Source organism: Passer montanus, unplaced genomic scaffold (genome assembly GCF_014805655.1).
Source record: "Passer montanus isolate IOZ18808 unplaced genomic scaffold, ASM1480565v1 scaffold2, whole genome shotgun sequence".
Classification (NCBI taxonomy): Eukaryota; Metazoa; Chordata; class Aves; order Passeriformes; family Passeridae; genus Passer; species Passer montanus.
In genome coordinates this window covers 28,460,806-28,604,984 of record NW_024366591.1, presented here as the reverse complement: position 1 = coordinate 28,604,984, position 144,179 = coordinate 28,460,806, and the positions used below count along the sequence as shown (strand labels likewise).

At 41.2% G+C, this 144,179-nt stretch overlaps 1 protein-coding gene across 3 annotated transcripts; it reads right to left on the bottom strand.

The window, feature by feature from the left end:
• Positions 1 to 52,227: 52,227 nt before the first annotated feature.
• LOC120501440 (follicle-stimulating hormone receptor) lies at positions 52,228 to 133,545 on the bottom strand. 3 transcript variants are annotated; one of them, XM_039707703.1, is made up of 10 exons: positions 133,331 to 133,545; positions 104,103 to 104,174; positions 80,891 to 80,965; positions 80,426 to 80,500; positions 72,778 to 72,849; positions 70,336 to 70,413; positions 66,699 to 66,767; positions 66,516 to 66,590; positions 61,890 to 62,075; positions 52,228 to 56,050 (listed from the first exon to the last, which is right to left on the bottom strand). In XM_039707703.1, exons 1-10 carry the CDS (start codon positions 133,483 to 133,485, stop codon positions 54,823 to 54,825), a joined length of 2,085 nt encoding a protein of 694 aa, XP_039563637.1. In that variant the 5' UTR covers positions 133,486 to 133,545; the 3' UTR covers positions 52,228 to 54,822. The 3 variants fall into 3 exon arrangements, with proteins under 3 accessions (XP_039563637.1, XP_039563639.1, XP_039563638.1); XM_039707705.1 differs by lacking the exon at positions 133,331 to 133,545 and adding an exon at positions 110,847 to 110,975; XM_039707704.1 differs by lacking the exon at positions 70,336 to 70,413.
• Between the last annotated feature and the right edge of the window lie 10,634 nt (positions 133,546 to 144,179).

The window sequence follows — 144,179 nt, the reverse complement described above, 5'->3', positions numbered from 1 at the left end:
GGGGCACCGCGACAGACGAAAGAAACAATTATCTCACACTGCCAAAGTAATAGCTTGTGCTTATTCCTCAGCAAAAGCATAAGGGCCAAGTCCCCCAACCACAGAAGTCAAGGGAAAGATTCCTGTTGTTTCACACAGCTTTGGATCAAAGCCACTCTGCAAAGGCACAATTTTTCAGTAGGTTAAAAAGAAATCCATTTTTTATTTTTAAATCCAAAGAATGAGAGCATGGACATGCTATTTCTAACCCAGCTATGCTGAAATAATGAGAGTGGAGAAGTTTAGGGAAAATTCAGATGAAGACGTTTGGAAAAATAATTTACTCATCAAAATCCACAGTTTTAGAGTGACTGAAACTATGAGTGTATAATGAATTTGAGAACAGGGCTGGGCAAAGGAGCAGTGTGGTGGGCATTTATCTACAAAAATTTGTTAGAAAAAGACCATTTCATCTAGAAATCTTGCATGATACATTTTAAAAATAATAAAGCAACACTGGCTTTACCCAAACACACTGCAGTGAATTATTCCCTTCCCCCAAATGATCCTTTTGCCTCCTTCCCAGCTTAGCCATCAAGGGAAGGCAGGAGTCTGATTGCCCAGCTGTGATTGTAAGAAAACGACTCAAACGCCGCAGTCGCTGTCGCCTCGTCTGTGGCTGAGCCAGAGGAATGAGCCATGAGCACTCCCATTAACTGGCAGGCTAATCATTTTTTGCTGCTTGTTATGGAGAGAAACGCACACGGATGTTATGGAGAGAAACGCACTCCGTTTAATTGGATGAAATTCTGAAATTGCTTTTTGGTTCTCGTGGCTTTCATCTTTGGTGCCAGGGTTTTCAGCCCTCAGCGGGAAGAATTAAGGTGCTTCCTTTTCTGGCTCTCCCGAAAGGCAGATTGGTTATTACACCTGGATGCAAATTGAGCCGTCTGCCTTCGTTGAGACAAAGGAAATGAGGATGAGCTTCACTGTAGGAACAAAGGCTCCCTGAGGTCGGCAGGATGTATGTGGAGAGGGCTGGGGGTGTGAGTGTGTGAAAGCAGGCTGCCTTCTCATGGACTGAAGGGCTCTCACCCATCTCCAACCAAGCCACAGCTCAGCACTGCTCTGGAATGATCTTGGCATCGGTTGAGGAGTGCCACCTCCACCAACAGGACCCTTGCTGTGTTGGGTGCACCCTGTCTGCAGTGCCTGCTTTCACTCCACATCTGCCCTTTTGGACATGCTCTGACCAGTTCAGTCCAGTGCCCTTCCTCTGCCAGTGACTACAGCAGATACTTAAGAAAATATTTTGAGGAAAAATATATAAATCAATTACCTACCCAAATTTCAGCCTTCAGCAAGGCAGATGTATCCCTCTCAATCCTCCAGTTTAACACTCTCAGATAAACTTTCTACCATGGATATTTATACCTTCAGCTCCTTCAAAATCCTGTGGTGACGAGGTCTGTGCTTTAGTTCTATGCTATAGCGTGGAGTTATATTCTATAGTTATATATAGAATATAACTATATATAATATAGTTATATTCTATAGTGTGAAGACAATACTTCCTTCTCTGTGTTTTAAACCCTCTGCCTAATGATTTCAAAATCCTGTGGTGACGAGGTCAGTGCTTTAGTTCTATACTATGTGAAGACAATACTTCCTTCTCTGTGTTTTAAACCCTCTGCCTAATGATTGTATTAGGTGCTCTCTTGTTCCTGGGTTATGAGCAGTAGTTGTTAATATTTCCAGATTGACTTTACTGTGGTTGAACATGATTGCCAAGCTTAACCTGCCACACATGCCCTCTCTGCCATCCTTTGTCCAGAAGTGTGGCCTGTTTCACTTTGCTTTTTTGCAGGGGCCATTCCCTACTTGGGCACAGCCATGAGCTTTGATGTCCCCAGTGCTTCCTCTTTTGGGGAGAAAAAAAGGTAGCAGGGCTACATGATAGCCAAGATATGACCTGGGATGAAGGAATATGGTTTGGAAGAATGCTGGGATTTTAGTCCTCTCATTTCCTTTCCAAATGTCACTGCCTTTTTGATTCCTGATGGTAACCGAGTTAATATTTTTGGAGAACAATGCAGAACAGCCTTATGTAGAATTAGCCAATATCCCGTTTTTTTGCATTCATCCCTGGAGGTGTTTTCTCAATACCCATAGTTTCATACATCTTATGACAATATGATCAGCCTGGTACAGCACTGGACTCAGAAATGGCTGCTGAGGTTTTTGTGATCAGTTTTCTCTCAGTGGTTTTGTCAGGAAGTCCAAAGCACACAGACTGGACAGAGGAAGAAGTAAACATGCAAAGGTATCTGATACCATCACTCCAAGACCTGAGGGTGACAGGCACTGTCTGAAAGCTCACCACAGTCAGCAGCATAGTTCAGTATATTTTTATATGGATTTTTAAGATTTTTTTTTTGAGAAATAAGCTTACCTTTTGTTAATTTTTTAAACAGTGGAAGTGTATCCATTTTTCTACATAAAATAGCTATCCGTTCAGAAAAGAAAATCCTTTAATTTTGCGTTAAAGTGTTTATGCTAGCTTAAAATCACAATAAGAAGTTTCCTTTGGCTGATTATATGTTTCCTTCAAGAACAGACATTAAAATGAAAATCAGTTTGTATTCAGGCAGATGCTGTGAGAGCAGAATACTGCAGAAACCTTTTCTCCAGTGCTGTAGTCATCAGCTTCACTCCTGACCTCACAAAGTAGCTTGATCTGTGGGGCAGAACTAAGGAGGCCTTTAAACCAAAACTGTACAAAGTGTCAGATGAACGAAAGGCAAAGATCATGTTTTTACTTCTGTGCAAATCCACTGCCAGCAATGTCTGAAAGTCTGTCCTGGTGTGTTGTGTGTGGAACAGGCAGAGGGCATCCATGGTATATCACCTTTAAAAGTGTTTCCTTCTTTTCCTCTGGTAACTTGTGGGTAATTCCAGCTTGGACTGGTTTGAGCAACCTAAAATAACTAACCCAGGTTGAACTTAACAAGGCAACACATTGAGGAGCAAACAGACACCTGAATTTGATTGATACTTTGGATAATTTCATCTCTGTGACTCTCTGCTCATCTTTGCCAAGCGAAATAATGTTCTTTCACCCTATTCAATCCATGAGGAAATTCAGCTGGAGAGGTGTCAGATCTAGATCCAGGGAAGAGCTTGCAGGTTTCAGTGCCTGGCACTGCCACTCCTGTTGGGGATGTCACAGCAAGACAGGCTGAAACTTGGTGTTGCTTGTTTTCTGCCTTGATATGTGTTGGATTAGATTCCACTCCAGGGAAATTGCTTCAGTGAAATGAACCAGGCAAACACAGCAGCAGCAGGTTCCCTTTGTTATCTGCCTTGAGCATTGGTGTGAGGAGAGAGAGAAGGTCAAATGTTTTTGGGCAGAGAGAAGAGCTGCATGAGGATCTCGCGTACCTTGTGTGAGACCTCCGAGTCCTGAGCTCTTGTGGAAATGAGGAAACGTTCTTCTCTTCTGCTTCTCTTTTGTGAGGAGATTGACCCTGTAAATGTGCTTTAGCTATCTTCAGGGAAAGCAGGCAGGGGAATGATGAGTTTGCTCCCAGATCTCAGTGGGATTCTAGTGCGGTTTGGGAATGGAGGTGCAAAGATTCTCAAAGTTATCAGGACATACATCCCTCAGAGGATGCCTCGAGGCCTTAAGGATATTTACTGAAAGATGTAGACTAATTAAGTTCTGGGAACCTGGGACATCTCCCAGGCAAAGCGGAACCAGTGGGAGGAGTTTGAAGACATTGTGTTTTTGTGCTCTGTGAGCCTAAGTCCCCTTGCAGATCCTAAGGTCTAACATGCAAGCACGGATGGCCTGCAGAAGACCTCCAAGGAGTTTAAATCCACTAGAAAATACAATGTGTAACTGGGTGCTTAAAGACTATGTCACACAGAGCAAGGACTGGGATTACATGATAAATTTAAATTCAGGAGTGCCTATCTTTGAATAGAAACGTCATAAATTTTAGCTCAATTGAAAATACTTTGTGTGATTGATGCTGGTTTAGCGGCAGTAGATAAAGAAGTGTTGCTGGTTTTGAACATAAGCAATATTTATTGTAGTGGCTTTCTATGAGTCGAGTCTTTTCAGGATAGGATCTTCTGGTTAAACAGCAAGCATCATGTTCCCTCATGTTTTCATTAAATGTGAGAGCGCGATTGTATCAGTGAGAATAAGGATAACACTGTACGACTCGCCAAGTTAAGAGTCTTACAAAAGGCTTTAAAGATAGCAGCACACAGGGGGTGTGGGAACGTGAGCTTTCCTTTGCTTTGGACTTTCTTTGTTGGCTGTTTTCCAACACTTCCCAGTCCCCTGCTTGCCAGCAGGGACATTCCCAGGGCCACAACACATCTACTGCAAAAGGCTGTCTTGCTTCTGGAGGAGGGGACGTTACAAAGAGACAAAGGGAAAATATTCACCTCTTGCTGCTTGCAGAGAAAAGGCTCTTTCTGTTTTCAAATCTATTAGGCAAATAAGAAAAACTGCCAGAAAGATAATTTTCCTGAGAAACAGGGTGCTGGAGAAGGGATGCAACATTTTAAAGCACATCTACTACACCTGAGCAGAGTTATGTCACCTCTAAATGCCTTGGAGTAGCATCCTCTCTCCCACCTCATCATCTAATTATGAGTATTAATGGGACTTTCCAGAGTGCATCCATGGGAAAATGCACTGCATCTCTCTGTTTGTTTCCTTCACCATGACACTGCCTGGGCACACTGTAGGCTTTATTGGCAACAGCTTTTCTTCATTTGAGATGTGTGAAGCTATATTTACAGTACAACGGTTTTAATTACCAATACAGAAGTGATAAAAGGGAAGAAAAGAAAGGGATGATCCATAATTGCCTATTTTTGTCTCTGATCAGCAGGAATTCCATCAGTTTCCTCAGAATTGTTCCCCAAAGGAATTAAATGTATATAAATATGTAAGATGGGTTTTAATTACTGAAAATGCATCAAAAGCAGTGCATGTTTCCATGACTAAAATTTTTCCTGGAGTCATGATAAGCATCCTGCAGAAAAATGGGCCACTAATTAGCAAAGAAAATAAATTATAATCATGCGTGGTGATATCCACGCTAATGGAGTTGCAACATGCCTATGTTAATTTTGTAGGAAAGGGCATTTTAGGACTTGGGCTGCCACATGAACCTCAAATGAACAAGAATGTGCTCCAGGATGTGCTAAATCCTCTGTGCTGACCATTGCCCTCAGCACAACAAAGGTAAATCCAGCCCTGTTGCTGTAGTGGGAGATTTAGGACCAGGTTTTAAGGGATGTGATGCACTTGTACTTGCTTCACTCCTGGTGAAGCTGGCATCCAAATGTATCTGCTTTTCTGGTGGAAACTGGCAGTTCAATGAAACCAAATCCCTTCCATCTGGAGCAAATCAGATGTCTCCTGTAATTTTATACAGAAAGGGAAAAAAGCCCCCAGTAGTCCAATCTTCCCAAATCTTTGTAAAATTTGGAGGTATGTCTGCCCTAATTCAGAACAGGAGTGGTTTCTTTAAGAGCATAAAAACATCTTAAGGTTGGAGAAATTGTTTCCCACACAGCTCTACTTATGAATTTATTTCCGGATATAAGGCAATGTTGTGTCTCTGGGTATTCTGGGAATGTGAGCTCACTCTCAAACTGTTCCTTTTTTTAGCTTTGTTTGCATGAGTTTTCCTTGTATTTTGTAGTTGATTAGTTTAGATTGATGCAATTAGTGTAATTAAGTGTAATTATGAATTTTGGTGCAAATTCGTGTAATCATATATTTACAATGTGTAATTAGGTAATTACAATATGTAATTTGCAATATAAAATGTAATGTCATTACACAATGCTGATTAAATTTCGTATTAAAAAAAGATGTCCTGGCACATGGAATGGATGATCCCAAAAGTTCATTCTTTTGGAATATCTTTAGGAAGTCCTTTCCAAATTATCCAACCCCTTCTATTTCCCATATGGATCCAGAATCCTGTGAAAATCTGATTTTGTAAAGCAAACATATTTCCTCGTCTCACTGTAGCCAGCTGAAAAAAATGCCCTCACCCTCCACCTACATTTTCCGTCCTCCTTTCTATGTACAGACTTTAAAAGAAAAACAGACAAAAAGAGCTCCAGTAAAACATGCCAACAATTTGCAGCAGCAGCAAAAGAGCAGTAACAAAGAGATTTATGTTTTGGAATTGTAATGATTTGTGCTCCGTTTTATCGAATCCATTTTTCTATGTAATATTTAATCTCCAAACAGGGCATTTAAAATGCAGCAATTAAATGCCTTTATATGTTGATGCATCTCTGAGGACCAAAGATGAAGTAAATGGATTCTGCATGTGCATACTTTGAGGATGTCTTCTGGGAAATGAAATCTCCATTTCAGCATCAGCAGTAAATATTAACTGAACACCTTCATAGTCCTCTGTGATGTGTTCAGAGAAACTGTTCATCCCTGTGGACGAGGACTAAAGGAATTCCTGTTGTGTTTGACACACATCTTCTCAAGATATTGAGGTTATTGGTCAATGGATGTGATGGTAGAAGGGGAAGTCACTGTCATGCTAACCTAGCAAGCTATCTGCAGGTCTCAACCTCAGCATCCAAAAAATCCAGCTCCTGGGATTTGGCAATACCCCAGCAGGCATTGTCCTCCATCTGTCGGACCAAAAACCTCTTTAAAAACATCTCAATCACACATTAAGGTGTCTTTAAGCCATTTTACTCCAAAGTTGTAACAGAATTCACAATTATCTTAACAAATCATTATTGTTAGCACAGTGGCCATGAAACTACAAAGCTCAACATGCTGAAGCTGCTTGTTCTTTTGGGGAAAGTGTGACTTAATGTTTATTTTGGTCAAGTCACCCCCCCTATTCATGGTAAATAAATGAAAAGACAACAAGGTACAATAAAACTGAATTTTAAGTTTGATGCTGCTGGCTAGAACAGGCACAAGGGGAGGTGGTTTCATCCATGCGATGAAACATCTTCCCCAAAACTGCAGAGGTTCTGTAGCAAAGGAGCAAAGGGTTTCATGAGCCCAAAAGGGGCTATGAGGTTTTGTTCAGAGTCTTGAGAAACTTTGGATGCCAGCCAGCTCCTGGTGCCAAGCCCTCAGTGTAAGCTGGGGTATATCAGGGAAACTTCACTGCATCCTTGCTATGAAGGGATGTGATTCCAAGCAGGCATGAAGCCAGCAGCAGAGCCGGAAGAGGGGCCATGTCATTTGCTGCTCCATGTTGACAGATTTCCACTGCAATCAACACCTTGGCACGGCCAGCACTTTCCTGAGCTCCAGATGAGAGCATTACATCCAACCTGACTACAAATCCTGCTCGACTTGCCAAGCAAAATAGGTCTCAAGTTTTCAATAACTGCACTGTGAACCATTCTGAGGAAAAACCCTTCTGCAATGGTTTCCAAACAGTCTGGTCTTCTCTTGAAACAGAGGTTTGAGCAGATTATAGCCTTGACTTTTATTAGGGCTGGAAGTGAAGTATGAACAGGACCATAAACAGAGAATAAGAACTGCTGAAAAGAGATGGAAGCTCATCTGCTGGGACACTCTGCTTCTTGAAGCTCTTTGGAAAAACAAGATAATTCACAAAACTCTCACTGAAGCACAAGGAATTTGTGCCACTGGTTTCCATTAATGCCTGTGAAGATTACCCATGAAAATATCCACTGCACAGATGGGAGAGTAAATTGTGTAGCTCTGCTCTGAAATAAACATGGATGTCACCAAATAAAGGATAGGTATGAACATAGATCCTGTAAAAAGCATTCTGTGATGTCTGGCTGTGAAGCAAGTCAATGGGTTAGGTGACGAGAGGGTTTGGAATATGAATAAATACACGTAATTGTAATAAAGGGGAAAAGCTCATCTTTTGACAGCAGAAGTACATGGTAAGATACGAACTATCCAAATCAGGAATTGCTTTTTCAAGATACAATAGAGTCCTTCAAAATGTCTGTCAAGAAAATAAGATTATTGGGATAGCTTTATCATTAGAAGAAAAGTAATATTAAAAGACCTCAGTTAGGTCTGAATAAAAAAGATAAATTTAAAGTAAACTGGCATGGAGTTTATCCACGGTTGGGTTTGCAGTAATAAAGTCAGTGAGGGTATAAGCTGTGTGATTTACAGGCAGTAAGCTTCTGTAAAATTTACAAACTGCTGTTATAAAATGTCACCTTTTATGATGCATTCCTCTCAGCCTGCATATATAAAGGGCACTGCAATAGAAAGAGTAGCAGAGGCAAAGCAGTTTTCTCTCCTACCTAGCCAGCTACCTTTTTTTTGCTTTTACAGCAGCAGCAGAGATCTATCATCTGATGACCCTGCACTTGGTTTTTTCTCATTAGTTTTTCTGTTTGTGTAGATACATTGCTGGCCTTACCATTGTTAATAGAAAATTTAAGGTGGTTTAAATGAGTTTTTTATAATGCACTCATGGATGAATAGAGGAAGACTCCTCCCACACCCATCAGTGTTTATATAAAAGAAGGGCTTATGACAGAGTTGGGAAATTATCTGGTTTTTCTGCATTGATTTAATTGCTTGGTCTACAGCTCTGCAAAGCTTAGGTGTGATAGGTGAAAATTACCTTTTTCTTGATGCCCTAAGTTTCTCCAGAAGCTCACCTTGGGAACTCAGCATCCATTTCCAGCCTTGCTAGCTGAATCAAGAAAACCTCCAGGAGCGCCCCTCAAGGTGCCAAGTCTGTGATAGGGTGACCAGGCATTTTCCCTGCACCTTTTGGACAAGTTCAGGTGTCATGGATAGGGATAATTTTGGTTGGTGTTGTCAGGTTTCTGGTCAGCCTGGCCAGCAGGTGCCCTTGCTGAGCTCCTCAGCTGGTGATCTGTGGTGACTGAGCTCCTTTGGAGCCACAGCCCAGTCCCTGCTTCATGGCAGAAACACCCAACATATTCCTCTCATTTTCTGTGTTGACTGAGGAGGTAATTCCTGACCAGAATTTTACCTCTGGGTGAAAGCTCAGATATTATTTTGTTTTTTGTAGACAAAAAGTTTTTTTGCAGCCCAGTGTGAGTGACACAGTTACCTCTGACCTAAGGGGAAAGTCCTGATACTCTTCTCTCAGTGCCAGCAAAGAAGAAATACACTCTGAATTAAGATTTTAACAGGGCTGTATTCTGGAAGTTCAGGAAAATAAATCAATAATGGTGGTGATAAAACTGCAGTTTAATGGTGGCTGTTATAGTAAAACAATAGTCAGTGCACAGCCATTTTACCACCCTGTGGCAATGATTTCTATAGTTTACTCTGACAGATTTATGGTTACCTTCATTTAATAATTTACTTCTCTTTAGCACAACCACCACCATTATAAGTTTAAAATAAGCTCTTTTTAATTTTACTGCACAAAACCCAATAGGGTATATATCTACTGCTTTCCTAGGAAAATATTTGAATTTCAAACTGTTCATAAGCAGAAAAACAAATAAATACCATTTAGAAACCAGCTCTTTTGAAAGAAATTGGATGAGCCTCATCAAATTCAGCAGAGAAATGTGTCTGGGAGCATGCAGGATGGAGAGTCCTGTGTCTGTGAACCTGCCAGTAAACTCCAAGAGTGTGCTGTGCAATGAATAACAACCAGTGAACTGGTTTAAATTTCTCATAAAGTTGTATTGCAGCAATTCAGATCTGGGAGTTAGGAGACTACTGGCATATGGGAGAATCTGGAGTGTCCTGGAAGGAGCAGTTTCATGTTAAGTCTATAAAGAAAACACAGACCAAGGGTCATGCCAGGGAGGACTAAGAGTGGGATCATTTTTCAGCAGTGACTTTTGTGGAAATACTATGATTTGAAGTGGATTGAGTCATGTATGAGTTAGAGAGTTACATGATCAGGACCTTGTATGCAAGAGGGACATTGAATAAATGCATTAAAATTGAGTGTTATTAAAAAAAAGAGAAACATTAGAAAATCAAAATGGGTAGCTGCTGTGGCTTTGATTGAAGACTTTTGAGAAGCTTTTTTGAATGAGAATTTCAGCATTACGTGTTCTTCCTGTTGATATCAAAACTAACTTTCCAGGCAGTGAAGATGGTCTAAGGCTGGACCTTCCAGGTTCTCATCCACAAATTCTTCTCCTCAGATTTTGTTTCAGGAGCTGTGCTGGTGCCTTGCTCTGCAGAGATGCAGGGGAAGAGATCAGGCTTGGTAAGTGCTGTGCCTGACTGGGGACAACAAGAATTTAATGGGAAGGGATGTGTCCTGTGGGGAAGGTGACAAAGTTTGGAGGCTGAAAGGTCCCAAAGAAGGAAAATTGTGTGCATCTCTTGGCATTAGCAGTTGGTATTTCTTCCTGCAGTATCCATATTTCCTTGGATTTTGAGCTTTTTTGATATGCTTTGTTCCTGGCCTGTGGATTTGAATGTGATCACTGAAAGCCAGAAACATGTTAAGTCTTCTAAAAGGGTTTACAGTAATTTGTGGTGGAGCCAGGTGAGCTTATAAAGCACCAGATTAATATTGCTGCACCACAGATTAGGTGGCTTAAATCAGGATTGCAATGAGGCTCTGTGTCAGGACTAAAAATAGCAAATGGGCCTATGGGTCACTTTTGCATAAAGCCATCCTTCCTTTATGAACGTGCTGGCCTGGTCCTGTTGAAATAAATCCCAGCAATTCCACTGATTTTAATGACTCAGAACAGAACATGAGCACCTGCTCTTTCAGGTCTGTCTCCTACACTAATATCTAGTTTGGATTACCTTCTGCAGCATATGTTAAATGCTTGATGATAAAATATTTGAGCAAATCCAGCATTTTTTCAATGGAATAACATAAATTAATGATGCATAGATCAACAGAATTATATTATTTCATCAGCAAATAGAAAAAGTTGGCACTTCAAAGCACAAAATATTTAGTACAAATACATGTTGTAATCAGTTAGAAAAGCAAAGAAAAAATCTTGATGTATGTTGGAGCATTTCTTCTCTGTATAGAGTTGCTTTTCCAAAGTCCTTGAACACTGCCTAACCTCCTTCAGCAACAAAGGATGTAGCACAAGTCTTTTTAGAATCAAGTCTCTTTCTTGTTTCTTCTGCCTTGAGGACTAAATGATATTAATTTACACCAGAAAACTGAACTTGAAGCAGACTTATTTCTGTACTATTGGGGGCTGAAGTGCCACAATGCTATATCTGTGGGATGGATGGGCAAAACCAGTTTTAAGCGTGATGAAAACATGTGTCTGATGTAATTTCTTTCATTTCACCTGCCTACCCTACTATTTTAAGTCCCCTTCCTGTAAAAAGAGAAGGTAGACAATTGGACTGCCTGTCCAAATCCAAATATTGAGTTTCTGTGCAATATGCCTGCACATTATTTTTCCACAGGATCTCCATATCTTCAGTGCACAGAAGAGGGGTGCTCAAAGAATGAGTGGATGTTTGCTAGTTCTGTTTTTGTCATTGTTCCCTGAGCAGCCCCATGAATTACTTTCACACACCATTCAAACCTTACTCAGCAAACAATTGTTATTTTCCTCCTGGGCTCTCCTTTAATGTTCATTGCTACTGTACCTAAATGCTTCACAAATATTAAGGTACTAATTTTTATGCCATTCACCTGGACATGCAATAACTCCACTTTACTGATCATAAAATGCAATTCAGGGAAAGAGGTTAAAAATATCCCCATCTGCATACCCAGATGGAGGCATGGGAGTTTGGTTTTCAGCACATCCAGACTGTTGCTCTCAGCTGGAGCTGCACAAGCTCCATCCTTCTGTCAGCATGGCTCCTGTGCCTTTCTAGGCACCTGGTGAATCCCTCGTTGCCAGAGCCACTGGAAATCTGCTTGGCAAAGGTGGGGAGCTTTTCAAGGGGGCAGGGAGGCTGTAGACCTCTTTCTGGCTCTGAAAATTGGGTGTTGAGATGCCTTGAGCTGGTATCATCCAGCCATGATCCTCATCTTGTAGGTGGAGCTCATCTCACAGCTCCATGAGTGCCTGCTCCTTCTGCAGGAGAACGAGGAGCAAACAATCTGTGGGGACCCTCGTTGATTTTCTTTGGCACTGCAGTAGTATGTGGCTGCTCAGTTTCCATCTCAGTTTTGTGACCCTGCTCCAGATAAAACTAGGATCATGTAGGAATACTTGGGAGGAATTACAATTAATTTATGAAGCTAATGGAGTGCCTGAATTTGGCCTGGATCAAGGTGCCTACGTGTGACCTTGGAGATGGTGCAAATAGTTTCTATGGGCACATCTTGCAGATAGATCAGCTCTTGTCAAGCAGCATGCTGGAAGTTCAGAAATGCCTCTTGCTCTGTGTCTTCTTGTTATACAGTGTTCAGTGCTCAGTGAGGGTGTCCAGATGGCTGGCTCCCTCAAAACCACTGCAAAATCCTTTTCCAAATAAACAGCCCGGAGATGTTGCTGAAACCATAGAGAAATCTGCAGGCTGACATGGTGTTTACATGTCTGTGGGCTGCAGAAAAGCCAGAAACAGAACTATTCAGAGTTGATACTGCTCTGGAAGAAACCTCCCCATCAGAGCTGTGGGTTAAAACTCAGCAAATAAAATTTGTAATGCATAAGATCCATTCTGCTTACAGGAGTTTCTTCAACAGATGTTGTGCATCCACACTGACACATATTCCCAGCAGTTACCAACCCAATGTGGATTTTGGACTGCAAAATCAGGCAGAATCACAGCACCAGGTGGAATAGCCTCAGGCCAGTTTCTGCAGCCCAGTGAGCCTCACACAGGCTCTGAAGTAATTTCTGGGAGCCTTTGAATGACTTATACAGAGGATATATTAAATATGCCTTAGGGGAAGAAAGGCAAAAGACTGAATTATTCTAAGACCTGCAGAAGTAATATTCAAATGTCTAAGGAGTGCTCTGGTGTCCTGAATTGAACCGGAGGAGAGGATCAGTTTTATTATGGCTGATGGGTCTCAAGAGATCAGCTAAACTTTCCCTCTTGCTCCTACAGAGGAAAACCATTTTCTTGGCTTAGATGAGGGGGAACCTACCTGAATAGCAGCAATATTTGCACAGGGCAGCAAGAACACTTGCTAAATTCTGTGACCATCTTCCCCCCCAAGAAATAAGATAGAAGCAGGATTAAGGCACTTTAGGAAATTGACAGGTGGTTCTGAAGATATTATGAACACCACTGTCCCCTAAATCATCTATTCAAGAGGTAAGCACATTTTTCACCCCCAGAATGGGCTTTTGCTACTCTTTCATCCTGGCCAGTGAAAGGAATAGCTGTTTCTAATGGTCACAGAGGAATCAGTCAAATGGTTGGTTAGTTGCCTTCTGAAGAAGCCCCTGTAAATCATCAATGGTCACCCAAGAAACATTTAATTTTCATAGTTAGCAATGAGAATTTGGGCCAAACTTGTGAAAACATACAGCTTTAAAAACCCACGTAATTTTCTGATAAGTTAAAAGGATGGGGGAAATAACCACTGGGATGACAACCAACCAGGATTTCTGACAAAAGGCAGTTAGTGCTAAGACAGAAATAAAAACCATCAAAATTAAAGTTTAATATCCTGAGACTGTCAGCCTTTTTCCTGACTATAAAACCATTCTACATATAGTTCCTTGATTTCATTTTTCAGGATTAGATGTAGTTTTTACCACAAAGGTGGTTACTATCACAAAGACTGCTGTCACAGAGTTACACAGCAATGGTGTGTTTTCACTGTGGAGGATTTTCATCCGAAATAATTTATTTGGTGAGTTACAAGCCACAAAAATGGATCAGATTAGGGAATGTGGAAAGGTACTAATGCACATAACTCTGCCAGATCGTTCAGTCTGGGATGAATTCGAGGGTCATCATCAAGAAAAATTCCTTGAGTTTCAGCCTTGGGGCAGCAAGATCCATCTTCTGCAGGACGCGGAAAGCGGGTTCATCCTGCAGAACAGATGTTAGTACAGATGTAGTACAGGCTGACAAAATAAACCAACCCCCAGTGTGAGGAGCGCAGGCAGTGCCTGGATGTGAACCCATCTGGCAGCTCATGGAGATGGGGGCAGATATGTCGTGCCTCTTGTGCAGTTTCAGCCCACTTGTATGGTGAGTAGGGAAGTGGCTTCCCTCCAGCTGGGCTTGGCAAGTGGCTCCATGTACATTTCAAGTCACAGTCAGTGTCAAGGAATATGCATGTGGAAACACAGGACTTGGTACCTTTGCCAATGATAGGTGGAGAAATGTGTGGGTGACAATCCTGTTTTTTCATCAGCACTGCAGAAAAATGTGTTGTGCCATATTGCAGTAATGACTTACATGGCATCAGCATTCCTGGATTTTTGCAGCCATGGCATTGCTGAAATGAGAGAGTTTTTCTGTCAGTGTATTCTTAAATGTTTTTTTCCCAGTCTGAGCTAAGTGTCTAAAGACTTTATGTTGATTTCAGACAGTTCAGTCTCACTGTCTCCTGTTACCTTTGTGTAACAGAACAGCTACCTTAAACTGAGCAGTTTCTGGCTTCTGGCTGGGCAATTTAAAATTCTCAAATGGGAAGACTGGGAGATAGCATTTGCTAAATAATTAATCACATATGATCTTGTTTACAGGCAGATTTTTTTTCTTGTGAGGATAAACGTATGCTTGCATGAAGAACAATCCTTTTGCACTAATCTGTCCAGACAAAACTTTGTTGTAGCCAATATCAAACATCATGGGAAATCAACATGGCCGCAATGAATAGCTGTTAAGAATATAAATGAGGGTGCTTAAGTTTTTTTTTGTCTTATCTGAAATCCAAGCTGAATGCAGCAGCAGCCCTCAAAGAATGAGTTTTTAAATATATATAAATAATTCACTGTGTGCACAAAACCTGCATTTTATTTCTATTTAGCTTTGGATTGCTGAAGTTTATTTTTCTGGTATTTGGGAGGTGTGGAAGCATAATATTGGCCCTATCATTCCAAGCAGAGATGTAATTCTGGGAGTGGTGGGAGAGCTTGACTCCTGCTGTGATTTCTTCCAGAGAGCTTGAACCATGACAGCTTCTGGTCTCCTGTTCTCTCTGCTCACCCCTGAAAAAGGCAGGAAGCAGGAAGAGTATTTTATGGACAGGGAAGGGAGGCCAAGGACTTTTTTGTACCCTGTGATCCTGCTGAGGGGAGGCAGCCATGGCACAGAACAGCTCAAGAGCTCAGGTTACACTCCTCCTTTCCTCCAAAATGTGTGGCACACCTTGCAGTGCAGCAAACAGGCAAACCTCAAAAAGGGAATAACATGCTGCCCTTCCTCAAAGATCTTATCAGCTCATGCAAGGGAATTCAAACACCTTTGGGAGTTTTTACTGGTACTCCAGCTTGCTATTCTCTTCACATACTCCTTCAGTCCCCAAATAGCATCTTAGAGATCTAAAAATCAGAGCCCCTGGCCCTCCTGCTAGCATAATAAGATTTGTTTCCTGTTTATTGGAGTGTGTCTGTGCGTGTTTAGAGCACTGAGGCTGGGAGCAGGGGGTGAAGGGAGCTGATGTCAGGCTGAAGGACCTGTTTTCTTCCTAAACTGCTGGGAACACATAATTATAATCGGCACCTTAAAATTTCAAAGCATCTTTCAGAATTGCTTCCACTCCACAGCAATAATTATTGCTGTACAGTCATGAGGAAACATCACATTCCAGAATGCTTGGTGTAGTTCATTTGATGAGTACGTGTGTATTCAAAGGCTAAAAGAACAATAAATGGAGTTATTCCTCTGAAGGCATTGAAATTCATTTGAGCTGATGGCCTCAAATGTGTGTTTGTCAAATACAGGTAATGTTCAGTTACACTGAAAATCACAGACCACCAGAGCTGGTGCATACTGATGTTTCATGGAAAGGATGTGCTAATGCTGCTTCTGCTTGATTTTGTCAGCTCTATTTAGCCTTATATTGGCTGTCTATCTAATAGTAGGCTGAACCTGTACAGTTTAATGTGTTTTTCCTTATTAAATGTAGATTTGATTTGGCTTGTAGCAGAGGTGTGAGAACAGGTCAGGCAGGAATCTGTCTCAGACCTGAAGACTTAAGCTAATTTCACTTTTTCTTATCTTTTATAAAAAAATTAAGCAGTTTATCCTTTCTGTCTGTTCTTATAGTCCTGAAAAAGTGGTGAGCTAGGCTAACAGTACAAGTCAGAGTCTCAGCATCCCCTAAAATAATTGTGGTTTTGCTAACACATAAAGCATTTAATTAAAAGGTTGAAGGTTTATACAACCCTTCAGATTGGGAGACTGCTTTCAGTTTTTAATCACGTTTTTGAAGTAGAAATGGAAGAGTCTGTGGGAGTTTATTTTCACTGTAATAAATATTTCTCCTAGGGGGTTGTTCTAGGGGCTCAGAAATTGAGTGGGCTTCTCTAGGGTCTTGGCACAGAGTTTGTGTGATCTTATAAGATCAATGAGATTAATAACTGGGCTTGAGCTTTGTTCCCCACCAGTAACCTCCAGCACTGGCTGAAGCCTCCTGCAGCCTCCAAAGGGAGTGATGGCCTTGAAGAGACAGTGTTTGACTTGTTGAATCACTGGTGTAGCATTTGTTCCACTCCTTTTTGGCCTGTATTTAAATTCCATGTCCGCTGAAATGTCTTTTTGCAGTGTAAGCCAGTTGCTACTGGGTCTGGGACAAGCTGTCTCCTCCCAAATGAGCCCTGGGAGGTGTTTGGGTGAGCCCCAGCCAGAGCTGAAACACACAGAGGGGAGATCTGGTACGCAATGCAAGGTGCCCAAACAATTATCATTTTTCAGGACAAGCTGAATAAGTGTATTGTCCTGGCTTGTAAAATAAGCATGTATTCTATTTTGCCATCTGTTGGGGGTTAGGCAGTTTTTCTTATCTCTTTCAAGAACAATGACCAGGACAAGCTGAATAAGTGTATCCATCCTTTTAGAAACAGCCTGGGATGTGGTGAAAAGAACTGGTAGTGCTAGAAAAGAATTAAATAACCTAGAAGTGCAGCTTTGGCTACCAAGGGAAATATTCAATTTTGATTTTTGGAAAAAAAAAAATTGTTGCTCTGTATAATTTTGCCTGAAGTTTTCTCACATTGTTTCTGCTCTCGGAAGAGGGTATGTGGGAAAATTAGGTTCTGTCCAAGGATATGAGTTTGTCTGAAGGCCATTCATGAGAATGCATGTCACTAAGAAAGCATGGGTTCCCTCTTTAGGGCCTTCTGCCTTTGACTACCATGAAGGAAAAACATGAGATATGTTTAGCATTTGGGGTTTTCATATGTCAAAACTATGAAAAAAGAGGTGATGCAGAGAGGGACCAGACCACATTACCCTCTGCAAGTCCTGCAGAATTTTGCCTCCACAGACACTGCTCCTTAGCTCAGTTTCTTGGGTTCATCAGTGCAGCTGTGTGACAAAACTTTGCAGGAGGTGTCCCTAAAGGAATTTGGTTTTGACAGTAATCTGCAATAAGTTGAGGAATGTCAGTGAGATGGTCTCTGAACTGTCAGAGATAAACAATTAGGGATAAAAATATTGCTTTTATTTTTTTCTTTTTTCTTTTTTGATCTATAATTGGCTTCTAATTTCAACATTTTAAAGCATTTTAAACATCCCCACTAATGTTAATTGACTCACAGTTGGGTAGCATGATGAGCAGATGCCACTTACCTGTTCCTTGGCACCCTGAGCAGATTCCACCTGCCTTCTACAAGGCATCATAAACAGCTTCAACCTGTTCATTGGCAATGTGAGACAAAAACACCTTCTGTATTCCCTGGAAAAATGAGGAGTTGCCACTTGCCCTCTGCTTATTGTCTTGAACAAAGAGCTGGCACATACTTTCTGCCTTGTGTCAGCAGGAGAGATCAGAGATTGCCATTTAACTCAGATGCACTCTCACCTTTAGGTGCACGTGATGTCTCATTTTTCAAGAACAATTAGGTGTAGAATAAATCATCCCAGCAATAACAGTAGTGCTGTATTTGTGCCTGGAAGCCCAGTCTCAGATCTGTTCTTGAGGCTGCTGGATTTTCCCACAAGTGAAAGTTCAAGAAAGGAGCCAGCTGAGGTTAAGTAGTTTTTCATCATTTAACTTGTGAATTGAATTTATGGCAGTGTTGTACAAAGCTTGAAGGATCTCTGAGTGTTTTGGTCAGAAGTTCTTGATGGTTTTAAGATTTGCTTTCTCCCTCAACTAGCTGATCAAGTGGTGGCCAAAAAAGGAGTTCAGGTTGCAGTGAATACAAATGTTGGCTGGAATGAGCCACTGGCAGCTCCTTTGCAGCAAATGGAACCTGGAGAATTTGCTCATGCTGGAATTAAAAGCGTGAACAGATATAACCCAAAAAGCCTGGAGAGCAAACCAAAGTATCCTGGAGGTGTTCTAGCTGTTCTGTGAAATGATGTGAAAAGGACAGAATTCATCAGGGATTGTTCTGAGTGAAAGACCCTCAGTTTCATTCTTATCCATGTAAGGTATGCAAAATGGGAGAGCACTGCCTTTTATTTACATCTTGCAGGTATCAGTCCCTGGTGCTGTGGCAGAGAGAATTTTCTTAACCAATCCCTTAGGCTATGTATTTCATTTTGTCTTTCTCCACAGCTCTCCCTTTGCTGTCAAGCAGTAAATGCACTTGTTATGTGTCCTCACTCCAGCAAATGACAGATCTTACCCTTAAGTATTATCTCTCATTAAGATGTCACTCCTGCCTCTCCTGCCCACGGCAGCAGCCTCCAAAACCTTTGTCTTATTGGCACTGCAAATGCTTCCCGTCTTCTCCCATGCTGCTTTTCATTCTTGAATACACTTCCTGTAAAAATTCATAAACTCCCTCAGTATTTTCCTTTAAATCCCTTCTAAAAGCTCTCCTAGGCCATGTTACCCATGAAAAACTCCTTGATAACAGACCCCTGGGTGCAGAGACCACAGCTCCTTGCAAAGACCTTGGCGTTTTCTCCTGTAGGCAACACACTTTTCTACTGCCTTCCTTTCTTCTCCCTGTGAATAGTGGAGTTTTAATATGACCCAGGCTGGATAGAGCTCCTGTAGACTTGGAGCAGATGCTACAGAAGTATTTGCCTCCTGGTGAGGCCAGAAGAAGCCCTCCAGGGCAGCACCAGAGCCTAAACCCGAGTGGCAGCCCAGAGGGATGGCATGCATACGCCTTGTTTGAGCCAGGACAAAACCATCTCAATTTGTCTTTTCCTGTTGCCAAGTTAAAGCTCAGTTCCAGCTTTGCACTTCTACACAGCTGTTACAATTAGAAGCTGGGCCCTCTAAACTACTGATGAAGCTTTATTTTAAACATTCATGGTGCTGGGAGAGCAATGTTAAGCTGTGCAGCGAGTGTCCAGCAAGCCATGTGGGCAAAAAGATGCAGCTAATACAGAATTTCTGAGGATGCAGGCATCTATTTGAGCAAGCTCTTGGGCACATCAAACTGTCACATAAGATTTCCGTGACGAGTTGGCATGAAATTCAAATTATGGGCAACTCTTGCTTTCCAGTCTGCTGACAATTTATTGGGAATCGCTCTGAGTCTCTGCTGCAGGCCACTCCTTTAGCTTAACATGACCTGACAGACAGTACCCAGTGCTGTGCTTCATGACACAAAACATCACACAGTGCCTCTGAAGAGAGAAGGGGCGAGTCCTGGGGGTTGAAATGCTTTTAAAAGCCTTTATAGGGAAAGAAGAGTCTTTATTCACAAATGCTCAGGATGGAGGCACTTGGCTTTAATTCCCCTCTGTATCCTCAGGAAACTGGTGATGTGCTTCTAATGCAAAAATTACCACCAGTACCATCCTGCACCTTGGCTGATGCTTGGGACAGGGGGATATTCAGTGTCCAAATCAATTGCTTGCCTTGTGGCTGCACAGTGACACCCTCAGCCCGGGTGACAACTCCTGGGGCATTACACCGGGCATGCCCCAAGAGCAGCAATTCCCAACCCGGGCTCATATGGCTCTCAAATTGAAACATGCCTCCAGCCCCTTCTTCTGCAATACAAATGTAAATTGCATTTTAACTCTTCTTCCTAATTTAATTAGGAAATAATTTAAATCTCAACTTTCTCTCCAGGCCAGAGCTGCATGTGCTGCATCAGGAAAAGACCGTGCCCAGAAGGGTAGTTTGGCACAACCATCTCCTTTGTGTATGAAATATCTAACTGCATTTCAGACTTCATTATAATTTATCTTACTGTTCCCTTCTCTGCTTCTTTTCCCCCCCAACCCCATATATTACATCCTAAAAAGTCTGCAAACTCATACAGCTTATTATGTGATAAAACTTTTTGCTACAGTCTTTTACAAGCAAGTTTCAAATTAGCTCAAATGAGAAACTTAGCTGACTCTGCCCAATATCTCAGCTAGCTTGGGTCCTCCCAGAAAGTCTGTACCTATAAATACCACATTTCTGCAAGCTCAGTAGCAAAGCATAGACATGGAAATGTGAGCTGGCCTCCCTGAACCTGGCAGTGGCAAGCACACCAGCTGCAATTGCAGGCAGTTGCATTGCATAGCGAGTAGGCACTTTGGAGCAGCTCCACTTGAAATGATCTGGGAAAGCCACAGCCCTCTGCCTGACCACTGTGCCAGTAAAGATGTTGGTGGGTCGCTGGAAAGAATGAGTGTGCCTTTTCCAATTTCACCACAGATGTGGAAACAGAAAGGCATAGCATTTTTTTGGCCAAGGGAGTGCCAGCAGCTCAGTGAGGAGGGATCAGGGGCTGCTGGTGTGATCAGAGCAAGGAGAGTGCAGCATCAGTGGCCTTGCATGCAAAAAGATGTGGGGCTGTAGGAGGGACAGAGTGCTCTGCATTCAGCAGCTGTGCTGCTCTGTCTGTGCAGAAAGTGGGAGCCTGCAGGTCTGGGGATGTTGGCTCATGATCAGTTCAGTTCAAAAGCAGAGTCATGGTAAAGTGATAAGGGAGTCCTGAGGCATCATTCCAACTGAGTGGAATTAAGGTCTTATGTGGATTTACATTCATTTACCAATTTCTGACTTTCAAGATGTGTCTTTTCCTGAATTTAAAAGTTCCATCAACCAACCTCAGCTCTTCACTTTGCAAATCAATCCCTCCTTGTCTCTGGTGGGAATAAAATCGTTATTTGTAAGAGTTAGGATAATACAGGGAGCTGTAATTACCATTCATATTTTCAGTTCATGCTACAGCAGGGTGAAAAGTCCATGTAATTTTTGAGTGTTCTCCACTTTCTTCTGTTTATACTCTCCTGGTAGTGAAACACATGCCAAAATCCCCCACAGACCAGTTTCTCCATTTGAAACATCCTGTGTACTTTACTCTGTGGAGGTGGTGATAACTTTCTGAGTACTTGATGCAGGTCCCTCTCTGCCTCCTGCAGCCCCTTCCACCCTGACCCCAAGAGCTGATCCCTGGCTAGTGGAGCTCAGCTGTTGCTGAGAGCAGCTCTCATTTTTCTCTCCTGACAGAGATGTGCCAAAGCTAAGGTGAATGCTTGTGGATTAAGTCTCTGATTAGAGTTTCAGTGTGCAACTCAGTCTAGGGCATGTGGGAAAGGATTTTCCAGATCTAAGTCTGTGGAGCTGCAAGGATGGGGCTCAGGGGCTCAAGGGTGGGAACACAGCACATACAGCGTATACAGGACATGATTATAATGTCACATGGATGTGCTTTCCCAAGTGCAGCTCACAAGAAGGAACAGAAACCTTGTAGGATTCAAGGACACCTAGGTCCAAGATCTTACAAGAACTCCCCATCCTTTTGTTTCTCAGTTAGAGAAAAGTAAAGAACGAAGGTTGCTATCCTGTTATTCTTCCTATCTTGCTTGCCTCCCTACCCTCACATTGTTTTTAAGCTCTTCTTACCCTCATGTTTCCCTCTGCTCTTCATGTGAGTTCTCTGAGTTTTTCAACCTGTCTCACATCCCATTTTCTCCTCGTGCCCATCCCATATTTGCTTCCACTTCCCTAATCTCTCCCTGCAAGGATTTGTTTGTCACTTTCTCTTTGAAAGTGACTTCTAAGCATCTTCTGTATTCTCAGGTCACATCTCCCCCAGATAAAATTCTGTAATGAAACCCCTTTTGACAGAGTCGGGTGGTTGCAACATTCATTTTTCTTTCCCAGGCTATGAGCTGACGCTGACTGGGTGTAGGTCAGATTTGGTGGCTACTGCATGTGCCCCCAGGCTACCCAGTGGCTGTGAAATCTGGCAGCTAGACAGCCTTTCAGCTGTTTGGCCTACATTATGCAATTTGTTTGGTTTATGAGCACCAGCCTCCATCTCTCCACAGAATTTATCCCTTCACGGGGTGCTGTTGGAAATGGTGCTGTCATCAGGTGTGTTGTGGATGCCATTAACTGAAGTAATTGTTACTTGACCCCATTGTGTGGGAAGTGTGAGAGTTCAAGGAAGTCTCTGAGGATGGCTGGGCTGTCACAGTGACAGATGGAAAGGATGAGATCTGACTGCCTGATCCTGGTGGGTATTAGAAGGACAGTGTGGTGCTCTGTCAGCCTGTCAGTCCTTTCAGCTGTGCTCCAATGTCTCCAGGTGGAGCTCAAACCCTTTCTTGTGCAGGCCCCAGATAAAATAAATTAGCACCTGAGTACTTTAAATACCGACTTTTAAACAGAAGAGGTTGTTCCCCTTAACTTGGTTTGTGCATCTTTGCCTTTGCCTTATAACTGGTATCTTCCTGCAGTGGTACCAGTCAGGATTAGTTGGGAAGCTGTGTTAGGAATTGTGAACTTCTGGAGATCCTACAGTTCTGGCTGTGGCTCAAATAAAGATGCTGACTTTGGGATAGATTTACCATCCGCCATGGGAAGAGAGTATCTGATGATAAAGGTAAAATTGGTGGTGTGGAGGGAAATGAGCAGGTGCCAATCACCCATCAAAGGGTCTCTGGGGCAGTCTGTGATGGTGATAGAGCTCCTTCTTTAAGTGGAGTGTTTGGGCAGGCACATCTCGGGCCCAAGCAGAGCCTTGGGATAAACCACCAGCTTTACTGGTCTGGAAGTGATATTTGGAGCCTACATCCAGCCCTTTATCAACATGATAACTTAGTTCAAATTAAGTTACTTAACTCATGTGATAAAACCTGAGGTAGGTGCACTCAGGTATATTCCTGACTGTTCATGAAAATGGAATGAAATAAAATTCTTAATTATTCTAGCTCTTAGAAGTTAAATGAAATAAATCCTATTTTACAGGTTTTTCAAACTAGATGATAGCAGACAATAAGAATGATGGGACAGTAGACTGGATAATGAATGCCATCCTAAACACCCAAAACAGTAGGCCAAAATCTCCTTCTCTGCATTTCAAAAACATCGAGATTTTCCTCAAACCTATTAGTGTGCAAGGACTGTGCATAACTGAGGTGCAAGATAGTAGAGACAAAGAATCATATTCCTGAAATACTACTGATTCCTTAAAATGCTCTAAAATTAATTCCATATGTATATGTACCAGTTTATATCTTCAGTTTCATAGCCTTGAGCTGAGTAATTATCAGTAAAATAGTGTGTGATTGACTTACAGATCAAAATCTGTGAGTGAGTTATTGCTGCCAATGAGGTGACAATTCCTTCTACAGCTGGCTGGGGCATTTGGCTTTGGAGTAAATAATGGTGCCTTATTCTCAGGTTTTCTGCTTTCGGGATGACCCCAGAGTCCCTTTATCCCAGCCCAGTAGCTGAAGAAAGAGCTGGGATTCTTCAGCTCTGGTTCACAAGGTTGTTTATTATCTATTATCTAAAATATTTTCTCTCAGACCTGCAGAGGTCTGATCTGCAGGTCTGCCAAGGGCACACTGCCTGCTACTGGGCTGGTGTCTACATTTTATACTATGAGTTACGTATAATTTATTTATCATTATTTTCCAATACCTGTCGTCTACATTAGACTGTCTGCTTCTACTTTAGGCCAATCTAAATGTGCCACCATCACCAAGAAGATGGAGGCTAGGAAGAAGAAGGAAGAAGCATGGGACAATGCCCATGTCCCTCCATCTTGCCTCCTAGATCTCCCATTATAAAACCCTCAAAACTCCATTTTTCACCCGGTGATTAATTCATTATTACTCACTTAACCTTCTGTGACTTGTGATTCTTCATATAAGGTTGGTAATTTTCTCCATGGGTTAAGATCAAAATCCCAAGTGTCTTTGGCTTCCTGCCAGGACTCCCAAGCCCCCTGCCTGGGTCTCGAGCCATGCAGGGCACCCAGAGGGATGTCCTGGGTTCCAACACCTTATGCTCTTGTTCTTCACTATTTTCTTTCACTCTTCTTTTTTTCTTTTTTTTTTTTTTCCCCCAATTTCACAGTTCTCTGATTATCACACACACCATGTCACTGTGCTTTAGTTCTGGGTCACCTACTCCTTTCCCCTCTTGCACATCTGTTCCCTTGTGATTCTCTGCTTTCCCCTCCACAGAGCAGCAATGAACACAAGAAATCAGCTTCCTCTCTTTCTGCCCATGAAAGTCTCAAACAAACATCTTAGAAGAAAAAGGGGCAAACAAAAGAGTCTGGGATCCTCCTTTGCTTGGTGGTGAGTCCATGAAACACTCTGGTGGGAAGGGGATGGGCAGGCAGAGTGACCAGGAGGGAGGCAGGTCACTCAGACATCCCTCCTTGAGGCATCCCTGGGGACTGGGAAGCAGTTCTGTCTGCTCCTCTCTGTTAAATGGGCAGGCAGAGTGACTGGGAGCGAGACAGTTCAGAGATCTCTCCTTGAGGCATCCCTGGGGACTGGGAAGCAGTTCTGTCTGCTCCTCTCTGTTTCTGTGTTCTCCTGGAAGCCTTTGCTCTAGGTCACTGTCAGAGGCAATGAGCTGAAGAGCCCCTGGATGCCCAGCAAGGCCAGCCCCAGGGCTGCCTGCAGTGAGCAATGAAACTCTGCTGTCCAGATCCCTCAGGCACTGGAGGGGACCTAGACTCTTGGTGAACCACAATATTTCTTCCTCAGAGGCAGAAAGGGGCTCTCAAGTCAAGCTCTGACTTCCTGAGGGTTTGCACAAGCATTTTCAGCCACATCCAGGTGAAGTTTCACACGGATGGCTGAGTCTTGCAGCTCATTTCAGATTAGAGGGATGCTTCTGCCTGGCCACAAAGAGGTGATAGAACAGGGAGAGCACTGAGAAATACTTGGTATCTTTGTTCAAGTTGTCTTCTCCTGGCCCTGGGAATCAGAGATGTGCCACTGGATACAGTGCAGTGTGCAGAACTGTGTCTTGTTTTAGGAATAGCCCATGGAGAGTGAACCTGCAGGGCAGGAATGAAAACATGTGAGGTATCAGCTGGTGGACCAGAGCATGTAAAAAGAAAGCAGCACCAGAAAAATTAGGAAATAAAATATTCTGGGGTTTATTTTAAAAATAAGCCCATGGTTGATTAGAAGGAAAATATCAAATTAATCAAATTTGGGTTCTAACTTACTGAAGTCTGTCCTGTTTAAACGCTGCCCAAAGCAAATTTCAGTGAGTGCTTCCTGCAAAAGAAACAACCACACACTGATAGTTCAGAGCCATGGTCATCCTCACATGTTACCAACTTTTAATATGGTCTTAACAAATATATTACTGTGTTCTGTATAGATGCAGAAACTTCATTGCAAAGGGAATTTTTTTCTTTTCCCCCAGCCATTTGCTATAATCAGTAAATTTGGACCAAATATTTAGTCTACAGATTAAAACTGATTTTTCTTCCAGAAGTAAGTAAAAAACTGGGTACTGAAAAATAAGCTTATAGGCATGGCTGTGATAATCTGATTTTAGAGCTAGCACTCATCGTTTTCTTTACACTGAGAATGATAGACAGGTAAGAAAATATCTTGGCTGTAGCTCTCTATTCCAGCTGGCAGAAAGAATTCTCTTACCTTCCACCAGAATTTCCAATAAATCTATATTTAGTATCGTTCATAGTCTATCACTTGATGAAATTACATTCCTTCGTGAATGTGCAATAAAGTCTGACAGTGAAATATGTAAGAACATTAAATTCTCAATGGCCATGTTATGAGTAAAGGTGAGCCAACAAAAAATAATATACTTTAAGGAGCAGACAGCAGGGCCCTGTCCCTGATCTCATTGACAAGGCTTAGCAGTGCTAGACCTCTCTTTACATTAGTAAAATAATTCATTTATATGGATGTATGGGAGAGAAGTTCTTTTTTCCACAGATATATTTCTCCACTCCCACACAACATTGCAAATGTTTGATTTTACTGGTGTAGAGTGTATTATTTTTTGTTAGATCACCTATGTTTATGAGGTCTAATTTAGTTAAAGTCAGAGATAGAAATTCATGAAAGGAGAGAACCAATGAATTGAGTGATATAGGCTGAAAAAACTATTATCACCCCACCCAGAAAAAATATTCCCCTCAGGCAGACTATTATTTCCCCTGTGCCATTCCCTATTTATGTTTGGAAAGCTAAAATTCTACTGCTTCTTATAGAGAGGAGAATTTTACTGTTGGTAGTCAAGTTTCTCTGAGTCCCTGGTGGTTATTATCTACTCCTCTGACGTGGTTAAAGATCTGCTTCTATTTTAAGAAGTAAGAAAAAGACTAGAATTTACTTGAGGATTGAGGATTAGGGTTTAAAGTGATTGATGTGCTCACATGTCTTTTCTTATAACTGGGTATTTTACATATTCTGTTATTACCTCCACTCTCCCTAGGAAAACTCTCCTTGCACAGCCTTCTGCTTTTCTCTCTCTCTTTTAATTGTGTGTGTTTATTGGATTTCATTTCTGGAGGACCCCTTACAGAAAGATTTTTTCATATCCTAGTTAAAAGGTGCTACCCTTTTATCACCCAGCTAAGGCTGAAATCCAATTTGAGCCCTCCCATGTGGTGCTCTTTATTTATGGTATCATTACAGCTTGTTTCAGAAGAGCAAACCCTCTGCAAAACTTTCAGGATACTTATCTAGCAAGCACTGTCACTTAGCCGTGGCTGGGCTCCAATCTGATGCCTTAAATACTAGCCTCACATAAAGATAATGCTTTTAATCAGAAAAGGGAGACAAGTTGTAAGAGCTTGTTCACAATATCTGTCAGCAGGGAACTGCGGTGGAATCAGGACAAAATCAAAGCCTTTTTTTCCAGAGAGGTTCGGTCCTTGGGCTCTGAAGGCTTTTGAAACAGCAGGACCAGGTGACTGCAGGGAGAGGAAGGGCGAACCTGCACAGCCCAAGCTTCTCCTCAGTCCCTGCTCCCACCCTACAGAAAATGTCAGCTCTGGAGGGAAAAGAGACAAAAGCAGGGGCAAGGTGAGGGCTGCAGAAGTGCTGGTGTGGTACGGATCTGCTCTCCAGCACAGCCTGGGCTTTGGAAGTTTGCAGTGGCAGAGGTGGAAGCTGATGAGCCAGCCTAGCTCTACTGCAGTGTCTGAGGTTCATCAGCTGCTGTGGGAATTTATTTTTCCTCTTCTTGTAGGACAACACTGAGTTTCCAGAGGAAAGGTGTCAGTTGAGGGAATTTGGAAGTAGCTGAGTAACCTGGTTTGTTGATTGCCTTTCAATTGCAGCTGGCATTTTTAACGTGATATTGCGGGTTTAGCGTCAACATCTCCTCTTCTATGAGGGATCAGATAAGAACAGACAGAATTACTCATTGCATTAATGCAGGATTTTCATATATGACTATATATTCCTGACTCGTAAATATCAGCCACTTTTGCATTGTGATAGTTTCTACAAGCTTGGAGTGATATACTGCTGATGTATGAAAAAAAATCTTAAAAATGAACTATTAAAATAATAATATTAAAATAATATAATAATTTAAAAATAATATCCAATCCAAATTTCTGAAATAAACATAAAAGCACAGTAACTTTCCTAAGACTGATGAAATTGTGTTGGAGTTAAACATTTCCTCACCATCTCTATATTTTCCTATAAAGGAGTGTACAGGGAAGCACAACCTGTACAGTTTAAAAAAAGCAACTTTCTGTGACAAGATAAGGGTAATTTTGCAAGTTATAGTTTTAAATAGGAAGAATTCATTCATCTTAAAACCTAGCTTTAGTCTTCTATAAAACATAAATATTAATTGACTTTGAATAAAAGACAAATCATAAGATTTTATCCTTAAAATTCAGCTAGGTTTAGATATGGATTCAGCAACATGCATCTAAAATAACAATTCTTACATAAAATGCTCATAATGATTAAAATACAATTCCAAACCTTGCTGCCTTAGTCTTCATGGGAGTTTTTAGTGATATAGAAAAACAGGAGTGATAATGATCCACACCTTATTAAGGATACTCAATTTTTAAGAACATATGCATTCAAAATTTATAGTTTTATATCAACTGGAACTCTGCTGTATACCTACATCAAGTAAAAAAATCTCTGCAGAAGACAATGTCAAGTCCAAATGAGAAAGGTAAGCACTTCCCACCTAATCACAGAAACAGGGAGAAATGCACCTTTCACAGCAGGACTGGTAAAAGATGTAATCAGCTAAGCAGGGCAGAAGTCACATGTACAGCTTTTAAAAACCCCATCACTGGTCAAAGTGATGAGACATTGAGTGGCCAGACCTCTCCTTGGGAGTTTGCACGACTCTGAGCTGCAAAGCAGTTATATGGCTCCAGGTCCACGTCTGTGTGAGAGGCAGAAATTGAACTGGAGGTGTGAAGACATGGGAAAATTCATAGCATGCCTGGATGCTCTCACTCAGGAGTTTTAAGTGGCTGTAGATCTCTGTGCTTTATGCCTCGGAGAATTAAATTATAGTGAATTAAAGACTCTGCTGCACAAACTCCAGTGATTCATGTGGGGAAGATTTAACTGATTATCAGGCTGTTCCCTCCTCTGGCTGAAGACTTCTTCCAGCAGGGTCATAACTTGGCCTGCCTTCATCCTCTCTGCAGTGAGTGCTGCAGTTATCACTCTGTCTTATTAATTGCTTACACAATCAATTGCAGTTTGGATTAACTCTCGAGGCAATGAACTGTGGCACCAGGAATTAGAACTTCCCCATCACCTGCATTTCTGCTTCAGTGCTAGGGATAAACAGAGAGGACAGGCAGGTGGAAAAGGCAGTGTCCTCTGTCATGCCAGCTAAATCTTAGCAGAGCCAATGTGCTAGGACCCTGAAGCCACCTTAGCATTCCTGCAGGCTGAATGTGCTTTGAATTATGTGCATCGTCTCCTGCCTGCAGTAGGTTTGCTTTCACCTTCCTGACTGTGTGTGTAAACAGGACCCTAAAAAGGGGGGCTCTGCCCTACCCAGGCAAACAGGAGAGGGAGGACAGCTGAGTATCCCTGCCACCTGTGACCCCAGGAACAGTCATGTGGGAATGAACAGGCAGTTTTGCTATTTGCCTTTTTATGTTGTCTGGTTTTCTTACAGAAGCCGTAAGCCCGAGCCTGCTGCCATAGGCAGGGATGCAGAGTGACAAAAGATCTGTATTACCCACTTCAAGAAAAAATATGCTACTGTGTGGTAGGTGTAGAAGGAGCTGAGCCCCATGGGGTGTAATTTTGGCAGTAACAGAGCACTTTGTATTGAAGGAAGGGAAATAAAAGGGAGTGAGGGCATGAAAAGACTCATACCTAACCTGGAGAAGCTCCCCTGCAGTGGCAGGGGAAGGGGATGCTGTAGCTGTTCTCTCCTTCTGTGCCTGCTGAGGCTTCCCATGGAGGGATCTGCACTGGCTATGGCAGGAGGCAGGACAGCTCTCTGCTTCTTCTGCAGGTCAGGAACAAAAATTCCACACACTGGAAAGCCCAAAGCAACCATCAAGTCCACAAGGCTTGCCTGAGTTAATTCTTGAAATATAAGTGAATCCAAACCAACTCATCCCCCTTTAATACAACAATTTGCTGTGGTGAAGAATCAAATTTACCCTTGGGAAATTGATCTGGTGAGTAAATACAAATATTGTTTAAAATGGCACTGGATTCTTAGTACCATTTTTTCTAGCCTCAGGTCCTGGCCATTTGGTGTTTGATGCATTTGACTGCTAGATGCAAATTTTTAGAACCTACCCAAGTAACCCCTCTGGCCTGATGGAATAAATAGCTGGAGCTCCTGGAGTTGGTTCTTTGTAAGTATACTTTCAAATCACCCAATAATTGTCAGGAAATTTCTTGGAATCTTTTCCAACTTTTCAGAGTTTTTCTGAGTGGCAGATGCTGCGTTTTCATCACAGATGGGTAAGTCTCACATGCAGAGAAAAATCTAAGCTCACTGCTTCTATCAATACTCTTTAATTATGCACCTAATAAGTGCATTTGTCCAGGGCCACCATGTTGTACTAAGAATTCACAGTAAACTGATTATCTGCAAATCTGTCCTGCTGAAGATAATGTTTGCTTGCTGTAGAGAGCCAGGAGAATGTTCATCCCGCTGCTGCCTTAAAACACCAACACTTTTTGCAGGTGGCTTTGCTAAAACATGCAAGATGCCTCAGTCAGTGAGCCAGGCCATTTAGCCCAGCCAATATTCTGCACTGACTTGTCCATGTCTCACCATGTGAATTGGAGGAGGCCTTTGCAAGGGTGCTGTGTGCCACACTTGGTCTGTGGACACGGGAAAGAATTTAAATAGGTTCATAAGTCCTGAGGGAGCAGAGGGAGACACAACACAGCAACCAGCACCACTCTCGCTTGACTTCCCTTAATGGCTTTGTTATCAGGACTAGATGGACTTGTCAAATTTCCTCTCCCCTGCAGAAAAAGAGAGAGAAGAGCTGACAGCAGTACATCCCTGAGGGCTGCACACCCGGAGCTAATCTGTGCAGCTCATCCCAAGGCTGTGAAGAGCCGCCTGAGGAACACCAGTTTGTGAAGGCAGCATAGCCAGCATGCAGTTTATTTATAACAGCAGTGAGACCAGGAGGAACAGTGCTTGGGGGAGGGTAGAACTCTCCATGTGGGTTTCACATAATACAGAATGAATATTTAGTCCTTCAGGCCCCTCTTGGTGCTGTGAGTTTTCATCATTATAAGGTGGCTTGCCCATAACCTGCAGATATAAGAGGAGAAGCAGGTCGTATCCTGGTGGTCATAATGCCTAACATCCTAGGGAAATGGTGTGATTAATGGGGCTGTAGGCACTTCTTGTGTGCTTCAGGATTAAATTGCACAAATAGTCGTCAGCAAAACCAGCACTGTTAATAATTTCAGTGTAATAGGTCCATGCCACTATGCTATATGGGCATCCAGAAGATTTCTGCAGTGAATGCACTTGGGAGGAGGAAGGGACAGCTGGGCTTAAGCCTCATGAAATGTATATTAGAAACATGAAGATTCAGGAGGAAGTATCTTTAAGAAGGGGTTTGGGCATGATTTTCTACACCATTACTTTTAAGTGCCGACTAAGAGAGGCAGGGAGAGTTTCATCCCTGGGTGTGTTGGCACTGCAGAGCTGTGGGTGGCAGGGGAGTGGCTGGAGGATGTGTGCCCTGCTCTGAGACAGCTGTCCATCTTATGGGGAGCTGCCTGACCAAAGTGACCCCAAAGATTTTTCTCTCTCCCCAGATGAGAAAGAATTAAGGAACACTAGCACAGCACATTTGATCCAGTCGTGTTACTTAAGGTTACAGCAACGAAGAGAGCCAGAGCACTGAGGCATTTAAAGAAAAGTAGATCTGTAGCAGCCTTTCTACCAACACAAGAAGCTTGGGCAATAAATAAGAGGAATTACACATGAAAAGAAATTGGATGCCCTCAGGGGTACTGAGAGCTGGTTGGAAGCCCAAAATACTGGAGTGCCCAAATACTGGGCATAACCTCTGTGGAAACATTAAATTGTGTAGAGATGTGTGTGTTTTGGGTGCTTGTGATAGGCTGGGAGCAGCTCTCTCTATCAAAAAGGCCATTTGTACCCCAGAGTGACCTATTTCTGAAAGGCTAGGAGTTCTTACATGTAGGATAGATACAGAAGGGCTGGGAGGTCACCGAGAGGCCAATAACCTAATGGAGTTCAGCAGAGGGAATAAGCAAAGGAGGTAAAATTTTGAAGCACATGTACATTCTTCCATTCACACCAAAACCTTAGAGTTTCTAAATGTGACAGGTAGTTTTCTAAGCACAAAACCCCCAAATGTATTTTAAATATCATTAAGAAAACCCCAATTGCATTTGTTGATCTTGACTGGAAGGCAGACATATCGAGCGATTTCCTCTCTTGCTCCCTCTTTGCTTTAAAAAGAGATAATTCTCAAAAGACAAAATCATAATGAGAAAAATTGAAACACCAGAGTACACACAGTAATAGAAAACTCTTCAGGAAATGTTTATTAAATTTCAAGCCTCTGCAATTCAGCAGTGGGGGAAAAACAGGCCACAACCTCCTGCCGATGAGAAGGAAAGGCAGTGATTGTAAGTGAAACCAAATAGGTGTGTGCACATCCATACACATTCCCAATAGGAAATTGGAATGTGGAGCTCTTAAATTGAACATAAAATTCAGAATATTGCTGAAAGAGGCTAAAGAATGTGCTGAACAGCCTGAGGAACTGATGAAACCTTAGCATTTGTACATGGAGAGTCATAGAGAAGGACGATATAATTATCTTGATACTAAAAAACTGAAATATTTATCATGAGGGAGCTGTTGGAACCATGGTAGCTTAAAGATGGAGGGAAAGCAGATTTTTCAGGAAGTGAAAAAATCTTTTATTATACCTGCTATCAGCATGATCAAAACTATTTGATAATCCAGCAAAGATATTGCTTCTCCCCAAAAGCTTTGCCTCAGGACTGTTCAATAATTGTTTGTTCTTTGCCCAGAGAGAAAGGGAATGATGGTTTCACGTTAAGAACACGTGTGGTAACACTTTCTCTTCTGTTCTTAATTAGGGAGGATGTTAAACAGCAACTACTGAAGTTAAGCATTTTAAAATCTCAGGATTTACAGTGCTTGTATCCAGAAGCATTGAAAGTGTTGCCTGAGGAGATTTATGAACTGCTTGTACTGATTTCTGGCAAGTCTTGGAGCAAGAGGGCTGAGGGATGCCAGAGCTAATATTATGTCACAATTTAAAAGGGTAAATCGAATGACCCAGAAAATTACAGACTAATTAATCTAATCTCTGAAGGAGACATCATGTAAAAATAGAAGAGGATCCATAAGTAATGAAAGAAAAAGAATAGCTGGAGTATTGCTTTAAGTTTATGAAATATCAATTTACTCATCTTAATGATGTCAACACAGTACATTTTGATTTCTGGACAGCAATGGGAACTTGCTGTATTGATGGAAACAAAAGTCTGCAGATATTGTGGTGGGTCTTTTTGAAAAAAGAGAGATTAAAATTGTTTTTATTACTAGGCTGTGTCTCATTTATCCAAGGCAAAGAGGCAAGCTGTTCATTGTATAAATCCTACCCTAGCTAGAGGAGAAGCTGCTGGTAAAAGGCAGCCCTGTAATGCAGTAGAGAAAAAGAGTAAGGAGAGAGGTGAGAGAGATATTACTCAGGATGGACAGAAATATGTTAAAACGTGCTTTTCTTTCTTTTCTCACCCATCTTATGCTGGGGTCACTTGAGCTTCCACCCATGCTTGGTTACCTTCCCAGGGGACTCAGCCCAAGCTGTAAGTTTGCTGGGTGAGGTTGTCTGTGCCAAGCAGGTACCACTGTCAGTATTGCCTTCCTGGCCTTAACACTTTAGCAATGAGGAATGTCTCACTGGTTTAAATGAGCAGGGGCATCAGTCTGAAGAGGTGAGTAAGCTCAGCTGGCAAAAAACTGGGAATCTGCAGTCAGGCTTTGGTTTAAGGGCAGTTAAATGTTGTGAAGAGTTGGGTTTTTTGGGCAAAGCATCCATTGGTAGTGCTGTTTACACTGACAGAATCACACTATATTTTTTATCCTCCAGAATTTTAATGATTCTGTACAGATGTACCTTTGCCATTATGGGAAGCTGGTTCTTTGTTTTGAGCACAAGGGCTCAGCTCTGAGATCTCAAGCCACCTTTACAGTCTTCATCCCTGCAATAAAAGTCTCTGGATGGCAAAAACTCAGAATGCACATCTAACTTTTATGAAATCAAACTCTGAGGCAAAACTCATTAAAGCAAATAAACAAACAAAAAACCCCAACCCGACAAAGCAGTTGGAAAATAATTATTTTATTTTGAAGTACTTTGCATTTTGCTATGTATTAAAGTGTATTTTGCTCTAATCTATTCCTATATTTGTGAGCAGGATCTAAAAAGAGATAATCTCATACAAAGAACACAGTGGCCTGATACATTTACCATTACCATATACTTGTAGAAGCCAAGTGGAACAAGAGTGTTTTCAGTTCCATGTAAATAAATATGTATTTTAATAACAGCCAATGTTGGTTCATAAAGGAAAGAGCACTAGGAGAGTTCTTTAGGAGAAGATTATACCCTCGGTGCAAAATCCCTTCCTAGAAAGTGATTGAAAAGAAATATGAACTTACAAAATATCATCTCCAACACAGAGCAGTCTTGGCTCCATTTGTTTTCTGACTCCCTTGGGAAAGTGGAAAGGCATTATTAAGGCATATCAATCAATTGTGGTAGCACCTTTACTGCCTAATGTTATCATTGTGTACATACTTATAATTTCTCCACATACTGTTTACATAGCACTTTTTACCCATCCCTGCTTCCTCCTTGTAACAGCTACCACAAAAAAGTGCACAGTTTGAATAATGCATGTGCACCAAGTGCTTTGACATCATCCACCACTGTCAAAATCCAGGAGAAATGTAAAGAAGAGATGGTCCCTTTCTCTCTACTACCACAACCCTTTAACACCAGACACGGTCTGTACTCCTCACTGGGTTCTCCTTCAGATTGTACCTTTCAGGAGAAGTGTGTCACACAATGGCGCTCCCAGAATAAATTATAGGTGTAAATTGAAATTTAAAAACCTGCCCTGTGTCACAAACCTGCTGTCAGAGTCTGGGTTTGGCCAGAATTCAGTCCTATTTTAGATCTCCTCTCACGGCAGACACGGAGTCATGGTCAAAACTCTAAGTAGTTGTCCCAGCATCCCTTTGGCTCTTACATTTATTGCCTGCTTAGTCTGCTACAAAATAAACTGAAGAAATGTAGTGAAAGACCAAAACGTCCAAATGCAGTGTGTCACAGGGCACCCGAGGGCATTTCCAGAGTCCCAAGACTTCCAAAGGTGAAGTTTTAGCTGGAGAAAAATCCCAGACTTCCCTGAAAAGGGGCCCATACCAAGGAACAGAAAAAGATGGAAAGCAAAGAAACTAAAAGCAGCCAGCCAGGAAACAATGATTGTTGCAAAGTGATCTGTAGGAAAGCAAGTCTGATTCCAAACCAGGTGATGAGTTTAACCCTGAACTAATGGGGGAAGGGGTTAAATATCACTGAGCACACATTGCACTCTGTCCTGTGGACAAGCTCTTGTGTTTCAGAAGAAGGTGGAAAAAGACCAGCCCTTCAGAATCCACAGTGTGTGTGTTGTATAAAGAGGAAGAAAAAAGCAAAAGAAGCTTCCACACCCCTGTGCTCCTACTCGGAGAGATTTTCGGCACGTGTAAGTGCAGAATAAATAGGGTGTGAAAAAGCACTATTAACAAGTGAGATCTGATCCACTCCCTGCTCTGCACATACTGAGAATTTGGAAGTTTTAGGATTGATACAGCAATCTCATGTCTTAATCCCTTCTTGATACAATCCCATTAATATATCATACTCATTTTAAAACAGTGGGAAGTCCCAGTTCCCACTATATTCTATGTAAGCTATTTCAGTTTCTTTTTTTTTTTTTATTAATCAGAACCAGTTTTCTGATTTCCAGTCTGAACTTGTTCTTGATTCACTCATGGCTATTTGATTTTGTATCAGTACAATTTTTAAACTATTGTTATTTTATTGGTATGTGCTTTCAAACTAATTTAAAAATAATTATCATGGTGATGTCACCAAGAAAACTGTGTTTGAAGAACAGAACTGGGACAGGCTACCTCTTCTGGCAATGAGCAGTAACTGTTGACTGACTGAGACTGTGACTACTCCTGAAACTTACATTTTTTGGCTAGTACTATTGAAACACTCAAACCATTTCACAATAGACCTCTTGGAAGTTAGAAGTGAGAAAATTATATAAGTGAGTCCAGAATTAGCATTTCAGAGACCTGGGCTCTCTTAGGACACACAATGCAGTATCTGCATTAGCATCTTCAAGCAGAACTGAAGAGTGTTTTGAAATTAATTTCCTGTCCATTTCTCCTCATGCTGCTTTTGGTTCCTACTGGGGAGTAGTTTTGGACCATGTGGCCTTTTCAGAGCATGCACCTGATGCACTCTGCTTGTGTCCAGCTTTATGGGCCCAGACTAGAAATAAATGCACAGCTAGGATTATGCATGTGGGTGCTTTGAACCCTGCACAAATGTCGTGAACCTCTTCAGATTTTTCTCTCCACAGCTCCGCTCCTCCTGGGCTGTGCTCCTTGATCAATTTTAGATGTCCTGCATGACCACAGCAAGGTGATTTCAGGATCTGTGCTGCATGTTTTCCATCTGTAGGGCAGGACTAACTTGTGGGGTTTTTGAGACTATTACAGTTATTGGTGACTTGTGCTGAGTGCTTACAACAGTGATCACAGCAATTTTTATGACCTTTCCTCTTTGTGGTACCAGAAATTTCTCATTGCTGTTAATTAGCAACCAACTGAGCAAAGGGAAAAAAGAAAAAAATCACTGACAATTAATTTACTGAAAAAACCCCATGGTTTTTGAAGAACTGCTTTTAATTTATTGTTTATTTTTGAAACAAAAGAATATTTTCAATGCTTTACATTAGTTTTTAAAATTTCCACAAAACATGGTGTTTTCCATTTAAACTTAACACAAATTTTGCTTAAAACATAAGGCCGATTATATAGCAGAAAACTATAGCCAACAGAAAACTATATCCAAAGCATTTGAGTTTTAGGTCAAATATGAATTTTTACCTCTTCTAGAATGTATATGTTTCCTAGAGTTTTCCTGTGACATTTTCAGGTAAATGTGGATATTTTGACCTGACCTGAAGCAAATTTCTTATAAATTTTCAGATAAAACACAAAATTGAGGAAAAAAAACCCAAACAAACTCACGATTTCCTAAGTTATCAAACAAAACACTGAAACCAAGCAAAATAAACCGAGAACGAGATTACTTCTGAAAGAAAAATCCTTGTGTAACCTCAATACTCAGCACAAGCCTCCTGTGGTTAAACTACATCACTGGAGTGCAGCTTTGAATCCTAGAACAGTTTTTGGTGCACTAATACATCATTAATGTGTCTGCCTTTGCCTCTGAGCTGGCAGAGCATCTCTGCAGAACGTCTCTGCTGGAGACAAGGAGATGTGCTCCCTCTGGGAAGAAGGGTTTGCAGCTTCATGCAGCTCTGGCTGCAGGGAGTGTCTGTCCTCAGGGGGCAGCCACCATAAACAACTGGGGCTCATATGCAGATGTGCTGAATATATTCACACATTTATAGCATTCTCTTTACACCGAGTCAGCCTCTGCTAACAACAGTAACAAACCCTTTTAGCACAATTTGACAATTGGGATAATTTTCTTCCTTTTTTTCCCCTTTCTTTTTCTCTCTCTCCCTGTGTCATGAAGCAAAGACAAATATGTCTGAATTTCTTTCTTCTTATGGTTGCAGCTTGAAATATTTAAACTCAGTAACTCTCTTCGACCCAGCAGTGAGAAAGGTTTTCCATCATACCCAAAAGTCATGTGATACTCAGCTGGTTTCTGGTTCTAGCTCCAGCAGGGCTTTCTTTGAGATCTCTTAGAGACTGCAAATCTTAAGCAAAAATTGCAAGTGGAATAATTTAGCTGCCTCCAGAGCAGCACAAATTTCTTGTGCCAGAATCTCCATTGATTTGTTTCATGATCATTAATAAAATCCACATGGCAAGTGTTCTGGGCCTTCATCCTTCAGAGCTCACATGCAGGAGCTGATAGAATAGACTCCATGCCAGTCCCTGTTAGATATTTGTTATGTACCAGATTATTTCTTTCCTTGTGTTGTTCATACCCCCAATGAGCTGAATGTGGAAGTCTGCCCAGGTCTGTAAACCACAATTCTCCAACCTGCCTATAGGAATGGACACACTGATTAATTGCAGGGAGACAATTAATTAATACAAGATTTTGTTGCTGTAGAGCATCTGCTCCAATAAAGACAGGCCAGTCACTTCAGATTCTAGAAGAAAAACAATAATGTTATATGTAGCAATATTTCTAAAAAAAATCTATTTTTGCCTGTGACCCTCCAATCAAGCAGATAATAAAGAAGAAAGAGTTCTTTTCAAAATCAGTCTGGTTTGGTTTAGCCAGGGGGAACAGTGCTGTGTGGATCTGGAGGGCTCTTGCTGCGATTCTGCTTTGTGTCTGCATTTGTTATTTCTGTCCTCATCCTTGAGGCAGCAAAACAAAAGCTGAGGAGCCTTGAGCTAGCCCTAAGAAGAATATAGTCTTCCAGCTATCTGGAAAGCACTCTCTGCATACCTGATGAGAACTGGATGGCTCAGTCTGGGTTTACACCATGATTTAGGTAATGGGTGCTCAGTTTTGTCCCTTCCTGGGTTTAAGGTTAACCCTGCACTCTGATGGTGCTGTTAGGGTGGCACTCTGTATGTTCATAAGGTAAATCATATTTATGTGATGTCAGGTGGAATGTCCTTTGTCTTCAAGCCTTCAGTACTTTCACTAGATCTGTGACAGGGAGGAAATATTAAGGAGCCCCAGAATCATAGAATATGCTGAGTTGGAATGCACCCATCAGGATAATCCAGTCCAGCTCCTGGCCCTGCACAGGACACCCCCAGAGTCACTCCATGTGCCTGAGAGTATTTTCCAAACCCTTCTGGAACCCTGTCAGCCTTGGTGCTGTGACCACTGCCCTGGGGAGCCTGTTCCAGTGCCCAGCCACCCTCTGGGATATACAACCACATATGTTATGAGCATAAATGAGCATGAATAAAGCACACTTTTTGTTGTATATATTCCTTTACTAATTACTTTAATAATTACTAATTAATACAATTCAGGCAATCCCTTTGGAATGAGTCTCTAGTCTGCACGCAGTAGGAAAAGCAGCAAACTAGGAATTCTATTTCATGTTCTGATTTTCCTGTTACACAAACTCCCAGGTACTTTCCTCGGCAGACACAGATGCTCTCTAACACTGCTTCTAAGAAGAAATAAATATTTTCCAGGGCAAAGCCTCTGTCCATGGTCCTGAAGACCAGGTAGAGCTTCAATGGGAACAACCTTCCCACAGAGAACCCCTTGTTCCTCAGACAGCTAATTAATACAATTCAGGCAATCCCATTGGAATGAGTCTCTAGTCTGCATGGAGTAGGAAAGGCTGCAAACTAGGAATTCTATTTCGTGTTCTGATTTTCCTGTTACACAAACCCCCAGGTACTTTCCTCAGCAGACACGGATGCTCTCTTACACTGCTTCTGAGAAGAAATAAATATTTTCCAGGGCAGAGCCTCTGTCCATGGTCCTGGAGACCACAGGTACAGCTTCAATGGGAACAACCTTCCCACAGAGAACCCCTTGTTCCTCAGACATTGACTTCTCCCTGGTATTGCTGGCAACCTGGCATTACGTTTTTCTTGGAGCCTAGAGGTTGTGGGTTGTTGTGGGTCTGGTGTGTTGGGTGGAAAAACAACATTCCCTGGGCACCTTTCCCTTCTGGGTGTCAAAAAGCATTGAAGGGTTGTTCAGTTTGCTTGCAGTGTTTCTTCTTTCAGAACACATTATTACATTGAATCTAGCAATGTTGTGGGTGTTTGGGGTTCGTGATGAGCAGAATGCTTGCATACATTCCCTCCCCAGGATTTCACACAAACACGACAACCTTTCCAGGAATAGCTCCAGGAACACGGTGGTGTTTTAAGATTCATTTTGTGGGAGTTTTGCTGCTGCTGTTTTAATTTTCAGACTTTTCTCAAATTTTTCAAATAAATCATCTCTTGCATTGTTATAATTAATAAATAGTGTGAACATGTTAGGCCAATATAAGATACTTATATTCTTGGTATTTTATCAATAGATTATGGTAGTATAGGTAGCAATGAAGAAGAATCAAAATAAGTTTTCTTATTAAAAAAAGAAGTTTTTTTAAGTTTCTATGTGTAATCACCAAAGAGTATCTGATATCATTAAGCAAACTAAGGGAGAGCACCAGCACTGCAGCCTGTTTAACCTGCCTATACTCAAAATTTATAACCTGGGCATCAACTCTTGTCCAAGGACATATGGAAAATATTTATTTCCACAGTTTTCACAAGGAAACTCAGAGGTTCTTCCTCCTGAGCACGTGGAGTGTTTTGTAGGAGTTACTGGGACCTCAGAGAGCTGACCTCTATACAGGACTTGTAACCTCAGTATAGCAGAACTGACTCACAGAGCACATTGTCTTTTTATTGACACAATTAATCGTTTGTCCCATAAGTGAAAAAACCCAAAAATGCATTTTAAAAAGTCATTGAAAGCACAGTGTAAGTCTTTGCCAGTGCAGAGAGAGAAATCCTGAAGTGAATCTGCATCTCTTACAGGGCTGGAAATAATCTATTTCTCTGAATTTTCTTCTAGGTGCAATATTTATTTGAGACAGAGGAGAGACAGCACAAAATTACATATTTTCAGCAGTACATGACCAATGATGCATCAAGATGAAGTCTGCCTTTTTGCTGTGAGTGAATCTCCTCTGTCAGGCTCCTGTAAGGGTTCCTTCACGTGTGCAGCACTGTCTCCAGCTCCTCACCTGGTGTTAAATGCATTGTGTCAGCTTCAACAGTAGGGACAGTGGAATTAAAATTTGGGGATTTTCTGCACAGCACAGAAGAAACTACATCCAATGATCTGACTCAGCCCTGTTACAGATCTTTTTTTTCCCTGTGCACATTCCAGTTGACATGCAGAAGGCAGAAAAGTGCTGAGAACTTGCAGCATGGTTGCAGAGGGGCTGAATTCTCATCACCTGCCTGTGCTGAGGTCCCTCCAGGGATGGGTTAACAGGGTTGGCCATCCAACCATGTGATCATCCCCTGAAGTTTCACGCTCCCATGATGAAACTGAATGTGCATTTCAGGGACCCTCACGGTCCTTTGCTTTCCTCAGACCCCCAGGAGATGCTGGGTGCCTCACTGCTTTTCCATAGATGGGATCCCAAAAATTTCCTTGCACACCCCATCCTAACTCCAAACAGTTGTCTCCCACAGGTGGGGAGCAGAGGAATAATGAGGGCAAGGTCACAAACCAGGGTGGAAGAATCCAGCCTCTCCCTTCCCTACCTGTAGAATCTTTGCATTTTAATCACACATTTTAATAATGCATTTTGAGGTAAACTTTGTGCTGTTGTCCTTAAGGGAGGACTGTTTCTCAGTATAGGTATGATGTAATGCTCCTTTTTTCACTTCAGAAAGAAAACAGTCATTGCAGTCTGTGCCTCAATAATGTCTGTGCAGTTAAATAGCTCACTGTGCAGCTGTGTGTGGGAGCACACCACAGTGTCTGTCTCAGACAAACTCATTTTCCAGGCACAGCATTGCCGAGCAGGAACCTCCCTGGCACAGGGCTGACCTGGATGGGGGGAGCAGTAGGAGACAGTGGCATGCCAGAGGCTGCTCTGCCTGCTGTTTGCCATCTGGGAGTGATGGTGGGTCCAGGCAAATCCTGCCTGCAAGGCATTCTATGAATGAGGCAGAGTGAGCACTGTGGAATTGGCTTCCTGCAATGGACTTGTCCCACATGGCTCATTCTCCTCACCTCTGGCTCCACGGCTCTCTCCTGAGCCAGAAGCTGCAGCAGGAGGCAGCTGCTGTTCCCTCCAGTTTGTGCCCTCTGTGGGAGATTTCAAACACTTCCCAGGAATGAAAACCTGTCCTTTCCACCACCTTGCAAGCCTGAGGTCTATGAGGCATGGAATGAAGATGTCAGTGCCTCTGTGGGCAATGAGAATTATTTCTCTTGATGTTCAGCAGCTTGAAACACTCCCCGGAGACCAGGATAAGGGTGAGCTACCCAAGCACCCTGATGATTCCAAGCAGGGCAGACGTGCCCTTTAGAGTGCTGCTCACCCACCTCTTTGGGATTAAGTCCTGCTCTGTTTGTGCCTGGATTGCCCCAGGAGCCTGATGTTGCCACGGGCCATGCCCATCATTCGTATGCCAGCTTTCCTGGCTGCAAGCTCTTCTGTATTCCCATAGGCAAAACGTCTGATTTTTATGCTGTTCAAAAGTTTTCAGTTACTCAGAAACTTCTGTCAGCTCCTGCTGCTCAGCCTTGGTTTTCATGTCCTTCTCTGAGCCTGAGCCTTGGGCATAAAAGCCTATTGTATTGCCACAAAGCAAGCCCAGAATTTATTAGTATTTTTACAGTTCCACAAGCACAAAGTGACTGCTGTGAAAGTCCATCGTGATAAATTCCTCTGGGATGCGATGGCCTGAAACTGATCAAAGACATGCAGGAAGCAGAGCAGTGAGTGAGCATTTCCAGCTGCTGCACGTGTGCCAGGAATGCTGGAGTCCCTGAGGACTGAAACAGAGGGGAAAAAGAGGTGCCCAGCAGTGTCCTGATGGCAGCCAGCACATGGCATTACTATGAAAAAGGTGGTGGTTTGTTTTGTTAAATGCCTCACCCAAAAGCCTTGCAAGGTCAGAAGTTCTCTGGTATAATGAGCACATTTTCCTGGGGTGTGAAAGCATAGGATTTGCTAATCCACATTTTTTTTACTGATTGGACTGGTTAGTAAACAAAAACTCTCTCTGCAACTCTGCAGAACCTTACTTTCTAAGATGGAAAAATAAATCAGAGGTCAAAATCCGTCTTTGACCTGAGCAGCTGTACAAGTCACTACATTTTACTTTGCAACAATCTCAAATGTGTCAGGACCCTAAGTCTCTGCAGAAAAATTTATGCCATTTGTCCAAAATGGCTCAGAGGTCAATGGAAGCTTGACTGAATATAGAGTGTGCTGCTATGTGAAGACTGTTGGTCTCTAACATCAAAGCAAGAAGCCAGACCTGGTTTTTCTTTTAGTACCATGTGCACATTTTCATTAGGCTACACTAAAATGTCACATCCTTCTTCCAGATAAAACAGAAAAAGCTCTGGGAGGAATAATTTTGGTCTAAGAGAAGTTTGGAGGAAGAGGGCAGCAGCTGCTTCTCCCTCAGTCAAGGGAAGAGAGTTAAATGAGCTGTCCAGAAAAATTTGGTGAAGCTGAGGCATGAAAAAGGAGAAGGATATCCTCCCTGCTCCTGGAAAGCTTGAAGTCCATTCCTGGCAGATGCATAGGTGGAGTCTAGATGGACAAACAGCTACTGAGCAGCAGGGTAGATAATGACATCCCATTCATGTGCTAAACACTGGATACTGTAGAAATCCAGGGCAGCTGCTTTCTACTTTAAGAGGAAAAGGAAGCTTCTGAATTATGAATGTGGATAGTTGAGACTGGGTATTCTATGCAACTGTGAGTTAATCCCATTAAGGGAATGGATAAGAAACCATGAAAAAACTTTCCAGGCACAAAAATAGCAGGTGGTCACAAAGCCCCGGGGTGCTCTCAGAGAGCTGAGGTGCATTGCACAAACTTGTCCTGTCCTCTGTCCCCACCTCACCCAGCAGGTGGGGACAGCCCATTGCCAGGTCCTCATCTGTGGATGCTGTTCCTTTGCTCTCTGCCCACAGGGCTTAGCAGGCAGAAAGAAAATGAGCTAAGAGATAGGAATGTGAAGAGGGGAAAATTTCGTGTTCACAGCAATTTCCCAGCAACTGGCATTTCTGCTTTCTGGAGCAGCTTCTCAATCCTTGGAGCTTGGCTGGGCCACCTGTGGAGTGTGGGGTTTATCCATCCAGTCAGCCTGATTTTGTGGCTGGAGGCTGCTTAGCGGTGCTTTTTTTCTCTGGCAGTGCTTTTAAAGCACAGCAGCTTTCTTTACTATTCCTCTTATTAGCTGGAAAATGCCAGCCAATGTCCTGTAAATAATGTGACAGTGTTTTCATAACTGCTAGCATCTCTGCCTCTTCACCATAAAGTACATAAACCTAGTCCTTCTGAAGGGTTCAGTCCTTGGTTTCAAAAGTCTATCCCAAATCAGGACAGAACCTTTGGGCTAGGCCAAGTTTTATCCATCCTCTTATTCTTCTAAGTCCCTCAGAAAAAATTGTCCCACCCCTCAGTCTTTTGGTCATATAATGTACATAAACCTAGTCCTTCTGAACTAGGTTCAAAAGTCTGTCCCAAATCAGGACAGATCCTTTGGGCTAGGCCAAGTTTTATCCTTCCTCTTCTTCTTCTAAGTCCCTCAGAAAAAATTGTCCCACTCCTCAGTCTCTTGGTCAAGCTCAGGCTTTCTGCCTTGAGCCTCTCCAGTCTCCTGTCTCAGCTGCTTGTGTGCTTGAGGAGCACAGAATATTCCTGTCAAAAGTGAAACATCCAGGCTGGTTCAAAGAGGTGTAACAGAGAGGGAAAGGGCAGAAACAGAAAACACTTGAGCAAAAAAACCCTCAGTCTTTTGGTCAAGCTCAGGCTTTCTGCCTTGAGTCTCTCCAGTCTCCTGTCTCAGCTGCCTGTGTGCTTGAGGAGCACAGAATATTCCTGTCAAAAGTGAAACATCCAGGCTGGTTCAAAGAGATGTAACAAAGAGGGAAAGGGCAGAAACAAAGGGCTTTTCTTTGAGCAAAAAAAAGAGATAAAGAGGACATGTATGCCTTGAGGTGTAACAGAGAGGGAAAGGGCAGAAACAGAAAACACTTGAGCAAAAAAAGAGATAAAGAGGACATGTATGCCTTGAGAGGTGGTGGAGAAGAACAAAGAAGGGAATTACAGAAATGTGGTGCAACTTGGTGAACAGTGAAGGAGACAAGAAGAGCTGCAATGGTAGCAGAGCTACCAAGTGCCTCCTGCTCCTTGTAACCAGACTGATTGTGTGCTTTCTCCTGCTCTGCACAAGTGCATGCTTTAGCTTTTAATGTGCTGGGCACAAAGAATATGTAGGGGGAAAACTCCCCCCACCCAAAGCCAGGGCTCTTGAGTAGCTGTGGAGCTCAGCTTGCTCTCATGGACCTTGCACATTATGCCCTCGAGTAGTTAATGGTGTTCAAGCACCACCTTATTTTGGTGTTCTGGCTCTTACCAAGGAGCCAGGAGCAAGAAGAGCGCCCTAGCAAAGCACAACATGCTCATTTCCTCATTTTCCAAGCTCCAGTCTTGCTCTCTTGCCCATCATATGCACCTGTATAAAAAAAATCTCACTAGGACAAGGGACCTGTGTGAAACAGAGGGGAGGGCAGGGACTCTCCAGCCTGCTGCCTGCTCTCCTCCACGCAGCCCCCACTGTCTGTTTGACTTTAATGCCCACACAGCAGGCGGGACAATATGTGCTCACTTATTTCACATGCCTTTCTCTGCAAGTTGCTCTGATGCAGAGCGTGAACAAAAGCAATTCTGCAAAAGCACCGAGGTCTTGCTCTCATTTTGCAGTACCTACCACTCTGTCTGGGGAGAGCATGCCTTGCATATACATTTTTGGGTTTGCCAGGCTGCACAGCTCTGGTGACCTCTGAGGGGTGAAGTAGAGGCTTGAGTCAGTGTGCAGTCCCTGCTGTCATTGCTGATATTTGATATCATTGCCCAGGATGCAGAGAGGGATGGGGTCCTGGACTGCCTGTCCTGTACAGGAACGAGGCAGGAAGAGTTTACTCTGCCACCAGTGGAGATATCAGTACCCTGAGCAGGCATGGAGGACTGCAGGAGTGGTTTATTGCAGACAGGCTTTCTGGCACTAGGAAGGGCTTGATTAGGAAAAGATTTTTTTCCAAGAGAACTGTAAGGAAATATAGAGATAAAACCTAGAGCGATGCGGCAGTGAGAGAATTGCATGTAGTAATGGTGAGAGTGGTGCTTGGTGATGAAACATGAAGGTATTTTTTATGTATGCGTGTCAGTTTGGCTGTAATTCAACAGAGGAGTTAATTTGGTTTGTTTCTAGGTAATAGCAGATACAAATCCATGTCAGAAGCAATGACAAGACCACAAGATAGATTTGCTGGGGATTTCATGGTCTTCCAGCCCTTTAACCACCCTCTTGAAGAGGGAAGGATGTTGGCTTGAAGAGGCTGAGAGCTGAGACACTCAAATCAAACATTCCTTCTCTTTGCTTTCTTTCCTCTGCTTGAGTTTGATTTTTTTTTTTAATGCAGCTTGAACAGAAAGGAGCTCAGGTGTTCCTGTAGCCTGTCTGCCACCTTTCTGTGATTTCCAGCTCAAAGAAGACTGCCCTGATCCCAGGCAATAGGCAGGAGTCACCTGTCTTTTGGGGGAGGATTTTACCAGGCATTTTACTTTAAAACAGCGTGCTTTAAACAGCTCTGGTGCTATTCTGTGATGCAGAGCCCTGGAGCCCGAGGTGCACATAAACAAATGTGTGTTAGGAGGGGCTGGGGGTGACGGGGCAGCCAAGGGACATTTGTCATAGGCGAAAGACAAGCCTTCCCTCCTCAACATGCAATTTGCTGCAGTGCAGAGGGCCAGCACAAAACTTACACATCATGTCAGTCCCACTTTAAAAGGTCATTTTTTGTGGAAATAGTCCTTGTGCTGGTTCTCTGAATAGGGATGGATATTGGTCTCTGTGCAGAGGCATTGCTCGCTCTAGGAGGCCCACCTTAAAAAATTAAACATTGCTTTTGGTTTTTTTTTGTGATTTTTTTTATGAGCCACCTCAGTGCAAATCTCTTCACTCCCCTTGTAAGAATTATTTTTATAGTTTTATTTTAAGTAGGAGAAATTTCATTCTCGTTGTCATCCTCTTCCCTCCTTCTCCAACACTTTTCCCTCAGAGTTTGCCAACATTAAAAAGAAGTATAAAACCTTTGAAAGCCTCACTAAGACTCTCTCCTTAGACAGCCATGTTCTCTTTGCTCACTGAAGAGCACAGGACATGGGAGATTTTGCTTCAATACTACCTGGTTTCTGGTTACAGCCTCAAGAAAATCATTCTACTTCTGAAATATGGCAAAAGCTCCTGTTAAGTGCACCTTGATTTCCTGGATTCCATCCATCCATCCATCCATCCATTTATTTCCCTCCTTCCCTCTCTCCCTCTTTGCCTCCCTCCCTTATTTGCAATGCTTCTCACTCTAGTAGCAGTGAGTGCTTCTCCAGGCTTCCCTTTCAAAAGCCTTTTTATTCTTTTGGTCTTTTGGGAGGGGAAGAAAACCATGAGGGTAAGAAGGGCACTGCTGGAGACCTGACTTTGTGTCAGCAAGTATTAATTAAAATAGGGCAGATCATCATGTCTCATGCAAAACCCTTCCCTCAAACAGTTTCCTGAGACTAAAGGGATGCTAAAACCCCCAGTCTTCAAAGTTCAATGTCCATGAATCCTGGACAACTGAGGTCCCTCTGGAGCTCTCTGCCTACCTTGTTCAGCGTTGTCTACATGCAAGTGTTAAGTGGAGCTTTGCAGACCGGGGGGAAGTGTGGAGATTGCATTATGCAAACAGCCTCAGCTCCTGCTCGCCGCCTCAGGCGCTGCCATCTGTGCCTGGTTGGCAAGGGGAAGCCAGACACAGCACTGGTGGTGTTTCTCACCTTTTGAAAAAAGTGACAAAGGGTCTTTAATTATGAAAGAAGGAACCAGAAGCCACTTGGGCTGCAACTCACAGGGGGACTCTTCACAGAAAGGAAATGTATTTGCTGATGAATTATTCTGTGAGAGGAAGCAAACCAAAGGATTCCTGGATGGTTATTTTCCAGAAATTAGGTCAAACCTAATTAGTTGCATAATTAATTATCTGATTGCCTAACTAGTTAACTCTTAGAGACCTTTATTGACTCGTGGTGACAAACGCAGACATGCATGTTTTACAGGAGAGGTCCCACTGTGCTTTACAAACTGCAGCTCCAGCCCTGTGAGTTCTGGGACACAGCGCTGGTGTGATACACAGAGGTTTATCTACAGCAACAAGGAGAGAGACAAAATTGTAATTACATATGTTTACATGTGAGATTTGGCTGCCCTTCAAGTGTCCTTTGAGGTGTTTGAGCCAGGGTGAGGCTGTTCTGAACACAGGTCACTTATTTCCTCCTCAGTTTCTCATGACTTCACAGATCCTCAGGGACGAAGGCAGGTCTTTTCTGGTGAACATCAAAACAGGACTAGCACCTACAGTTTGGACAGTAAAACTGGGAGGTTTCTTGTGAGGCTCTGAAAATAGTGACACTTGTCTGGTTTACACAAATGCAGAAAGGGCAGTGAAACCGAGACCAAAAGCACCACCGAGCTGGTGTCTGCATAATGGTGTGCTGTAGGACACTGAAGCTGCGTGTTAGTTATTATGGTATTAAGTGTGTGGAAAAAAATATTCTGAGTGTTCCCATGAAGAACTTTTCTCCCTTGCTGGGAGAAAATAGAGTACTGACACCTTGAAGGCTTTTTCAGGGACTAATGAGTGTTTTGGTTGACTCCAGTGTAATCACATGAAAAAATGCCACCATCCACAGAAGGAAGGAAAACTGGTACTAAAAGTGGTGGTTGTGGGCAGCAATGGTTGAGAAGGACGGACAAGCATTCTGAAAGAAAGGTAATTTTGTGTAGCAGGAGAAGTTGCTGGGAAGAAACGCCCCAAAACTTGTTTAAATTGATGTGGTTGAAAACAGTACCATGGATATGGATATACCACCTCTAAAAAAAATCCTAGTTCAACAAAATTGTTGCCCAGTCCAGGCTCTTAACTCTGCAGAGAAACAGTCTTTCAGGACAGGTACAGCACTGAGAAAAATCACTGTTTGTGGTGCCATTGTAAACCTGGTATTTGGCACAGCCTCCTGACAGACAGACCCCATGGTTATACCCAGAGACACCATGGATCAGAGAGAATCCTCTCTGACTGCAGGCCTTGGTGGCAGGAATGAAAAAATAGAATGGCTTTGGGCTTTTCTTTGATGCAGGCTTTGGTAGTTCTTGGAGCATTTGGGAGTCATTTAAAAACTGCTCTAATTTGGGTGTGCTTTTCTAACTTTTGATGTCCCTGCTTTATCCAGACTATGTTTCCTCCCTCCTCCTTCTGCAGCCTCCCCAGGGCTCTTAGGGTTGCCTCATGCCACCATGACATCTGTGAGACAAGACAAAAATGCAGCTGCTAATGTGGGAGAGGAAAATTGTGAATCACCTAGGGGTTCCCCCCGCCCCCGCCCCCTGAAATAAGTCAGGGAATATTTAGAGTCAGAGAGATGGATCTATATTGCCTAGATTTTTGGCAATTCTCTGGCTCAAACAATGACTATTTCAAAGCAGAATGTCTCAAGCTTGTCAAAGGGCCAGTTATGCTCATAACAGTCACTCAAATAACCAAAAAAGACAGACAGAGAAGCTGGAAGGCAGCACAAGAAGACTTGTGCACCCCAGAACAGGGAGCTACGAGCCGTGCTCTGCTCTTCCAGCTGCTGATTTCTGAAGAAGTGTTTCTAAGGAATGTGGATTCTTTTCCTTACATGACTGCAAATAAAAGCAGAGCACTTCCAGGCACAGACAGCACAAACCATCACTGTGGAAAGGGACAAGATGGGGTAAAGCAGAGGCAATGAAGAGGCAAGGGTATAGATGTCCAAGGGGTACGTGCCTGTCCACACAGCATAGCCAAGGAAAGAACAAAATGTGAGCATTTAAAGCTAATCAGGCATTTGTAGCTCACAATGAATGCACAGAATTGCAGTGCAAAGGTGACTGGTGCAGTGTGGTGCCTGGATGGCCCCCAAAGGAGCTGCTATCTCTTTTTCCAGAGACAGCACATAGTCTTTCATATCAATATTTTGCTTTTAAACCCCACTGACTTTAACTTTACCTTTAAATTTTATCTCTCCATAGGATTTTTCCATGCAAATTTGTATTACTTTCTTCCTGGGAGCTATACTTCAGCTAAACTGCCCCTTTAATGCAGAATTTTAGCACTGGATATTCAAATGACTCAACAGAAATGTCCATATTGCTGAATTCTGCCCTGCAATCTCCCACCCCCTCACAAATACAGCACGCTCCCATCTGTGCACTGCTCTCATTGGGAACTTGTTGATTTTTCCTGTTCTTTTTTGGTGGAGGTATGACTTGGTGCAGGTGCTCAGGCTGGGGTAACAAAGACCCAGGGAACACATAGCATGAGACAAAAAACAGAAAATACAATATTTTAGTTACAACAAGGCTAAACAAAGCATATATCTGATGAGTTGGGCCTGAAAACATATCTTTGTCTCACCCAGAATAATTTCTTTTGGAAAACCAATGCTTTACAAAAGATTTTCAATGGACTTGGAGAAGTGGAGGGAAAAGGGCTCCTCTGCATTTTCTTAATGTTTGAAATCCATTCCTGAGTACTTTTATCCCTAATTAAAGGTCACCTACTAGTTTGTGAACAACTGTTAATGAAGAGTTTAATTATCCAGATGACAGCTATAAAATCCTACTCCTGTGCTTGAATATTTTAAAGCAACAACGCCCAGATTTTCAAATATGTGCTTGTAGCCAAGTACTTAGACAAAAGCTCTCAGGGAAGAAGAGTGTGTATGTGCAATTCCCATTTGCATACACAATGGGAGATTGCATATGCCCATATTAAAGATGCAAATGTGTGAGGAGGTTTGTATGTGCTGGCTGACCATTTGAACCAGACCTACCTTTCTTTTCTGTTCTTTCATTCAGGAAGGGGAGGGATGGTTAAATTATTCCTTGAGGATAAATCATTTTGCATTATTAACTCTTCTTAACAACAAAGCTGCATAAATTAAATGTAAGATTATCTGCTGTGTCCTCAGTGGAATGATTAGGAGGGAATCTACAGGAAAGAAATGTGGTCAAATGATTTGAAGACTTGCTAAATGGGATGCAAATCTCATCTTGAATTCTTAACAAGCTCAAACACAGACCTGCCTTCTAATGAGCAAACTCTGCTTGGCATATCTCTGTAACCCCCAGAGCAAAGCTGTAAAGAAAATGGATCATGGTTCATTTTCTCTGCGAGTCAGGATTTTGTTTTTATTGGCACTTTTGACCAGGTGCTCCTGGTGCTCCTATTACCTGTACCCATGGTGGCAATTTTTGTGATGCTGCTTTTAGTCTGCCAAGCTGAAGTGGCCCCATTTCTCATTTCCCATCACAACACCTGATGAATGTTTCTTGGGGAGGTCAGGTTTGGGTTCTCCACAAGGTGTGTGCCTGAAGGGATGATGTTTCTGTCAAAAAGATCAAGAAGTTGCCTTTTTCTCCTCTCTGCCAGCACAGACTCTTTGTGCCACTCTGGTGATGGCACCATAAAGGCAAACAGAATCATAACTCTTTAACTCAGCATTTTTGGGGGCTTGATGAAGACTAAAATTCAATTAATGGTCACAATGAATGGCAATTCTACCCATAATAGACAAATTCCCAGGTTTTTCCTGTGAATCAGAGCTAGGTTTTGATTCAGTTTCCTCGTTACCTTTGTCCTGTCTCTCCTACTCACATGAGCATATGTGCACACACAGACACACACTTATTTGTTTGAGCAAAATACTGAACAAAAGAGAATTACAAACCCTGCCTCTAAAAATGAGGGGTAAAAATTTAGAAGAGCTGTTAATATGAATTAAAGAGGAAAAATATGCCTGTCTGAGCTCTGTCAATGGTTAATATCTTATTTCCTAAGAAATATGGGTTAAGACAAGAGATTTGTTAAAACAAAGACAGGTCAGTCCTCCTGTGTTATTTGCTGAAGAAGTTTCAAGCACACCTTACTGTGCTTTGTTAACTCTCCAGGAGGTTACAGGAGGATTTTCTCTGCAGAGTCTCTCATCTGTAGGTCACAGTGACCTGACTGTGGGGGCTGCACTGCATAAATGGAACTCTCCAGATAAGCAGCAACATTTATTGCATACTTTGTCAACATATCTCTGGCCGCACACTTGTTCTCAAGGCACTCTGTTTTGATATTGGTTTTATTAAAATAGATTTCAGAAAGGGAAATGTAAAATAGTTTAGAGATTGCAACATAAACATGTTGTTCAAGAGCTGAGGAAACCCACACCAAACTCCAGCAGGCTTTTTTGTACATTACAAGCATGGACAAAATGTATCCTGAGTCTTTTTTTTTTTAATACTGCTTTCTTCAAATAAAAAAAAAAAAAAAGTATCCTGAGTCTTTTTTTTTTATACTGCTTTCTTCAAATAAAAAAATGATACCAAAAGACCAATATCTCAAACAGGGAAAGACACAGGTCCCACAATATCCCTTAGATACCAAAAGACCAATATCTCACACAGGGAAAGACACAGGTCCCACAATATCCCTTACAATCTGGAAGATTATTGAAATTAAAATCAAAAGAATAGCTAAAGCCAAGAAGATCTAAGGAGTAGAAGAGGAAGAATTTTGTCTTGGTAACTACACAGTCAGTCTCTCACCTTTGGATCTGCTTCCAGAGCTCCTGAGCAGCACGTGTGGGCAGGATGACATGTCCTCCATGAGGCAAGGTGGCCAATTTTGCAGGCTTTACCTGCTCCTCATGTATCAGCTCATGTCTCCTCTGGAGGAAAACCCATGGGCTAGGCGGCTCAATCCCAGGCTCTGGTCTGACTCTGGGTACAAGACACAGCCCTGCAAGGTCTCTGTTCAGGGATGCAAATTATAAAAACATGTTTAACTGTGTTCTGATTCTGCAAATGTCCAGGCAATGGGTTTGCATGAAGTAAATGTTCTGGATCAAGCTCATGTGCCTGATGTATCTGTGAGAGGATTTACTAGACTGGCTTCTAGACCACTATGTTTTTGTTTTCCTGAGCTGCCAGGTCTCATTCCTGGTAAATGGACAGAGCTCAGCCAAAAAATGTGACATGACACACTGAAAGAATTTTCCCTATTTATCATCAAAAGTGGGGTAGCATTTGCCAAAGAACATCCCTCATTTTTAGGCAAATAATAGATTCAGGACCCTTTAAAAAATATAACTAGATTATTTGTCATTTTGGAACATCATCATTCAGTCACTTCCATCGGGATGGGTTTTAATGGCTGCACACCAGCACACAGTATATGACATAAAGCATTTGTGAAAAAAAATGATTCCTCTGAGTAGTCAGATGATCTTCCCAGAGATGAAGTGTCTCTCCCACTTTTCTCTTTCATTCTTCCTTTTCCTGGATCTTGGAGGGAGTGTTACTTGTGTTGAGTAATGAAATTTCCCCCGCCAAAACACACTGTCTTTGATCTCCCCTGTTTTATGCACTAGGGAGCTGATAGTTCCTTCCCTGGCTGGGACTGAATGAATAATCACCTCCTGTTGTTATTCACATAAGATTCAGATGCTGAAATGTGAAACTGATGACAAGAGAAATTATGGATAGAAGCATCAAGATTTGCTACTGAAATTTTATGAGCTGTAGGTAGGAAACATTTAAAGCACATCACATTTAACCATGGAGACTCCAAGCTTTTATAATTTCATGGGGCAGAACTGTGAGCTGTTTGTGAGATGGGAATGAAGCCCAGACTGCTCTCCTGGTGTTTTCTTTATGCCACATATCCACACACAGACATATAATCAGCATGAGAAAACCTTACCCATACATGAATTTTGTTGCAATTTGGAATGATGAACCATGGAAAAATTAAATATTCAAATAATGTAAAAAGTCTGTAAATTCATTGAGATGTTAGTAAAAACCCCTGTAAAATCAGAAAATCTTGATTAAAATTTTTTATCTTTCTTCTTTTTAACTTTTTTTTTTGCATTGTTATTTCAACATATTGCAGTTTATGATTTATTTCAGGTCTTCCTATCTGGACCAGAACGTAATAATGTGTGCACAAAGGATTTTTTTTTTAGAAGGGAAGGAGAAATCCTAAAAGGAGTATACAAAAAATTAGGATTTCACATGAACTTTTGTGCAGGGATTTAAAAGCCACATCTAGAGCCATTGTTCTTTGTGCAGCCCAGGCAGTATAGTACACAAACGCTGTTGTATGGCAAGCCTGCCTCACATGTCTTGGTGGATGGAGCAGCCCATTGGCCCATGCTGGTGTATCCAAGGCACCCAGACACACAAGTGAACTCAACTTTGTGAAAACAGCTTTAAAGAACACCCTTTTTATTATGAGGGGTTTCTCTTGCCCTCATTCTTACTCTTTCTTGCCTTGAAAACAAACCCTAAACCAAATCAACTCTTTAATACAAACTCAGAGGAAACGGGTTTCTCTGAGCCTGCCAATCAAAACCAACACAAATACCACACAAAGGGACACTTCTGTGCAGGGTAAGGCAGGTCTACACAGTGTGGAACTGCAAAGATCCAGCATAGCTGGAGATGCCTCCTGCCTCCCTGCTGTGCTCAACAGAAATGGAAACATCATGAGATATTCTCATTCCTAGCAAGCCTGTGCTGGAGGAGGGCTTAAATTGGCCTTCTGTCTCCTGTAACCCCAGGAGATGTGATTAATGAAAAAAGCTAATTATCTGTATTGCTATAACACAATTCACAGGAAAAGAAATTAATTCTACGTATTTTTTAAAACTGTATATAACCACTACTTAATTCTCAAAAAGCAACTAACATCTCCCTAGAATGAAGGGAATATCTGCTTTCATGGTGGGAGATACCAGTTTATGATCTCATTTATTTCTTGAGACAGTTCTACATGAACACTTTGGCACTTTGTTCTTCAAGAACTGATAAAGATGATATGTCATCTCTGATGGTTGTTCATTGAACAAAAATAGGGAATTGGAAAGAGTTTTCATAAAAAATAAGTTTGCATGTTATGCTGAAGTCATTATTCAAATTCACATGCTTGCAAGTGATTAGCACACTGCCTCAGACAGAAATTTATGCAAACATTTCAGTTCAAGTGATTCAGGGGAACCAAAGAATAAATATTGCCATCACCGTTTTTTGATGCAGGAGGGCAATGGCCATTTCTTGTGTGGAAAGTATGAGCAGACGAGGAGATCTCTGTTCTGTAAATCTGAGCTTGCATTTCACAGCAACCAAACTTGCTCAAGAGAATGAAGAAATCCCTGCGGAAAGTCTTGGTGAAAATGGCGTAGAGGAAAGGGTTAGCACAGGAGTTGATGGGGTAAAACAAAACCAGGAGGATCTTGGAGTTGGACACCGTGATGAGAGGAACCTTGAGCGAGGCCGATATGGCAAAGAAAGAGATTGGTGCCATGCAGAGGAAGTCGGTGAAGATCAGTATGGCCATGCGCTTGGCAATCTTGGTGTCGCTGTTGGAGGAGACCACGTTGGGGTTGCGCACGGTGAAGTAGATGCAGGTGTAGCAGACGCAAATAACAACAAACGCCAGCACATTCAGCACTAAGAGAAACATAACGTAAGCTTGGGCAAATGGTGTTTCTATATCCATGGGCAGACAGATGCTGACCTTCATGTAGCTGCTGACCCCAAATATGGGAAGGAGCGCTACTGTGAAGGCAAACACCCAGCCAAAAACCATGACGATCACGGCGTGCCGCAGCCGCACCTTGCGGTGCAGCTGCATGGCGTAGGTGATGGTGTGCCAGCGCTCCAGGGTGATCACCGTCAGCGTGTAGACTGAGAGCTCACTTGCAAACACTGTGAAAAATCCTGCAGCGTTGCATCCTGCCCCAGTTTGCCAGTCTATGGCATAGTTGTAGTACTGGCTTTTGGTCTGGATGTCTACAGAGGCAATAAATAGCAGGTAGATCCCTATGCAGAGGTCTGCAAAGGCAAGATTGCACATTAGAAAGCGAGGAACAGTGAGTTTGTATTGACTGCTTATTAAAATAATGAGGACAACAGTGTTCCCAGTAATAGCTAAAATGTTGATGAACCATATCAGGACTCTCAGAATGTTGTATCCCATGATATCTTCACAGGGGTTGAAAGCATCAGGTTTAGGAGAGCAGGCTACATTAACTACTTCATTGCATAAACCATAGTCAAATTCATTCTCTGCTGGGTCAAATCCTATGCCATAGTTGGAAATATAATCTTCCACTGCAGACCTTCTCTGTAGTTTTTTGCCAGGCTTCTCCTCAAAGTCTTGCTTCACCTGAGATATGCTACATATCGGATGTAATTCAGTCCTGAAATTGTAAAAAGAGTAGAGTTAGAAGCTAAGAAACACAGTATGAGGCAAAAAACAAACACAAAATCCTCCAGTTTCCATTAACAGCACAGTTTTTCTGGTTAGGTGATTATACAGATTACCCTGGAGCCTGAAATTAATAGTGCGGTTGGTCCCTATTTATAAAATACTACAAGAACATGTAAATGACTTGGAAACATCATAAACTGCGCAGGAAAGGAAAACCTAATGTTTGCCTAATGCTCAGGATGCAGTTATCCACCTGGATAACACACTCTGTAAGAAGCTTCCCTCATTTAAAATTAATTTCTCACCTAAGCTGTCTGTGACAAGCGTGGGGGAAATGCATGACAATGAACACCAATGTAAGACTGAGCTTTGAGGAATGAGTCAAATCAGCTGCAAATTCTCAAATTCCTTTTTTTTCCTAAAGGTTTTGACCACCACCATCTTGTAACTCTGCCAGGGCACATAACTCCATTTTGTGATGTTCATTTTTAGTACCTCATATTGTATTAGTGATTAGCCAGTAGCACAAGTAAATTGCACAAATAAATTCATGCAGAATTCCAGATAGTTTCTAGACGACAGATGCCAACAGAAACACAAGGCATAGGAGGCCATTTTGCTCAAAAACTGTCTTTTTGAAATAAGTGGATTAGAAATCAAGTGAAGTGAAACAAAATCAAACCAAACCAAACCAGACCAGACCAAACCAAACCAGACCAGATGAAACCAAACCAAACTAAACCAAACCAAACCAAACCAAACCAAACCAAACCAAACCAAACCAAACCAAATTAAACTGAACATTTTAATGGAAACAGTAGTTGCTTTTGTTTTTGTCAGAAAGCATTTTTTAAACATTTTAATTTTTTTTTTTAGTAGCACAAGTAAACACTAACATTTTTGATAGTTTTGTGTTGGACTTTATTTTGTAGAGTATTAGCCTTGTGTCCTTCTCCATGCATAGACCCACAGAAGAAACAAATATTTTGGCTGATGATAGCAAGATGATCAGCTCCAACAAGATTGTAAATATCAAGAACTATCAAGTATAAATGTGAAATGAATGGTGAGTTTTTGCTCTTTGGCTGCCTTAGAATTTGGCTGTCCCATGAACTTGCATCCACAGTTTTGGATGCAGACCTAATCTGAGTTATGGAATAAAACACTTGACAATTTGTTGTAAAACAAACCCAGTTCATCTCTGCCTAAATTCAGCTACAACCCAGACTGAAGTCTAGGTGTGTAATTTCTAGGACAGGACCCCAGCTTATCTTCCACCCTGACTCTGAGTACAGTTGAGAGAAGAACTCTCTTGGCAAGTAAAGTTAAAATTTTTAACAACTGGTAGCAGCCTAAAAGGGAGAATTCTTCTTTGTAACCTAATTTTACCTTTTGACTTTCTGCACTCACTACATCTTCTGAAAATTGAGTTTAAAGGGTCTGCAAGAAAGGAAAACTTTTAGCATCAGAAGGTGAGGGACATTTCCTATGAGATTCTGAACATCCTCTACTATTATCAATATTTTTTATCTTGCCTGTCAACTGAGTCAGAAAACTGATTTTCTGTGAGGTCAAATATTCACTATGAAGGTCACAGTAGCAATAACAAGGCATTACATTTTGCTCTCCTGTGTTCTACTCGCATAAGGATGAGTGAAGGGTCCAGAGTATTGATCAATATATCAACAGTTCTCTGGCTGAAAGGGAATATAGGCTTCCAAGGAGCAATAACAGGAGAAAAAGTCTCTCATTTTTTAGTGCAACAGGCACTTGGGGGCACTGAAAGCTACAACAATTGGTGGTTCTTTGAAAGTGAACTGAGGGGAAATGTTTGTAGCCAATCATTTCTCAGCATGAGAGAAAAATAAACTTTTTCTAAAATTTTGGATGCACTGCCTGGACCTAAATATATACCCAGGCAAGAGTGATTCATAAGGACAATTAAATATTTCTGATTATTGCAATTCATTAATTCTTGTCTTATTTTTACAGCCAGTGTCCCAAATAAAAGCAGGGTCCCAAGGAATAAGGTGTTTGCTCCAGGGAAAGGTAATGGGGACTGTCCTGCTGGTTCCCTGTATTGGGAGCAGGTAAGATGAAACTCCCAAGGGAAGGAAGAGCCATCCTCTGATACTGACTCTTTGTCATCTCTTTGCCCTCTGTTTCTCACCTTTTGGGCTGTGCAGTGCACTCAGAGCAACAAGTTAAAACATTATTTCCCAAGGGATGTGTGGGTCCTTGCTTCCTGTTGTGACTGGGTGTCATAATACAGTTAATTCATTCCCTCTCTGTGTAAACTTTCCTTACTGTTTAACATTCTTCTGTTCAAGTAAACTAGAAAAATAAACTGAAGAAAGGGCAACTTAGAGAACAAAATTGAAATTGGCAGAGTGCTCTGACAAAAATAAACAAAAATTACTACCTTTGTTCAAGTTGTTATTTAAGTTGTTATTTTATATGCCTTGTCTGGATCTGCTGGCAGCAGGATCTTGTGTGCTGAGAAACATGCTCAGCAGAATAAACAGTCTTGACCTGTGCTCTGTAATAAGTCCTATCTCAAGCCAATCATCCTCACCAAAAAGTGCCATTAAGTGAGTTGTGAGCAACTGATAGTATGTTCTTGTGAGATGAGGCACAAACACCACATTCCTGATGCTGCCACATTTTTTGAAAAAAATAGGATTTCAAGTGACAGCTCCTCCAAAGAATAATGATCAAGTGTAAGGACAGAGTCATATCAATGCCATTCTTTTAGGCAGAAGGTGATGTTTATGCCAAAGAAAGCCAAAATCTTGCTGAAGTTTGTAATGGCCTGTGTCAACTTGAGGGTTTTAACATCCGGCCTCTGCCCTATGCATACTACAAGGATATTATTTTCCAGTCACAGAAAAACGTGAGGGGAGTTCAACATACTGTACTAGACTTGTTTTAAGAATGCAGCTTACCTTTTCTTAGGCCAGCACCACATTATTTGAACTACAGATCAATATTTAGCATGTAATCCTTATTGGAATGAGAAAAAAAAAATCAAAACTGTCTTATGTTTTAATTGTGTTTCTTAGACTGGCAGAACAGTGCTTGATGTGGCATCCTCCAAAACTTAGAAAGCACTGTTGCTGTAACAGTTTTAAGCTTTCCATTATCACAACAGCACCTGTTAGCTGCTGCAGAGAGTTTTTGGAGAGGTGATTGAGCATGATCCACTACAGTAACTTATTTTATCTAGGGATTTGAGTGCTGTAAAAGTCTCAAAAAGGGGAAATCAAACATGAAAGGGGCCACACATCCCTATCTTAATTCCTTCCCAGAGTTCTCATGTGAACGCCAGCTGCTGCTGTGATCCTTAGAAATGCACTTCTGGGGGAAAAGGGGCATCCTTTTTATACTCCCTGGATTACCTGGAAGTATTTTGCGAGCCCAATGGCCACAAGGAATGGCCATCTCCTGTGAAGGTGCACAACAAGCCAGGTCACACCAGGGTTCTCACTACCACAAGCAATGCCTGCTGCTCTGAGCCAAGCACTCACCAAAGGAATATTACACATTGTGTGATCAAGCACTATGCAAACTATTAATAACTTCTAAACAGCCTGAGCAGCCTTCAGTGCACACAGAGCTTGTGCCAGCTGTCACGAAAAGTGCTTTGAAATGAAGGAGGGTGTAGCTACTGTATGTGTGACTGATCTCTGCTGAAGTGTATGGTAATACTTTCAGTCTTCAAACCAAACACATGCATCCACTTTCTCTCTTTAATCTGGAGAGAGGAGCTCAGTTTCACACCAATTTCACTACAAGAGACATGACTGTATGAAAGAAATGACAATTTTTAATTATGTTACAAAGAAGCTGACAGGAGGGGTTCATCTAAGTAATAGGTTCTCATAATTTTGCATTAATGTTTGGTAGAAAATACATATGGTAACTCTTAAAGGCATGGATAAATATGTTCAATTTTGTTCTGTTGACCGGGGAGGTAGAGTTGTGACCAGACTTGCTCCAGAAGCAGTCCCACCATGGCATGGTGTTCCAGCCCAGCCTCAAACATCCGCACTGGGGCTATGTGAGCTCTTCACAGGTTTCTTGGCATTTCTTTGCAAAATTACACTTACCCAGGCTGTGTAAAGGGCTGTGTTATGTCCTCCTTGCCTTCTTGCTATGTTCTCTTTGCCTTCTTGCTAGCCAGGGAAAGGCTTCCAAAAGTGGGGCTGTACTAAGGGGGAAGTGAGTGCTGTGGACTTCAATTTTGTGTAGTGAATGTGTGGCATGGAAGTTTTTCAAAGCCCAAGTGAGGGCCCTAGATACTGAGAGCTTCCACAGGGTTAGGACTATTTCCTCCTGTAGCTTCCCTTCAATAGCAACTCTTACTTTGTTTTTGAAAAGTCCAGTTGCCTAATTTAAGGGGTGGATTCTGGGATTTGGGTCCTGATAAGGCCCAAGTGGCCCAGAAAACAAATACCTTTGAAAATATGAATCAGAGTGATATCAGTGTTCCTTTGCAGGTCCAGAGCTAAACGTGCTTTCACTGGTCCCATTGGAAAACAACACTTTGCCACCAGTTCTGGACCCATTTCTGCTTAGAAGCCACCAGGAACTGTGTCTGCATGAGATTGCACAAGCATGTGAAAATCTTGCCTGCTGATCAACTGTTCTAGTGAAAACTTAGCAATTTGGATCAAAAAATGGGTGATGGAGAATGGATTCTGTCAGATACCTCTGTCATCACTATAGTCTCCACCATCACACTTGCATTCTTTACGCAGTTTTGTAGACACATGTAGATGATATTTATTAGCTATCAGCAAACTCAGTTATCTTCCCTTGTCTGGAGACAATACAATGCTAAAAGTAAAATAAAGGGCTATTAAAGGGTGTTAAAATAGAAGCTACAAGGAGTTTATTCTTTCTCTGCATGGTTTTACTATTCAAAGTTTTGTGCCACTTCTGAAGATGATGTCTTGAATTGTAACAATGATTCATAATTTTTTTCTCTTATGGCAAAGTCTAAGCCTTTCAGTACATTAGTAAAGGAAAAATTTCAAACAATACCAAGGGTTTTTGTAGGTACCAGTTCCTCATGTTTTCCAGCGACGCAGATTCAGGAGGTTCATTAACTACTCCATGTGAACATTTCAAGACTGTATGACTGAGGTGAAAATACCCAATGAGAATCACTGATACCTAAAGTCTCACTGTAACTTGGTAATGGAAAATTAAAACCAGCATGGAAAATTGCCTTTGGAGTCTAAAAAGGCACCTTAGCCTCCCACCCTGCTCTGTTGATTTGTGTGAAATGGATCTGCTCAGAAAAAATGTCCCAAATTGTTGTGAATTTGAACTCAACAGATAATGTATCTGTGATGCTTGGCTGGGCAGGGCTCCAACACCAATGAGGCTTTCTGAAAGGAGAGTTTGGGATCACTCAGTGGTCCTGCTGCCCTCCTGGACTGATGAACAAGTGTTGACCAGCTTCTCTGCAAGCACAGTCTTCCCTCCAGTTACCTTCTGAAAGAGTTATCAAATGTTTCCTGGTTAATGTCTTCAGTGTGGCTCCAGGCTGGTCCCAGTGGAAGATGGGTTCATGAGAAGTGAGGGCAGAGCTGTGTCTGGGGGAAGTGCTGATGCTATCAAAATTTAATAATTCCCTGCAATGGAGAGGCAGTGCACTGTGTAGCATGCATAAATCTGTACGTATTGTGTATTCATGTCTTTCCATCCATTTACTTACCTGCACTGAAGAGACCTTTTCTATCCACATTTTGAGGAATTTTATTTAATTCACTATCAACTGCTGAAAAGCACCAGAAAGAAAAACAAATTGAATCACTTACTTTTGTCTTTTCCAGTTTGTAAATGCACAGCAATGGCTAGGATAGGTGAAGTTTGCCTCAATCAAAGATCTAAATTTGCTTAAGTCAGGAAGCTTTTTTAAATTGTATGTAGATCTTGCTCTTAGCTTCTTAATGAACTCTAATCCATGACTTGGCAGGAAACTGATTTTTGTGCTGGAAATATCCCTTTAAGAAAACATATGAAAATCTTGGTAAAAAGCAAATTTACTGCTCAACAATGGATATGTGTTTTAGACTGTCCTACTCATTCTCAGAGTAGTGAATGGAAACAGATCAGCTGGAAATCTACACTGAAAAGATGATCCAGTGCTAAACTGAGTGTTCCTCCAGCAAACTGAGCTAATATCTATTGCAAACAACAATCAAGTGATGTTAGTCTGTGAGAACAGAAGAAAAAAATCCCATAATGTTTTGGATAAAAATTAGAAGACATATTAGCTATTATTGCAATATGATGCTGGGTTTAGTAAATATCCAGAAACTGCAGAAATCATCCCATAATACTGTTAAAGGAAAAAAAAAAAGGCTGATGAAATCACAACAGAATTTTGCTATATGAACACCACATCATGGGAAGGCTGCTGTGGAAAAGGCAATAAACACAAAGAGAGAAGCTCACATGTGGGTACAGGTTGGGGATATCAGATTTTGTACTCATTAGGAAGAAAAACATTAAAGAGAAGTAGGGGTGGCATTGTTCAGGCTGTTAGGAACACAAAAATCCCAACAAAACCTTCTTGGAGGTTTAGAAAAAAAATATAGCAGAGACTGAAGCGAAGAAAGGAGCACGACTGCAGGAGGCTGGGAGAGATGTGTTTATGTGGAAGGCAATTGCTGTGGGACAGGCTATCAGAGGCAGTGATGGAATCAGCAGCCATGAATGAACTAAAGAGAGCATTAGAGGAGCTTTAAAAAGGAAACATGTTCTGCATACTCTTAATCTTGACTTGTGCCATGCAAATGAAGAAAGGGAAGAAGGACCAAGGGTGCTCCATCTCCAGGCTAAGAGATACTTGGAAATCCATAGCTCCAAGACTATAGCAGCTGAGGCAAAACATCTCTACATTTCCCTTACTGGGACCCAAACCATGTCCCTCAGATCATGACAGCCTGAGATCAACTCCTTTCTCTGAAGAGCAAAGGTAAAAGTGAATTGCACAAAATCACTCTTCCTCCTTTAAGCCCTGTGCTCTCTCACAGCCTGAGACTGATCCAGGATGCAATGTTTTCTGTGGCTGCTCTGCTCCTTGTTCTCCAAGAAAAGAAAAGATGTGTCCATGCTGTGCACACAGTTGAGGCTTTACATCCAGGCTCTGAAGGAATGTGCCACCTTCAACAACTGGACAATGGGCTGTGGCAGCAGGGGAGCAAACACAAACTCCACTCCACTGCCCCAGCTGGGACTGTGACTTTTACAGAAGACAGACTGGGGTATTCCAAAGTGCTATGAACTTCTGCAGGGCAGGCTGAGAGAAGCCACACTTCTCGCAGAAGAGGTCCTGAGGTCCTGGGCCTGTTTCGACAGGAGCTAAACCTGGCAGCTGATGAGAAACTTTGGGCCATCGATTTCTACCTTGGATGCTTGAAGAGGTGATTAGGCTGCAATGAGCAGCCTCAATTTTCACTTGTGCTGACTACTACCCTCAGTGCTCTGCCTAATGAAAACTGTCACCCAGAGTGTGTGCTCATGAGTCAAAAACTAAACAGCAGGGTCCTGCTTAAATCCACAGCCAGCATTTCTCATGGCATCATTAAGAGAATGTGTAACTTCATAGTTCTAAACAAGACCACAGGAAAAAACAGTTTTCTTTGGCTTGTTAGCTAAAAAGCATTACTGCATCCAAACTGGTTTTACACTGAATGGAAATAAATATGAATAGGAATAGCAATTAAAAATATCTAAAAGTTTTCTGAATCTTTCTTTATCTCTAAATAGTTTCAAAGACATTAAATTGTTTTTCCACAAAAAAATGTTACTTCTTATTTAAGAAACTTTTTTTTTTATGCTCATTATCACACATAAACAGAGTTAGAGAAAGTGCTTTGCACACCCCTGTGGGGTTTTTTTTCAATATGTCTGTGGGGAATGGCTATGGATACACCACTGAAAAGCCCTGAAAACCAAACACAGACATTGTGCAGGTGGTTTAGTAAACTACTCCACTGAGTTACCACACACATTTCAGCGCAGAGGTTCTTTGGGATGCTGTTCTCTCGTTAGAGGCTTGATAAATTAAATAAGCCTGATGAACAGGATTATAAAGTGGCAGTAGGAAATCAAACCAGAAGGCATCAGCAATTGAAATACGTGTTCTTGTGTTATTGTTGCTTGGCTGTGAGTCATCAGCCTTGACAGCAGCCGGTGCAGGAACAGCAAAATGAATCTACCTTCTCTTCCAATCACTCCCCTTTCCCACTGGGAGTCTCTGTTGGATTAGCAGAAATGCTGACCAGCTGATGAGGCCTGAAAGACACCTACAGAAATGGCAAAAAATAGCTCCTGGAGCAGAAATCAGAGCAGGATAGGCGGACTGGGGAGAACAATTTTCTTCATGCTTGTATCTAAACTGATCTCTGGCTGCACTTCAGGAGCTCAGCTGCGGAGCTGGGGATCTGCTGGAGCTCTCCTGCAGCCTCCATATGTGGGATCACCAGTGAAGAAAAATTGCAAGGGTGGGATGGGCCACAGCCATGCCTCACTCTGCATTGAGCCAGGACACAGCCAGAGAACTAAGGACACAAGCAAAGGCTGGTGCAAGCCACTACAGCTCTGAGAGGAGCAGCAGACAATTAAATGAAACAGTGCAGCTGAAAACTGAAGCTATGAAACTCCAAGTTGGAAACAGAATGTATATCTGTATAGAAGGAATATGTATAGTTGTGGGATTTATTAGCTATTTGATTTACTGGTCTGCTGTCAATGCTGAAATCCTTTAACTCAAAGCCTTTCCCAGAGAGAGATTCTAATTCAGCCAAGAGCTGTAAGTCTGAGAGAGGAAATAATTTGTGAAACTCTGTAGCCTGCACAAGGCCTATGATTAGTGCTGTCTATTTGTGTTTGTATTTCTTTCACATTACTTTAACATGATGAATTATAAAACAGAAGTTGGCATTAATTGACTCCTTAACACTGGTTCAGGAAGATCAAGAGTTAAACCACCTCGATATTCATTCTATTAGAACATTGCAGTCTGCAACACAGATTTGATTGCAGGAACAGCAAAAATGTGATTTGTCCCAGCAAAAATGTGATTATGAGTCAATCATTTCCACAAGTGAAAGCACATCCCTGGTGATGGAGGAGTAAGAAGGCTCTTTCATGATCTCATCCAGGATAAAAAGGTAATTTCCCATCCATGGAATAGGGAGTGTATTGGTAATGGAACAGAAAACTTTTTACACAAATAACTCAGTGTTAGAAATTGAACTATCAAATGAATCTCAACTACAGGCAAATCAATTTGATAAACCTCCAGAATATGATTGTATCAAGTATAGCCTGCAAAGAAAATGCACTTACTTTTCGCTATAAGAAACAATGATTTCCCAAAGAAACACCTATGACATTACTGGTCCAAAGATGCTCCAGTGTCAGTCTTTTCCAAAAAAAAGAAGATGCTTTGAAGAAACAATCAAAGTGGAGCAGAATGCAGTAAGCCCAACTCTTTATATCATAGGTACATTGATCATCACACAGTGGAAAATGAGGCCTTCAGAAGAGCTCTGGATTCAACTTAAGATTAATCACACATTTTTTCTCCCTCCTTTTCAGATTTTTAACCACTCTAGCATCTGTGCAAAATATTCCAGCAGCACCAATGACCCCTCTCACTTGTTCGGGGTGACTTTTAGCCCTTTCTGGACAACCAGGTAGATGCAAAGAGAGAAAGGTTCCAATGAATCAGTGAGATGAAAAAAGAACCTCACATCTCTCTTGTAGCCCTTACATGTGGTGCCTTGTGCTCAGAAGCACAGGCAGCTGTGCAAACTTATGTACTTTTGGAGCCTGTGGCAAACTGTGGCTTGAGGTAACGGTGGCTGAGATCCATGAGCATCCTACTGCTGAATTTTCCACTGCTGAGTTCTTGATTCCCAGCTCATCAACCATCATGGACATCCTGCTGTGACTGTGTGGGATGTATCTCATACCTATCCCAATCCCCATCCCTGCAGGATGGGAATTTTGTTTCAGAATTAAGCTGCACAGATGCAGGGGCAGATCTTCAATGGCAAGTAATTCAGATTTCAGCACTAAGAACCACTCATCCAGTTTTGATTTTGCTCAAACTGAAAATCAAAAGCATATTTTTTAAGTGGAAAAAACAAATCAGAATGACTCCTCTCTTGCAAAGTTTAACAAACTGTGGAACGAACCTGGATCTAAATCTCTCACCTTCAATACTCAAAAACTTGAGGACAAAGTGAAAATAAAATTCTACATTGAAATTTCAGTTATAGCTTCCTTTTTTAAATTCAGAACTAGACCTCTGGTTTTGACCTCCAAGGTTTGTAAGAGGTTGAAATCCAGACTGGCCTTCATATGTTCTTCTCTGACCTTTTCTAAGGAGTCAGTAATGAGAAAAATGTTATCCAACTACTACTTACAAAACAACGGGTCCATTGGCTCCCTGGAAGACCTCATTTGGTAATTTTTCTAGGTTGTGATTATCACTTAGATTTCTGAAAAACACAATATTTTATGCTGAAACAATCTGAGACTAAAAAGAAAAAAACTTGCAGAAGTCACTGTCTTCCTTTTTCAGAATTGCAAACAACAGAAATAGTTACAGCTCATCTAGGTATGTTCCATTAAATGCATGGTCCTCAATGTCTTGAATTCCATTTTTATTGAGCCATCTGCAACAGAGAAAAGGAAAAGAGAGTTGTGTTCTTATTTATGCTTCATGACTAAAATTTATGCTTCAAAACAGGGAATCTCAAACAAATAAAATCTTTAAATGGACATTGAAATGGTGAAATTTCTGCAAATCCTAGCCTGTAAGACCCCAGTAGTGGAGGATGGCTTTGGACAGGCAGACATGAATAGGGTGGATGAGTGCTACCATCAGAGATGGCAGCTGGAGTAAGTTCCTGAACTAAGGGCAGAGCTGCTGAAGATGCTGGCACTGCTCATGGCTCCACTGGGAAGGCAGCAGAGGAGCCAAGGAGACCAGAATCTTTCCTGTTGATGTTGTCAGTGCTACTCAGTTTTGCTCATAGCAAGATGCTTTTGAAATGCTGGGCCACGGCTTCACCTTTGCCAGTTATTAGGGAAAAAGCCTGCTGTGTGCCATGGGCTGACATCCACAGCCAGGCAGGTGGAGGAGGGGGGCTGATAGTCACTGAGCCAGACAGGAGGGCAGAAGGGGGCAGCCAAACTGCCTAGAAAGCAGGTGATTCCTCCTACACTGCTGCCTTGACAAATTACACTCCCTGTCTGCTCTGCTGCCCAGTCCTTCCTCCCCAGGCTCCTTTCCCCGGGAGGAGGCCACAGGTAGTGAACCTGGCAATTGAAGCTCCTGGGGCTCTCTGCCAAGTTTTTACTCTGGTGCATTACCTAATTAAGGTTTAACGACCTTCCTTCTGTCCCTTCAGGTGCTAAAAATTTACATTTAGGTCAGTTATATTTATCATCTTTACGGTGCAATCTTTCATCTCGCCTTAAACGTCACTTCGCAGCTCACGCCCTCTCCAACAGGCAATGACAGGACAGATTGATGGCAGAAATGGCCTGATTTAATTAAACTGTCACCAAACCTGGACTCTTTTCTAATTCACTTTGAAAGCTGAGCATACAAGTGACCCACTTATCTGAGGTCTGAGGTGGTGAGCTAAGGTCAGCATGGAAATCAGTCATGGGTCTGGCTGAAAGGATTGCTCTTTTGACCATGACAGGCAGATGCACATAGCTCTGTGTCTATAATGTCTGTCAGGCTGGATCAGGAGAACTGTCACCGTCCCCTTCACTTGCCAGCACTATTAGACATGAGTGAGCAGGCACAGAGGAGAGACAGGTCCCTGCTTACAGCATTTGAAACATTTATTATATTACATTGATCTTATAAATTTGTAGCTGCCAGGCTGATAGATACGTTTTTAATCACACTATTAGCACGTGCTGCATTCTCTCACTGAACATGATGTTAATGCAATGAGATACTAAGGTTGTAAAACAGTCACTGTAGCCACACAGTGTGGACTATATACTCCTGTCACCTGGCTAATAGCATCTGAGTAGTAAAAAGAGCAAAAAAAAAAAATTACCCAAATCCTGAGACCTCATTATAGTACCCATAGATGAATTCCTATTGAGCCAAATTCTCCCCTCACTTCAATCAGCATCCTTACTGACTCCACTAACTCCTACATTAGCAAGATGACAATGGAGGCAGAGAGCACAGCTTGGACGTGGGGGCTCTTCCTTATCATTTCATGGCTAGAGCAGATTTTTAAAACTCTAAAATTCACCCAGTGCAAGAGGTCACTGTCCCTGAGGAACAGGAATTTACACCCTATTTCAGGACTGGAAAGGTCTATCTTAGAGCCTAAGTTGCATGCAGACCTGGAAGCAAGGTGGATTTCTTCCACAGATTTCTAGCACTTCATTGCCAAATGTCCCCTCAGCTCCCAGCTGTGCTGATCCCATGCATAGCAGAAGATCAAATGCAAACCAAATTACTGGTTGAAATAAGCTTGGAGCCTTGGACTTCTTCCACAGATTTCTAGCACTTCATTACCAAATGTGCCCTCAGCTCCCAACTGTGCTGATCCCATGCATAGAAGATCAAATGCAAACCAAATTACTGGTGGAAATATGCTTGGAAGCTTGGAGCCTTGGACTATTAAAATTATTTCTCCCTAGAATGTGGGGGTTCAGTGGATCCTGGGTGATTTTACTCATCTTGATACACCTGCTTTCACTAAATGATGTTGCTGTGACTCTGTTGAGTTCCTGGGACTTCAGTTTTGTATAGAAAAATGGCATATTTGTGCCTAAAATGAACTAAGTTCACCACAGCACAAGGAAAGGCTGATCATGGACTCTCAAAGGGTGCATGCAGGGCCTATGTCCCAAATTTACCCAAACAGAGTAAAGTTAGGACACTGCCTGATCAGGGTACTGGACGCCAGGTCTGCTCACACAGTTCTTGCACAGCTGGTGGGTGTGGGGAGCCCGTGACAATGACAGAAATCATAGAAAATTTGGGCTGGAAGGGACCTTAAAGATCACTCGGTTACAAACCCCATGCCATGGACAACAACACCTTCCACTAGAGCAGCCTGCACAAAGCTCCATCCAACTTGCCCTTTTGCACTTCCAGGGATGGGGTATCCACATCTTCTCTGGGCAACCTGTTCTGCTTCCTCATCCCCTCACAGTAAAGAATTTCTTCCTGATGTAAGCAATGAAACCTTTTGGGGAGAAAGGGGAAAGCCAACTTCAAGCTGCTCAGGTGGCACAGAGAGATCAAAACACAGCAAAACTCTAGGATATTTATCTTACCCGCCAGTGGTATCATGAAAACATAGTATTTGTTGTGCAGTACTTTGGAAATATATACTTGAGAAAAGTCTGTGTGTACATGTGTGTGTGTGTGCTCAAAACTTCAGAAAAGTATAGAGAGCTTGTGCATAACTGATAGGGAAAAGGGAGAGATAAATCCAAATGACTTGTTACTGGCCTCTCTTCATTATTGATGGTCTGACCTTGCTCGCCCCAGAATGACGTGAGCTCAGTCAATTCAAACCTCTCTTTTCTCTCTCAGTGTGCCAGGTAAACCACATGGTGGGAATTTTTTCCAGTCTGGCCACTGGCTAAGTGAAAGGCAGGCAGCTTGTTAGCAAGCAAACAGTATGTTTTGATATACAGAAAGAAAGGATCAAAGAAGCCAGTTAGCTCATTAAAATACATGGTTGTTCAAATCAAATGTAGAGCCAGCTAACCATGCAGCTCCAAACTGCATTGTGAACCCACTCATACCAGTGCATTAACATTGTGTAGAAAGAAACCACATTTCCACAACATCTTCATACATTCTGCCCAAGTAATAAATGTCTTTGAGTGATGTGTCTGACTGTAAATATTTATGAGTCGCACCGTCCTTTTGAACACAATTTGTATCACAGGGAACTGTAGCTGTAGGTGTTTAACCTTGGCATTGGTAATTATTAAATTCACTCTCTGATGTGCTTCTAAAATAAAGAGCAGGAATAGAACACAACAAAAAAAAACAACCCCAAAAGCATTCATTTGTTTCATGGCAGGGAAACAGAATACAGAGATCTCAGGGGCAAGGAGAGATGTAAAATCTCAAATTGAATTTGGAAGTGTATGAAAAAGTGCCCAACTCCTGCTATCCTTGACCCTATTCTGGAAAAGAAATGAGCTAACAAGGAGAATAATGAGTTTACTATGTTTACTCACAGAATCACACTTTCAGAACTCAGGCCCATGAATGAATTTCTTTCAATTGTACGTATATTGATATTGTCTTGAATATCTCTGAAAAATAAAATACAATAGAAACTACACCTTTTTGTACTTCTATGTGCCTTTCAATACAATCTGCTGCTTCAAACACAGTATTTTTTCCTTATATTCAGTCTGAGGAAGTACTACAGACAGAGGGTAATAACCGAAGTTTCCAAGACATTTTTCTCCCACAGAGCACAAACCTTCCTGATAAAAAAGGCTGGAGCAAAACATTTTCAACACCCCCATACTTTCCTCCCAAATAGGCTGAAGACATTAAAATGCATATAAGCTCAGGTCTATAACCCTGAGGTGGATGAAATAGCTCCTCCAGAAAACATACTCCCCAGAAAATGCAATTGGAGGGGCTGCAAGGCCATCCCTTCTCTCAGCCTCCCAACCAGAAGGAGGAAAGCCATTAGCCTTTCTGGCTTGATTCAGCAGGGCACCTACCAGCCCATGAATCATTCCCCAGCTGATGTCAACAGGGTTGCTTATGAGCTTTGTATGTGCTTAAGAACTTAAATGCAGAACCCCTGTCAGTGCAATTTGTTGAATGGACAAGTAAGAATTTCTGTCTTTCCTCGGTTGTGACTGATACAAAAAAAACACCAAAAAACCAAAAACCAAAAGACAAAAACCGTTCTGTTGCTGGCTCAATATAGGCCTCAGAGAAGTTAAATAGTGTTACTCATAATTTAGACTGGAGATATTGCTGTTTCCATGCTGTTTCTGTTGGAAAGCACAGAACAAAATTAATTATCTGCAAAGCTTGAAATTAAGTGTGGTTCCAAAATGATCTCATGCTGACAGCTCCATAGAGCCACAACTCTGCACAGAGTGACACTTACACAGAGGCTTCATTCAGCAAACTGAGGGCAGCAGGGGCAGGAATAGGGAGGGAACACAGCACCCATACAAGTGAACTGCATCCCTCTACTAGTATTTATTGTGCAGTGCTTTGGAAATATATACTTGAGAAAAGTCTGTGTGCTCTGCCCTTTATAAAATTTCAAGACCTGTCTTTGGGACTTAAATATTGGCACAGCTGAAGCCAAGGGGAATTCTCTTATTGACCAAGGGAACACAGCACCCATGCAAGTGAACTGCATCCCTCTACTAAAGCTCTGCCCTTTATAAAATTTCAAGACCTGTCTTTGGGACTTAAATATTGGCACAGCTGAAGCCAAGGGGAATTCTCTTATTGACCTCAGAGGGTGCAAGGTTTCAGCTGAGGTCTAGTTTGGGACTCAATCAGTATCAAGGTCTATTTATTCTTACAGAGAAGTGAGGAGCTGCACCAAAAAAATTAAAAGCTCTTGCTGGTACAGGATTCAGTAATTCCTGTCTAGTTAAGAGTGATGATAAACATAAAGGTGCACAGGTGAAAGTCTCTGTAGTGCCATAGTTGTTGCATTTCCTTGATGGTTTCGAGGAGCAATGAACTGAAGTTCTCAGAATTATGTACATCAAATGTGTATTCCTGATCTTATAGTCTGTATACTATATTCAGTCATCCCCTCTATATTTTATATGCATTTTATTGATATTAATGGGTATTACTAAGATAACCATTAATAACTGCAGGATTAATGTTTCTGCAGGTTGAAATCTTTTAATCAAACATCTGAAGACACAGAAATTTGTAAGAGAATTAACAATAAATCCTGTCCTAAAAATTGCTTTCAGTTATACTAAGAACTGACTGAGAAATGTATGTCAAAATATTTTTCAGTGAAAAAGAAACCAAGTTTTTCTGACATGCATTTTTTCTGCAGAAGAAGTACTTTAGGAAATTAACAGCCTGTTTTCACACAAAATTTTGCATAATTTTTTTTTCCTTGTTAGCACTGGAGTTTTCCATAGTAAAAATTTTTAATTTTCTGGACAGTTTTACTGACAGAGGAAAATGGAAAAGGGTATGATAGGTAATCCCCAGAGTTTGGGTTTTGGTGTGGTTTGCTGTTGCTGTTATTTTTCTTTTCTTTGTGATGTGGCCACTTCTGATGGAACTCAGCTCTGAGATCAGTGACTCTTCCCAGGCAGGTCAGAAAATTTTCACCAGGTGGCAATAAATTTTCACTGCCACCTTCCTGGTTTGGATTTCATCTTCTGAAAGAGGAGTCAAAGGCTGTTATCTGTCCCCAGACACATGTTCACATTGCAGTTAAAGGAAGAGTGGTCTGTAAAGAGCAAGTCTTGATGCTTTGTAGAACGGAGACCTGGAGAGAACTGAGACCTTCTGACCATTAATTCCTGGAAAATCACAATCAACATGCCACTGCGGAGCTAATAAATGAACACATGGGGAATCATGTCTTGAAAGGCTTTGCTGGAGCAGAAGAACACTCAAAGGCAGCTTTCAAAAAGTGAAAAGCAAACGTTCAAACTTACAGCAAAACTTTCTGGAAAGAGTGAACCTTGTGGACAGCAGGTAAAAACCGAAGGCCAGTGTTTGATATCAACCTAAGGGGAAGAGAAGATGAAGATTATTCAGTCTGCCCTGGAAAGAAGGCAGCAATTAATGGAGAAGAGAGAACACTGGACTTGAAATGGTTGTCACAAAAGGCAGAGAAGTGGGGTTTTCCAGTAGGAAACTTGACATTGTAATTTAAAAAGGTTTTAGTCTAAAATAAAAGCTGAATTCTGACGATAGACGTAAAGGGAGAAATCCTACCTTGGATGATAACACGGTCCCTCCTGATGATCTCAGTAAATTGTCCATATTAATTTCCCAACATATTCTAAGAAATCAACTGCACTGACATGGGATAATTTTTTTCACAGTAGATGTTTTATGACAAAAGTATCGACCCACCACAATTTTAACCTTCTACTATAATAGAGGACACATTAATTCCAGGGGCAATTAATTGATGAAATTAGGACAGAATTAGGACATTTTGCTCCCCAGCACCTTTGATAGTGAGGAGCCAAAACCGTGGAGACATTTCAGCAGTTTGTGCAGCTGGAAATGGACCCAAGCCTCTGTCCTTAGATACCTGCACCCTCCCTCTGCACTGACCATCTCTGCCCACTGCACTGTGGCTCCTGCCCATGAAACACCACCCCAGAACTGTTGATTCTGAAGGACAACCCTGTGCTCACAGGCACTGAGGTCACAGGTATCCAGAGAGATGGACCACATCTAATTTAGTCAAATTTTGTTATCCAGAGCAGTGGCAAGGTGAGGAAAAATGTGATGGTGCATTGCAGCAGGAGATGACTGGTGGCTGCTGATGGCTGCAAGGAGGGCTCAGTGCTGGAGGGAGGAGTTGGACTGGACTGGCCTCTGAACATTTGGGAGCTTCTCCAGACACCAAAAAGTCTCATGTTTACCCCACCAAAGAAAGAGAAAATGTGGATTCTTGAAAGTTTGATTATATCTTTTTTTTTAATATATGAGATGGTAAAGAAGGTAACCTTTCACTGAGAATATTGGTTTCTTAAAGAACACAGGATATGTAAGGGTTTTTTATCCTGGCACTTAGGACAACATTCTTTTATTATTACATGAGATTTTTAATTTTTTTTTTAAACAGACTCATTCCTGAATAGCTGAATTGTGATCAAAGGACTGGTTGAGACTGGAAAAAGGTAACGTTGTTCATATGATGTTTTTTTAGTAACCTAGATTATTTCAGGAGAGTTGCAATATTTCAGGTTTCATAATTTGAACCGAAACTGAACTCCTCCATGTGACAACCAAATCCTACATTTGGGAACTCAGGGTGACACATAAGTCCATAAAAAGTCATTCACTTGCATAAGTACTGCTCTGAGCTCCCTGAGATGGTATCTGGGTATCCTCAGATGCTGAAAAGCCAACTTTGATCTGTCTCATCTTGTAACAGAAAGCAATAGTTCATATGCAGGGAAAAATTAACTTAGTATTAGTGAATATTCAAGAAGTCAATTTGGGAAAGTTGCTGAAATGTCAAGACTGTTTCATCTCAGGATTCAGAGTGGTCTGATATTGCATTAACTTAAAAAAAAAAGCTATCATGTGTGACCAAGAAAGCTCCACAAAAATGCCTCTGAAAAACTATTACATATAGTTAAATAGAAAGCATGATTAATGAAGCAGGTGGGCTATACAAGGTCCTTGTTACATAAAACATCTCTGCACTTACACAAAAGGATTTTGCAAAAAAAAAAAAAATTAGAAGCAATAGGAGAAGAACCTGTAACTCCATTTTACAATATTTTAAAATTCACCCTCTAAATTACTGGAGATATACAGGGTTTTAGTGGTAAGCTGCCTTTAATTTTAAATGATTCATATGCTAAAAATTCACACAATCTTATTTTACAAGCCCCTTTTAAACACAAATTATGGCATACATTTCCCTTAGTAGGAAAATGAAGGAGGAGACTGCTGCCAAGAAGTGTGTGGCTACTGCAGGGCAGAGAAGACATAAGAAGCTTTTCTTTCTATAGTCCTTTCCCAAGAAAATCTCAGTCCTCATGGTGCAGCAATGAAAGGTGACAGGGCTTCAGCATCTGCTATTCAAACACTGCTCCCAAGGGCAACTTAATCCCAGCATATCAAAATTCCACATTGGTTATCTGGGCTTTCACCCCACGTGGGAGAAAAAACATCCCCAATGCCTTGGGTTAGTTCCGATCTTTCCAGTAATTCCAAAGTGTTCAGGGCACAATTTTCACTGGTGTCAACTGAGCAGCATGAAATGAAGAGGAAAGCATCTTTGACAAATCATTCCATATTGAAGTAAATCTACAGGTGGTACAAGGCACTGATTGCACAGAGGCACAGAATGGTGATTAGGAGCAGGAGAGGATGTTCTTTTAATTAAACGCAGAAAAAAGAACTGAAAAAATATTCAGCTAGACTGCATCCTAGATCTTCCCTCTCTTTTTATTCCACCAGCAAATCTCCAGAGGCCTTTAAGTGGATAATCTTTTTAGAATGTAGATAATCCAATTTACTGAATATCTTTCCTGCAGGACAGCTTTGTCAATATATTTACCATACAATGTATACATCCTTAGTAACCTCACTTTAAACAAGTGTCCTCTTTAATCTGTGTTATAACTGAGTCCCCCCTTGCCATGCATAAACAGCTTGGTGAGATTTTTTTTTTTCAGACTGCTGATGGCTGCTTTCCAAGGTATTAATTGTCTTTCTGAAAAGGCTTACCAGAGTCAGCACTTAAGAAAACAGAGCACCACAATCAACAGAAAAAAAAAAAGTTTCAAAAACTAATTCCTGGAAGATTCAGGCTGCTTAACTCCAGATATAAGAACTCATCTAAGTTGGTTTTTTTTTTGTGCCAAATTATAGGAGCTATTCTGACAAATCTGTGAACGCAGTTTACCTCATCAATTTACTGTGGGTATTTGCTAAATTGCAAACTCAACGTAGGCAGAGATAAACACAACTTCACTCAGGAAGCACTATCTTTGTGTCCCTTAATCACACTGGTCACTTGATGGTGCTTGTGAGCCTGATTGCACTGGGACATTCATTCCTCTGATTGAGGTATCCCAAGCTTCTTACATCTGCAGCCCCCACTCCTGGGGAAAGGTCTTTAACTGTGAGGATGCCATGCCAAAGGAAGGAGTGGATCATCACTTCTTTTTATTGAAAAGTCAACCCCAAGAAAAGGGTCAGGAATTCTGTGGGGTTTGCTGCACCTGCAGCAAATGCAGATTTGTGTTTAGGAAGCACCAGACAGGTACAAGTTGCTGTTAGACTTTGGAGTTCAGTTCTGCTCCTTCTGCAGGCAAAACCTATATTTTTGAGACCTACATTTTCCTTCCCCTCTAACAATTCAGCTGTATGCCTTCAAAATTAACCTGAAAGGAGTGTTACACTCAAATCTTTGTATTGTAAGATGAGATTGCTTAATGCAGGACATGGACACCCCTCAAAAATAAACCAAAGGACATAGATCACATATGAGAACTAGTTTTGGAAAGAAAATGAGTTTGAAAAGCCATCACTACATTATTAAGGAGACTATGCCACAGGTCTCCCTAATGAGAGCCAGATAAATAATCTTGTACCCATGAAAAGGTCAGCAAGTTACCATTTTGAAGCAGTCTGTCTCTCTGGCACATACCCAAGAAAACCAATTAGCAATTCTCTTCACTGCTTCTAAAAGACTGGTGAGAAAGTTAAGGTTGCCTGTTTCTAGAAGGTTTAGGCTATTCCAGCTCTGTGTTTTTTCAGCATTCTCCTCTCCTTTGTGTTTTTGCCATACTGGTAATGATGACACAGGAGACAAAGGGAGTGGCAAAGGGGCTGAGGAGGAAAAGTATTTGTCTCCAAGTTGACAGAGATAAAAGCATATTAATATTCAACAGCTGGTGGCCATAATGAGCCCATGAAACTGATGAGGGGACTGACAAGGCTAGCTAGAGCTTCTTGCCTGCCCATAAACATGACCCAGTGGCTATACAACTATTTTTGTAGAAACACAGAGAAAGCCTTGCAAACAATGTGCTGCAAAGGTCATTAATCTAATGGGCTGTAGTACCTGGGCTCAATTTTGGACATTGATACTTAATAATTTTTTTCTCCGTGTTTTCTAAATGAAAACCACCAGTAAATGTATTCTTTTTCTGAAAGATTTTCTGCATTGTGTTTTAAGAGTTCTGCTACAGCCACAGAACTGTGTAAGGAATCAGAGCATGTGTCTTGTACCCTGCCAGACTGTCCCCATAGCTGGGAACTTCAGAAGAACCACAATGATCCAAGGATGGGCAGGTACCCAAATCCTTGTTCTTCGAGATGCTGGTTACAGCTTGGTCTCTCTGTACCTCCTTACATAGTCAGACAGAATCTGTTCTGTGTCAAGATGTTGAAAAACCATGTGTTATTCCTTCCTAACTTACAGAAATTAATGCAAAAATTAGGCAATGATGTACAGGTTTACAAGTTTCCAGGTTTTACAAGTTTCCAGGTTTTACAAGTTTCCTTTCACGGCCTTAAAATTTTTATCATTTCTGCAATAGCTGTTCCACACAGATGCTTTACCCTTTTATGAATTATTTTAAACTATAGTCTCACATGTTTACAACCTTTTGCCTGAACAACCACCACAAAACTCTCCCTAACTGAACACAAAGACCATCAATTTATTAACCTCCTCAACATCTTACCTTATATTTTCAGTACTGCCTCTTCCTTGCATGTCACAGGAAGGAATATGAGGACTGGGTTACCTTTATCAGATGGTGTTTTACAGCCTTCCATCAAGGTTTCTGCTTTCTCATTAAATTAACTATCCTACCCTTTCAAACAGCAAAGCTTTCTGCCTATTCAGTTTCCAAAAGGGCGAGCACCAGTCAGTGAAGCCAGGGGATGGAGAAAATGGCATCTTTCCTCCAGAAATGTAGGGGAGAACACGAAGGATGTACAGAGGTGATCTGAGCATGTTGATTTGAGCATGATGTTACTCAGCATCACGCCCGGCTCATTGGAAGCAGAAAGTCCCCAACAAGAACTTTGTATCCTGCTCCTGGTCTCTGTGCTGGGAAATTATGCAGTTCCACTGAAACCAACAACATTGCACAGATTTATACCCCTAGCACATCTTCCTCAGTCCTTGTTATTAGAACAAACTCCACATTCATCTGCTCAGAAGCTCCCAGCCATGAAACCTGCACCTTTTGTACTCTATACTCATGCAAGGCTGGGGGGTTTTGCCTCCTAAAATGAAGGCACACAGGGGATGCAGCATTAATCCATTAGTGGAGTAAACACCAAAGATGGATTTTATGAACATAAATCAGAGAAAAGCTTTGGCCCAAGAATGAACACGAATTAAGGGGCTGTGAATAAACTAGAGGAAATCTTCTAGTTACCAAATAATTCAGTTTCTAGAAAAGTCTCTCCTGGAAAATGGTGGAAAGCAGGAAACAGTGAAGAGCCTCAGGAATTTCAATAAAGCCCTTAATTAATGGGATATATTAAGTGGATCTGGGAAGAAATAGGATACAGCAGCTGGAGAGTCTCTTCTAGCCCTTCATGCTCACAACAGAAAAAACCTTAAAAAAACTTCAAAATGTAGTTTTATCTGAGATCAACTAGCAAGTAAAACTAGCTGAAGAGGACACGGGAATGGTCAGGTAGACAAGCAATCCTCTGTATTTTCAACCTGCTGCTTCTATAGGTCATAGGATTGCTGCTGCAGCTGAGTTTTTACATAAGTGGAATCTTTGAATGTTTGAGTCAACATGTATGGGAGAGTGGAATGGCAAGTGCTCAGAAGAGGCAACATCCACTAGTGCCAAGAGAAAAACTTTCACTATTTCAGATATTTAAAGTGTGAATTTACCTTCACCTATGATTTCTGTGTCCCTTATTTAAATGCTCACTGTGTGTTCTTTAGCATGTTCACGTTTCTTCAATTTCATGTGAGATAAATGTGCTCTCATTCTTTCTACCCATCTGAACATCTGACAACTGTACCCCCCAAGGCAGCTTGTTCTGGGGATTTTCCATGGGATAAACAAATGTTGTGGTTTTTCTCTTAGGTGGCCAGAGCCACTCAAAGACAGCAGTCACTGCTGAATGACTCAGGCTTGAAATGGGAGGAAAAAGGCACATATCTCCTCATGACAAGGAAAACTTGGAGCTTTATTTCCCTACTATCCAGACAAAATCTGTGTTTCAGTTATGCAAACACAAAATATAAAGTTTACCAAGGTTCCTGATGAATTTGATGGAGTGGGAATCAGTCAAAATAGTGGGAAGAGCAAAAATCCCACTCCAAATCTAGACACATATTCCAGTTCAATGAGGGTTTAAACTGTAGTGGCTTCTGTAGTGCTAAATACACCTTATCTCCTAAAGTCCAAGTCTTAAATCTCAAACCTTAAAGTAAAAATTCAAAGCAATGCCCCTTGGCATTTTTGAGCCCAAAACCTGTCAGATACTAGTGATTTTCAAGACTTTAAACACTCCTTGGCTTACTGGGAGCTACTCTTATCAGACCACTGACCTGATTTCATACTGTCTTTATGAAATCTCTAACCAGACAATTAAATATTTCCTTTTATGTACCCAAATGTAGAAACCATGACCAGGCTTCTTGCATGAGTAAGGAAGACAAGGCTTCCTGTATGAGTAAGGTTTCTTGTGTCAGTCAGGGGAATCAGATGGGGTTTATGTGTTCAGGTGGATGGACATGCAAAAGTTAAGTTGGTATTCTGCTGGGTGAATAAACTGGTGTCCTGCTCACCAAAGGGCACCATTTGAGCTGTGTAAGCTGCCATCATTAAAACCAACTAGTTTTAAATGGAGTTCATTGGACTTCATTTGGGTTCTAACCCAGAGGAGAGATCATCAGTCACGTTAAAACCATGTGCTAAAAGCAGTGAAAATATATTTGAGTAACCAGCTTCCTGTAAGGATGCATTCAGTTACCACTGAATTTTGATGGCAGCTCCACAGAAGCAGATGTGGCACCCCCAGCAGTGCAAATCACATTCTTGATGAGGCTGGCTGAGGAAGTAAAGCTGTACATACAGCTTTATTTTGTATTTTGTATACAATGGTTTTGTATCTGTGTAAAACTATATGTTTGTATTTTGGGGATCTAATCATCTCACATCAGGCATTTATGAAGACCATGGCTATAACACCATCTTTGCCAAAGGAAAAATAATCTGAATGCTTAACATCATGTATGTGACATATAACAGCAGGCAGCACCATAGCAAAGACAGATGAGAGATTTTATTTTTTCCCTAAGCTCCCAGAAGGAATTTCAACCTAAAATTGTTTGTATAGATGTAAGAAATCTCCAGCTCCTCTTCTCATCACTCATTTTCAACTTGTTGCTTAGAAAGGCTCAAGGAACTTGTGTGTGGGACTCGTCTGTAGAAGCTTTATCTTCAGCTTTTCTGAGGACTGTGCAGGCATGAAAATGTGTCTTGATAATGTGCAACTGGTACTGAGGAGAGGGAATCATCCTGTCTTACCACCCAAAGTTCTCAGCACAAGCTGGACAAATACGCAGGTGTGTAATTCAAAGTTACTCTAGGACTTGTAAAGAGCAAAAGATCTTACAAATATCTGAGGCTTGGAAGGTGTTGGAAGGCATCTTTATCAATGTACACGAGGTTGTTGGCTTTCTCAATTCTTCTGCAAAGAGGAAATGAAACATCAGAGAAAAATATATCAATACATTGATCTTAAAATTGTGTTTGTCCCATGATGCAGTGGAACAATATGTTGAGATTTTCTTTGTGATAGCAGAAAATCTGGATGACTTCAGGGAGCAGCCTACCATGGACAGGCAGACCCCACCACCTTTTGATCCTCGCAGTGATCTGAGGATAACTTTTCGCCTGAGCAGGTAAAGAAAGGTACAGCTGGATAACAAGATGGAAAAGACAAAGGGAGATTTCAAAAGCTCTTATAATGCTACAAATTCTTCAGTGCTTACCTGAACCAAACTGCAAAATCTTTGATACTTGCCTATAATGAATCTTTATAATTGTCTCCTTTGCATTTAGATTGCTCATTACTTACATTTCATGTAGTTTGGGAAGGTTGGAAAACACATTTGCTTCTATGACCTCCAAGGCATCATTCTGTGAGATCTCTCTGAAAAATAATTTAGAAGTCAAGATATTTCAAGTCATGGTGAAGCAGAAAATGGAGAAGTGAAAAATTCACAAGGAACTTCTCAGATTACTGATGAGTTTTAAAAAAAAGGTGGATATCAGACAAGAAAACAGAAACACTGATGAGTGCTGCTGGGGAAAGAAACAACAACAGTCAGGAACAGAGATCTGAGGCTGGAATTTGTATCTGCAGCATCAGCCCTGTATGTCCTGCTGTCACCATTCCCTGTGCATTGGAAGTCAGGGTCTATCCATCATGGGCTACTGAACTTCTGACATTACTAATTACGGATAGAAATTTAATGAAACCTTTTAACTCAGTAAAGAAAAGAGAGGGGTGAAGGTGACTGAAAACAAAGACAGCTCAAAACTTCCCAAGAAATATTCCACAACTTCAGCAACAGACACTGCTGTCTTGACCCAATGGGAAGAACAGAGATTAAAATTAACCAGCAGATGTGCCCTTGTTAGCCACAGCTGGAGACCACAGAAGTGAAGAAGTCTTTCACACCTTGGAGCAAACCTTATTTGACCTGGGCTGTACAGAGTTAATGCCCACTTACAGCCAGAGAACTGCAGAATATAAATGGCCAGTTTTACTGCTATCACCACACCAGAATGCATCTCCTGCTAGTTCAGAACACATATTCCTTTGCTTCCTTAATCTGTGAGATGGCAAAAACAGGGCTTGGGCTCTGGTGTAATTTAGAGCTCAGGATTTCTTCTGGTGAATCAAGTGGGCATTACTGCAGTGTCCCCTGTCCCAATCACATCACTTATTCTGGCACTGACCAGGAAGGTCGAGGTAAAGACAGCCATGCCAAAAGATTCCTCACTGCCATTTTTTCGGAAATGGTGCCAAAATGTTATTTCCTCAGGCTGAGGTCAGCTGTAGGAAGTAAAATTTGTAATACAGTTGTAATTCAAGTGATAGTGTCATGGTCTATTGCATTTTAATCATAAGGTAACTGCACACATCTTTGGAATGAAACCTTGGATAAATAGATTGGAAACTGAATGACTCTTGTTCCTGGATATCTTATTCTTTTGAAATTATGATGGTTGCAAATAGATTCAAATAGGCCTGAGGTAAAACAAGAGATTGTAATGCCAGGTGCACAGCCAAAAAATGATCAGAAAAATTAATCAGAGGAATATAAATGTATTCCACTCTCTTCTAAGTAACAACTGAACCATAGCTGACAGATTACCTGCCCATTTAAGACAAACAGAAGCCTTGCAAAACAAGACATGTTTTTCACCTGACCTTTTCAGTTTTAAAAAATGCCTTAGTGGTTTAATATTTTTTAGTTTAATAAGAAGTTTTCCCTTCTGTTTCCTCAAGTGTTTTTTATGGAAGAAATCCAACTCTGCTCTGCTCCAGGAGCTCTAGACTGGCTGGAGAATAAGAAAATAAAAGTACATGAGGACTGACAATAGGTGCTTGACAGAGTGCATTGAGGACTGGGTTTGTTTAGCAGTGCTGAACCACCAGCTCCCATGTAAGTGTGTTCCTCTTCGTTACTTAATTTTCAGCAGCAACAAAATGTTTCAATGGAAACAGGGATTCCTTCATGCCATGTGAGATACACAGCCATTGCAAGGGATGCTTCAAAGACTTATCATCTTCCTGTTTTCTTTAAAAATAATTATAAGTAGAAATATCCAGAAGAATAGAATAGAATAGAATAGAATAGAATAGAATAGAATAGAATAGAATAGAATAGAAGCAAAGCACACACTCCCTATAAAGTATTTATATGACAATACAAAATTCACTTGCCTAACTACAGTCTCAAAGATTTAACAAAGTGGGAGGTGTCTCACACTTTTTAGGTTTGGTTTGGTTTTCCTCATGCTCTTTTTGGGTGGTCAGGTGTATATTTGTCATTCCCCACAATCTAAAAATCAGTTGTCTAGAAAAAAGAAAATCTTCAGAAAAAGCACCATGTTTAATACCAACAAATACATTTGGCCAGAAGATACTTCATGCCACTAAGAAGTTCAGGGAAAAAAATGTTGCAGATGTGTTGGCCTTATACAGGCAAAAATGGTTTATTAAGAAACCATAATACAGTTGCGACCTCACCCAGCAGATAGTGCTGCTGAGGGTAATACTTTTTTATGATCCAATCTGCTATCTAACTTTGGAACAACTTGGATGACACAGCTTTTTTAATGGATTGCTTAAAAATGAATGTTTCTGCATCAGAGCAGTGTTTTGGCTTCCTGTGAGTGTGGTAGGTTATTGGCTTTGTTTTGATTCAAGAAATGGAAGGTACAGATCTGATTAAGATGGGGCACAAGTGGGCCATGGCACTCTGGAAGGCTTGGAGAATGCACGGTGAGGGAAAGGAATGAAGAGAGGGAGGAAGATAGGAATCTCTAAACTGTTTTTGCAAGATTAGGTTTTTAAAATAGCAAGTTTTTTAGAGATTGTGTTTTAGACAGAATTAAATAACACCTGTGTGAGGGGGCTCTCAGAGATATGGGAAATGACTGGGCTTTCATTCTAACATTCCCATTCACAGGGACACAGGCAACAGTCTTGGTTTGTTTAAACAGGTAATAAAAATATGGACATATATAAATATGTCAATTTACAATGTCATTTTTTTGTCTTCAAGCTGAAGCAAACCTCTTTTTCAGCTAATGAGGTTATAAGCATCTCAACTCCAGTAAAAGGAACAGAAGGGAAAACTGTCAGTGGCAGAAGGCAGTAACCCTTCTGGTGCTGGGCTGCATCCTCTGTGTTCAGGGGATTGCAGTGGTGAGGGAAAAGACCCTCTGTCCTTTGCAATGAACTGTACCCTCTGCCATACTCTCTCCAGGAAATCCTGGTGGTGATGACCTTACTCTTCATTGTTTTTGCAGATGAATCCCAGTTTTGGGCTGCACATACACCTGACAGGGCTGTCATTCAGGTAAGAAGGTAAATAAAATAAAACCATTCTCTTTAGGAGATCAGGCACACACTGTGAACAATAGGCAACACCAATCTAGGGTTTGGTTGCATAATTTGTGTGAACTATTTATTCATACCCAGCAAAAAGTGCACACCTGCTCCTGGAAATCCCAAACAACACTATCTTGGATACAGGTATCCATGACATTAAAAGTGCAAACCACTGCTGCTCACATCAAACAACCAGCTCAGCAGACTCAGATCCTCTGTAGAGGAGAGCAAATAACACCTGAGGCAGCAGCTACAAAGAGAAAAAAGGGATTGCTGGCTAGTGTTTGTGCAAGTGTTTTGTCTTACAGTATAAATACACACAAACAGATGATTGTTCATAATGCAGATCTGATTATATGCCATCAAGAGAGAAGATAAGGCTGTTATTATGTTGTTTGTTTGGAATGAATGACACTATTAGTGCTGCTGGTAGCTATGGCAGGAAACCCAGCCAGCAATCCCAGCATCACTTCTGAAACAGACAAGCCATGGAATAGATAGTGTGCAAAACAGTCAGGGACAATTTCTTAAAGAAAACCCCAAATATCCAAACCACCCAGTGGTTGCAAAGTGCTTAGGCATCTGCCTGAGCTTAGTTTTCACTGCATGCAGAGTTGTACTGAAATCACCAGTGATCCTTGAAAACATAAATTGTTTACTCAAATACAGCCTAAAAGATGAAAAAGCATTCAGTAAATGCATTTTCCAAAGGCATAAAGGACAACATTTTTTATTATTTTGCAAAGAGAATTTAAGACTCTTAAGATGTGACATCACATGATTAAGGTATCTCCTCTAATTTCCCACTAAAGCAGCAAGCTGGAATCACTATTACCCATTCCCCAGCAACTGAGTGCAGCGTATAATTTCCACCTGTGACAGTCAGAGCCTGTGTTAGAAGAGAGGGAGATGGAAAATCATTTAATCTGCCTGCAAAGCTGCCCTTAGGCAAGACTGGGGGTACAATTTCATGACATCTGTGGCAGAGGCCAGTGTGATCCAGAGGAAGGATTCCTCTTCAAACCAGCTGCACCCTGAATGCAACCTGTAAAAATCAAAATACATCAAAATGGCCTTTTAAACGATTCTGTTAGCAAGGGACTTAGAGTTCATGGCAGTTCCTCTGTAGTCCACTAAAGGAAAAGTCTCTTAGGCTAAAAAGTCTTACAGAAAAAACAAGACTTTATTAAACTCATAATGTTCTTGGGGCCAAGTGGTCTAGTGTTTCAAGATAAAAAAAGATTAATAGATTGGAAGTTTATGTCTTTTATGGTAGGAATTCTTTTCAGGATCAGAGAGGAGCACACAGGGATAGGATACAAGGTAATTTCTTCTCCTGCTTGGAAATGTGACTGTTTTTAAAAAATGTGTGCTTATATATGTGTGCCTATATATAGATACAGAAGGTTAACAGAGATCAGTGGGTGGTAAGTCGTGTCAAAAGAAGAGCAGAGCATACTCGAGGCAGAGGAGCAACCTGCACCAGCATTAGCCCCTCCCATGATGCCCAGGGATGTGTGATTTTGAGCAAGAAGACCTTGTAGTTCCTGCAGCAGGAATGACAGAGAGAGACTGCTCCCCACCTGGCAAGTTTGGCTGTCTGATGGCCGCAGTAAATGTGGGATCTATGGATTTCTGTATTTCTTCTCCCTGTGGGAGACTAGCAGAGGGGACTGCCCTGTCTGTCAAGGCTTCTCTGGTCCTTGCTTGGTGTGTGCACCTTGTACACAGATGTGGCACATGGTGTGAAGAAGGGATTTCACCCCTCTCCAGGCACACAGGATCTACTCTGTGGTCCTGGTGGTGACTCCATCCCTGTAAACTCCCACAGCCTTCCTTAAATTCCCTTCCAGAGCAGGTATATACACAGGCTATACACTTGATTTGTTCACCTTGTATTTCCTGTAATGCATTATAATTGGGTGTTTATTGGCTATTATCCTTCACCTTTGATGCAGTTTTTTGTGGCATAGCTATCCTGTGGATTCCCAAGAATGCTTTTCTTTCACTCTGTAGGTACCTGCAATCAGCAGTGATACTGGAGGTTCAAGGTACTGATTCCCAGAGCAGGTGGCCTCACTGTGCCCTCTGTACTGCTGCAAATCAACAGCATTGTGTTCACTTAAGGGAAAGGAGAAGGGAAAAAAGGCCAGCAATGCTTATTTTCTCCCCTCTTTCTATAAATATAAATACTCTTTAGAGAGTTTTCCAGGTCAGTTTTTCTCAGTGCTTTGACTGATGCCACAATTTATGTCAAGCTTCACAAGTAAATGTGGTGTCGCCCAGGCAATCCTGCCCAGCATTCACTGGGTGAGCCCCCACGGGACCAGCCTGAGACGTGTCTGAACTGAAAAATTAAACACCTGGCTACCTCTGCCTCCTCTGTCTCTCTGTCGTGGATGGAGTGGCTCTTCTTCAGCCTGATCAGAAACAAGCCTGTCTAAAATCTACTTCTGAAAACTTCCCTCTGAAGTGACAGCAAAATGCTACTACATTGATTTAAACAGGTTACAAAAGAAAAGCCATTTTTCTTAAAAATATTAGAGACTTTTGACCTTTAAAAAATAGATAGTTGACACTTTCTCCTGTCACTTTTCCTTGTGAACATGAAAAACTTGTCTCCCTGCCGTGATTTATTGAACACCAGGGAGTTACAGGGTAATATCTCTTAGCAGATATTGATGTTTCAGAAATGAAATCAAGGACTGACTCTTCTCATCATCTCTTTACTTTGTAGAAGATACACACACATGCTGTACTGGCCTTACTAAATAAGTAGAAAACCCATTTAACCAACTGAACACTAATGGCAACTCCACACTTGGAATCAGATAGTGCATCAGTCTTTGAGGGAGATTATCAGGAGGTGCCAATGCTGTGCCTTCCTTCTCCAAAGGGCATGAAACCTTGTTCTCAAATAAATCCCTGGAGGCATGGGAAAAACCAAAATGCAAATTTCTGCACGGCAGACAGAAGCAAAGGGGATTTTATTTCTATCAGTGCTTTAGCACCATGCCAGCAATCCAGATGAAAGTCTATGGAGAGTTTGGTTGCATAAAATTAATTGTCTATGTAAAGGTTTTAAATTGGTCTCTCTAATCTGAAAAAGCACACGATTAGTCTGCAGAATTGGGACTGATAACAACGAGATCCAACAGACGAAGCTACATCATTACAAGAATTGATTTTGTAATCAGTACAGTTTGGGGGGACAGATATCTCCTCATACTCCAGCTCTAAGGGAGTGTATTATACTCCTTTCAGTTTATTGCCAGCAATGCTGAAAATGCATGAAACTTTGTAGGGTCAAACAACAAAAAGGGTCTTTGGAGGAAATGGCAACTTTCCACAGAAATCTGGCTCCACACAGGCAGCCCAGAGAGATGGAGCTCTGAACTCAGTGCTCTCCAGCCCCTGGGACAGACATATCTGCTGCCCTCCGCTTCAGGAATTACTAAATTTTATCTTTGGCTATGAAAGCTTGCAGGGAAGGCAGAAAAATGTGTGTCAAGTAGAAACACCCACTCAGTCAATGGCACTTTTTCCCCTCAAGCATGATGGGCTCCAGAGGATGTTGAGACCATGCTGGCAGACAAGGATGGGTGTTCAGCTCAGGAAGGGACCTTCTCTTTCAGAGGTGCTGATATTCCTAGGGTGTAACTCCTTCCATGGAAATGGGCAAGCAACATTTATTGCCACTTATCTTTTATTACTCCTCTCTTGGCTTTAGTAGCCAGATAATGATGAATAGTTCATTAAGATGACCTGGGGAGATGAAGAAATTACACTGGAGGCAATCATTCAGGAGAGCAGCTGAACGAGGAAGTGCAGCAAATAATTTCTGGGAAAAATCAATAGGCAGACTGTCTTGGGCTGGGAGAACATGTGGCTTACAGAACCCAAAGTCTAGTGACAGCTTTTCCAAACAGATCCTCCTGAAGCAGATGCTCCCAGATCCTTCAGCAGACAGTTTTGAAATGCTTTAAGGATGCACACATTTATGACAGGCCTCTGGAAAGACAGTTCATTACTAATTCACATACATTACAGAAACAGGAATATTCAGAATAACAAGTGCCTCAGATAGGCACAATTAAACATTTTAGCTAAGATAGGAAATTCTAAAAAAAATTGTTCTTACTCCTCAATTTTTGCATTAAAAATCCTCCCAGAACACTGAGGAGTGTTCTCAGAGCAAATCATATAGTACATACACCCACTTCAGTGAAAATAAATTTCCATGACTTGACCCATCATCAGAAAAATATTAGCATTGCCTAATGTTAAGCCCAATTATGAATATAGACATCATCCAAGAGCTGCCAGCACCATGCACTGCATCTTTCAAATGTTCTCCTGAAAGGATTTAGGTTTCTCTTACTCAGTGTTAAGAGCTCTCCCTGCAAAATATTCTTTTCCAGCACAGAGATTTCCATGCCACCTCATTTCTATTTACATTCATTCTTCTCTTCCATAAAAGCAACTTACTATCCTTATGTTTTGTGTCTAACTGAAGCCTTGACCCTACAAACTCTTATCCTTGAGCTTTTGGCACCAGGCTCAGCTAAGATGGTACTGCATAAATGTTTGTATGATTACATACAGCCTAACCAGGGAAAGGGATATTCTTTTGTGCTTCCAAAGTTAAATCCAAATCTGCCTTGCAACAGATTGCCAGAGAAAAAACACACACCATCAAGAAGCTTCTAAATCAAAAGCTTTACAAAACAAGTGTGCAACGAGACTTATTTATCTAATTATGATATCATCATGAGCAGAAAAAATTACTGTTAATCCCAAATCTGCAGGTTCTGCATTGGAGGATGCAGAGATGACACGTAAACATGGGAATTGCACACAATCCCCTTTTGTCAAGTGGCAGCAAAGAGGAGCTTGAATCAAGATACCAAGTCTTATTTTACAAATAACTGAACAGCTGTCCACTATGAAACCTTGGAAAATCATATGTTTCCACCTGAGTTACAACCTTTATCAGCAAACTCTGCAAGGCTGCACACAGATAAGAAAGTCTGAACAGGGGGAAGGGAAGATGTCATAAATCTTGGGTCAAAATTCCCTATAATAATATGTTTCTATGTTAATATGTGTTTGTGAGTGTATACACACAGTATTCCAATAAAAGCAATAACAATAATAAACCCATGGGCACAGGATGGTTCTTACTCACTGAAAGCAGGCAGCAGCTGCCTTGCTGCACACCTCACCCCATCTCCGAGGAGGCTGCTGCCACCACTGCTCTGTACCCCACTCTGGAGAAGCACCAAACAAACAAAGGCTTTCTGCTCCTGTGGAGCTTCCACAAGGAAATCCTCAGGCTGGACCCAGCCCTTTGATGGGCAGCCTCAGGAAAAATCATTCCATAGGAATGAGGCAAAACCCTTGAGAACCCAGAGGCAATTCTCAGCCGCTTGGGAACAACCTGTTCCTCCTGTGTGAGAGTACTTTGATCTACCTGGGAACCATTCTCCTCCCCTCTATCCTGGGCCATAGAGGGAAGTTTGACCGACAGATGATGCCAAAAGCCTTATTGGATTAGCTGTTCCTTCCTCATCAAGGGAAAAGAGGAATCTTCCTCCCTAGCCACAGCACTAAAGAAGGTGTCTGAAAAAGAAATGTGGTTTGAATAAAAAATATCATGTTTTCCTTAGAAGTTGCTGTGTCTATTCCTTTGCTGAACAATATTGCATATATTTATGATATTTTTTCTGTCAGACTTCCTGTATTGATGTAAATAAAATGGAACTTAGAGTATATTCACAACACTCACGCTTGGTAAAACCCTCTGAGAAAATACTACTGATAAGGGGGAAAAACAATTCCTGAAGAGGTCGCAAACCACAAAAATCACCATTTGGAAAAGTCATGATGATGAAACACACTTAAAAAATAAATAAATAAAATTAAATCCGTAATTTCTGATAAATATCATTGCTTTAGTTGAGACTGAAGAAGATTTCAGAATCTGCAGCAGAAGGAATGAAAATCCATTGATTTTAATAGTGGATATGTATTTACATTAGCATTCTACATTTTAGAGGAGTGCATATTTTCCTGCAATTTTGAATAAGCATTTTCTCTAGAAAGCACACAGCTCAATACACAGAACATGGAAGTACACAAACTTAGAGGCAATCCTGTGACAGCAAATTAGCTCAGATTTAAAGGAATGTTAAATACTGAATTAAAACTAAAAAAAAAAAAATTATATACTGTTTCTTTTTCCACCAGATGGGGAAAAAAAGCATGCATTTTTAAATTATTTTAATGGCAAAATGAAGAAACAAATACAACATAATAATATGGAACATGATCAGAATTCTTTCTGAAAGATACTTTATCTTGGAATCACTCAAATTTGGACCAGATGCCTGGACAAAAGAGCATTTTTCTTACATGCAGAAAGATCCAGCAAACAGAAAGCAACCAGCAGCACCTGCACACACCACGTTCTTCTACACAAAAGTAATAGGGTTGCATTATACTCTTTCCACCAGTTCCCAGATGGCTCTGAAGTGTGGCTGTGGCTAAGAGATTCTCCAAGTGAATCCCCTGTGCTCCACATGCATGCCTTTGGTGAGGACAGATTGTGCAGCATCTTAAGTATGTGGGGTTTTAATTTTTGTCTTTGCCCTGAAATCATGCAATTGGTACCACAAAATGGCAGGTCAGAACACTGGCACCTATTTAACTTCAGGACCACAGAAAGCCCCACATCAGATGTTTCAGATTTAGTTGATCCAAATGAATTCAAACATACTTCTATATTTTGATTTTTTTGGTATGTGTTTTCTCATGTGCGTGTGTTTGTTTGTTGTTACTGTCTTTTTTCAACTGGCACACAATTCTAATCAATTTTATAACTTATTTTCAGTTAAACGAATGAACCTCTGTGAGCATGCAAGTCCCAAGAAGCCACACAGAGAATACTTATCTATGAGACCTGTTAAAAGAGATTAATGCTACAAAACAACTCCACTTCTGCTCCCTTTTTTCTCTGTGTGCTGCCAAAGTCAATTTGAGGACATTCATCCACTGAAGACTGAGAGGGGCAGAGAAACCCCCCTGGAGTTCATGGCATGACCTGAGCTCAGGACGCAACTCTCTCACTTCTAGACCTCTGACTCTCCTATATCCATTTTGCCTCATCATTCAAAGAGTCCAGAAGGGTGGCACCAGGACTCATGCTCTTATATCCTCCTCCTTACAAATGTACAGGTGGAGACCTGTTAGGAGAGCTCAGGTATGTTGGTGACATGATTACTCAGGAAGGTGCCAAAGGAGAAGAAGGAAGCCCCCCACTAAACAGGGAGAACGTGCTTGATTTTCTTTTAGGTCACATTTAGCTAAAAGTCAGGTAAAAAGACTTTATTGATGTGGATGGCAAAAATCTTCCATTTATCCACAGATGAGGCACAGCATGGCCAAAGCAATCAAACCTTCCCACAGTGCCCCACAAAGGAGTGTGGACACCCACTGAGACCCCATTTCAAAGTCTGGCCAAGAGAGGCTGCTGCTGCTGACAGCCAGCTGTGACAGCCTCAGCTTGCAATGAATCACCATCTCCTGAGGGCACAGGCTGAGCTCACCCTCTCATGGTATGCCAGCCATCAGCCTACCCAAGTGAAAATAAAACATTCATCACACACATGCGGACTGGATATGAACAAATGACCCAGAAATCTGGGGGGTTCCAAGTCCTATTACCCTCTGCCTGAGCCATTCTCCTGTCACACGAAACTTGTTGTGACATATTTTGTGTGGGCTGCTGGGTGGGGGTGGAGAACAACCCAAAGCCTACTTTGTCATTTAGTGCTAAAATTATGTATAACTCATTCAACATACAAATAAAGAAAAAAAAAAAAAAAACAAAACCAAAAACAAAACCTACCAAGAAAGAGGAAAATGTGGTAGCAAGGGAAAAACTTCCTTGTAGCATATTAGGTCTTCATCTGAATTCCAGCATACATCTGAATGAATTATATTTTTTAATTTGTTTAACTATGCTAATAGTTACCATGCACTAGTGGTTTTAGCAGTATTTTCTCTTTATATGTATGACTCAAGAATTGCCATAGCAACTTGCTTCCTAATTAGCCTTCAGTTGCTAACAATCAATACGATTAGACAAGGTCAGCGCTGGAGTAAGAGCTGGAGTAAGCTCTACAGATTTAAAAAAAGGCCACTGAGAGTGAATAACAGCAAGATGGCTCCTGGATGGTCTTCCTCAAAGAGTGGTGGTCTTCCCCAAAGAACAATTATTGCTCTGCCATTACTCAGTCTCCTATGAACCAAAGGAGTTGTGGCAAATGAGAGCTTTGCCTCTTGACTGCAGAGAGCTTTCAGCCTGCCAACAGATTCACAAAATATGGGGAATAGAAGCATCCCTATGTGTGCAGATAAAAAGATACCTTACTGTCACATTGCTGGGGCTGATGCTGACTGCACACCACCGAAATCAAGAACAATTATGTCCTAGACTTTTATTAATATGAAATCAATCTCCCTGTGTGGGAAAGGTGCCTGAAACGTGGAGAGTGTCCAGTTCACAGGAAGGTGCTGCCTGGGAGTTAAGCCTGTACAGTGCTGAGCTGAGATCCCATTAGGAGGCCCTCTGTCTGGAGACCTGAGTGATTGCCCACTGCTGACACAATTCCCCCCTCATTTTTGCAGCCTGTTGCAGTCGTTAACATGTTATCTGTTACCCTGAAAGCACAGTGCCTGGCAGCACAGTAGGATGGAAATATAATGTGCTGTTCAGAGCTACTCTGGGTCCTGGGAATACAGAACAGGATCCTTGATATTGACAGATGAAGGCTTGTGAAAAACCACTTTACTTGTTAGTGTGTTTAGGTCTGCTACCAAGAAACACAGGCAAAACCAAGCTTATTTTTAAATAAACAGTTTGTGTTGTCAATTATGCCTGGGCACATGGCTGTCGCAGATGAGCTGAAATCCATTTACTTTCCTCTATAGAAATTCATTGCCCCTTGGCTCTGTCCTCTGATCCTCCCTGGAGTTTACTCCTCTGCTACAAATGTGCCTCCAGCCTCAGCTCATGGCACCGGGTCCCCCAACAGAGGGTCAGGATCAGGGAATGGAGGAGCCAGGATGTGGCACATGGTGAAAATGTAATGACAAAACAGTCTGGACAGTGCCATGTGAGGGCACTCCAAGTCATGAGTTTTGAAGCAATGTCTTGACCTTCCTCTGCACAGGATGTCTCCAAGAAGGATGAGAGGGTTTTAAGCTCAAAAAAGGCAGCTTTTATTAGAATATCAACTAGGATAATTAACTTCAAAGCAGAAAAACCTTAGAGGATATTGGAAGAGAACTGGGAAGATTTTATATCCTCCCTACCCTGACATCCAATGGCTTTGGAGGTTTGGAGTTCATAGAATCATAGAATAGTATGGGTTGGAAAGGACTTTTTAAGGTCATCCAGTCCACCTCCCAGAGGGACATCTACCAGAGCAGGTTGCTCAGAGACCAGAACAACCTGACCTTAAATATTGCCAGGGGTGGCTCATCCACCACCTCTCTGAGCAACACATTCCAGTGGTTCAGCACACAAACAGTGTCTTATATGTAATCTAAATCGACCCTCCTGTAGTTTAAAACCACTACTCCTTGTCCTGTTGCAACAGGCCCTGCTGAAAAGTTTGTCCCCCTCTTTTGTGCAGTCCATCCCTAAACACTGAAGGGCCAAGTTCCTCAATGGCTTGTGGCAGTAAGCTCTGCTCAGACCTGCTGTAAATCCTGTCCACCACCCCTGGGGCTGCTCCCTGCTCTCCAGGGCAGACCTTGAGTGACAAATATCCATCTCTGGCCTCTAACTCTCCTGCCACTTGCAGCTCCTGAAAGCTGCAAAGCCCCTTTATCCCACAAAGGAAATACCCAACAGCCCTTCCTCCAGGGAGCTCTGCTGCTGCCAGCTCTCCCAGAGAGCCTTATCTAATTGGGAACAGAAATAATAAATAAGCACGTTCTTTTCACTGCGTCGTGCTCAACCCTTCTCACAGCACAGATGGGAAAAGCATAAATCTTAAAAATCCAGCACAAGAAGCCTTAAAAAGGTGGGGAATAAAGATGAAAAACAGATCACTATAAAAACCTCATTCCAAATAAAAGATAAGATTGACAAAGGGATTAGACATGTCTAATGAGCACCTTCACTTCATAATTACACTGGGAAGGATAAACACTTCCAGATAAAGATGTAAATCTTTGTGCTCTTGAGCAGAAAAGCAAGACAGAAGTAAACAATGCTTCCAAACAACAAAAACTGCTTTAATTCTGTCCCCACATGAAATTCTGCATTATTTCTGCTTTTAGTGAATAAACTTCCAAACACAAGACAAAATGGAGAGACCATTCCTGGCATTTGTGCTGAGAGACCCCTTATTTATTACGTGCATTTCTTCTGCTCAGAGGAGGTAACATCCTATGAGGTGGACAAAATACATTCTCCATGTGGATGAACTATCCCACAGTTGTTCCAGAAATGTTCTCTTGAACATCCTCCTTCAGAAAGTGACATCAGCAGCTCTCAGAGGTGAGGTTCTGAACTGGGAAAGTCAAAAGGCTGTCCCTGTCCCCAGCTCCCAGTCTTCTGCTGACTACTCTGGAAAACTTACAGACACCAAGAGCTCTCCAGCTTTCTGCATTTCCCTCACAACCATTTGCAATTTCCATCTGTGGTGTTGGCTCCCTAAGCATTCAAAATATTTTCTGGCTTAGTATCTGTCTACCATTCTAAATCCTAGCAATTTTAACGTTTCCCAGACTACTCTCTATGTATAAACCAGTACACATGCATGTATTTAAGTATATAAGTATATATATTCTGCCATGTGGCGAGTAGTTTAGTCACAAAAGGTACACCACTCTTTCTTATTTTTAAAGAATCACACACATATATGGGAGTCTTCATCCAAAACAGGTTCCTGCTCTAAAAATCAAAACAAATATTCACAGTATTTTGTGAGAAAATTGTTCTTGGCTTGGTCACAAAACAAGCAATGGGCAAAATGAATCTCTGGTTTTACACCTGGGATGAATTAGGGCCAGCAGAGCCTTTGATAGAAAAATCAAAATGCAGCTCACTAATAATGATAAAATGCTCAGTTTCCTCTCCATTGAGCAAAGGAGCCATCAAACTAATGATTAAATCCACATCAATCATTTGGCATAATAAAAATAAAGGCTGTGTAATATAATGTTGTCAGAGAATCAACATCTCCTGCTTAGAAAATAAATGTCTTGATTCATCTCAACATTTGTTTTCCATAAATGCTGAGGTTTATATCAGCATTTGTATAGCAATGGGAAACACTCCTTCATTGTAACATGTCAATTCCACTAGCATTAGTCCTAAAATAAACAGAAAAGCTGGATAAAATTAATATGGGAAGGTGTTTCTGAAATCCTCCTGAAATGGAATTGCCATTTCCAATCTGGTGCCAGACTTCTTCTTTCTACAAACAATATTTACTAGTGGCAACAATAAAAATTGAGGCAAATCCCATTTAGAGCAAATTGGGCACAGTTTCAAGGAGGTCACACCTTTTGCATTCACTCACTGGTACAGTTACAGTACACTCAACAAGATTAATAGAAAAAATCCTATAAAAAGCTTTTTTAATAGTTAGAAAATACATATTTTCCCTTTTTTTTTCCTTAAAAAACTTACTTTTGTATTTACAGTTCTTTTTAAAAGTCAGTACATTTTAATTCTGAATTCTATCAAGAAATTTGGGAGTTAATATGTAACTAGCACACAAAGGGAAACTTTTTGAAAACCATTTATGGATATTAGAATGCATATACTGATTTTATAATGAAAAAGATAATTATTTAATTCAGAACAATATTCTGACACATCACATGAGAAAAAAACCTATATTTTGCCATATATGAGTGATGAATTATATTTGAAAATGTGAAATGTAAACAGAACTGGCAATTCTGAGTTCCTAGTTCTGTGGCATATGCAAACAAATTTAATAAGTGTACCACTCAGCCACCTTAAGAATTGTTGTAAGTTAATTAGTAAATAAGTACTTTTATATTTACAAAGTCACTTAGATGGTCATTTATTCTACCTTGAAAGCACATGAATCTCATCATAAAATACAAATTTAAACTTCCTTTCTTTCCAAATAGGCGGAATCTTCTGGAGGAAAGAGATGAAAATTGTAGAAGTGACAGATTTTGGGGAAAAATTCTTGATTTTGCCAGCATCCATCCTTCCCCCTTGGAACAAAATCCTACCCAAACGCACCTGAGATGAATGTCAAAAAGCTGGCCAGAAAGCAAACACAGCAGCCTCCTCAGCATGCAGTGACCATACCCACAGGAGGAAAGAAGAAAGATGATGGGATTAATTCTGCACCACAGGAGACCATCAGTTCTGAGGCTCCTCGCTAGGTTTGCCAGTCACAATAATCAGCTTCATGCCTCAAATGCATGGACCTGGACTGGGGCTGCCTTACAAAACTGAATGGTGCAGGGGAAGGAAATATCTCCGTGTGATGCTGAACCCCCAGCCCAGCTTCTTGCCCTAGTGGTGGCAGGGGAAGCCCAGCAAACTGTGCAAGAGCAGGGCAAGCCAAACGAGAAATAATCTTACTAATTGAGAAAAAAAAAATCTTGATATTCATAAAATTTTCAGTTGCAGAGGTGGTGCTTGCTTTGGTTTTTTTGGTTGGATTTTTTTTCCCCACCGGGCTGAAACAATCTTTAAGAATTGTGCATTTCAACCCCAAATCTCATTTTGGATGAATGAGGCTACTTGAGAGCCTACATTTATATATGCAAAAAAGCTATCTTAATTTAGCATGCACTTAGTTTTATCTGTTATCATGGAGGAAGGCAGAAGAACACTGGATCAAAGTTTCCTCCTGAAACAGAGTGGGAATTCACACAAGCATTTGACCACATTTCATGTTTTATGAATTCAGGTAATCTGAACAGTATGTCACTGGGGAAAGGCATTAAAGCATTTAGCATACATTCAGACAAGTTGGTTCCCTTTTTTTTTCCTCTCTCTCTCTCTGTCTAGACAGCTGTAGAACAGGGACCTGAGATGATGTGCAAGATGATTCTCCCATTAAATACTTCAGTCTTTAATGCTGGCTTCACACCAATGCATTTAACAAATAAAGATTCTGCTAACAGTTCATTACCACAAAGCTCATTCTTGCTCAACAAAAGCAAGTAATAACAAAATGTATTTTCTTTCTAAATTTATTTTATCAAAGAAAGCAAGCATCAAGATAGTAAACCACATAGAAAGAATTATGGAATACTTCTTTCTTGCGCTCTGATGTGTTTCAATTAAAATATGCAAATATTAGGGTGTTTTTGGTGACTTTTTGAATAGAAAATATAGAAAATATTGATATGGACAATATTAATTGATTTTATATTTCCTAGCTTCTTCTTCTAAGGGTTTTTACTTTATTTGTAATTTTGTTCCACCCAAGCATTAGAAAAAATCCTGTGATCAGATTATCTTTCCCTGAAATGTAGCAAAACTGTAATTAAATCTCTGCTCTTTGACATCAGTAGTGAGAAACTGACGTGGATAATAAATTTCTCCTTTGGTTTTTTCAGTTGTGCAAGGGATGACAACAGTAACTGCAAGTGCAAGATCTCTTCCACAGTTAAGCTTTGGCAGGGAAAAACAGGATACAAAGTGATGATGCAGCAAAAGCTTTATAGACTGTAATAAAGCCACCCAGTCTTCATTCTTGTTGTGTTTAGAACTCAAGGCATAGCTTCTTCTGGCATGAAATAAACTGAATTCCAAACACAAAAGTTTGCCATCCAGGGGGTGATGTTTCCAAGGGCCGCAGGAGGGTGGTCTGAAGGAATGGCACTGCCTGGAGAAGGAGAAGTACCCCAGCAGCTCACGGAGAGACAGCGGCACAGGCACTGCTCTGCCCGTCTGCTCCACCACCATGAATACAGAACCCCTGGGAGAAGCTCCTGTGGCTGCTTGCCTTCCACATGCCATTTGTGGGAACCCATCTCAAAGGGCAGAGGGAGCAAAAGAAGACTGACACACCCTGAAATGCTTGTCTGCCTGAGGAAAAGCTTTCTCACATGAATTTGTTCGATCCATTTTGGAATGGACCAACCAACCCCTCCTCTGAGGAAAATCCCTGTTCTAACCCGCTGATCACCATCAAACACAGACTGTCAGCTGGGGTGGGGACATCTGGGACTTGCAAGTCCAGCTGCAGGAGCCAGAAGTCCTCCTGTGATAGCTCCTTGCCCAAACACCAGTCTGCTGACTTGTCCAGGGCTGCAGGGAAAGCTCCACATAACCGTAATGGCCCCATTCAAACATTTATTCTTTGGATAACAGCCTGAATTTTGAATTTCTTTGCCTGTGTTGGTTACTTGCCTTAATGTTTTTGAACAGTAGTCCTCTGTTCCCTGAGAGAAAATGCATAGACTAATTTAAATGCATTAAGTAGCGTACTTATTTTCATGGCCTGCCCTTAAGATGCAGAAAGTTACACAGAAGTTCCTATAATGTAAATTAGAATTTAATATCCATAGAGTTGCACCTTGAGAATATACCCTGGAGTATTTGCTACCAAAGGATGACTTTTACCTTATTCAGTAGGTATTTTTGTACACAGAATGGTTTGTGTACCACTTTCACCTTAGGGATGTAAATAAATACTTTTATAAGCATGCACTATTTAACTTATATATCACAGCAGATCCTAAAAATCCATATTTTTCCACTTGCAAAAAAATAAAAAGCAAGTTAATCCAAATGATGCAATGAAAGGTAGAAAGCAACTCCTGCCTAGATAAAATTTCCAAATGCTTTGGCTACACTTAATCATAACCATTTTCTCAAAATGGCTTTAATGAACTTATTTAAGCCTGGACTTTTGCATATCAAATGAGGCAGCACACAATACAAGAAAACTGGAGAAGCTGTGAAATGCTGAACAGCTTTCTTGGTAGCAGAAGACACAGACTGCTTGTCCTTAGATGTTCCTGTGATTCCTGCCTCTCCCCCTTCCCTCCCACACCTTTGGGCTCTGTGCTGGAAAGTGTCACGGAGTCACCTGCAGGAGCTTAATAAAGCTGATTTTAGGAGCACATGGGTTAGCCACTTGCTAGCCCAGGCAGCCTGATGGCTACTGCTGAAGAAGATCTGGATGGTGAATGCATCAATTTGCCAGGTTGTTGTAACTTGCTAGAGAAAGTGAAGTCTTTGTGTTCTGCCAAATTTTCTAGGTGAGAGTTACAGTCAAGAATTCTTGTCCTTCCCCAGTCACAGAGAGACACCCCTTGATTTCAAATTCTATCTTCTGGACTCCATTGTCCACAAGTAACCCCTCTGAGTTTAGGAAAAAAAAAGGTGATCTCAATGTGATCACTCAGTGTGATCCAACTGAGTCAAAGGAAAGTGAGACTTGCCTTTTAGCATAGAGGGGCAAACAGGAGAGGTTTTAGCATCATCCATCAGGTTGGTTTGTGAAATAAGCTGGTGCTTGTGAGTCTAGGACACAGAGCAGCACCATTTTCCTTAGGAACTGTCACTGGATCTACAGTCTCAAAAAAGAGAAAGCCAGAAAATCTTGAATGCACTAAGTAATTGAGTAAATTGATTCAGGGCTATTTTTCTCTACAAATTCATGAGGAAGCAGTAGATAGCTGTTGTCTTCCATGGACAGAATACTTTCCTTTCCAGGAAAAGGAAGGCTGGTGACTTCCCTCAACCCTAAAAGCTTTAGCTTTCCATGATCCCCAGAGGTCATTATGGGTTTAGCTCATCAAGTTCTGTTATTCATACCACGGTTCATGCTCTTAAAATGTGACTTTGCCAGCATCTGTTAAAGAAATGCTTCCCTCCAATTACTCCAAAATAAAAACAGGGACAGTAATGGTGCTTTTTTTCCATCTGTGACATCTTCTAGTTCAAGAAGTACTTCATCCTCACAGCTGAGTTTCCTTGGGCTGCACATAGTTTGGGTTTGAGACCAAATGATGAACCAAAGCATTATTTTAGCTTAAACCCTTCAAAAAGAACAAATAACTGATGATGAATTTTCAAGGGGATTGTGCCTCAGGGTACAGACATGGAGCCTCTTTTGCTTGCACAGGGTAACACAATCAGATCAAACTTCCTATAAATATAATGTCCAAATCAAGCCTTGTTAGATCAAGATTCACAAATCTACTTTGCCACCTCGTAGTAACAGCAGGAAACTCAGAAACAGAAAAAGAGACACTTAGTGTAGCTTCTGACTGTCTCTACACCAAATTAAGTTCTTTCTGTGCAGGTTGAGAATGACACAGCTGCTGCTGAGCATGTCAGATTGATTTTGCCAGGTATGTGCCTGCATGGGACTGCTTTTTAATTTAGTAACTGGAGGGTTAATTAGTTCTGGGAGTGTAAACAAGTTGGTTAAGCAGAAGTCCAGAAGAACTGCCACGTTCCAGTTGCCTAAGACCTAGGAGTAGACTAAACATGTGGCAAAAATAACCAATCTGCTTTCCTGAACACCTATTTGCTAAATTAACATGAAGCCAGAGTTGTGCAGAAGTCAGAGAGCTGCTGGCAACAAGATGGCAAGGCTGCTCCTCAGACCTGTGGGATTCTGAAAGGGTTTTCTGTAGGAAAATTCAAGTTTCATGTTTAGTAAGAGAAGTCTATGATAATTAGAGACTGTAAGTTTATTTCATGACTATAAACATTTTATTTAAGAAGAAAAGATCCTTCTCTCAGATCAAACTTAAGGAAATCTGTTGCACCATATGACAGTCTGCAGAATGGTCATTTCATGTTTTGTCAGCATCTGAAGGAATTTAGATGGTTGAGAAGATAATGACAAACTAGAAAATTGTTCAAATTGGCTCTCACTCTTAAAAAAAAAGGCAAAAGTATTCCAATGACAATATTGCCAAATTAAAAAACAAAAATCAGGTGAAACCCAAAAGATTTTGTCTTGGTAATTAAACTGGATGTTCACCAGGGAGGTCAGATCAATACCTCCATGCCAACATTTCCAAGTCACACTAGTTTTTCCTTTATGAATCATGGTCATTAGTGTCCATTCTGGAAAGTCCTTGGACAGTCCAAATAGAAAAAAAATGAGACCTTGTTTGGATACTCTGACTGAAAATTATTAGACATTTTCTGGCAAAATACATCTATTTAAAGGTCTCAGCAGTTTGAATGTTTGGGAAGATACTAAAATGCATAGTGAAAGCAGGAAAATATCAAGAAATTATTTTTCTTTGAAAACCAGAAAATTCAAAAGCCTTCATTCACTCTGAAGGGAAATATAACAGAGTTAGGATTCTTGGGGAGGACTCCTTTCTGATTTAACCTAGAATCACAGAATCATTAAGGTTGGAAAAGACAGATATTTTACAGGATATTCTGAGTTGAAAGGGTCCTTCAAGGATCACTGAGACCTCCAAAATCATCAAGTCCAACCTTTGACCCAACACCACCATGTCAAGTAAACCAGTGATGTCCAGTCGTTTCTTGAACACCTTCAGGGGTGGTGACTCTACCACTTCCTTGGGCAGCCTGTTCCAACTCCTTAAAACCCTTTCTGGAAATTCTGACATTCTTCCACGTGCAACCTTGATGTCCCCTGGCACACCTCGAGGCCATTTCCTCTTGTCTATTTGCCTGGGAGAAGAGGCCAAGCCCCACCTGGCTACAAACTCTTTTCAGGAGATGTTCTGCGGATAACCAGTCTTTCTGTTAAAGGCTGAGGCAAAGAAAGCCTTAACTACCTCAGTGTTTTTCTCATCCTTGGTGTCAATCTTTCCCCCTGGGTTCACTAAAGGAATGAGATTTTCCTTGGCCCTTCTTTTGTCATTAATATATTTATAAAGCCCCTTTTATTTCCTTTCACAGCAGTGGCCAGATTGAATTCTAACTGAGCTTTTGCCTTTCTAATTTTCTCTCTACATGACCTAATGACATCCTTGTATTCTTCCTGAGTTGCCTGACCTTTCCAAAGGTCATAAACTACTTTTTCCCTGGGTTGCTGCGAAAGCTCCATGTTAGCCAGGTTGGTCTTCCCCAACAGCTCATCTTTCAGCACATAAAACACTACTTCTGTGCCTTTAAGATCTCCTACTTGAAGCTTTTCTGAACTTCTTTGTTATTCACTTGTTTGTTATTTAGGACTCTCTGAATCAGTGTCCTAAACAGGCCAAAGTCTGCTATGCCCAAGGTGGCCTCTGACCATTGCATTTCCAACTTGTAATCAACTACCTCATTCCCTAAGGGTGATTCCAGAGACCACCATTTCCCTCCAAATTCTGGGCTTTAACACCTCCCTATTCTCAGAAACACACTTAGGAATGATGATCACGAGTAGAGCTATGCTGGACTGAAGAAGATTCTGTTTTTCTTCAGTAACACGTTCAGGAAATATTGTCACTCTTCATTTTTAGCCTACTCAGTTCTACGGGAGCACACACATACACTACATTGAAGTGTCTCATTTGTATACATCAGGCCATCCACATTGTACCATATGGAGGTATCACATTATTAATAGCTGTTTTCCTTAAATAGGCTACAGTTTGCTTAATCTTTCTTTCCGTGCATGATCTTGCAAGAGTAAAAAGGCTTTCATACAAAGACTGTGTTTTTATATGCAAATCTATTATTTGATTACCCATTTTTTTTGTCGCTACATTATCATGAATATTTCTGATGAATGTTTTATGGGTTAGGTTTAGGATTTGTGAGCTATTTAAAATTTTATCTGTTTGCTATATCATCTGCAAATACCACAGTTTTGTTGATGTTGATTGGTCGCATTTACATATTTATCACACTTTTATTTTCAAGGAAATTTTGCTATAAATTGACTGTCCCCATTTCTCTTCCATGTACTACTAGTAGATGGATGTATTTTCAGATTGAGCCCATTTCCATATATAATTTTTTGGTTAACAATAAATCACCACTTAGAAACATCCCATTCAATGCCTTCATACACATCTGACATATGGTTTCTGAGTAATTAAAGATAACAAAAGCAGCTCACAATGCACTTTGCAACCCACATCACCGTCCAAAGTGCTCAATGATTTTCCATAAGGACGAGGCTAAAATGAACCTTCACCACCTTCTTGCTAAATCCCTTATTCATGCAAGAGTACGAGGGAGAAGGGTAGAAATGATGCAGAGAAATGTCCTTTGGAGTTCTGCCATTGCACACACAGCACTGAAAAAGGTACTGCATTTTAAGTACATTTCCCCACTCCCACTCAGACTGCTCTTGGGTGAACAGCCTGTTTGTGATCCCCTCCTGTCAGGGTGCAAGTGCTGTTCTGTTTCTAAGCAAAATGTGATTTGCCCATATATGAAATATTTCAGAAAAATCATACACGAGGCAGAATAGTTCAGGTTGGACAGTGAAGGTTATAATTTCTGGTGCTAGCACCTGCTAGAGTCATAGATTTTCTGTTGTTAAAGAGAGGTAGGGAACATGTTGCTAAGGGTTTTCCCTTCTAGTGGTGGAGCTGCAATGCCTCCACAATAGCATACTAATGAATGTAAGATACATCTGTTCATCAAAGGTGCTCATAATTGCACCTGCAGGCTGATCACTAAAATTCACAGAAATGAGCTGCTTACACTCTTTGTGTACTAAGATTTTTGGGTCTATCACCTGTAAGAAAACTCTCTCATACGTCCTGCCAGCTGCCTCTGAACATGCACAAAACAATCCTATTTAGTTAATTCATTAGGGAAAAGAGAATTACTGACCTATTATTAACAGGAGCTCTTTCCTCCCTAATCTTTCGAACTGCTTCATTCCAAAACTCACAAAATATTCAGTTTCATGTGATCTTCTGCTATGGCACTGTATTTAACTGCAATGACACTCCTTGCTCAACAAACCCTTTGACTGAAGACTGCCTAATTGCTGATACGAAAATGTATTTATGACAACATTGTTCTGGAAGGTGTAAATAAAAAAGGATTCAATTTTTTCTTTAAACAGAAAGATAAAACTATATGAAGTTCTGTGATAGGAACTTGCTCACAGGCTGTAAAAGGAGTTGCAATCATAAAGTGCTGCTTGGAGTAAAATAGTTGTTTCCTAGTAAATATTAACACAATACATACATTTTCTCTAGGTCAACAAGTCCTGTGAAAGCTCCTTTGGGAATGACTCTCATCTTGGTGAGGACAAATCTCCTGAAAATAGAGAAAACAGGGTGATTATTTACTATTCACCACACAGGACTGTGCAGTAGCCTTGCCAGCACAGGAGAAGCCTTTCTCACAGGCACAAGGATGGTCTCCTGGCTGAAGGCTTTGGCATCTAAATACAGCTGTAACATCCAAAATTACAGCACAGCACTGGGGCTCCTCAGGGGAAAAACTATCATTAGTAGTTGCCATTTCCCTACAATTTGCTACAGGAAGAAATCCAAACTTGCAGCTTCTCTGTTTGCTGAGAGGGAACAGCATCTTTCTCATCTCAACTGCTCTTTTGAGTGATGCTGAAGCACAGAAAGAAGCACCCTTATGGAGCCAGACTGGGATGAGGTGCTTACTCAAGGCTGTAAAGTGCTCCATCCAAGCTCATGCAGGAAAATTCCTTGACCTGCTTGCTGCACAGATAATTTGAGGAGTCAGCTACTGTCTCCCATCATTGCAACTTTAATAACTTTATGGCTTCTCACAGTCTCTCTTCTAATTACTTCATAATGTGCCACAAAATTGGGACTTTGGAATACTCAATCACACATGCATCAGCTTCTGGTGGAACAACATTTTGATAATTTTAGTAATTTTAATAATTTTTATTATTTTTAAAGGTCACAGAATATGCTTTATGAAGAAAACCCATCTGAAGTATTTGAAATGTAAGCATTTTTGTTAACCTAGAGTTATCTCCTTTAATCACAATAAATAAAAAGGACTTGAAAACTTCTGATTGAACTCAGCAAATGATATATAAGGTTTCTACTACCCCTCAGAGAAACAAAGTGTCATCTGCATGATTGTTGTCTTTCACACATTTAATCACTGATAAGAAGCTAGCACAAAAAAAAAGCATATATTAACATGACCTGCTCATCACAAGCCATCAGATAATATTGGTTGCATTGAGACACAATTGTTAAACAGGTTTTTTCTTTATTTAAAAGAACCCACCCAAGTTACACACATGAACACATTACATACATACATCACACCCTGGAATTCAGTTTCTTAGTCTATTATTATAGAAGTGGAGATGAATTTTTTTCTGCATTACCATGGAAGTCTTTTTTCCAGTAAATAAATCTGCCAGACCACCCCTGATTTTCATAATCTCAGAACTGGTTTTGCATGGCTGTTTGAGATCACCTTTCAGCTCATATGCTGTCTCATTGTAAGGTCTGCAGGAGGACAGAAATGGGAACTCAGCCTGCTATTACCTGCTGTGCAGTCCTGCAAATTTTAACACAATGCCTCAAAATAGAGACTTACTTCCTTACCATTCACATAAAGCATTCATGCAATCCTCATCTATGTTTTATTTCAGATGATTAGCCGAGAATTTTCATAGGAGATTATCACATTTAAATCAAAATTTTAGGGGAAAAAGCCTATTATTCTGTCAGAGTACCAATGTGACAAGTTCACATTTTTTAATTGTAGGTCTTTAATAGAATCTACCCCCTCATGAGTTAATATTTACTCAAGAAGGAAAAAGTCAATGCACACCTCACCTAGTTCCAGAGATGTCATAGTGATTACACCAGGAGTGAACTTGGTCCCACACTTTTTTTAAACATTGAAATTTATGGTATTCTCAGTTGTGAAAGACGATGAAGTCAATTTGGTATTTCATTATTCTTGTACTATCGTTAATGTAAATCAGAAAGAGCTTCAACACACTGTCACACAAGAATTACAGTATTGAGATCATTATGCAAATGTTAGAAGGATAAAAGAGCTTCCAGAAAAGGCCTAACCTGGATTAGGCAATTTGTAAAACCCGACTGAAAACGGGGCTGGTGTAATGCATGCAAAGCTGTGGCTGTGCTTTCAGAGTGGATGGGTACAATGGATCCTTGCAGAACACCCAGCAGGCTTAGTGCTACAAAGCTGAACCATCAGGAAACCCTTTAACTTTGATCTGCTTTGAAATCTCTCTCAAACTCTGCTTTGTAGAAATGCACGCCTAATTTCTGAGCCCTAAAAAAAGGGCTTTGTCTGAAAAGCCAGCTATCATTTTTTTATGGCAATGTGCTAAAATGAATCCTCTATCTGCAGGCACAGGTCATCAGGACATTTGCAATTTTTAATTAAACACTGGCCTATGCTGTGCTGCGCCACAACAAGAAATTACAGTCTGATACAGAAACTAATGAAAAGAAAGGATCCTCATTCATAGATGGGGTTACTGATATGAGAAAAGCCACACATGCATAAAACTAAAAATCAGACCTTGCATTTCTTTGTTGAAGATCCTGATATCCTGTGCTAATAAGGTGCCAGAATTCAGGATTCATGTGTCTAATGCCCTGAAGCAGTTAAAACAGAATTGAAGTTTAATAGCTGAAATCTCATATTCCACTTAAAAAAAATTAAGGTTAATTGTTTTTAAACATCTCTATGTGAGCAACAGAAAGTCAGACTTAAAGGCATAACAGTGAAAATTAGAATTAGCTACTCATTGCATTATCAACTGTATAATGAATAGAATCTATTATAACTAGCCAAATTCTCTAGTGTCAATAAATCTCACCAATTAGTCTCCAAGAATCAATCTGTACTTAACATGAGATATTGGCTGTTCAGTACCAATTCTTTTTGAGGTACATGGAAAAAATAAATGGAAAGCATTTCCTAGGTTTTGTTTCTTGCTCTATTTTAGGGTCAAATAAATGAATACAGCCCATCTTTGCTCAAGTATGTTTCATGTCAAGAGAAGCAAGTAAAGACAAACTTCCTTTAAAAAATGTGTACTTAAGACAGAGATGCAGTGTTTGATCCTAAAAATTTATGTTGGCACTTAGGTACCAGCAAGGAAAGCATTGAAAGGCCTAAACATTCAGTAAATAATGTGAAATTGAAAACCCAAAGCCAGATGCCCAACACAAGGCATGAGAAAGTCCCAAAAAGGACTCCACTGTTGGAGAAACCAAAAACTTAACTGAGGACACAGGAGGAAGCACGGAAAAGGAAACAAATCCCAGATGGTCACATGGTTGTCCTACATTGTGTGAAGACAGTATACATAACTGGAAATAGAAAAATGGCAATATTAACTACTGTTATTCACTATGTAAGAGGATAGATTTATGTCTGGCCCATTGCTTCAATATCCCTGATATCCAAGAGAGCTTTCTAAATCCTGACTTAAATATCTGTTGAAAGAGAGTCTTGAGGAGTTTATTGGTAGGGACTGAAGCTATCTGCTCCAGTTTTACAATCACACTAATACTTTCTATATTTCTCTGAACTGAACACACAAAATTCCCACTGCTTTTTTCCATTTCTCATTTTCATTTGTTTTACATATCTCTATTGTATAATTTTCATTTGTCCCATGAATGAGTGTGAATAAACTCCTCTATTATGAAGCTACTAAACAAATTTTACAACTTAAAGCTAGACCTGTCAAGATGAGGACAGAACTATCTCCTATAGATTTGTTTATTTATACAGGACATTTAAACCTGATGTTTAAAGCAGTCACATCTTGGTTAATATGAAGCCACTGACAAAGATGATTTGCACTTTATACCATTATGAACAACAAACAATAGAAATGCATCTTTTTTCTGTATGGCTGTGTCCAGGATCACAGAAATATCACACTGACAAATTAATCTCAAAGCCTATAGAGGACATGATGCAAAGAACAGAAATTAGCAGATACTGCTAAAATGTTCTGGAATAACCCTCTAACATTTCCAGTTATGAAGAGATTTATTGATCTTTTCTTAAAATAGAGTCTTCTTCAGCTGAAGTAGTTCAGACAGGGACAGCATAAGAGACAAAGGAAAAAAAATCTTCAGAAAAATTAATGTTCTCTCATGCAGCCCCACATGATTCCAGTGATAGAAAGGAGATAGACCTCTTCATGAAAGTATGGTGGACTGGATGTCATTTTTCAAATATCTGATGCTCAAGATATGGGTGATTCAAAAGGCTTGTTAAATTAGAAGATAAAAAAAGTGGACCTATACAGGTAATTTCTGCTAATTTTCTCTGAAAAAAAGGGCAAAGGAAACCTGTGGAGTAAAGCCAATATAGCTACACTGTGTTTCCGAGGTTAGCCATTTGTGTTCAGAATGGTGCACTTTACATATTCATCAAAAGAATTCTCAGACCCTGGTCCCACAGCTTTTTCTAGAACAATTAATATAGTGCTCTTTGGCACAAATTTTCCACTAGAACTTGCTCCCACACTGCTTTTGTGTCCCCTCCTCCCATCTCCCTTCCTTGGCAAAGACCTCCCCCTGCCACTGGCAATAACCTTGCACAACAAAGAACTGCACTGATTGTCAGAAATTAGACTGGTTAAAAAAAATAAAATAATTTCTGCATCATAAAGCCTGGCTGAATTTAGGTCTTTCAAAACACTCGTTAAAACACATTTCTTAGATCTACTTAAGTCACACACAGTTAATCAGAAAAGTGTGTGCATTGTAGAATTATCTTCTCTGCCTCATGTAAATTGCAAATTCTTGATGTTAAAATGAACTATATCAAGCAGATACTATAAACTTTATAACTTAAAGACTAAAGGAAAATAAAATAAAAAGCCAAAAAGATTCAGTGACCATAATGCTAAATCACCAACTTTGGTTGCAAAGAAATAAATGTGATAGGATTTTGAAGAACATTTTTACTTTAATCTCTGAGCTAATAGACTGATGCTATCACCTTCTAATCCTCTGCAGCAATGTGCATTTTGTCAAACAAAGATTTACAGTGAAATTTAATTTACTCTCTGTAATTCTTTTTGGTTGTTTCTTTGTTGTCTCTTTGTTTTTTCTTCTTGCTTTGGAGGTTCCTGCACAAGCAACAGATGAATTTTTGCTTTACATCAGGGGGAAGGCATAATGATTCTAGGACCTATTTAACGTGCTCTTGATTAAATGCACAAATCAACAAGATCCTGCATTCTGGTGAGGTGTTTTTTTTTTTCTGTTTTTGCTTGATTAGTCAATACAACAGTGAAGGACTATTTTGCTTTTCATGCTGTAATAGGAGACAAATAGATACTGCAGACCACATCCCAGATGGTGTAAATCAATTGATCTGTGTCACTTTGGCCCTAAACTTCTGTCCTAATTCTTACCAGAGTGAATAATGAGATTCCTTAGAGCTGAACGTGATTTAATTTAAATTTATGAAGAACATTTGTAAGCCTCCAGCTCACTGAAATGGGTTCACACTGTCATATGACTTCACTGTGACTAAGGCCTGGTTCCAGTGAACCTCTCACTGGGAAGGGGCATATGTAGATATATATGAACATTAAAGTATTTCTCCTACTCAGTTTCATAGGTGGAAAATCTCTGGAATCTATTAACTAGGTTGTAGGTGCTTTCAGACAAAGCTATCTTTTCCCTTTCCTAACAGCAGGCAAAGAGAAGTACAAAAGTCATAAATTGGATGCTAAACATCAGGCTTCAAAACTCATCAAGCTAAATGCAAAAAGCTTGGGTTTATTTGCTTTTTGGTTTTAAAGTCTTTAGAGTGCATTAATATCATGCTGCTAAGCTATTTTCAACACTCATGAGGCTTTAATTTAAGAATGGGAAAAGATTTGTATTAGTCACCTCAATTCCATGGGACCCTGAAGCAGGGACTTTATAAAGCTGAGTAAAGCAGGATCATGAGGAATGGCACAGGCTGTCACAACAAAAACATCTCCCACCTTCCTGCTGACCCATCTTTTCAGAAAGATATAGCATTATCTTAAGAGAAACCCAAAGCAGGGACTTTGTAAAGCTGAGTAAAGCAGGATCATGAGGAATGGCACAGGCTGTCACAACAAAAACATCTCCCACCTTCCTGCTGACCCATCTTTTCAGAAAGATATAGCATTATCTTAAGAGAAACCCAAAGCCACTGGAATATTTCTCTAATAATCACTATTCATGTAACTACAGATTCATTTAAAAGAGTGGACCCTGATAGCTCAGGCACACTTGAATAATGGAGGAAGAGCTTTGCAATTCATTTGCTCAACTGAGACATGATCCATGGATTTGAGTGTCTGAGAGGCCCTACTTCATACACATGTAAATGGATTTATGAAAGAAAGAGCATAATCCCTTGCTAACATGCACAATCTGGACTGAAGCATCTGATCACTGCATCCACCTAATGTGCTTAAGCCAGCTCCCCATCCCTTTTAAATGCTTGAGAAAGAAGTTATCTAGACAGTGCAGCTGGTTTATTCCTCTTGTGGGATAATAAAAGCTGGTAAAGGTGAGTATTCAAAGGAAAATCTAGGAAATGCACATTTGATGAAGAAGAGAGAAAATGTAGTGTTAATCTGGGAGAGAAAGTGTCCTCCTTTCAGGAAGGCTAGTTGGGAATCTCTTCAGGTCTGGGAGTGATGTAAAGGGCATCTATGAGAAAGAAAATATTTTGGTTTGTGAGCTATTAAATATAGTACAGACAAAGTAAATACAATTAGAACTATGTTGATAAAATTATTAGTGATATTCATCTGCTTTGCAGGTCTGAATCTAAAAGGAACAAGTGCAGCAGCTGATGAAAAATCACCTCTTAATCTTTATCTGTGTCTTCCCATAAAAATCAATTTCCTTTTCTTTTTGGAATTAGATTAAAAGGATAATTAATAGCACTGATTGCATTCATATTCTAAATTTAGTTAACACTTACCCAGTGTAATAATGCCCCCAGCCACAAAGAGCTGCAGCGAAGCATTTCAAGATCACACCCCCCAATGCCCTGTAGGCTTTTCACTTGCAGAGCGCCCACAACACCATAGCATGGATAACAACATGCCTGTTTTCTCAGCAGAGCTGTGATGCTGCTCCCACAGGCACACAGCAGATTTGCTGTGGGATTTGTTTTTCCCCGAGGACCTTGCTTAGGTCAGCTAATTAATTGCCCACAGTGCCCAGAGGCAGCTAACAGCTGATAAGGAGAGATAAGGAAATAGAAAACTATTGAGAAAAAGAAACCAAAACAAAACCAAAACAAAAAAACCCAACAAAACAACCAAGCATCTAAAAGACTGTAAAAGTGGTCAAGCAATGGGCTTGTAAAGCTTACTCTCCCTCCTCCCTGAGTTAGTTTTCCAAAGCCATGCATGTTTAGTCTCAGCACTGATAGCTTTTCATTTCTGGACAAAGCACCCTCTGTCCTCAGTAGCGCTGCCTCATCCCCCCACGCTGGAGCAGATAGCTTCCTTCTGAGGTCACACGTGCAGCCAGTTAAAAATAAAGCTCCAAGATGCTTTTAAATAGCTCTGCTTGACTAGGGTGGGAGGAATCTGGATATGGAGGAACAGAAATAAAAAGGGGAGATGGCAAAACTCCCAATTAGAAAAAGGAATGCAACACCAAGACTTTTACTCGTTCTGAGATATTCAATGGTCTACACTTATTGTAGTTATTTCAGTGTATTTATGTTGGGTTGATTTACACTGAGACAAAACTGGAGATGCACAAGAGTTGTGATTATTCAGACCAGCTGCCTGTGTGTGTTAACTGATTTTGTAAAGTCCCTGACAACAAATTCTGTTGAAGATTTAGGCGCAAATAGCAGTAGCTGCACAATGGCATCAGGTAAAGCAGGCAAAGCAATGCTGTCTTGGCAGGAAGGATCTCCTCCCTGCTTTAAGCTTACCCAGAGCTGTGGCAAAGCAAAGCTGGAGCTCTGGATTCCTCTACAGTACATGCACACACAGAGAAAAAGGGTTTGCTGCTGACAACAAATTGCAACAAACCTCTTTAGGCTTCTGAGCAGAATCACAGTTATCATGTTCGCATCTGGGAAGAGTTTAACTGCTTGGAATGAGTTACCACAAAAAAGGCCAGCAGTAAGCTTGAAAGAACAGTTAAAATTGCTTCTATTAGTGTCAAAAGCATGCTGTGAAAAGTGTTCTGTGCAAGATAAATAACACAAGTGAATGAAGTTATCCCATCATGGTTACAGAGAGCCAGGAAATAGTGATTGCTTTATTTTTACAAATAGCTATACTTTTATTAGTATTGATTATCCTGTAAGACACTGTGCTACTTTTAGAAGAGCACATCCTTGTTCCTCACAGCTTACTCACAGGGGCCTTTGAGAAATGTACAGCATGTGATGAATGTACAGCTTCCTTAAAACCTGACCTTGATATCTGCAACCATCTTTATGGTGAGGAGGAGCCATTAAAAATTCATTCACTCTGAGCAACATTCTTGGTGTTACATCTATTTATACTAATAGCTCTAAATTAATATCTCTGCATATTTCCCTAACAAAAGGAGCATTGTACAAATTCTGGGTATTTTGTTCTTGCAAAAAAGAATGTTTCACTTTGTGTTCTTTCCCATGGGCAACTTGTCAAGGCAAATACGGTTCTGGAAAATGTCCACAGTCCAATCAGATGGGAAGCTTTTTAGGTATTGTCTTCACAACTTTCCTCCCCTCTTTTGCTTCAGTGCAAGAATAGCCATCCTGCTCACACACAGCCAGTCACTTAGAGTCTTCCTGTCCCAAGAATGAGTCAAAAAAGATCTTACTTCACAGCAGGGAGAGAACTGGGGTTTGTTCATTGTCTGAGGTCGTACCTGAAAGGTGACAAGTGTTCTTTGTGTGTAGTGTTTCTGCCTCTAAGACTTGGGGACTTTCTATGTTGGCAGGCCCACTATACATGATGTTATTTTTATGGACTGAGACAAATGCTCCAGGGACAAAATCCCTTCAGTTCTGTGTTGGGTGCCTTAGGGAAGGTAAAAGAGAAAAGGAAGCTTTTCTGCAGAGCTTCTTGCTGAACCATCACTGGATAGCAAAACACCAAATTAATTATTTGTAACTGTGTCACTTTGTCTTGATAAATTCATTAGAAATAGCTAGAGTGTTCTTTATCTTTCCCATCCATATCTTCATAGGCATTATACCGATGGTGCTTCATGGGACACAGCTGAAATATCCCAGAATATTAATGAAATAAAAAGAAAGACACTCACTGTTACATTCCCCACTTAGCACACAGTCTAATAAGTAACACGGTCCCCACCAAATATTTGGATTAATTTGGATACATGCAAAGGCTTGTTTGAAGTTGTAATGAGATATCAGATACTCCCAGTGCCAGAGCAGTCAGACACCATTTAAGAAACAGCACTGAGAGACTCGAGTGTACTCCTCTTTCCTATCTGAATATAAGCTTTGCAAAAGTAAATATTCTCTCTGCTATCTACAACGTGCTGTATTTTCCAAAGAGCAGCGTGAGTGTCAAACACAACTAACTCAACTGGAATTTTTGGAAAAACAGCCTCTCTGGAAGGAGGGGTCCCAGAGGCAAACAGCACCTACTCTGCTCTTCCCAGGGCACCAGCCAGACTTGTGCTGACACAGCTGTCCTGAAGTACAGAAATGTACTGAGCCTGTGCCCCGTGCTCCTGCTTTTCTGGCACCATGCAAGTGGAGAGTTTACTTCTTTTTAACTACTGATGCACACATTTAAATTTTAAATGCTCAAGTTTTGAAATAACACTGAAAGTAACAAAGTGAAAAAAATCCCAAACTTTGGTCACTCCAGCACTATGTAAAAAAGGAAATCTCCTCTGGTCATACCTTCCTCTAATCTGAATGTCTCTGCTGAATCTTTCAGGGAGTGGCTCTTGGAATTGCTGCTGATTGTAGAAGGGGGTGAGCCACAAAGCACACTGAGAATGGGAGTACCCATGATTAAAGCCAGCAATGGGTTCCTGTAATTGTAAAAGAGTTCACAGACCTCACAATTTAATGCACTTTGCACATTTTATTCAAGTCCTGTAAAAATTCCTGTTCACTGCCATTGCTCACCACACACTCCCATATCACTGCTCCTCTTCCCAGTTACAGAGCTCCCATGTCAAGAGCTTTTCTCAGCTCCTGTCTTGGAGATTGCTGAGGGAAACAATCACAGGGGTATCAGATGCAGGTGCCTGGACTCTTCCAATATTGTCCTGCACTCTCCTGAGAGTATCTCTTCTGTCTCATAGTCTTTCTCTGTTATTGAGGTCCCTTCCCCATAGACATCACCAATTTGATAGGGAATGAAAAAGCAAGGAATTGTCCTTACTTCTCCTTGTACAAAACAAAATAAATGAATAGATTTTCCTATTATTTTAGCAGGAATTACCTTGCCACTGCAAAAAGCTGAATTTATCTATCTACCTTCCATTAGCCATGGATTTATTTTCACATATTAAAATGATGTTCCTGACTAAATATAGCATGGCAGCTAGTGTGCCACTATCCTTAAAAATACTAGCTGTACTATTTCCTTTAAGGCTGACAGGTCTCTTCTCAATAATACACAGGACAAAGCCTTCACTGTTGTCAAGCATGGATCTTTATTGTATTTGAAAGTGAGTAGTTTTGTTTCAGAAAGAGGCCAGCTTGACCACACTGGCAACTGAAATGCTAGGTTGTGTTCAGAATAAAGATGTGTTTCCTGCTTTCACCTTCAGACTGCTTCTCAGACATGAACCCTCCACAGAGCACTTAAAAATAATAAACATACATGGTCCTCCTAAAAAGGGTGATAGAAGAGTGAAATAGAGATGGGAGAAACTTAATCTGTTCATGCCACAGCTGCAGATTATGGAAGACCTCTAAGAAAGAGTTTAGCAGTTATGCCTGGGAAAATATATTCTTTGCAACATCTAACCTCAGAGGATGAGACTTCTGCCCCCTTCCTACACACCCTTCCATCATATTTCTTGATTTGACTGTGACATCAGCTCTCTAAATGACTGTGATAGGCATCTCCTTGCATAAAACTGGGTAAAAAAAGGCATGTGGATGTGGTACTTGCTGATAGGATTTAATGCTTTCAGCACCTCATTCAGACTCCTATTTCATTGCACAGAACTGGCTGCACAAGACACTACCAAAAATAAATGTGACAAGAACGGTTCAGCATTCCTTAATAATGGAAATATTAAAAGAATATTTCAGCTTGCCACAATTTCTTTTCCTAGGTAATTTTGATAATCTTTGTAAAATCAGGCCAATTTAACTGCCAGTGCAAAGTCTCAAGTTGTCCCTTACTCTTCTCCCAGGCCTTCTTTGGGAGGTGGACTAGAAGGCGAATTGAGGCTCATAATATTCTAAATGCTTAAGGGTTTTGTGTCACTTGTTTGCTGCATTCTTTTTAAAAAACGTTCCTCTCCCTTCTCTACTGTAAAAACAGAGGGTGGAGTTCTGATCCCTTGCATCTCAAAAAGTGTATTTGAGTATTGGGAAAGGTAAAGAGGAGGACACTAATGCTGATTAAAGACATGATGTGACTTTTATAAGAGGAATAACCAATTTGACTTTTTGGCATGGAAAGCTTAAAGGGATTCTAGAAGTCCACAGAAGTCCTGGAGAGGGTGGGCAAGGACTGATGCTTCAACACAAATTCCAGGCAACCCCCTGGGCTGGAACTGTTTGGACATTGGAGGAGTATTGTGTTAATGTATCTTGAATGCGTGTCTGATTCTTGAGTGACCCTTAGCAGCTCTTAAGACTCCCTGTTGTGCATTGGATGCTTGATTCACTTACAGCCACAGCTGATATTGCAGAGAGAGAGCAGGCAAAGGAAAGGGTCCCTTCCTACAGGAGGAAAAACTTACCATATCTGCCTTTGCTGGGCTGTAACCCTGCCTGGACCCAGGGACAAGGAAGTGGAAACTGGGAATAGCATGGCCTTAGCTGGAGCTGATGGGTCAAATTTGAGTTGCTGACCCCTTGCAGAAGATGCTTTTTGAGCTATGCAAGATCTCTGTGAAGATTTTGAAGATCACATTGTAAACAAGCTGTGGGGAGTTTCTTTCTTATTGCATCTGAACAACTGTGGTTTTGCTTAAATGTTGTTTATAGCAAGTATTCCATCAATAATCTACCTGTGGCTCCCAAGTCAAAACAAAGATATCTTCCTAATGCACTACATAAGGCATTTCTAACCTACAAAGATATATTCAGCAGCACTGACTCCATCTTGCTGTGCCCATATTGATTCTGAAGTAAAGCCCAGTGTTTTCAAAGCCAGACCAAGGCTTCAGAGGATATTACTCTATATTACCTTGTGCCTGTTTCCTTCATGACAATATCAAGGCTTATGTTTTGCCTGATTGATTCCAGCTGATAGCTCTGACAGGCTGCAAAAGAAATTGCAGGCTTTAGACTGTGAGGATGACCAAGCAGATCTCAGCATGAATTAGGAACTGACTATGAGGGGTTTTTTTTACTGTGGAAAGAATACATTCCAGCAGCAAACACTGAAAGATGCAGTAGGCACAATATATAGTCCCGGCACAAGCAGGGCATTCAGAGAACTTTGAACCAGCCAAATAATTTGAAGGTTAAATATTTAAATAATTGTGTTAAACTAGGGGAAAGCCCAATAGCATCACTAACAAAATGCACCCACAGTAAATAAAATACCATGAAGTCACTAAATGCTGATCTTTGCCCAGAAACTAAAAGTCGGCTTGGTGCTGAAAAGTGTCTGTCTCCTTAAGGTTCTTCTTTTAATCTGTTTAGAATAATAAGGGCTTCATTCTATTTATCTAAGTCTGAATAAAGGTATTTATTTTTAGAGAACTATCAGCCCATAGACAAACATGTGCTTCCCAGGAAACGCAGGGGAAAGATTTCCTCTGCTGACCCTTAGTTTAGGGACATGGTGACTTCCATGAGCTCCAAGATGGCAAGACTGAGTGCATTTAAGCAAATAATTTTTTTTCTAGCATAAAGGTAGTGCTTTGATTTAAGACAACAGAGAACAATACACAGCTGGCTACCTTTTGAACAAAAACCTGCATGAAAAAGAGTCAGGTAAACTTTCCTGAGTTCACTTCATATATCAGAAAAAGAAATCTAAACGTCCCTGCTTGCACTGGAGGTGTGAAACAAAATGCTTTTTTTCTCAGAGAGAAACAGAGAACCAAAAAAATTGAAACAGAACAGAACTCTGCTTGAAAACAAAGTGAAAATAAATCAGCAGTGAATGGATTAGCTTCAGATCAGACTGCCTGGAGCAGCCTGATCTGGAACAGCAGAGCACTCAGGGCTTGTGTTTTTTAAATTAGTTTTAATAAATAGAATCAATAGCTCAGATTATGAAGAAGAACAAAAGCACAGATCAAATCGATCAAGGCTGTTGCTTATCATTATAAGCCAAGGGGTGTCTTCTCTTGTCTGAATGTGATAAGATGGCAAAAGAATCCACTTGCAGCTTTTCAGTATCTCTCCCAGAACAGCTGTACACAGAGCTGGATACTGAAAATACTCCAGGTTATCCAAACATAAACACAGACTCCCTTTCCTTTTCCCCAGAAGGAAAAAAAAAAACAACCCAAAATAATAAATAAAACCCAAAAATAATATTTTTTTCGTGAAGATAAATGCAGGAATTTACAGGGAGGACAGAACTAAATAGATAAGAAAGCACCAAGTATCCTGCATTATATATGGGATTTAATGCTCAGGTGAAGATATTCTTGGTCAGATCACTGGAAAAGTCTATTTCCATGGAGTAGGTTAGGAAAGGGTGTTGGGGAACACTCAGAAGTTCTCTCCAACCCCAGTGCTCAACTAAGGGTTATCTACTGGAGGGGAACAAGGGAGGTGAATTAACTTCAATCAGGCTTTGGGCAATGGGAGGGGATAGGTGCACACAGGCACCTTGTTTTCTCCATTATCTTTTTTGTTTGTTTTGTTGCATTCTTTTTTTTCCAAAGGGACTTTGCTCCTGGGAAGCTGCAGTGTCTTACTGATGGGAGGACCTGGTCACTGAGGAGCTCCCCTTTCATCACAGGGATTTCATCCTGAACACCCCGAGCATCTGCTCTGAGGAATAAGTGCCACATAGAAAATTAAAACAATTAAACAACCCCAGTCCCCTTTTCTTTCCCTCCAATGAAACTTTTTGTTAAATTTAAGCCAAATACAAACTAGCAGTTCTGAATTTATTTTATCAAATATAGTAAAACTGAAGAGGTTTTTGGTACACTATGGTATAACACCCTAGATGTGTGAGAACAATGCAAGGTGCTGATAACCTCTGCTAACTCCCATTCATCCTCAGGCTGAAAAACTGGCATCAGTTATGTGGGATTTGTGCTCATGAATAGCACATAAGAGTCTTTTTCATTGTTGTGGTTGAATTATAGATAAACAGCAGAAGAGGAATAGTAATCTTGTAATAATAGAATATATGACAGATGTACTACTGAAAGTCATTCGCATGCTTCAGTGGTGAACGTGGTTCAAAGCCTATCTGGAATAGACTTCCATCTTGCTAATAAATATTCAGAGACTTTATAGTCTTCAAGGACATAATATTGAACATCTGACAGAAAATTCAGTGTAGATCCATGAACATTTTTTATTACATTTCGATTGGAAGTAGATTACTTAATGTTTATAGCAAGCAGCGCCTTTGCCAGAAGACACAGAACTTTCCTGGCCAAAGTACACAGTGGTTAACTTCAAGTCCAACAAAATAAACAAAATACCAATTATGATTCAAGCGTAGTGTAATTTATTTTCTATTCAGTGAGGAAGAATTGATTTTCCCAGCAGTGTCACTTACACTGTAATGATTATTGCACATAAGGCAACTTAAGAAAATGATGGAAAAACAAATTAGATGGGCTGCAGATCATTGGCTTATCTTGGCTGCTCACCTTGAAGAGAGAGTTAGGGAAACATAAGATACAGTACTGGACGTCAGGGTGCTTGAAACCCCTGCTCTCCTTCCACCTCCTTGATATCTCATATTAAAATTAAAAAAAAAACCCAACCAAAAAAACAAACCAACATTTCCAGCAGGGATGAAACAGCATATCTTGCCAGTCTGAGGGCATCTGCTAAATTAAAAACAATGATAACTTGCTGTGACAGAAGGTAATTAAAGGGTATAAGTTGTATAAGAACTTGGCTATTTCTAATGCTCTCATTTTATTCTAAACATCCATTCATGAGTCACATGAGAAAAACATTGCCACAACTCCTTGGCTTCTGCTAGCTGACACTTCAGTGCTGATGACCAAGTGCTAAGGCAATGCAGTAAAAGACTGGGCCCAATATTATGACACAATCCACGGGAAATCAATAGGAATTCTGTCACTGATTTTTCAATATGTATTGGACAGACAATTTATTGCATGCAGAAACCTGAATAATGGGAATAGAGGTTAACCAATCAGTGGTGCAGTGATAATCTCTTTATGCTGAGATGGAATTGTCCCAATCAGAGTTTCTAACAAAAAATGATTTGGCCTCACATTCTTCTCTGGCGACATCCACAATCAGCCAACATTCTGTACATTAAGTGCTGCACATCTTATCTAGGTGATAGAATTTGCTGCAAAAGGCTTGGTTAACCATGTTTGGTTTAGCTTAAGGGCAAGAAAAAATGACAGTCAGCATCAACCACTGAACCAGAAATGTCCCTGTGAAGTTTCACACTTACCCTTCAAGAATCATTACGTGTTCCTTCACATTTATTTCAAAGGTCTGCAACATTACTCTAATTGTAGCTTCTTTGCAGAATCTCCTATCTTTTTCCTCTGTTTTACATGGCAAAAAGTCTTTTAAGTTTCAAAGACAAGTTGGCCTTGCAAAAAAATGTGAGAATGCATGGATTTTGTAGCTGATTACTTTGTCAAGAAAATGTGCTGCTAATTTATACCCCTTGACCTGTTGGGTTAGATTCCGTGCTTGTTATTTCAGCCCTTTTGATTATTTCACCTCAATAGCCAACTACTTTTTTTTTTTTTTTTTTTGTGTGACATTCATATCTATTCTTGCAAATAGATTGTTCAAAGAGTAGGTATGATCGCAGCCATTCTCTCTCACTTTCTCAGATTAAGAAATGCCTCTGGCAATGAGAAAATGAACATTTGCTCTGAGTTTGACAGTTGTAAAGGATGTTTATTTCCCAGGGTTTTGTTTACAAGGCTGCATTGTTTCAAAGAATATTCTCTGCTTTTGGACTCCCTCTCCAGCTCCTTTCCCAGCTCCACTGCCCTTCTCTGGAGTCTCTCCACCCGCTCAATGTCTCCGTGTAGTGAGGGGCCCAGAACTGGACACAACACTGGAGCTGTGGTCTCACCAGTGCCCAGTACAGTGGGACAGTCACTGCCCTGGTCCTGCTGGCCACACTCTTGCTGATCCAGGCCAGGATGCCACTGGCCTTCTTGGCCACCTGGGCACACGCTGGCTCAGGTTCAATGCTGCCAGAAAAGGACTCCTTGGGTCCTTTTCTGCTGGGCAGCTTTCCAGCCACTCTGCCCTCAGTCCTTTCCATGGGGTTGTTGTGGTCTAAGAGCAGAACCAGCACCTGGTCTTGCTGAACCTCATAGTGGGTCTCAGCCCACCTATCCTGCCTGTACAGATCCCTCTGCAGAGCTTCCTGCCCTCCGGCAGATCAACGCTCCCACCCAGCTTGGTTTTCTGCAATTGAGGATGCCCTTGATACCCTCATCCAGATAATCAATAAAGATATTGACCAGGAGTGGCCCAGTACTGAGCCCTGGGTGACATTACTAGGCACCTTGGGCATGGCACTGTTCATCACCACTCCCAGGCCCGGCCATCCAGCCAGTTCTTAACCCAGCCAAGAGTGCACCCGTCCAAGCTGGGGGCTGACAGCTTTTCCAGAAGAATGCTGTGGGACACAACATTACAGACTGTACTGAAGTCCAGGCAGACTATATCCACAGGCTTTCCACTAGGGATGAGGGTCACCTGGTCATAAACAGCCAGGCTGGTCACAGGACATGCCTTTCCTAAACCCCTGCTGACTGGGCCCGATTCCTTAGTTATCCTGTATGTGCTCGCACTGTGAGCACTTGTGATCACACTCAAGGTGAGCTCTTCCACAACCTTCCCTGGCACCAAGATCAGGTTGACAGGCCTGTAGTTTCCCGGATGCTCCTTCCAGCTCTTCTTGTGGATGGATGTGACATTGTCCAACCTCCAGCTGTCTGGGACTTCCCTGGTTAAGCAGTACTGATGGTAAATGAGGGAGAGTGGCTTAGTGAGCCCTTCCACCAGCTCCCTTGGTGTCTTTGGGTGAATCACAGCTGGTGCCATAGACTTGTGAGTTTTCAGGTGGCCCAGCATATCACTAATTACTTCCTCCTGAATTACAGGGGGTCTATTTTCTCGCCACCCCAGTCTACAGCTCAGGGGGCTGGTTACCCTGAGGAAAACTGGTCTTACTGTCAAAGAGGCAAAAAAGAAATTGAGTATCACAGCCTCTTCTTCATCCTATATAGGAAGCATTGAAAATATAGAAAACCACAAACAAAATATTTTCTGCCTTTGCTTATGCTTTTTGATTTCCCTATCTCCTTCACTCAAGGGTAATCTTCCAAGGCACACAGATGTTTTAGGTGATTATCCTTTATCTAGCAGAAGTAGCCTCTCTGTGAGTATTGCTATTTCAGCATGGAGATAGCGGGGAATGATTAGTGATTGGTTTGACACTGTTCTCTTTCTGGGCAGTATTTTCCATCACCTCTTGTTCCATAAGGTCAACAAGGGCAAAGACCATTCAGATGACTATGCAAGCTAGGCATAGCTTGGAAAGCATGTTCCTAGGCAGGCTGGCAGAGGAAACATGAGCAGTAGCTTCTATTAGGCAGCTGCTGAAATACAGATACTGAGGCTGGAAAAAGACCTTTCACTAGGAAGGAACTCAAAGCCATGGAAACTCCCACACTGATGCTATACTAGCTGTTGAGGGTGAAATTTAGACCTCCACATAGCCTGGGTGCACCTTTTTCCTTTTTTGGGCCATTTTTAGAAAAGCAGTTGGCATCTTATTGAAGCCCAAGGTTTCTGGGACTTTTGGGCTTCTACGATTGAGAACCATCCTGAATCTCTTGAGGTCAGACTAACAAAATCCTGAGTGTTGCTATGCAACATGGGCTGAAGCCCAAAACCGTTCATAAAAGTAGGATACCAGCATGTGGTGTTTTACGGAAATCTATAAACTCCTTTACACAATGGGCATTATAAAGATGTACTCTAGCTGGCAAGTCAGGCTAATAAAAATAGCAGTCTGCTACCCCACCAGATCAGAGGTTAACAAGCTTTCTGTGGAATGCAGAAAATCTTCAAGGAGACGTAAGCAGGAACTTCTGAGGCACCCCTTGCCTCATTGACCGTTTCAGCTGATAACCACCGCGTGTGCTCAGCCTGGAGGACACCAAAGAGATGAATCCACACCTAGGACCAAGGCCGGCTCCTGGCAGCCTGACACCGAGGGCGAAAAAAAGGCAAAGTCTTTCAAAGCCTTGAACAAAGACCCAGACTCCCTGATTTCCAGTGTCGCCAGAGTGTCTCTTCCAGACAGCATTCACGCCTCTCACCAGACAAACAAAATGGAAAAGCCAGAGCTGGTACTGGACCACAGCCCTGAGGCTACAAGCTGTCCCCACCAGATCAGGGCATGAGTACATGCAAGGGAATGGGAATCAATCCACTCCTCAGTGAGAACTTCATGGAAACTGCTGGCTCCTTGTCCAGCCTGTACAGTGCTCTGTTAAGCTCAGCATGGACATGCTCCAATTTCTAGGGTAAAGCGTTCAAAAGCCAACATGATTTCTGGGGTGTGGGTCCAGGCAGCGTGCTCAGCCACACTGATATAACACAGCAATAACATGTAGAGAAATGAAGGAAGTCAAAGAAGTATTGTTTGTTTGTTTGTTATGTGAATACTGTAAACATATACTAAAAAATTCCTGTAGATGCAACATTCATGCATTTTTGGAGATCTTTAGCTAAGGAGAAATATACAGAGAGCAATTAAACTCATAAAAGGGTGAAAACCTTCCAATTAGTGCTCCATAGGCAGCCCTACTGACCATAACGGAGCCAACCGTTAGCCATAATTGAAATACTCACAAAATCTCCACCTCAGCTGTCTTTAAATTACAGACTGTAACACTGCTGTGAAATGCTGCTCTTCTAATACAGTGACAGAAACTGATACAAGAAAAGTACCGAAAGGAAGAAAGTAGAAAAGGTGATGATGCAGATGTATCAAGTCAGTAAAAATGCATTTGAGAGAAAAAGGCCTGAAACTTTACACCTCACTTGACATTAAAAATTAGTAGAGATATAATTTTCTCTGCTCAAAAATAGTTATAAGAAAGAAATACAAAAATGCAAGAGGTATTTTTTTTTTGTTCACTATTTGGAAAAGGGAAACATTTTGCCATAGGAAAACAGTCTGGTGAATAAGGTGAGCTTAAGCCTCTGCGTTATATCCTGTAATCTTGGGAAATTGCTCATCTCTTGCAACCCATAGCTTTGCAGTTACTGTAATGGATAAAATTACATTTACATACTTATACTTACCAGGAATATTGTGAAATCTGTTAAGATAGAGAACTTTGTGAGCCCTAAGACAGCTTTATCAATTCCATGTGGCCTATTAAAACAATTAAGATCTCCCCTAATAATTTAAAACAAGTGCAATCTTTTAAAAAATTATTTCATTTGCGTGTTCAACACCCATTTTATTTTTCCCCACAGTGGTTTCCTGCCTACTGCAATGGCACAAAGTCCTGAATCTGCAAATCAGTGCAGACAGGTACGTTTGCACTTGTGATTTGTCCCACTGGGAAGCAGCGGAGCAGCCTGGGCAAGCAATTAGGATGTGTATGAATGCCTGTGGAATCAGACCCTGGATTTTCTTGTAGGGTATTCCCTCACAGGGGCCACTAATGCTGATTTCAAAGGACTGGAGAATGAGGTCGGGGCTTCATCAGTCATGGCAACAATATACTGCAGATAGGAAATTGCAGCTCGTGGGATTCGGATGCAGCGAGTATTTCCCCAAACCAGTAATTCCGCCTAGAAAGTTTTCTGCCAAGACAGTTCTTGGTCTTCTGTCATTTCCTAGCACAGCCTGTGCTGCTTTTATGACTCTTCACTTGCCAAAAATGAAAAGCAAAAATTTCCATAGCAGCACTTTTGGCCAAAGAAAACTCTGGGGACAAGAGAAGTTTTTCAGCATCAACCCCACTGTCTTTCCATGGGTTTATAGCCCCTCTACTTATACCTTCCTTGCTCAGAAATTTATGCGTGTCTACAAATATTCTTGCTGGGAGACTGGACTCCAAGGAAAGACTCTTCAGAATTGATTGCTTCCCAGTAGTTACCAAGAAGGAAAAAATGGATTTGGCTGATGGTGTTTTTTTTTTTTAAAGCTGCGAGAGACTGGAGATGCCAGAGGAAGCAGCACAGGTGGAGACAGATGTGCTTTCTTAACTCAGTGAATGTCTGTGGCTCTCACAGGCATGAATGTTTCCCACAGAATTGGATACCCTTTTACAAAGGGTCTGGCCCTCAAAAAATGCCTATTGGGCTACTAAATGCGATAGCCTAATGTGTTTGTACCATGTGATGGTGAAAAAAAGAAATCAAAGCTTATGCTGAAGGTAAGCCCGAAAATCCAAACCTCTCACAGCCAAGTGTAGGCAGGTTGTTACAGTAGAGATTATTCCTAAGCACATGACATAGCACAGAATATGAAACCATTAAAAGGCTTCCAAAGGTGTGTCCAAAAGAAAACCATTATAATTCTTATATAATGAGAATTATATATGCCTCCTTCTCAGTGAAGAAAACCAACCTCAAATAACCACATATCACTTCTTCCCATCCCATGCTCCTGGTTTTGGGGAAAAGGGACAGGCAGAGGATCCCTCCTACCATTATTGCTCTCTCATCTCAGCCTGGGCCATTTTAGGAGTTACAGATATAGATCCACACTAGTGTTTTCAAATCTCATCCTCTTTGCCCAGGGCCAAACTGGTGTAGGAAGAAGTTAAACACAGAAACCCTGTGCACATACACAGATGTGGGCACAGTTCTTGGGGTAAGATCTGGTTTTGGGGTAAGAGGAAGGGAAGATGGCTTTATGAGTATCCCATGGTATCCCAAAGTTTTAGAACATAAATATAGGACACCAGAAAGATCTCCCAAGGAAACAAGCACCACTTTCTTTTTCAATCTTCACCTAGACCATCCAGTTCTTCATTGCATACTATTTCAAATAATAATAATAAAAAAAATCTTCTGATCTCCATTTGCAAATATATTCCTCCCTAGCTCCACTCTCAAACAAAAGATGAATGAAACACTAAAATCTTGGATTTTTTCCCCACTGCATGTTTATGCACACAGTGTTTTTGGAAAATCACTGAAGATTCAGAGATTCCTGACTAATAAATATTTACAAATAAATTCCAATTAACTGGCTGTATTTGGACAAGGATTCATATCAGAAAGTACCTCCTCATGTATGTGGATATGGGGAAACTTTATGTCAATAGGACCATTCTCAGAATCATGCTCCATAGGCACTCACAAAACAGAATTTCCAGGCAAATATGTTAAAATGATGACTAGTAATAGTATTCCTGAATAGATAAGAGAGCGAGCAGAGCTGAAAGCTTCAGCCTGCAGCTCACCCAGTGGGTAAATGGTTAAAATTGAGGCTGTCCTATCTATAGGGAGATCTGAGTATGTTACATTTAAGGATGCAGCATTATTTAGTTAGTCCAGGCAAAGAGGGAGGCTCAGCAAGCTCAATATACTTATGAAAAGCAAGGATTTGTTCAGCTGAGCTGGGTTGGGGGCTGTTTTCTTTTCACTCAGACACATATCTCCCTCTGCATATAATAACAGTCTGTAAGTTCTCCTCTAGCTACCCAGGAGCCAATGATTGTAGGTGGCATGATAAGGTAATGGGATATAAAAAGCATCCCTACCTTCCAGGCTGAGCTCCTGAAAGACCTAAGGATAGTTGGAGGAAAACATCCAGCAAAAGTAAACAAACCACAAGCTTTTCTGACCCTAGACCCCCAAGATCAAAGAAATTAGACCTGAGTAAAAGGCAAAAATTGGGCTCCTTATTACAGTCTACGTGAGACAATTACAAGAAATAATTTTCTATACTCTTACATGAAATCCATGCTTGGTCTGACCTATAATTTGAAATAAACTTCATTTTAATGACTTAAATTTCACTGCTAATAAGAGCAGCCCAATCAAACCACAGGCAAAGTGTGTGAAATAATTTACAGATTTTGTCTGAAAAGGTCAAGGTCTTAAACAAAGAAAAGTGTCTTTCCCTACCACAGTGCTTGCCCCTCACTGTGTAAAACTAATAGACTGCTATGAAAAATAATACCTGTCTTTTGTGCCTAAACTATCCTGTTTACTGGACACACACACACACACAGAGACACACACACTCATTCCCAATCAGCTGCTTCTAAAATGAACAACACATGGCTGAGAGAGCTCCCCATTGCCAGATGGTGAAAATGAATGGAGCTCTTTTCACTGAAGTTAATGAAGCCATGACAATTTAAATTAACTGTGAGCCTACCCCAATTATATTTTAACTTGCCTGCACAAGGACTTGGGAAAGTTAAGCAGAACTAACTAAACTAAACTGCCAAAAAGAGAGGAGAGAGTGAGGCATGTTGAACTCTGCATGGGTTTCTTTGCTCCTCAGTTGGATGTCTCACAGGTTTGCTTATCTTTCTTTGGCAGATAACTCTGCTTGCCTCTGCAGGACCCCCTCCTGCACACACACTGCTGGCAGTTAGAGCAGCTCTCCCTTTGGGATGTATATTCTTATAATCTCTCCTCTGAGCAACTCCTTTCCTGCTTTTGTGACATTCCTCATCCATTCTCTTCTGTCACCCTTGTTAAACTCTCACACAAGCAGTGTTTCCAGTGACATGTCAGCCTGATGAGACCCCCTCAGCATCTGCAAAGAAAACCCTGGAGGTGCACAGCAGACTTGTTCCTGCTGGCTTATCAGGTGGCGCATTTTGTGTGTGATACTCTTCCAGAGGAATGTGATTTGCAGCTTTTAAAGACACGTCCCACTAGGCATCTCTTCTCCAGAAATCATCTCATAAGTTTATCTTGGATTATCAAGTATTTGAGAAGCTTTTTTTTTATTTTTTTTTTTATTTAAGTGGCATGGCCTGCAATATTGAGGGCGATAATAAGCTTTACTCTTCAAGACTGCAATGCTTATATGAATCTGCTAAGTGTCTGATCTAGAAAAAAATATTAACCCAAATTCCCAAGATGCCATGTGTAAACCTGACTGAGGAGCTGAAAGCACAACTGCATGGACAAAACAAGGATAACAGATGAACTGGCCTGGCTTGGTAGCTCTTACAGTACAGCAGCTTGTACCCTGCTGGGTCAGAGCATCAGTGGCACCCACACACATACCCCTGTCTGCATCCCTGTCCTCATAAATAGCCTCAGCTCCCTATGTGAGGGATGGGAAGGCAGCTCATTGAAGCTGAGACTGAGCCACATAAGCACTTTAATGTCACTCAAACTCGTGAAAGCATTTCCCTAGAGCTCTGACTATGCTCTGCTCTCCCAGCTAGCAGCAGTCATCTTTGAGTGATACTCAAAGGATTCCTTGTGCCAAAGTGTCCCTGCATGGGATGAGGGATGGAGTTAATACATTGTAGTATTAGACACGAGAAGGCAACAAAGTCTGAAATACAGTACTTTACTTCTGCAGAGTGAAAACTGATGAGTTGTGAGAAACTGTTGTAAGGGGAGTAAATGAAGCTAGGAAATCATCCATACTGTTGAAGTGTTTAGCCTAACATACCATTCAGAGCAAAGGAAATTAACTGCTGTGTGACACCAGTGTATTCATGACTCCTCAGATCTGCTTAGTGATTCATGTTCTTGTTGGAGAAGCAAAAGACAGACCTCCATCCTACTCTGCAATGTCCCTTAGGCTAACCAGCTTCCCCATTTTTACCACATTTTAGTTTAAAACTACTAATTTCAGATCTTAGTAGGGCTTTTCTTTCCTGCTGTGCCTCAACACTAACCGGTATTTACCAGATCCCATCTCATGAATAACATTACTGACAAACTCTCCTGGGTTTTTAACTATATTAATGACTTGAATGGGGAGACACAAGATGAAGACACCATATTTGAGACAGGAAAATGTAACTCCTACAAATGACTACTTTAATCTTCCAAACACTTTAGAAAAACATTTATTATTATCTCATTCACTAGGCATGTTTTGATTCTTTGTAGGAACCGAACCAGAACATATCTAAAACGTCTAACAGAGAGGCTTGATTTCAGGACGTGGAGCTCATTAGCCCAGGAGCCCATTTTACCTGATTTCAGATGTGTGGGGATGTGACACAGGCTGGTTTGTGTGTGTGTGCCTGTGTATAACAGAGACTGCTGGAAAAAAAAAATTATACATTGAGAGAATCTCTCTGTACCTGGCCTCAGTGAAGAGCATCAGCTTGGTACCCTCCCAAAGCTGCATGCAAACAAAATCAAGTCTTGGCTTTCACTGTTTCCCTGCAAAAAGCTCAGTGATTTAGCAAGTAATTGAATTTTAAGTGAATGCACTTTCATTTCAAAGATATATTTTATACATACATACATACATACAAACATATGTGTGTATATATATATATACACAACTATACATCAGACTTGGCCATACCAATCTCATACATGCATCAAGCTGCAGACCCTATAAGTAAGGTGAGAGCCATGTGCAAGTATTCATTTATAGCATCAGGAGTAAGCCAGCAGAGTACTGCACTGCAAAGCAGTTTCCATTGTGTGCAGTGTAACTCCTTGTGTTCAAAAGCTCCTGGAGGTTTAGAAATTGAATGTTTCTGAAATATTTCTGTAAATATATATATATCTTTGGTCATTTATACCAGCCAAGGGTCTGTCCTGCTGAGTTTATTATCCTTTTGTGTAATTTTCTTCTGTTTCTTTCTCTTCCTTTCTTATGACCTGCCTATTTCTTTTTATCCTCCCAATTAAAATGTCAAATACAGAATCCAGCCTAAGCATTGGACCACTGCACTGATATACAGACAGCAATCTTACAGCAACTCTGTGGATTTCTGTTTCAAAGTAGGAACTGATCATAAATTCAGGAAGAGAAGAATGTAACCCTAACAGATGCAAAGCTGGTTTGAATTAAAAACTAAAATAATTAAAAAGGCTTTAGTCAGCATGTAATACATTTTCAATATGCTCTGCTGTGAAAACATTCTCATCTCATTCCTGAAAAAATGTGGGTTTATTGATTGACTGTATGATTTACCACCACAACACAGAGACTTCAAAGCTTCATGGGTCTTAATTTTGTTAGTTTACTTTATCCTCTCACACCTTGCCTTTCTTAGGTTAAGGTCAGTCCATCAGTATAAACACCCAAGCAAGAAGTGTAGCTGTTTGCGGGTTTCAGTGTAATTTTAACTCTAAGTGTGAAAGAATAAAGAAACATCCTAATTGCAGCTGTCAATAACAGTGTTGCAGCTACAATTCACATCATTTGCAGCTTCTGTAGCTGGGAAGTACATCTGACTCCTCAGTACACAACACAGGACTTGCTATTTCTAGGCAGCTGATGTTTTAGTGCTCAGACATCTACTCAGCCTTGACTTGATAGTCTAAAGTAAATATCCTTGAGCAATTGTAAAAAAACACCTATGCAGCAAGCAAGTAAAAAACCCTGCTGTTTATAGTTTGCAGATGCTTGGGAGAAAACACTCTATATAACATAGCTCTAAACTGCTCTGACAATGGCTAAACTGCCTCCTAGAATCATGGAATCATTATGGCTGGAAAAGAACCCCCAGATAATTGAGTCCAACTGTGAAGCCAGCACCATCTTTTTCAGCGCTCAACCATGTCCCCAAGTGCCACATCCACAACACTTATAGGGATGGTGATTCCACCACTTCCCTGGGCAGCCTATTCCAATGCCTGATGACTCTTTCAGGGAAGAAATTTTTTCTAATATTGAACCTAAACTGCCCCTGGCACAGCTTGAGGCCATTTCCTGTTTTCTTGTTACTTGGTGCTATCCAAATATTTCTGCTTAAAGTAGTTTGTTAAATCTTAAGAAGGATCCCTTCTGAGAATGTTTATTTCTGTTTGCATTACAAAGCAAGACCTCTAATGAAAAAATGAAATCCTACTGAATGCTGATGATGGATTACAAAACTTGACACTAGATTTTAAGGCTGGAATAGATTTTCAAGGAGCAAACTGCCTGCAGTTGCTACTGAGTTACTCCCGCCTCTCTTCATCTGAGGCAAATAATTGTTAATACTTGACACTGGTGAGCCTACATTTCCCATCTGAACTGCTGGTCTCCAGTTTCTAATGGATTGACTCCAAAGTTGTAAGTCAGAGCCATCTCTCAGGCATTTTGGTATGTACAAAAAATACCAAAAATTCTTCTATCCAGGCAAAGATTATAAAGCAAAGCAGCTAATTAACCACAGACTCCCCTGTAAACACTCAGAACATGTCAGCTGCAGAATGCTTGGAAATCTGCAAAAAGCAATGGACAAACCAAGCTGTGATTATCCTCTGGTGAGATTTTGGCCTGTAAGTGAAAAAGTAGATGTGGCAGAAATTAGGGTGATGGAAGCATGTGTATTCTGATCCCTGCTCTCTTTCCACGAGGTGAGTACAAAATGAAATCACTCACCCTGAGAGTCTACCAGCCTTCCCTGTGCAACACTCTTGCTAAAGCAGATGCTAATCCAGCCAGGAACAAACCCCTGTCTCATGCACCACACTGCAGAGCTCAAGTTTCCCTGGGAGCCTAAGCTCTCTCTGTTGGGAAGCCAACCAAAAGAAATCCCTCACAGCAGCACGTGTTCAGGACCAGCACTCAAACACTAAAAAATAATGACAATTAAAAAATTCAGCAATGGCAAAAAGATAATTGTTAGAGAGGGCCCTATTTTTACCTTTATCATGAGTTTTCCTACCAAGTGTCAGAGCTGGCTGCCACATGCCAGTGTCCCAACTTCAGACACAGCTGTAGTGAAATAGAAACACACAGCAAAGGAGGAAGTGCTTGAGGCTGATCAGGCTCCTGTTCTCACTCTAAAGCATTCACCAGCATGCTATTCAACATTTTTAAGGCACTAGGGAAGGACTCTAAGATAACTTAGGAAAGCTATCAAGATCACATAAGGGAAGGTGAAGAGCTGTAAGTGTACTGAAGTGAACCCCCCTCCTTTATATTAAATAAAACCAGACTGCATCCAGACTCCCAGAATGAGCTCTTAAGTGAAAAAAGTACCTTGCAGGAGCTGTGTGTAGCAAAAAGTCTCTGCTTGTGTCCTGTACAGGGTTCTTAGACACCACGGCCTTCTGTGCTTAAGTTGGTACATTGATCAAAAAACTCATTTCACCCATTATGACTTTTTGAGAAAACATAAAGCAAGATTTTCCTGCTGCCAGAAGTGTACCTGCAGTGTCATCTGGAGCAGTAAAATCTATTTTAGTCACCTGAATCACCCCACTGGGCACTCAGTGGAGAGATGCAGAGGAAAGCATTTTTCTAGAGTTCCCCTTTGATCCTGAAGGAAAAATCTAAGATTTATTTGTCACTTGATAGCTCTTCAGCTAATGTATCTGGCTCTGGTAATGCTAAGGTTTGGTATATTCAAAGCTACTCTAGGAAGTTTTCAAATTTTTAAGGCATGCTGAAATCAGTCCCAGGGCTATACTGATGGAATGGGACCTGAATTACTTCTTGAGAAACCAAAAGCTGGTTTATTTTGAGAAAATGAGAAGAGAGTCAAGTTGAGAAATTCTAAATCCAGTATTTGCACAGCACTGGCAGAAGAAAGGATTTGTTTGCTGTTTTCAGTCACACTAATGTTGCATTCTGCCTGTTTCAGAGAATAACACTCATGCTAAGAACCCACAAATTAGCATCCTCAACAAACTCTTGAGAAGTTAACAAGGAGAAAACAAATCCCATTTTACTAACAGGTGCTTTTCAGTGATACTCTACTTCTTTGCAGAAATAATTAAAAAATGCTCTTGCTTAATCCCTAGAAGGCAGACCTTAACTCTGTAATCTAAAGAAACAATCAAAGCAAAATTAAACAAAATTAGCTGTACATGCCTGGAGCACAGTTCACTCAGGATTTAGATGACCTAAATCACAGATGGATTAGTTTTTCCTCTAGTTGTGAGAATGATTTAAACTTTTACTGACCTTTTGTGGTTAATTCAGACATTTCTCTCAAGTTTTCACTGCAGTCTGCTTAGTCAGTGAGCATAACAACTCCTCCTTCTGAAGAAAACAAAACTTCTGCCCTAGGAAAACTGTGGCAAAATAACCATGGATATACTGTGGTGTGTAAAACTGGGATGGGGGTATATTTTTCTAACTAGTGACACATCATTCTTCATTGTATCCTCCCTTCAAACTTCCCACTCCAGTTATTATCCAAAGGCTTCATCCAGGACTACTCCTTTTGGTTTTGCTTTACATTGTAATAATGCCAGATGTCTGTGAGGGTGTTGGCAAAGGGTGATATTTGCCTTAAAACTATCAAAAGGAAAACAATCACTTGCAGTTAGATATTTTCCATTGCACAAGCTCGTTTGCTTGCCTGTGCTACTGACACAGAAAACAGCTGCCACACACTATGGCTCATGTTACTTTTATGAAAAATAATGAGAAGCTTTAAGATAGAAAAAATCCCTCCTCTATCTTCACATTGTTCACTCTCTCCAACCACAACCACGCTGCTCCTCTGGTGGAGGAGGATCCCTCTCTGAATGTTTATCAGAGTCCTTTCTGCAATGCCTTTGAGATTTCAAAGGGAAAACATTAAGTTGCTTCTTGGCAAACAAGCACAAACCTTTGGAAAGCTCCTGCAGTACAAACAAACACTCATCATCGACTTGTTTGGGGCAGACAAGTTGCTCTGCACGTTCCGACAACACTAAAGCAAAGCTGTAAAGAAAGCTTAGACTTTATGCTTCAAATTACTGTCACAGCACCAAGGATGCTTGTTTCAAATTTAGCCTGCACTTTGTATTATAAGATGCAAAATCGTTTCTTAACAGAGATTTTACAATGAGCACAAACAGAGAAATGGAGAGGAGTTTCAAGGTGTAATTAAGCGAGCGTCGCAGGAAGGGCTTTGCTCTGCAAACAGCTGGCATGGAGTCTCCCAAGTGACTCCCTGCAAACCTGACCTTTGGCTTGCCAAGCAGCAGCTCGTTTGGAGAGCCAGCCACCAGGCTGCTGCTCCCAACCACTCCCGTTCCCCACTTACAGCTCGGTGGTGTTGGCAGGGATGTCCCGGGGCACCTGGAGCACCTGGCTCTCCTGGCAGATGAAGACCCTGCCCAGGCAGCGGCAGGCGTGGTGCTGGCATCCCAGGCAGCCCGCCAGGAGCAGCAGCAGCAGGCAGCCGAGGGCTGGAGACATCTCTGCCCTCACATCTGTGCCCGTCCCCTTTATCGGAAAGGGAAGAACGCAGAGACCTCCCAGGCCAGCTCCCTGGATGGAAGATCCGCCCCAAAAGCTGGGACAAACCATGTGGCTCTTAGGGGATGACTTCTCAGCAAGTTTCACTTCATGACCCCAGATTCCTTATGGCGTTGGAGTGGGGATAGAGAAGAGCAATGCTGATTTTTCATGACACAAGTATTTTGCATTTCAAGTGGTGTTGAAATCAGGGGGCCCAGCTGTACTAACCAGGGCCTCTTTTAATATGCTGGGGAAAGGCTCTTCCTTCTCAGCTACACTACTTTTCATGTCTTTCTTGGTGAGACCAAGAGACAACAAAGCATTTTTACTTTCTACAGCCCAGACACTTTTGTCCCTGAAGGAGAAGCATTCTATTTATGGCACTATTTATGCTCCCATTCACGGATCCAAGGACCCCTGCTTTTGTATTTCTCCTAGGCAAAAGTAAGGTGGTATTATTTTATATAGTCTACTACACGGGGTAAAAGCTCTATAGACTTGAAGCCAGAGGTAAATAATGCCTTTTTTCTCACAACTGTGATTATTTTTCATGCAGTTGCTGATTCATCTCCTTTTTTCTTTTGGCACCTGTATTGGAACCCAAACAGAAGAAAATTCCACAACCCAAATTGTCCCTGTGGACTGGTAAACTAATTTCGTCATCTAGAACAGAAATCCCAGAAACATTGCCAAATGACTATTTGTGACACAGCAGGAGGAAAACAGCCTAAAGAATATCATCAGAAGGCTTGGGTGTTGAATCTTGTCTTTGAGTCCCTATCTGTTTTGTTTACTTTTTTGATTGAGCTAAATTATCTCACTACAGATATTAATCCTTGAGGAAGGGACCCTGTGAACTCTTTGCTGTCACTGAGTCAAGATGCACCAGGCCATCTCCTGGAACCAGAGCTTCTCTACGAGACAACTGAAAAGAGCGTTTTGACATAAAGGTTTTTTTTTTGTGTGTGTGTTTTTTTCTTTGTGGTTTTTTTTTTTTGAGTGTTTTGCTTGAGTGTTTTTCTTTTAAACTCTAAATAGCTGTTTCAGACACACAGAGCTTATAAATCATGTGCATTTTAAGTAAGTGAGGGAGCCATGGGTGATTCTGGTGAACCTGACTCACATTTAATCCTTCCCATTGCTTGGAAGGATTTCTTAATCTTGTTAAAAGCTGCTGTTAGCTTTTTTTTCATAGTTTTTTTTTAAATTGTTGGGGTTTTTTTCTTTCATAATCAAGAAGCATTAAAAATGCAATGAGACAAAAGACAGCATCTTTGCTCTGAACTCTGTGACCAAAAGTTTCCATCATTCTCACTTTTAAAACATGCCTCATAATATAGATATTTCTAAAGGGAACTAATTAAGATTTTTTAAAATAATTACAATAATTCTTAAATTTAAGACTTATGCCAGTTGTACCAAATATTTGTTATTTTCTCCCCAGTCATTTAAGCCTACTCAAGATGAGAACTTAGATTCACATAGAAAAAAAGTAAGGAAAAATAATGACAATCTTTTTCTAACAATGGTAGGCTTATAACAAGTTGTAAGAGTATTCTTACAGTTGTATGTGTTAAACAGAGTCCATTTTTCTAAGCTTCATGAGAAAGACAGTGACTGCCAAGAAAAAAGAATTTCTAAAACCTTCCTGACTGACTTTTTCCTTATCTCTCTGTCTTCCCTTTTCTTTGAAAGATCAAAAACCTACAAGGTCTTCTGAAATAAGTAAAACCTTCAGTCACCTTCTTCCTCAATGGGATGAAAACTGCAGAATTGCACCCTATGATCAAACAAATTCCTATTTAGTTAAATTTTTGCTGTGGCCCACTGAAAGTTGGAATAACGACACACTTCAGGATTTAAACAAATGCCAGGAAGACAAATCATTTAAGGCTTTTGGGATTTTGTCTTTTCAATACAAAGTCCTTAACTCCTGCAGTTGTAGACTAAAAGCAGGCTGAGAAAATCTCCACAATACGAAATGTGAAGTTTCAGGCATATAAAAGGTAGAAGAGTATTTGGATAAAAAGGAATTTAAGTTGTATCTCTTCGTACTGAAATATATCAGTATAAATGGTCATGTTATAGAGATGAAATGGATAGTAATATTTATGATATGGTTGAAAAAGTAGTAACATTCTCTGAATGTCAAAACAATTTTCACTGATATGAAGACATCACAATTTGATTAACTTTGGGATTCATATAGCAAACCACAAAAGTTGTTTCAAATGATAGCAATAATTCTTCTATATAAAAAAGTCAGGAGATAAAAAAAAAATATCACAACAATTACAAGGGATTTTTTTCAATTAATTAGTGGAAACCAAAACTATAATAAGTATGTTAGATTTTAATACAAGTAGTAAAATAGAGATATTTGAAAACATCAGGTCAGGCTCAGTAGAAAATCATGAACATAATGAACAAATATTGGAGGGAGGTTGTCTCCTTTCCATTTTTGTCTGGTGAGACCATTTTATCAGTACAGTACACACTGCTCCACTTTCACTTACATCAGTTAAGAATGAGATGACAATTATTAAATGATATAAACCCCTTATCCAGACTGCAAGCTTCTCTTGTAATACTGCAGAGATAAGATTTTGATGGAAATATGCAAGTATCATTACATCCAATAAAATCAGGCCAGTATGCTAAAGGGAACTGACATTTCATTCATATTGGAACAAGCACTAAATCAGGACCACACGAAAACTCCCTGAGGATACATGAACATTCAGAAGGATCTCTGAGTTGTTTTAAACATATGATTCAAGCTCTTAAAGAATAGATTCTGGTGTCTATTAATGTTTTGAACTGGGAAACTCTGTCCTATTTCTGCACATGACTGTCAAATGGCACAGAGCCACATCAGCTTAGTCCACTGCACTGATGAAGCAGCTGGTGATCCCCTCACTCCCAGTTCAGGAGCATAGTTATCTCTTCTTGGGAAGAAAATTCTTATAAAAGAGGGGAATAAAAAATCCTGTTATCTTTCTGTGGAATTTGCACTCCCAAGTCATTCCTGAGAGCCGGATTGGAGCTATGACCATGCCTGAAAACCCACAGGACCTGTTGCAGGGGACCACCATCAGAGCCTCATGTGCTAGGAGCAAGCATGCACTGTCATTGAGATTCATGCTGTTGAATGTGTAAATGCAGAGATGATGGTGCTTTCAGATATTTATGAGAGCCTTATCTTTGCATCCATTTGCAGAAGAACTATGCTCCAGCTGGCAAATTGGTCTTGAGAGTGTAAACTGTTTTCCCGAGTAAGAAAACAGAAATTTCCCCAAATTGAAGCACTGTAGCAACAGAGATGCAATTAAGTAAATTATGACAGATATTCAATGGTGATGTTACAGATTATGAAATTAGGTGGTGTTTGAGACAAACAGTTAATTCAAGGTTATGTAGAAAACAGGGGATCTTTTTAAGATGGTTGTTAGGGAGTCTGGTTGATAAGAATGGCCTCTAAAATCAGCACTGGCCTCTAAAATTAGCTCTGGTTGAATTTTGCAGAGCCAGAGGAACCAAGGGGATCTGCAGACTCCATCCTCTGACCAAGCAGCCGTGCCTGTCCTGGACCATGCTTTCACCTGGATGGACAAAGTTACAGTGGGAAATAAAATGAGCCATCCTACCTCTCTCTTGCTTGCCCTCAATAAACTTGCTTCAAAGACAGCTCTGAGCCCTTTCACTGCAGTATACATGTGGCCAGGTCAGCACCTAAATCCAGCTGTTGGATGTGTGGGAGCAGCTCTTTTCCTTAAGGCAGGAGGGTCACCAGGTGCTGAGTGCATCAACCTACAGGCAAGCAAGTTCACAGCAGCATCTGCTTGTGTTTCTCTCCTCTGAAACACAGCATGACAGCTAATTAAGTAAATACTGTTTCTACTGATGTTTCCCAGCCTCAGAACTCTGTTTAATTACTGAATGCCTCTTTATCAGTGGTTTTGCTTAACAATAAGCATTCTCTAAGAATGTGTAGGTAAATCAATCACCTGCATGAACAGATGACATAAAAAACACATCCAAAAGAGGTTCATCCTTTCAGAGTAGATATTTCTTTCTCTTTTGAGGATTTCCAGCACAGAGTTTCTCCCTGTGGCTTTACAAGCTGAAATAGCCTCTATTGTCCTGACTGCTATGTTATGAGAAGAAAAAGGTGTTTTCTGTCCAGAAAAGCTGGCAATGTTAGCTGGAGCAGATCCTAAAAGGAAATTAGAGGAAATTACTAAAAAGGACTTTGACACATCTCATATTTCACTTTTGTGAATGACCAACATGGGTCTTAAAACAGCAGATCATTGAGGCAAACAGATCATTGACCTGATAAAAATGTAATGTTTTAGAGCTTTCCAGAAACAGCCATTCTGAACAGAATATTTTTAGCTTCACCTTTTCCTGTGAATGGGGATTATTTTTAAATACATTTGAATGGACAGACTTTATGTGTGCCCTCGGTGCCGAGAACATAAAACGATAAAGTAGCCTAATAAAAGCAATATTATTGCTCTCTCAGTTCCTTTAGCCATCTGCTCACATGAAACCTTAACCCCAAATCGGAGTGGAGCTGAGACAGTAAATCAGCCACCAGAGGGAGTGCATTGACTCGGGAATAGAGCACACACGTGTAAGGCAAAGGATCAGAAATTGCATGGAATTATGCTCATGACTATTTCCTGTGGCTGTCTGACTCTTGACTTCACAACTGGGCTGTGATGAGTTGCTCCCTTGTTAAACTGCACCCCCACAGAGGCCAGAGCTGTGCGTCACATGGAGCTGTGGCCAATGCAGCAGTAAGCACTGCACCGTGGCTCTTCCCTCCTGCTTGAAGACGAGTTGGGATCTTGTGTAAACAGTCCTACCTATCTATTTACCTCAGGAAGGACATTGCCCAGCATAGAAAGGTCTCAGAAACTTCTAATTTTTCTGCTGATACTTCTCATGAGCTTGTGCTATGGACTGGGGGAGCAGGGGAGTTTTGACTTTCTTTATTTCACTCTGCCCCAATACTTTTATAGCCTTGATGGCTAACAAGCTCCCACTCAGCCCTTTATCTGTGTGATTTTTCTGAGGCAATCTGAGGATATAAGCACCTCGTGTATTTTCATAGCACAGGAGACATATGCAAGAGACAAGAGTGAAGTTAGAGAATAATCTTTGTCACTCCATCTAGTGCTGCTCCTCGGGTTCAGGTCTGTTCATCCCCAGCCGATAATAAAAGACGCAGCCCATCTGCTAGGTTTCTATCACATGTCTGTAGAAGCACAGTTATAGAAGTACTTTTTCTTTGCACTGTCCATGAGTGGGTTTGACTAGACCAAAATAATGCACAAGAGACACCAAAGCCTGCCTAGAATCACACTTTGCATCATACATTCTCCTCTGACACCTTCCCCAGCCAGCAAAAGGTACCTGAAGGTCAGAGATGTGAGGCAAGAGAAACCTTGCCTGGCTGTGGAGTCAAGGAGCCTGCCCACGGGCATCAATAACCATGCACTGCTCACGTCAGCACCAGGGGAAACCCACAGAATCCAACAGGGACAGACAAACACAAAGCCCCCAACCTGTGGAGGACAAACTCCCTGCAGTGATGCTCATTGCCTGTTCAGGGAGCAGATCTGCTGGTAAATTGAGATACGTGATTATGCCCCTTTACTCAGGACTTTTGGACCACGTGGACAGCGCTGCATCCATGTCATTGCCTGTTCAGGGAGCAGATCTGATAAATTGAGAGACGTAATTATGCCCCTTTACTCAGGACTTTTGGACCACGTGGACAGCGCTGCATCCATTCTGGGATGCCCAGCAGAAGGCAGACATCATTTAACAGAGGGAGGGCAGGGAGGAACGGAGATGGTCAGGGCAGGAGCGCTTCCTTTGGGACCTGAAGCTGTGAGAACATGGTTTGTTCAGCCTAGGGAAGGAATGGCCTGTAGGCACCTAAAAGTAGCCCCCAGTGCCTATGAAGGGATGGCTTGTGGACACATAAAAACAGTCCCCAGTGCCTGCAGGATGGTGTTCAACAAGTGGACGCAGGCTCATTGCAGAGATGAAGGGTGGGAGAGCAAAAAGTAACAGACTTGGGTTGAAATAAGTGGCATTCAGAGTGGCTACAAGGAGAAAATTTTTCTCCTCTCTCTTGAGGACAGCGATGCAGAGGCACAGGCTGCTAGAGAGGTCATTTTCTCTCCTTCCACAGAAGCTTAAAAGACCAGACTGAATAAGTCCCTGAGCAGCCCAGTTTGACCTCACATTGAGCAACATGTGGGACCTCCCCAGGTCCCTCTTTCACCTGAATTCTTTTGTGATTCTACTTATGGCTCAAGGAGGAAAAAAAAAAATCTCCCTAGGATGTTTAAAATAGGGACTGACTCTTCATGCTTTTCCTTAAACCTATATTGCCACTTGCTTTTGAGCATGGTTACAATATACTAGTCAGCTATTAGATTTAATTCCTAAAGAAAGGAGAAATGTCCATCAGCATGAGCAAAATAGGCTGGCAATGCTTTCTGTCCAGCATTTCAAAGTTCACAAACCTGCCATTCAGGACAGTTTAGTGACAAACCTGAAGTTCTTACTCATTAGAATTCAAGAGGCTATTAATTCTTTCAAGTACAATTTATTATGACATAAAATGAATTAAAGAAACTTTAATGATGCCTCCGCCACATGCCATAATTATCATCTCATTTTAAAGAAGGAGAGCTGCCTGGCAGAGCTTACATGAGAAGTTTCAAAGATTGAAGTACAGAGTACTTTCTCTATAAAGAGAAAATTTGTTTAATTCCTCTCATACTTAAAACTGGCCCATAGACAGTGCTAACAACCAGTTGTTTGGCCATTTGAAAACCAAATTTCCTTAAATTCACTCAGCTTGGGTGAGCATTTCCAGCATTAAAATACATTAAAAAGGTCTAAAATGTAAATATCTTTACAATATACCTATCTTCTATTTTTTGACCTCATACAGCCTAAGAGAAATCATCTCTGTATGAGAAAAGGAAGAACTCAGCTGTGATTGATACATGAAAGACACTAAATATCCTTCCAGGAAATTAATTCCATTCTGACACTTCATTAAAAAAACAAAAAAACAAAAAAACAAACAAACAAACAAACAAAAAAACAAACCCAAAAAAACCACCAAAAAACCCACAAACCACCAGAGAGGCAAGAGTGAAAAATTAACATTTGTTAAGGCCTCTAAAGAAGATGCAGATGACTAACTAATCCCTATAGCAGATTGAAGAGGAAGGAGAAAAGAAAAAAAGAAGCATTGTGCAATTAGAGTAGATTATTAATATTGATAGAAAGAGGTTAAAAAAGTGGCCCAATTACTTTGCAGGAACAGTGTTTTGTATACTTTTACCTTCATGACAGGTAGGCTAAATAAGCTGCCTGAGGTGACAATTAGGAGCCAAAGAGTCACTGAGTCTTCTTTTAGCACTATACAGTGAGAATGAATATTGCACATTTGCTTTAAAGCATCCTTGAAGGTCATCCAAGGTTTTTCCTACTTTTGCTGGAGCTTTTACAGCAAAGAGAAAAAAATATTTTGCTTCATTCAGTGGCTGATGTGGAATGACTTTAAAACCTAAATATTGTTCTCATCTCTGGCAGCCATTTTCCTCTTCCACTCTTCCCTGAGCTTCCTGCTGGGATTCCTCAGCTGCTGCTGAACAGTTCTGTTTTCCTCAAAAAGATCCACTGGAGATAACAGGAGTGCTTTTGGAAGAAGGTTCTGCCAAACATGGCTAAAAAATTCAGGATTTTCCCCTTAGCATATAAAATAATCAAAAATGACACATGCACTTAAAATGTGCATTGAAGGAAAGATGGGCATGTCTAAGTCTTTACACAGCTGTAGCCCTGGAAAAAATGAAAAAGAACAGTTCCAAGTTGCTTCAGAAAGCTCAAATTAGTGCTGTAAGACTGCCCAGTGATATATTCATCCTTGGAATAGTTGTCCTTTGACATTTTTTCTGTCAGGAAGCAGGTTATTGCATGGAAGGTGACAAAGAGGAGCCTCTGATCCTTGATCTGCTGCAATTGCTCTCGATGCAGAGGGAGCAGGTCAGGCCCAGCTCACTGCAAGAGGAGAAGAATAAGGTCCTGACTTTGCTCTAAAGGCACAGAATAGAGTGGCAGGTAGGCTAATGAGATTCTGCAGATGATGAAAAAGAAGCGTGTCCATATCTCTGAGGTGCTTTATAGCCCTCATTACCATGCTATCAAAGTGCTCTGCAGCTCCAGTGCCCATTTTTGTCCCCACTTCTGTAGCAAAGAAAGACCTCCAACATCATTTTACAGATGATGTCAGGGAAACTAATGGCACATCTACTGCCTGGTGGTGGGTAGAACCCCTGGGGTGCAGCCAGAGACCCCAGAGAGGTGCAAATTTGTGCACAACAAGTATAACCCCAAAGGGATGTGCCCAAGCTGGGAAGCTGGACTTTGGGGTCCTGAGCTGCAAACACACACATGGGGCTTCTGACCTCCCCCTGGCCCACCTGCAGTCTCTTTTGGCATCTGCACTCTACTTCTGTGCACATCCAGCTGTAACCTGGAAATGCAGAAGCAACCCTGCTGCCTGTAGGGATTCACTGGCATGCACCATGGGAAGCTGAGGAAGGACAGAGAAGCACTGTGGTTATTCCTCACATCCCAGACAAGATCTCAAATTTCCCTTGTCTCTGAAACCCCATCCCACCTGACATTTCCACAGGATTTACTTGCTCTTCAAAGGATTCAAACCAACTTTACAGTTGAAGCCACAGTTGAAGTCCTAACAGATGTACAGCTACCCAAATTGAAATCTGGCCAGTGTTCCGAAGACTCTGACCTGTGTAGGAAAAGCAAGTGCTAACAGATTTGTTTTAGCCTGCCCACCCTGACAGATTGCATGTCTTTCACTCAGAAGGGCTCCTGTGGCTGCTGCCACCCTTGTGACGATGCTGGGATGTCGTTCACTGATGGGTTAGAGAAGAAAAGTTTTAGATATTGAAAAGGCATTTAAATCTCTTGAGTACTGTAAGCTAAAAGCAGAAAAAAAGGACATACTCTACCATATATTTCACTTTTCTTACCTCAATATATTTCTTTTTTCCTATCTCTACTACAGTTTTCCCTCACATGACATGGTTTAACATGATATAATTTATAAACAATTGACACATACTGTTGTACGAGGTGAAAAAAACAAATACTTTTGGGACTACGCTGACCACAATTTAGGCATAATAACCTGAAACCAAACTGTAAGACTGTTTTACTTTTCATGGCCACCTTCCTTTGGTGTTTTTAAGATGGACCACAAAGGTGAAACACAATCTGTTAAACACTGTCAAATGAAGACCAGACCTTGACTAATTTTTGCTTGCCCAGATGAACTTCAAAGTGCTTGGAGGCCCAAAAACTCTCAGAGGTGAGGTTTTTGTACTTTCTCTTAGAAAGTGATATGATTATATTTTACAAGCCTGTTCTGCATGTGCTCCAGGCTGAACAGAAACCTCATTAGGGCTCATTAGCTCATGCTCAGTGCTAACCAGTGTTTCTCCTGATATAACTCTTGCCTGGCCTGGCCTGTGGGTAAAGTGATGTGGCCTTTGCTTGCAGAGCAACATGTGGAGTCTGCATTGTCAACCTTGGGGACTGAATGTTGTTTGTCCAAATACAAAGCAAGAGAATATTGTTGTACGTCCTCCCAAATCACAGCAGCTCTGGGAAGGGGAAAGAAGGCACTTGGCCTCTTATACATGCCCTCTGTGGAATGCAGGAGCGCTGAAAATTCCCTTGCAGATTCCCAGCTGAATTATCTGCTAAGCCTGGGCTTGCAGTGCTGCCTGTCCTTGGGAGCCAGTTGTGCTTGCTTGTTGCTGTGCAGGAGCAAAGGTGCTTGTGTGCCCTCAGGATGTGGGGCTACTGTTGGGGCCACTTTAACTTTCCATCCCTTCCATGCATGACACCATAAGCGTCAATGTTAGGGAAGATTAATTTCCAAACTCTTCTGACATTCACCAAACTTTCAGGGTTTTCTATGTTTGTCCTATCTTCCACAGCCCCCCAAAACATTTCAGCATCATCATGGAAAAACCACCAAGCAAGGCTTATTCCAGTGGTGGATCCATTGGATAAATGTGCACATGGTATTTATACCCGCTGAAAATGAGTGTGGCAATAAAAAACATGAAAAAGTTCCAGCAGAATAGAGCTCACATTACAGAATATGAAGTGATGTAAGTGAGAAGGAGCCAGGCCATACTGTCCTTGACTTCAGTGCAGCTATGCCAGAGCACCACTGCTGAAGGTTTGGACTGCAGCAGCCTGGATAAACAACTTGCCTCTGTATCAGAGCAGCAGCAGAGAGACATCAAAAAGGTCATAAATCTCAGAGAATGGTGGTAGGGATGTGCTGCTGGGCCCAAATATAATCAGCTTTTATGGAGAGCTTTCCATCGCTTGCTCTTAAGGCCTAATTGCAAGACATTATCTGGCCAAACAGAGTATGAAGTAGCAGGTAATAATGATTGCCTGCAGGAACCTCAGGTAGTGCAGCACACAAGATGAGGAGCTATTCTTACCTCGCTTATTACCCAGGAGCTGATTCAAGGAGTAGTTACAGTTGTGTCATTAAGCCACTG

Coding starts and splice junctions, on each gene's coding strand:
- LOC120501440 (XM_039707703.1), bottom strand. CDS start 133,485: ATGTCTCCAGCCCTCGGCTGCCTGCTGCTGCTGCTCCTGGCGGGCTGC. Junction 80,966..104,102: donor CTTGTTGACCTAGAGAAAAT/GTATGTATTGTG, acceptor ATTATTTTTCAG/AGAGATCTCACAGAATGATG. Junction 66,768..70,335: donor AGTTCTGAAAGTGTGATTCT/GTGAGTAAACAT, acceptor TCTCTGTTGCAG/ATGGCTCAATAAAAATGGAA.